General features: G+C 38.8%; 2 protein-coding genes across 3 annotated transcripts; both read right to left on the bottom strand.

Moving 5' to 3' along the window:
• Positions 1-2,147: 2,147 nt before the first annotated feature.
• Positions 2,148-8,253, bottom strand: LOC308694944 (uncharacterized protein). The gene is made up of 9 exons (XM_081372800.1): positions 7,857-8,253; positions 6,204-6,350; positions 5,993-6,124; positions 5,888-5,912; positions 5,749-5,781; positions 5,579-5,617; positions 5,417-5,498; positions 5,232-5,285; positions 2,148-5,106 (listed from the first exon to the last, which is right to left on the bottom strand). The coding sequence occupies exons 2-9, from the start codon at positions 6,327-6,329 to the stop codon at positions 5,016-5,018; spliced, it is 582 nt and encodes a 193-aa protein (XP_081228926.1). The 5' UTR covers positions 6,330-6,350; positions 7,857-8,253; the 3' UTR covers positions 2,148-5,015.
• Positions 8,254-46,000: 37,747 nt separating this feature from the next.
• LOC308699987 (ecto-ADP-ribosyltransferase 5-like) lies at positions 46,001-106,664 on the bottom strand. 2 transcript variants are annotated; one of them, XM_081381216.1, is made up of 3 exons: positions 70,611-70,647; positions 47,276-47,424; positions 46,001-47,200 (listed from the first exon to the last, which is right to left on the bottom strand). In XM_081381216.1, the coding sequence occupies exons 2-3, from the start codon at positions 47,324-47,326 to the stop codon at positions 46,280-46,282; spliced, it is 972 nt and encodes a 323-aa protein (XP_081237342.1). In that variant the 5' UTR covers positions 47,327-47,424; positions 70,611-70,647; the 3' UTR covers positions 46,001-46,279. The 2 variants fall into 2 exon arrangements, with proteins under 2 accessions (XP_081237342.1, XP_081237343.1); XM_081381217.1 differs by lacking the exons at positions 47,276-47,424; positions 70,611-70,647 and adding an exon at positions 106,575-106,664 and having other exon boundaries at positions 46,007-47,200.
• Positions 106,665-144,179: the final 37,515 nt, after the last annotated feature.

Below are 144,179 nucleotides of genomic sequence, written 5' to 3'. Positions count from 1 at the left end.
CGGTTTCCTCAAATGGTTTGAGTTGAACTAAATGAGCACTTTAATTTAACCGTCATCAAAAGGTACAAGTAGCAGTAATCCAACCTTTTAAGTTCTAGGAAAATTGTGACTTTTAAGTTAATCAACTTTAAAAATTTGAGGCAATCGATTGCCTCAATTTTTTTGAGTTCTGGTAACTTATTTGGGTTTACAGTGCAGTAATGGTTTGAACTGCTGTATCTTTTAGACACACACAGACATCAAGAATCAGCATATGAATCTCAACAATGGTGATGATAAAAGTGCAGTGCACTTGATGGAGCCTCCAATCAAAACTCGTCAGTATCTCCCAGCATGCATTGCAGCAGGAATACATTATGCTGAATTGCCTTAGTATTTTCTTTTATTATTATAGCTGCTTTTATTTTTGATGTTGTTTTTGTTGCAGCTTTTTAGTAGCTTGTTTTGTGATGTTCAGAGTTTTATCTGATTATTGTGTTGATTGTCACCGTTGTTGAGATTCATACGCTGAATCTTGATGTCTGTGCTGGTTTAAATCAAGCAGTAGTTCAAAACCTTTTTTCTACACCATGTATTTTTAAAGTTCTTCAGATTATATGTTGCTCACTTACAGATATATTATAATCAATAATATGACATTTATTTTTTAATATTATAATTAATATTATCACTTTGCTCAAAGTGAGAGATAAGACTCTTTATGAGATCAGTGAATCAGGCCACAATATGACTATTATCTCATCATCACCTGGTCACATTTTCTCTCTGATTTTCATGCCATAACATTTGCGTTATATAACCACACAGTTAAGGCAGTCACAGTAAATCTAAAGTTAAAAAGTCAGAGAGCCCAACTAAAGCAAACACTCATCTCCATAATGGTAACTTCAAACTTTATTATTTTCAATAAAACATCAACGTCTAAACCTCTGGTAATTCTCAATAATTAGATTACAGGAAACCACAGCTGGCAGGTTTTTATTTTTTATATAAAAGTTCAGTTCAATGTTCAATGCCATAAAAGCAAAAAAAAAATCTACCGTATTTTTTACGGTAAAGTACTGGCAACCACAGCTGCCAGTTTTTTTCCGTAATATTTAGATCCCTGCCGTAAACCCTAAAATATTACTACCATATTTTTTACGGTAAATCGCTTTCAACCAGCTGCCAGTTTTTTACCGTAAACTTTAGTTCAATGCCGTAAAACAAATATTTATACCGTATTTTTTACGGTAAAGTACTGGCAACCAGCTGGCAGTTTTTCACCGTAATTTTTAGTTCGATGATGTAAAACTTTGTAAAATTAGTAAACATTTGCTACCGTATTTTTTACGGTAAGGTACGGTAAATGCAACGGTACGTTTTTTTTTACAGTGTACTTCCAAAATCCGTACATTTAACAGTATATTAATGTAAAATTACATGAAATGTCCCGTGAGAGCTATTATAGTTTTTCACTGTATATAGTAAGGGTACATACTGTTAAGGAATTAAAAAAAAATTCCGTTGCTTTTTTACAGTTTTTTACTGTTAAAATTACGAACATTTTTAACAGTGAGTGTACCTTCAATAAATGTCAAGTATTTACTCCACTTTCTCCAAAACCAAGTAGTCTATATGAATTTTTTTCATATGCTGCGAAAAACTTTCCCCAATTCTGTAACCCATGAAGGACGGTGACCATGGCAAATCCACAGACTAACTAGTGAAATCTGGAAAAGACAAGAGGCATGACGTGATTGGCTGCCAAAAAACACCTGTTAATATTTAAGGTTTTATAGATTTAGATTTTATTTATTTATTTATGTATGTATGTATGTATTTATTTATTTATTTATATTGTTTTATTTATTTTAGAGTTTTTATGGGATACCAAATAAAATATAACAATTATTTTTCATAATAATGCCCTCCACCCAGTGCTATTCTATCCAGTTACATTTTAACACAAAAATCTACACAACATGTCTGAAAATACCATTAACACACTCTGTGTTGTTGTTTTTTTTTACAGTGTGTAGACTTTAACATTGCTGATCTCGTGCCATAGAACCACAAAAATAAAAACCTTTATAAAAATCAATCATTGCGTTAGTTCAGGCAGGCCACATCAGCCAGGTGTGATGAAATAACAGGAGGATGCAATTGCAAGTAAAACTCAGTTTATTAAAGATGGTCAGAACAAGACACAGGCCGGGGACAAACACTCAGGTGGTGATGAAGCAGGGACGAGATGGCGATCCGGTGGTGGTGCGGTGAACTGCGTGCTCGAGTGAAGACAACCAGGAACCGTGGAACATCAAACGACACGAAGAACTGACGAAATCCAGAACGAAGAATCTTAGCAGACGAGGCACAGGAACAGGACACACACCGAGGAACAACCACAACGATCTGACAACATGAGAGGGGAAATACTGGGCATATAAAGGGAACTGAGATTGATGACAGCTGGAGACACTAATCAACACAACGAGTAACCACACCCACACAATTACATTCACACAGACACATCAGCATGAGACAGCCGATTCATGAACCGTGACACCAGGTTCGCATCAGCTGATAGCCTGCTGTTCATGACGTGTTTCAAAGTGTCGACATCTATCACAGTGGCACATATAAACTCCCATTCTTTCAGCATTTCCTCCATAGCATCACTGCTCGCTTTAAACTCCCTCCTCCAACCCCAACTCCACCCAACCAAACCTTTAATCATTCTGTCTTTTTGTTTTTTTCCTGTAGTCATACATTGCCAGCTTTTATCATGTATTTGTATTTTCACAACTCGTGTAATTGAGAATTGTAATATGCATTTACTGGTTCTGTTCTGTACCCCAGGGGGGTTTGACTTGCTGCTCTCCCCGCTCTGTCCAGGCATAGCAGCATGAGGAATAGGCACCGCCAACCAGAGGTGGGTAATCCAGGGACCAAAGAGTAAAAGGCCTGCCATATGTTTATTCCACCCATGAACTCAGTCAGCTGATTTCACTAATTAGTTCTGTCTCCTGTCTGAATTAGCAAATCCAGGTGATTGAAATAAAATACTGAGGAGGACTTTTACTTTCTGAACCTGGACTGTACACCTCTGCATAGCAATGCCACATGTCAGCCAAGAGCAAAGAAATAAACCAGAACTGGACCATAAGGCCACTGGGCCTGAGCATGCTTGTTGCACATAAAATATCAATGTTCATAACTGTGCAAAAAAAAAAAAAAAAAAAACCTTTAGAAACTCATATGATAGTTCAGCGTCACACATCATGAGATGGGTTAAATAGAGAGATTAAAAATTACCCAATTTCTCTCCAAAACGGTACCAATTTTAGTGTTTTGATAAATGAGAATCACTAATATTATCAGTTTACCTCACCTAATGCACTGAAAAAGCCAAAGATAGTGAGCTAACACTAATTACACAGTAATTACATGCCATTAAATATGTTGCAATTTAAACGTAAATGCACATTGTACTAGTAGGTTGGCATCATCCCTTACATTTTACACGGCTACATTTACTCACATTGTAATGCATAATATAATTTGTAAAGAAAATTGTGCATTAAATAGGGAAGTATATCCGGGGAAACTTTTACAAAAGAAACACACAAAAACAAATGCATGTCTCTGTAGTCTCGCGAAGCTCTTTTATCAGCAGCATCCACAACAACAGCAACAAATGTTGAACTTGACATTCAAGCACTTGCTACATGAGGGCGGATTGAATTGGCGAAAGTTTGCTCAAAATGAATGACGAGAGCTGTGCGATTTTTGTCCTGAAGCTGCTTTATTTGAGTGTGTGTCGAGAAAGTTTAGCAAGCTTGAAACTTCATGTGAAAAACACAGGAAAGTTGTCACTGAGAAGATGCAGGAAAGACAGATCAGGCTTTATAAACTCCAGTAGCAGCAGCGAGAAACAGCTCTGGGGTTTCGTTTGAGACATGTAGAGTGAACTGCTTCCAGCTAAATTTAGAGGATCAAAAAAATTACAAATATGACTGATCCAAACTACATTAAGAGCAGAACAATCTATTGAAAATCAAAACATGAAAGTAAAACATTTATACTATAGCCTACACTCATTTATATAAATGTGTACTAATATCAATTGAATAAAACCCTTTTTAAAACCTTTAAGTAACTCTAACTGCGAGTTCCCCAAAAAAAAGATGCTTTTTGTGATCAAAATCGTTGTACAGATAGAAAGAGGAACAATCTTACAGACGGAAAGCTGTATTTCCATACGCCAGTCATGGAAATTATTATTAGGATTATTAAGTCATTATTAGGAGATCTGTGTGTCTCAGTGTCAGTCAATAGCAATAAAAAAATATTCTTTAATGATTTTGGTTACACACACACACACACACACACACACACACACACAGTACAGTACAGTACAAACAGTCGGACGAAGAGCGGCACAGTGCTCATTCAGTAAATGCACAGCTCATCTAGTGGTGAGGTTGTGAACTGCACCCAACAGAAGTTACAGTGGCCGACAGGAAGTGATGTCGTCGTCTGAGACGGCAGAGGGTAACCAGTTCAGTAATGAGGTTTCTTTACAAAGATAATTTAAGAAATTAGGTTTACTAAATTATTCAGTAAAACGATATGTTATTGTGAATAATATTGTCACTTGTTCATCATTGTGTCAGTGTTTTATTCGCTGACTTTAGCTTTAGCTTCTTTACACGAAGAACAACATAGTGACGAAACGCGTTTGTCCGTTCAGGGCCACCGTAGAAACATGTGGATGTAAGGAGATCCGCGGTGTGTGTAGAGAGAAATGCCTCATTCTACGGTTCATTTATATTACGGTTCATTATCATGTATACAGTTCGGTATATTAATTAGCATTTCTGTCTGATCCTCCTAAATATTACACAATGCACCTTTAAGAATTAAACAGCATTAATACAACAGATGAGGGAATGAAAAGAGTCGAGAAGCTCAGAATGAACTTAAATCCCCAATGATGATGATGATGATGACGATGGTGATGATGATGAAGATCATCCTGTGGACACGGAGATGTTGAACTGCAGTGAATCAGATTCATCAGATTTGAGCTTCTTCAGTGAATCATCATCAGATTCAGGATCCCTGAGAGAAACACATTCAGTTTCAGCAGATCAAGCTTCATTCACAGAGTCTCAGCTGAACGTCTGTTTCACTTCTTCTGATTCAGTCAAACTCTCTTCAACTCTCTCGGTTTGATTCACTCTCACCTGTTTTCTGGATCATTACGCTGAAAGATGATCGTCTCTGCTTTCGGAAAATACCTGACAACACATTGACTGATTATTAAACACTATTATATTCAGCAAAGTATCTACTTTTAGGCATCCTTTAATATGACTTTGTCAAATTGATTTTCATGACTATTTTATTCTTTTAAACACTCATGACTCACCTAAAGATCCTTTTACGCAGCATGAAACATATCAAGATGAAGATGATGAAGATGAAGAGAGCAAACAGCCACCGCAACTGATCTATACAAGTGATGAAATATCAAATCAGCTGATCTATAATGATATATTAGAGTTGATGTTTAAAGCTCTTGATGTTTTACCTGAGATCTGGAGAGACGGAGTCACTTCATTCAGAACATCTTTAAAACACACAACGATCACAAATATCATACGATATGACAGAAAACATTCACACTGGACTGAGTCTGAATCAGATCTGAATCGGTGTTTTATTAGTGAATCAGACACACGTTTATCAGCTGAAACTCACCTGAGTTTGGAGTCGCTGCAGTTTCATTCCTCACTGAAAAACACATTCACAATCATCATGATTCACTTCCAGAAGATTCAGTTCAACACAGAGTTTAGTCTGATTCAGGACTGATGTTTTACTCAAGAGTCTCTCTCACCTCTGAACAGGGTCTCCATTCTGAACTGTGATGAAAGAAAGAAGCATTAGAGAATGAATGATTAAATATGAAAACAGAGGAATGATGTGTTGGGAGTTGATTTACTCCTGAAGCGTCACAGATGATCTCATAAATGACGTTCACACAGCGAGACGTGACAAGACGATCAGATGAGACTGAACTAACAGGATCCATCAGTGTTTCAGGAGTTGATGGATCTGCTATCAGACGCCAGTCCTGAACACACACAAGAGGATCAGATCATGTGTGTGTGTGTGTGTGTGTGTGTTTGTGTGTGTGTTTGTGTAATAGTCACCTCTGAATACCAGCTCTGCTCACAGTCTTCATTGAGTGTGTGATTCATTATAACAGGCAGCATCACATACACAAACCCCACAGCGCTCTCAATCTCTCCACAACACACACTGATGTTAGACATCATGATTCAACTCAAATGAAGAACCTGTTTTAAAACAATAAATGACAGAATTTTCAGCATGTAGTGATTTAGATATTCACACATCAAGAATCACAATCAACACACAACAACTTTCTGCTTAGCTTTCCCCTATTATCAGTAGGGATGGGAATTGATAAGAATTTAACGATTCCGATTCCATTATCGATATTGCTTATCGATCCGATTCCTTATCAATTCTCTTATCGATTCTTATTGGGTGAGGAACTAAAAACAAATTTGTTTGTATTAACTCGCTTTAATATCTGATCAAATTGATAATTTTCACATTAATTGGTCCGGACAAAAAAATAAATAAAACTGCCATTTATGTGCCATAAAAACTAAAAACACAGACTGAAAACAGTAAAGGAAAAGCTTGTGCCTTTTGGAATATTAACAGTGCTCATTGGGATTAGGCTATTGAGTTACTTAAACAATCTTTGTCAAATAATACACGGGTTTTCTTCACATTTTGAACGTTTTTGTTTCCATTTGTTTAATTTCAAGATATGATGTGACTTATCCATTGTTGTTTTTACAGCTACAAAGCTGGGAGCAGTAAATGATATTCAGTCACATTATACACGCTTTTAACATTAAATAAAGCACATAAATAGTACCTGGTATTATCATTGACACTTTCGCGACGTCGCAGTAAAATAGGATCCGTTTCAAATAGAATCGTCGCGTGTCGCGGCTGGTTAAACTTTGATTATGAAAAATGATACTTTTTATCGCGTGTCGCGCCGTCGCGTCGCATGTAGTTAGGACGCGGTCAGAGCGCTTCTGCCTCGATGCCATGTTTACTCATAGTGTTTGCTACATTCCGAACCAAAACAACGCAGCACGTGTGTGACGTCGTGTCACATTTCGACGAGCGGAACCGATAAGCGGAATCGTTAAGCAGGCACGCTAACGGTTCCAAGGAATCGATTCACTGGGCACCGGTTCTGAAGAAGAACCGGTTCTCGGTTCCCATCCCTAATTATCAGATACCATTTTTTTCCATTTGTTCCCTTTTGTAAAAAGAAGTCTTATAAATTTGAATAAATAATTACAGATATGACACTATTGTGGCACGACCGTCACATTCAGGCGTTCATTAGTGACTGAAATATGCAGATTTACAGTGTGTTAGTGCCGGCTCTGAGTGACATCAGCAGTTGCATCGAGACCCCGTGGTCATGTGATTTTTCTTATTTTTTTAGCTCAAATATAACAATATACATTATGGGTCAGTCGTGGCCTAATTGTTAGAGAGTCAGACTGTTTTTTGAAAATTATTTTCCATTTAATTACTTTAATATATTTTAGTTATCAAAATCACGTCAAATCAATTGAGTTGAATCTATCTTTCATCATGTAATAAAATGGCAATTGAACATTTAGTTTACAATGAAACAATGATTATTTTAGTGAAATGCAGTGCTGCACAACATAACTGTATAAGAAGCGCATGTATTTATCAGTGCAAATATAGTTTGCAGTAATCAAATAGTAAAGTCATACCTGTAAAGTCGGTATAAGTGAAGGTCTGGTTCTCCTGCTGGAATCTCTGCTTCTGATTGTGTTGTGATTGTGACTGATTGACCTGCAGTGTTTATATAAGCAGTTTGCAGTGGGCGGAGCTTAACGTAGAGTCGGGGGTTTCCACTGTCAGTAAAGAGTAGTTCCACATCCGTTGTACAGAGAATCCTCGGTGAGACAGATCACACACACCACTCTCAACCTACTCGTTGAAGTTTGTCCATATAGTGATGAACATCGAGAGACCAGCTGATCCTTCATCTTCTCTTTATTCAGATCTGGATCCAGTAGATCAACTATGAACACTAACAGAATGCACTTCTTATTACTCAAACAGAATCTCACCAGGAAGTGTTTTAGATGTCGTCACCATTTTAACTGTCTCTCAGTACGAACAGGAGCTCAGGATAATGCTTCTGAGAAAACAAAGACCATTCAAAATGTAAAAACAATCTCAATATTCGTGTATCATTACTAAACATATCAATAAATCAAGAAAGAAATACAAACTCAGCAGGAGTCGAGCTGCTCAGATTTACTTTCACTTCCGGCTCTACGTACCCTTACGAAAAAAAAGTATACTTCAAGTTCATTTTATGAAGTATACTTGAGTAATGTTCAAGTATATTTTTAAGTATACTTTATGTAGTAAGTATACTAATGTCAATATGTACTAGTAGTAAACTTGTAAGTGTACTATTTTAATACCGCTTGGGACTAAATTGGCCCACTTGAAGTATATAAAAGTATATGTTTAAGTGTACTATAAGTGTAACAGTAGTAAACTTTAAGTACACAACTAGTTCATAATTACGTTTCTCATTTGTACTGCAAGTGAACTTATGGGTATACTAGTAGTTCACTATTGTAATACTTGTAGCAACTTTGAAGTATACTCTCAGTAAACTACTAGTTTAGTAGTTTTAAACTACAAGTTTATTGAGAATACACTAAAAGAAAACTTTCTAGTATACTTGCGGTATAAAATTACTAAACTAGTAGTTTACTGAGAGTACACTAAAAGAGCAAAAATAATATATAAATGGTAAACTATAAGTATGACGTTAAGTTCACTTAAAGAAAACTTGTAGTATAAAACTACTAAACTAGTAGTTTTCTTTTAGTGTACTCTCAGTAAACTACTAGTTTAGTAGTTTTATACTACAAGTTTTCTTTAAGTGAACTTAACATCATACTTATAGTTTACCATTTATATATTAATAATAATAATAATAATACATTTTATTTCTAACGCGCTTTTCTTAGACTCAAAGCGCTACAATATACAAAAGAGAATAACAACTACAAGGAAATACAATAAAAAGTCAGCATTCAGTTACAGTAAGCAGCTCTAAAAAGATGTGTCTTTAAAGAGTTCTTAAAACAATCCAATGTTGGAGAGTCTCTAATTTCCGGTGGTAGAGCATTCCATAGACGTGGTGCTGAGACCGAGAATGCTCGACCACCCATGGACTTTAGTTTATATCGAGGCTGCTGGAGGATGCATGACCTGGAAGAGCGAAGAGAGCGAGCTGGAGTATGAGCGGTAACTAAACTGCAGAGATATGCAGGGGCCGTCCCATGAATAGCTTTATATGTTAAAATTAATATTTTGAAATCGATACGTGCTTGTATCGGCAGCCAATGCAAATCAAAGAGTACCGGAGAAATATGTTGACGAGTGGTTGTATGTGTCAATAACCGGGCAGCAGAATTTTGAATATATTGTAATTTTTGGATGGATTTATTTGGGAGACCAGAATAGAGTGCATTGCAGTAATCGAGCCTCGACGTGATAAAGGCGTGAATAAGCCTTTCTGCATCTGGCAGCGATAGAAAAGGTCGTAGTCTAGCGATATTTCTAAGATGGAAAAATGCCGTTTTTGATACCTTTTTTATATGTGCATCGAACAGAAGTTCAGGATCGAAAATAACGCCAAGATTGCGCACTTGAAGAGACGGTGTAACAATGTCATTTACAGTACTGAGCTCAGAAATGTTAAGTTTGAGTAAAGATGTTGGAGTACCGACGAAAAGAAGTTCTGTTTTTGCCTGGTTAAGCTTAAGAAAATTGTCATGCATCCAGGCTTTTATCTCATCCAAGCAGGTGCTAAGGGCTGTAACTGCAAGATTAGGATTAGGGTGCATGCTGATATAGATCTGCGTATCGTCAGCATAACAATGAAAACCTAACCCAAACTTACGAATGATGTCTCCCAGAGGCAACATATAAATGCTAAATAAGATGGGACCAAGCACAGACCCTTGTGGGACACCCTGCTGAACTAGTGTTGGTAAAGATTTGTTTTCCCCCAAAGACACAAACTGGAACCGATCAGTGAGATAAGATGTAAACCATTCAAAAGCAGTACCAGAGATTCCTAGCCATACAGACAGTCTTTCAAGAAGGACAGCATGAGATATTGTATCAAAAGCAGCCGTGATGTCCAACAATACTAAAATACTACAGGCACCCATATCAGCAGAAGTGAGAAGATCATTTGTGACCCGGACGAGAGCAGTCTCAGTACTATGGCCTGATCTAAATCCGGACTGAAATGGCTCTAGGAGATTGTTAATGGACAGGTATTGCTGTAGCTGGCCAGCTACAACTCGTTCCAAGACCTTAGCTAGAAAAGGTAGATGGGCGATAGGCCTATAGTTAGACAAATCCTCCACATCACAACCAGTCTTTTTAGGGACTGGTGTGATGGCAGCTAACTTAAGGGTCGAAGGAACCTGACCAGTTAATAAAGAGTGATTAATAATACCGGTGATAGAGGGGCACAATGGTGTTAGACACTTTTTCAAAATCTCAGTAGGTATGGGATCAAGAGAGCATGTAGATGAATTCATAGACATGACCAGTTTTGAAATATCATCTGTGGTAACAGTAACAAAATTAGCGAAAGTAGAAGATAAATGTATAGGATGGGGCTTGTTAAATAGACGAGAGGGACCAATAGCCATGGAGCTATAGATATCTTGAACTTTCTCTGTAAAGTATTTATGAAATTTGTTACACATACCAACAGAGGAACAAATGTTTTGGTTATGAGGTTTAAGAAGTTTGTTAATTGTTTTAAACATCAATCTTGGATTACCTGCACCTTCATTAATCATATGCGAGTAATATTCCTCTCTGGTGGATTTAAGGGCAAGATGATATTTCAATTGCTGTTCTTCAAACATAAGTTTGTGGACAGTAAGACCGGTTTTTCTAAACAAGCGCTCAGTCTTTCTTTGCTTGGTTTTAAGTGCCCGTAATTCATCAGTAAACCAGGGGGATGATCTAGTGAAAGAAACGGCTCGTTGTTTCAGTGGTGCTACAATATCAAGAATAGACGATAGAGCAGAGTTGTAGCTGTCCACAGAATCAGTCACAGGAAGCTCAGCAGTGGAGCTAAGAAGCAACTGAGCATCAATGTTCTTAATATTCCTAAATGTTATGACACGCTCTTTAGAAGCTTTTAAGGAAGCAGAGGAAGAAAATTCACAGGTTAACAAATTGTGATCACTGAAGTGTAGCTCATCATTTCTAAGTTGGTCTACATCTATACCAACTGTGCAGACCAAGTCCAATGTGTGTCCAGATTTATGAGTGGGGAAATCAACATGCTGATTAAAATTAAAACAGTCCAATATGTGCATGAAATTTGCTGTTTGAGAACAGTCTGGGTTATCAACATGGATATTAATGTCCCCTATTAGCAAAGTATCTGAACAATTCAAACTCAACAGAGTCAATAATTCCGCGAGTTCAGAAAAGAAGATTGAATTTACCTTAGGAGGACGGTAAATAAGTGTGATAATTATAGGCGAGTTTCCACTAATTTTCACAACCAGACACTCAAACGAAGACATTTCAGGTGTAGAGATCAAAGTAACCGTCAGTTCTGATTTGTATAGAATTGCAAGACCACCACCTTTACCGGTAAGCCTAGGTTTGTCAATGTAGGTATATCCAGGTGGCGAGGCCAAGTTCAAGTTGTAACAGTCATTTGGTTGATGCCATGTCTCACTAAGACAAAGGAAGTCAAGTTTTCCATCCAGAATTATGTCATAAAGCGATGCTGCTTTCTTATTTATAGAACGCACATTTAATTGCGCGAGTCTAATTTTAGAAGTTCGATTTCTGCCGCGCTTATTCTCTGGAGACATACGTGGATAAGATAGATTGGACATACAAATGCCACGAGACTTGCGATGTTCAAATCTCCGGGAGTAGGAGCATAGAACATTACAAGTCAAAGCCGGCGGCAGGCTATATAAGCCCATACGAGAGCCGCCACGATGTACATATTTTGGCCGTCGCAACAGTTTGGATGCTCTCAGGGAATTTTGAGCACAATCGCTAAGAGGCAATTGAAGATCCAGTGATAGAAGTTCAGAGAATGAGTACCTTTTCATATTGGCGTCCCACAGTTTGTATTCCTGTATTTCAGGGAATCCGATTGTGTAGACCAGGGTGATTACTATTGCAAGTGAGTACAGCATACCGCAATCCAATCCAGTAGAAATCCTGAACACGTCCCAAATTGCAGATAAGATGCAGCGATTCACATAGAGCAGCAACCGACGAGCCGAAGAATCCACGTGATTTACTCACTCACTCCGTCTCAGGGAGGGTGCGGACAGGTGTAAACAGCAGGTGTCGGACCAGCCGCAGCAAGGCAGTACAAAAGTCAAAAACAATGAGGACGCCGGAAAAGATTATAAGCATCCAGCAGCCTATCTCTAAGAACTGCAACTTAACGTAGCATAAAATAACGGTAATAAAATAAGTTTAAAATTAATAAAATAAATAAAATAGTAAACACACGGTAGAGAAGCGGCAGCCAACTGCGCCAGCGTCCTCTCTCACCGGAATATTATTTTTGCTCTTTTAGTGTACTCTCAGTAAACTACTAGTTTAGTAGTTTTATACTACAAGTTTTCTTTAAGTGAACTTAACATCATACTTATAGTTTACCATTTATATATTATTTTTGCTCTTTTAGTGTACTCTCAGTAAACTACTAGTTTAGTAGTTTTATACTACAAGTTCTCTTACGAGAGATACTCTCGTACTGCGTAGAATACGCTAGGGGAAAATCCTTTTCCACGAGAATACTGAAGCCAACAAAATTATCCTTTAATTTTGCATTAATGTAAAACGCGTTGCGGCAGCATACAGACATAGGCGAGGCAGCTCGCGCGCCTATTGGCTGGTCTGCTGGCAACTGCTTAAGCCTATCGAGCGAGACCTAGAGTGACGTCAGACCCAATGAGGGCGCTTCGCGCCCTCTGCGTCACGTCCCGCCGAAACGGGCGTGGCTTAGGTCTATAAATACCGCTCGCAGGCATTAATTCTCTGATTTTTCATCCTTCAGCGAAGCAACTCACATCGCTGGATCCGAGAAGAAGCCGCGCTATTGAAGGAGCACCTCAGCGGGACGAGTCGAGAAGCTGCTGGCCGCGCCGCCTTCATCGCCTTCCTGCTGCGCTATCCAGCGCCCATATCCTTTTTCTTACTCTGTGTGTGTGTGTTCGCCGGCGCGACTCACACTATCTAAAAGAGCTGCGTCTTTTTCAAGATGCCTGCTTGTGGCTCGTGCAGAGCCCCACTCAGCGACGGGGACCGCCATGTCATCTGCGCTTCCTGCCTGGGTCAAGAACACGCAGCTCTCGCGCTCGCTGATGGCGGCTGCCATCACTGCGAGCTGTTGCCTTTAGCGACTCTGAGGACTCGCTTGGCACTGTTCACCGAGACTGCGCCCACACCTGCTGTTGTGCCGCGCCGTAAAAAGCGCCGCGCTCAGCGGATCCCGGAGCCCTCTCTCAGCCGTCAAAGCTCGCCGGTGCGCCCGCCTGCTTCTCCGGTTTCATCAGCTTCGCTCACGGACGGACAGCGGCCGCGGTCTGCCGCCGCTTCTGTCGATGACGCTGATGAGATCGATGCGCTGCTTCGAGAGGAGGATTCCTGCTCTCTCATAGCATCAGGCAGTGAGGATTGGGCGGGCTCTGAGGACCCCACCCCTCCTGCCCGTGCTTCTACGGGAAAGAGAGCGAGCATTGAGGCGGAGCTCATGCGCGTGCTCACTCAGGCCACGGCGAGCCTCGGCCTCGAGTGGACCACGCCTGAGCAGCCTGCTCATAACCGGCTGGACGGCTTCTTCCTGCCTGGGGAGCGCGTTTCACCTGCATCCAAGCCAGCGCCCTTTCTTCCTGAGCTTCATGAAGAAGTCGCTAAATCTTGGAACTCCCCTTTTTCAACCAGGACTCGGTCCTCTGTCTCTTTGGCGTTCTCCGCTGTCGATGACGCAAAGAACAGAGGCTACCACTCCCTGCCGCCGGTTGAAGAGGCTATCGCAGCGCACTTATGCCCGCCCTCCGCTGGACGGCGTGCTAAGATGGCGCTGCCCTCAAAAGCCTGCCGCACGACGTCGACTCTGCTCCGCCGCGCTTTCTCCGCCGCCGGGCAGGCCGCGTCAGCGTTGCACACCATGGCCACGCTTCAGATATACCAGGCCGATCTCCTCCGCCAGATGGACGAGAAAGGACCTGACGCAATCTGTGTGCCGGACTTAAGGAGCGCTACAGACCTCGCTCTTCGCGCCACCAAGTCAGCAGCACAGGCCATCGGACGGAGCATGGCCTCGCTCACCGTGTCTGAGAGACATCTGTGGCTTACGCTCTCTGACATGTCTGAGTCGGAGCGCACCGCGTTCCTCGACGCGCCGCTTTCCCCTGCCGGCCTCTTCGGAACCTCGGTCAAAGATTTCGCCGATAGGTTTGCTGAGGTGCAGAAAGCGACCCAGGCCATGAAGCACTTCCTCCCGAAGCGCTCCAGTTCTGCAGCAGGCCGTGCGAAACCGTCTGCTCAGAGCTCACAGCCTAAGCCTCCGCCCGCCGCCTCCTCTTCTCAACACCGCCAAGCCCAGAGCTCGAGACCGCGCTCTCGCTCATCCGGCCGCCGCCCCGCCCCGCGTGGCCCGCGGCAGAAGGTTGTGTTGAAGCCAGAGGCCCCGAAATCATCCTAGCACGCCTAGGAAAGCGACGGTGTCCAAGTCCCGCTGCGGCCGGACTTCCACCAAAGCTTGCCGCTCGTCCAGTTCCAGGAAATGTGACTGGTCCAGCGTATTTAGCAGCCAACAAGCCGGTTCCATTACCCGCTTGCCTGCACACAAAAGCCGTTTTTACGGCTACCCAGATAAATCCCTTAAAGAGTGTATTTTCTGGTGTCCCGGCCACGGCCGACGGTGTTTCATGTGTAGAAAAAATGCCCGCTACTCAGCGCCCATTCCTACACACAAGCACAGCCCTTCACACAGGGCGCGCGCACATAAAATCGACTCAGATCGATTGCGCTTCAAATGTAGCAAAAGTGCCCACTACCCAGTGCCCACTAACGCTACTTCCCACATGTCTCACGGTCCCTGTGAATACAGGACCCGTATGCATATGCTCTGCTCACGCGAGCAATGCTGCAAAGGTGGTGTACGTGCCCGCCGCTCCGCGCCCACGCCCACACACAGACATGAAACTAGCCCAGCCCTCCTCCTCTCAGCTAAACACTGCGGAGGAGTCGAGCGCGGGCATTCTGCCCGCTGTTATCACAGCACACAAAAGCCGCTGCATCGCGAGCCGATCAGAGCGCGCTTCGCATCCGGCCCCTAGCTACTCGCGCACCTGCGTGGGAAAAGCTTCCCGGGGTTTCGAGATGGGTGCTGAACGTCATAAAAGGAGGCTATTCGCTGCAGTTTCGCCGACGCCCCCGCCGCTTCACGGCGCGCGTCGAGACCACGGTAGAATCGAAAGTAGCCCATCTACTTCGAACCGAGATTTTGAAACTGTTGAGCAAAGGGGCTATAGAACCCCTATCTCAAGCTCAAAGCGAGGGGGGGTTGTACAGCAGATACTTCCTGGTGCCCAAGAAAGACGGGGGTCTCAGACCCATACTAGATCTGCGGCAGTTGAACAGAGCGCTTATGAAGCGCCAGTTCAGGATGCTCACAACCAGAAAAATCCTCGCGCACGTCCGCCAGGGGGACTGGTTTGTGTCAATAGATCTAAAAGACGCGTATTTTCAAATACAGATAGCGTCACGTCACAGGCGATTTTTGAGATTCGCCTTCGAGGGCCAGGCATATCAGTACACAGTCCTGCCTTTCGGCTTGTCCCTGGCACCCCGTACATTTACGAAGTGCATGGATGCAGCGCTCGCACCCCTCAGATTACGGGGCATACGAGTGCTGAACTATCTGGACGACTGGCTGATTCTAGCCCAATCTCGCTCAGAGCTCGTAGAGCACAGGACCATTTTACTCGATCACCTCGAGAATCTCGGTCTCACAGTGAATTGGGAGAAGAGCTCACTTTTCCCCAGACAGATTATATCTTTTCTGGGAATAGAGCTGAACTCGCTGCTAATGACAGCACGCCTGTTATCTCAGCGCACACTAGACATTCGTCGCGCAGCCGGCGCGTTCCGCTGCGGCGCGATAGTCCCTCTCAGAGCTTTTCAAAGGATGCTCGGCCTGATGGCCTCAGCATCTTCAGTTCTCCAGTTGGGCCTTCTGCGCATGCGCCCACTGCAGTTCTGGCTCAGAAAGAGAGTACCACGCTCAGCGTGGGCCTCCGGTCGGCTTCGCGTCAAGGTCAATCGAGCATGCATTGCAGCTTTGAAACCTTGGGTGGCAAAAGACTGGTACCAATCAGGTGTAAGCCTGGGGACTTCCTCGAGAGTGATGGTGGTGTCCACGGACGCATCCACCTCGGGATGGGGAGCGCTGCTCGAGGGCAGACCGTTTTTTGGCCTATGGTCAAAGCGGGAGAAGCTCTTACATATCAACTGCCTCGAAATGTTGGCAGTGAGCAAAGCGCTCACGCGCTTTTGTCCCCTCATACAGGGACACCACGTGCTAATACGTTCAGACAACGTCTCAGTGGTGTCCTACATAAATCGCCAGGGCGGCCTCAGGTCCCTGACTCTGTACAGGCTAACAAAGCGCCTCCTGATATGGGCCCGCAGCAACCTGCTCTCGCTGAGAGCAGCGCACGTGCCAGGGCTCCTAAACATAGGACCAGACAGACTGTCCAGGAACCAAGTTCCGACAGGGGAATGGTCTTTGCACCCACAGACAGTCCAGCTGCTGTGGAAGAAATTCGGCAGAGCGGAAGTAGACCTGTTCGCGTCTCAGGAAAACGCTCACTGTCCAGAATTTTTCTCGAAGAGCAAGGACGCGCTGACCCACGAGTGGCCTCGCCGTCCTCTCTACGCTTTTCCCCCCGTCTCCCTCCTGACTCAGGTGATAGAACGGGTCAGGGAAGAAGGATGCTCAGTGCTGCTTGTAGCCCCACTTTGGATGAGCCAACCTTGGTTCCCAATCGTGATGCAGTTAGCAAGCACCGCCCCGTGGCCAGTGCCTCTGAGGAGGGATCTCCTCTCTCAAGCCAACGGCTCGATTTGGCATCCTCACCCAGAGCTGTGGTCCCTCCATGTGTGGGCCATCAACGGGTACCCGCTGACCTCCCACAGGGAGTGCTAAACACTATCACACAGGCCAGAGCTCCGTCTACGCGACGTCTCTATGCCTCAAAATGGTCAGTGTTCTCTAGCTGGTGCACAGCTCGTGGTGTGTCACCCCTGCATTGCGGTGTGACGGAGGTTCTTTCCTTCCTACAGGAGCTGTTGGATAAGGGCAGGTCCCCTTCCACGCTCAAAGTCTATGTAGCGGCCATAGCAGTGTTCTCTTCGACCACGCTCGGCCAGTCTATTGGAAGGAATGATTTAGTTATTCGCTTCCTTCGTGGAGCTAAGAGACTGAATCCTCCCAGACCTCCCACAGTCCCTATATGGGACCTTTCTACGGTACTGGAAGCCATGAAAGGTCATCCATTTGAGCCCTTGCAGGAGATTGATCTTAAACACCTGTCTTTCAAGACGGCGTTTCTTCTGGCTCTCGCTTCAGTGAAGCGCATAGGGGACTTACACGCGCTCTCAGTAAGCGCGACGTGCATGGAATTTGGGCCGAATGACTCTAGAGTTATACTCAAACCTAAGCACGGTTATGTTCCTAAATCCCTCAATACACCGTTCAGAGCACAGGTCATTTCCCTGTCTGCCCTGCCGGTCACTGAAGGAAATATGGATGAAAGCTCCCTTTGCCCAGTCAGGGCGTTAAGAGCTTATGTGTCTCGCTCGTCTGTTTTCAGACAGACGGAGCAGCTATTTGTTTCGTTCAGCGGACGTTCTAAGGGACAAGCCGCTTCGAAACAGACCCTATCCAGATGGGTAGTGGACGCGATAGCGCTAGCTTACACAACCAAGGGCATGCAGTGCCCGCTGGGTGTCAAAGCGCACTCCACGAGAAGCATGGCTTCATCGTGGGCATGGTCAAGTGGGATTGCCTTGCAAGATATTTGTATGGCGGCAGGCTGGGCCTCTCCGTCTACATTTATAAGGTTTTACAACCTAGAGGTTCCCGCACTACAGGCCAGACTACTGTCGGTCTAGTATGGCCAAAATCTCATAGCTGGCGTTGCCAGTTATGCAGCTATTGAGTACTGCAATCCTTGCTCTATGCTGCTATAAGGAAGATAGTGGCTAACCCCCCTTTTTTCTTCCAGGACTCCCTGTGGGTCCCCTGGGTGATTATGTACTGTATGAACTCCGGGCTGTCGCCCTTGAGTCTATGGTATCAGATCCCAGCACGCACGGCGTTTTACATTAGGTTCCCCTAGCGTATTCTACGCAGTACGAGAGTATCTCTCGTAAGAGAACGTACTCGGTTACTAACGTAACCTCGGTTCTCTCTAGAGAGAGGAACGAGTACTGCGTATCCTGCCGTGCCTGCACGCGCTCTGGTTGCTTCGACTATGAAAAACCAGAGAATTAATGCCTGCGAGCGGTATTTATAGACCTAAGCCACGCCCGTTTCGGCGGGACGTGACGCAGAGGGCGCGAAGCGCCCTCATTGGGTCTGACGTCACTCTAGGTCTCGCTCGATAGGCTTAAGCAGTTGCCAGCAGACCAGCCAATAGGCGCGCGAGCTGCCTCGCCTATGTCTGTATGCTGCCGCAACGCGTTTTACATTAATGCAAAATTAAAGGATAATTTTGTTGGCTTCAGTATTCTCGTGGAAAAGGATTTTCCCCTAGCGTATTCTACGCAGTACTCGTTCCTCTCTCTAGAGAGAACCGAGGTTACGTTAGTAACCGAGTACGTTTTCTTTAAATAAACTTAACATTATACTTATAGTTTACTATTTATATACAATTTTTGCACTTGCAGGCCTATACTACTATGTTCAAATGTTATTTTTTATACTTGAAAAATACCTTTAACTGTACTTTAATTTTAAAAACATTTTATTAGCTTCATGCATCCTTTTTTATCAACACTTGAATGTCGGTAAGTTTCATAAAGAAAGGCAACATTTTAAACAAAATAGTTGAGAAAATCACATTTTTGCCAAAGACTAAGTTACTGTATGCCTTGATCAGATTCAGAACGATGATCAAAACACAGGTGGAGTAGATCGAGTCCGACACCCCCACAGCTTCAGTCGTTTTTCCTTCATGGGTTAGGCCTACGCTTCATTTCATTTGGAAACATTAAGCAGTTTTGATTTACAAGCTGTTTAATGTTTGATGATCACATTATTTTACATTTGAGTGAGCAATCTTCTATCACATGTTTCAGCTTCTTCTTCTCCTGTGTTTTTGATCCGGAGATTCTGTACTAGAAGATGTGTCATAGCGCCCCCTAACGTATACCAGTGAAAACATGAGTAGCTAGAAAATTCAGTCAATGGTGGGGAAAAGTTTAATTAAAGTAAATTCCTATGTACACCAGTGGACTAGCCTACACAAAAATTCAGATACGCAGAATTAGAAACATATGTGTTTTATATCAATATTTTAATCAATAGGTTGTTTTCACATGACGTCACGCTGCTGCATGACGAGAGCGCGAATCTCAGATGGAGGGCAGGAAGTGAAATAGCTGAATCTGCCGCCTGAAAAAATGCCAATGTATTGTGTAGTTTGCGGCTGCTCCAGTCACTCTAATCGAGAAAAGGGAAAGGGTTTTTATAGAGTACCTAAGAGTGTCACTCATAAAGGTGAGAAATGTAAAAAGCTCACAGAACAATGCCGTAAAAAGTGGATTTTTAACGCAAGTTACGTCTGCGGTCGGGAGGAGCAGAGTCTGTTAATGCCCAAGTCTGCAACGATCACTTCGTCGGAGGTATGTTAGCTAAACAACGTGTTTTTTGTGTCTGTGTTTATATAGCATTAGGTTGTGTTAAATGCTCATTTACCTCGTTTACACTGTCAGTGAAACGTGATCCAATTCCGATTTTTTGCTCATATGTGACACAGATCCAATGTGTTCCTTGACAGTGTAAACAGGAAAAAAAACACATGCATTTGGATATTTCGAGATCGGTTTCAGGCCTCATTCATACGTGGAAATAAATTGGATATGTGCCACGTACGACTGTCATGTAAACAGGCATGTTACATTAGGCAACGTCTCCGCGGTTAAAGCCAATATTTAAACACAATAGGCTATGCTCCCACCAGTCCTGAGATCTCTCTCACACACAATAACTGAAGCATATGTGCAATGATGACACTTTTCGTCCTCCTTCGCCTCATAATCATGGTGATGTTTGGCGAACTTCGCATATATCGCAGAGCATCAAGTATATTTTGCGTTCATCCATCTGTGCAAGAGAATTTAACCCTTTAAGCATGCGCGATGTTTCAGATAGTATGGCAAGTGTAAACACATGAATCGGATATGGGTCACAGTTTAAAGAATGTGTAAACGGACGGTCAAAAAAATCGGATAAATGTACATTACGGACACTCCGCAACGGTTTCCTCCATAGACGTATTCTCCTTGTTTACTTCCTGCCCTCCATTTGAAATCGCCCCGCCTTCGTGCGTCATAATAATCACGTGACTGAAACCCAGCTATATTTAAAACAAAGTTTCATAAGACTGTATAAAAAAACAATGTAAAAAAAGTATATTTAATAGGCTACTCGATCAAAAGAGTTAAAGGGACACCAGGCAACTCTTGAGTGTTTTTTCTCTACGAAGCTCCCCCTAGTGTCTGGTAGTAAATGCTTTCATACACTCTGTCGTAAAAACGAACTGTTGTCACCCCACCCCCCTCGCCACGACCAACTCAGCTGATCAGCTGTCAACCCAGCTGAGCAGAGGAACCGGCTATTTCAAAACCAGTTATGTCTACCGAGGCAAGTAAAGCAATACTTTCTTTCCAACTGATGGCGATTTTTTTTATTTTATTGTGTTGTCATGCATACTAGTATTTTTACCGGGAACGAACGATATGAACGAGGCGAACTACTGCTTTCGTGTTTGTTTGTTTTTGGGAGAGTGGGCATGAGCATAAAATATATATCGGAGGCTAATATTTGTCTAAAGTTATATTAGCAAGGTTCATCTAGTAGAATGACGGTTACCTTTGCCTGTCTAAGAAAACATCAGAACGTTTTTTCTAGCTCGATCATGATATGTGCAACATGTTTATTGCCTATTATCAGACGCGTTGACTTAGTGACATAAAATAAAAGTGTAAGATACAAATAAAACCGACAGAGGAACGGCCACACAACTACAGAAATCAAACGTGTTTGCTAATGACAATGCCTAACATCAAAGTTATAGTATCTAGCGTAACGTTACTAGTAAGCCCGTAACAGACAGCGATCATAATAAAAACATTTACAGACAATAGCAAACATCCTGAGGTCACAATTACTTGAAATTTAAATATTAAACACAGTTTAACCCGCGTCCCAAACCCGCGACCCGCGTCCCAAAGTTGCAAGTGAGTTTTTTCCGCTCTCGGGCACCAGGGGGGTGCGAAACCACCACCATTCAACAAGAAATAAGTAATATAACCATTCCACTGACTCCGAAGCTGTTCAGTTAAGGTTAAAAAGTTACCTAGAGCACCTTTAACACAACTACAAGCCAAGTATACTTTGAATAATTAAACTTTTAAGTATATCTCGATCAAAAGATTGAGTACAAGTATAGGCCAAATATACTTGGACTTTTCTCTCAGTATAAGTCAAGTACACTTAAGTGTAATTAAGTATATTTTTGAGAAGTATATAAAATGTAGACTGAAAGTATGCTTTCTTCTTTTTAGTTGAAAAGTATACTAATAGAACACTTGAATAAACTTATTTTCCATGCTTATTTTATTTGCTCTATAAGCTCTTCCACCCGAAAGTTTGTTACTATATAAAGCTGAACATGTTAGGCTAGTTTATAAGACAGTGTGTAATATTATGTTTTTAAAAAAGTATTTAATAAGCTACTCAATCAAAATAGTAAACACAAGTACAAGCCAAGAATACTTAGAATACTTAATTATACTTTTAAGTATATCTCGATCAACAAGTATAGGCCAAATATACTTACACTTTTCTGTCAGTATAAGTCAAGTATACTTAAGTGGAATTTGAAGTATATTTCTGAGAAGTACATCAAGTATATTTCTGAGAAGTATATAAAAAGTAGACTGAAAGTATACTCTCTTATTTTTAGTTTAAAATAAGTATACTAATAGCACACTTGAATAAACTTGTTTTTCGTAAGGGTAATGAAACTCGCTGAAGAAGTTACATAATCTCCGTCTGCATTTGCTCTTTCTTCTAAAGGTCTTCAGTTCTGTAGCTGAGAGCACGGATAAGCAGATGTTCACATCACACAAAACAACCATTTCTGAGCATTTCACAATATCTTTCTCACTGTATGCACATTTATTGCAACATTATCCTTGTATATATGAGAGCAGGAGTTTTCAAACTCTGATGCTAAAAAGTGCCATAAATATGATTATCCTCCTGCAAAGGAACCTATTCCCAAAGCATAAAAGTTTATATCGTTTTTATGGATGAACTGAGTTAGAAAAATGCTAAGTGTTATATTATAACGGCAGAATGTTGTATAATGATATAATTTTGCAATGAGTTGTACTGAACGTGGAAATGATTTACTTTGTGTTGAGGTGACAGAGTAGCCTATCTTTCTTCTGTTAGATTAAATGTAAACTTTAAAATTCAACTATTATGTATTATGACGTGCTTTGTATTACTAGCACAACCCTCAGTTTCACTTTGAGTCATGGTTGTTTATAGTCTGAATGTCACGTGAAATCATTTTTTTCACAATTTCTAAGAAACAATGAAACCCTCCTTACGGTTAAAGCTGTGTGTGTGTATGTGTGTGTGAGAGAGGTTAAAACGCAAGCAGATCATCTACGGGATAAGCTGGATTCCACCATGTCTTTATGTACACAATAATAATATTTTACATTGTAATCCTTTTATTTTTAATATTTGGCATGTTTGTGTGCCCTGTGGGCAGGCAAAAGTTAAACACAACTACAACACAGTTGTCATCGTTTACACACAACGACCCAAAATAGTTCACACTTATTTCTAATGATGTGACTAAACCAACTGTACATAATTCAAGTCCGTTCAGAGAGCCAAAACTGTTGCTCTAATGTTGATAGTAACAATGGATGGAAACAACATAAGAGTGAGAGGAGGAACAGTTTGTGTGTAAGAGGAGGAAGAGTTTTTTTACTGTAACCTTTTTGGCTTTTACCGTTGGGTCACTGTATTTTCACAGTACACAAGTGCTGAATACATACATTCAATACAATATTCAGTATAATACTACACTTGCAGGACATACAGTATTTATTTACTTAACTACGGTAAGCTGTCATCCCTGTACTTTTTTACGTAATTGCTAAATTTGTTTACTTTGTTACAATATATTTTTTTTCTGTAACTGCATCTCCATTTTTCTCTGTGTTCTCCATTTTTCTCTGTAGTGTTTATAATATTGACTGATGTGTGTATGATCTGAAAGCATTGTCAGAGTCTCTCTGGATGTGGTTTGAAGATTTGGTTTTGTGTAAGGGGTTTTGAGAAAGTGAATGATGGTTTCAAGAAATGTGTTTTAGCAATTCAGAAAACCTGTAATCGATCAGAAATCATGTAATTCCATGCTTTTAAAGAATAATATTTTAAATTCTCATCATAAAGCAGATATTTAGGCTACTTCTCATTATGTTTAGCTACATTATATTTACACAAAATAAAGTACCAAGTGACCAGTGGAAAACTGTCATTCAGGAAATGATCTTCAGACGAGCTTCACTTCTGAAACTTCACAAACAAAAAAACAGATGAAAAACAGGAAGTCTGACACTGACGACTCTCTGACGTCTCTGCTTAAATTAGAGCTATTTACTATTATACACACACACACACACACACACACACACACACACACACACACACACACACACTGTGAGCAGAGCTGGTTCTCAGAGGTGAAACACACACACACACACACACACACACACACACAAACAATGTGATCAGAGCTGGTTCTCAGAGGTGAACCACAAACACACACACACACTTTGAGCAGAGCTGATTCTCAGAGGTGAATCACACACGCGCACACACACACACACACACACACACACACACACACACACACACACACACACACACACACCAACTCACACTTTGAGCAGAGCTGATTCTCAGAGGTGACACACACACACACACACACACACACACACACACACACACACACACACACACACACACACACACACACACAACGCACATACACATCTAGTTTACTAACAGGGGACTATCGCTCTACACTGGCCAAGAGGGGACTAGTGTTTCTGGTCATTTTGAAGAAACAAAAGATCAAAACATCTTTTAAGGTCTTTTTTCATACAGTTTTTACCAACTGCTTACACACAAAATCTTTTCATGTCACACGATTTTTGAAACCTCTCACTCAAAGTGCAAAACTACATGCCAAATCTTCAAAACCATAAGCTATTTCTCAGCCTTTGACTCAGTTTTCAATTGCATAAGACACTTTTTTCAAAACACTACACACAATTCTCTACCTAAAACACAAAGATCTATCAGGAAGTGACTTGCTTTCCTTTTCCAAACACAACCAATCAAAATGCTACACTTATTCACCAGGTCACACAGACACACTCCTCACATATGCAAACACTAATTACTTAACTGATCACTAACCAATCACTGCTTTACTGTAGTATAGATAGGCCTATAAATAGGTCAAAGGTCAGATTACCTGTTATTGAGAAGAGATGAAGCTTAGCACTGGGGACTGCAACCGCCCCCCCATTTTTTTACAATTAGCAATCAGAGCTTTAGCATAAAAGGGCAACAGGTGAGCTCTTCAATGGAGCAATGGATGCCAACATTGGATTTTTTTTTTGTTTTACTGTAACTGTATACAGTAAATTCTTCTGTTGTTCTGTATGTAGACCACTGTATGTACAACTTTGTGTTGGTTGGGATGTACACTGTGTACATTGTTTTGTTTGTGGGAAAAATAACATATATTTGTTACAGTGTATTTGTGTGTTTTGAGTATAAAAACAATATTCTCAAATATTTTACAACACACTTGTATTTCTATGTACTGTCTGTAGTAAGTGTAACACTGAACCAAAAAAAGGCCTAAGTCATTATGATGAATGGAGAAGAAGTGTTTTACATTCATCATAGTGTTTTACATTGAGCACATCAGTGTTCAACTGGTTCTTATAAATGTCTATTCATATGATGGTTTGTGTATGTCATAAACAAAATACCATTTTGAGAAGAAATAACATTGTTTTGAATGTAAAGTTTCATTTTGCAGGAGAATTGAGGGGTTTTGCCCATTGTGTGTGTTTTTTTTCTTTTTTTTCTGATTTGTGTGTAGAGTTCTGAGAATATGAGGCATGCTTTCGGAAAATGTGTGTAAACAATCGAGAAAAACGAAGAAAACATATTTTTTGTTTCTACATTGCATTGGCGTTTCCGGTGTACTTGTTACCTCTCTCAGCAGATTACTTTCACTGTAGAACATTGTATTGAAATGTAGATATAAGCCTATGAAAGACCAAAGAGCTTTAGATTTAGAACAGCAGTGTTTACATGGTATATCCAAAAATTTATTATTATGAAAAAAGTGTTTGCCATTTGATGCAAATGCTTCATTCTGACATGTGTTTATAGCATTTTGAATGCAGTATTGCATTTTGAAGGAGATGTGAGGCATTTTGCATTTTGTGTGTGCAGTTTTGAGAATTGTGTGTAGAGTTTTGAAAAAAGGAGACTTAGTTTTGAAAACGTGTGTAAGCAATTGGTAAAAACTGTAATATAACTTTACAGTTTTTTTCAATCGCTAACAAGCGCTTACCCATACTTCAGATACTTTTTCTAAACTCTTAACACAGACTCACACCTACAAAACACAATTGGCCAAATGGTTCATTTTCTTCTCAAAAACACATTTAGTTAAATATATACTAACTCTTCATTTCAAAACAGAACACATGTTTCTCTGCACACACTAACTTTACCAAAACACTGGAAATCTGACTCAAAATGAAATTTTTCTGTCAAAGAATAACACTTGTTTTCACTTCACAAGGTACATGCAGTCAATCAAAGTACACCAGGTTTCAAAATACTGGCTATTGTTGACATTACTAAAACTGCATAGACTTTTATGTTTCAGTTTTACAGGTATTTGCATGCAAAACGTGCAATCCACCATTTTACACTAAATTCTTGGTTGGGAACTGTCCACATGTACAGTACTGTTTACATTCATAAGCATTCCCATTCCAGTAAAAAGCAAATCAGTTTTTATTCCTTTACTGTTTACTACAGGAGGTACAGTAGAAACACGGTTTGATAGAACAGAAAAAGTTTTACAGTATTGCTTACAGTGAACAAAATATCCATGAAACACACAACAGCATTCTGAACAAAAAAACAACAGGGGACAAAACCCCCCACAAAATTACTGTATCTAATCTCTGCGATCTTTAGGGTTAGGCCACATGTTTTCATCAAGATCACATCTGATATCATCCAAGGCGATGCACCTGGGATAAAACTGCTTGGTATGTCGGATCCACCCTTGGAGCCAGCATCCATGGCTTCAAGGAGGGACATCTGGTCATGTGGCTGATGGTCATAAACCTTCCACCTTCACATTACATTTTGTCCAGGTTGACGCCTTTTGGCCAGATTGAATCCTGCCTCATCTATATGTATATGAATTCATGAGGGGCCTGGTTGGCCTCCAATTCCATAACTCTCAAAACAAAGTTTATGTAAATCATGTCATTACTGTATACTATACTGTAACCTATTACTGTGTAGGTTACCTACTTGCAAAGTGCAAAGCTTATAGAACTGGACATTGAATTGAATATACAGTACACTATACCTGGACATATTGTTGTTGTATCTCCTTGACTCTCACTGATATATTGTTTTTGAACTGATATCATTGCAGAAGCAGAGGTTTTTATAAACTTTCATATTGTGAAATATTAGTACAATTTGAAATAAATGATTTCTGTTTAAAAATATGTATGTCATGTAATAAATTGTGTAAAATGTAATTTATTCCTGTGATGAAAAGCTGAATTTTCAGCATCATTACTCCAGGAAGATGCATATGGACTCGAAAAGCTTGTTTCTTCATGACATTGTTCAAAAGCAACACATTTTGCTAGCAATCAAAATCACATTTTGCTAAAATCATGAAATTTACAAAAATGGTAAAAGTTAATGTAAATGGTAAATAAATAAATGCAGTCCATACTGTATCTAAGGTTTGGAATATTGTTTTTGCTATTGTGGGATGTTGTGTGTTAACATTTGTAAATACTACAAAAACAATCCATCATTTTGTTGGCAGGTATAGCTTGTTTGTTAAGAAAATGTAAGCATTATGGAAATGTGTTCACTGACTGCATATTGTGTGAAAACGACAAGAAATGTGTGAATGGTATGGCCACAAAAGACCGATGCTGTGCTAATTGTGTTTAGAGTTTTGAAAATGTGAACACTGATTGGACAAACGCTTGTTAGCGACTGAAAAAAACTGTAAATACCTGTATACATTTTTTAAACATGCCAAGTGGGGACCTGGATCTCTGACCGATCTCTACCTATCGAACAGGGGACTTCCATAGCCTGCAATGGTACTGTGTGTGTGTGAACAGTGAAGTCTGTCTTCATTATGTAACTTTTATATATGTATATTATATATGTTCACACAGGCATCCGAGATCACAATATGCATAGATAAACATGCATTTCGTCTGTACCTCAGTAGCAGATCCATACCAACAAATAATCCAGAATATCATAACACTTTCGATGACAGCACTATCAAACATCAGAAGCTTTATGTTGTGGACATTACAGCAAAGTTATTGCTTTAAGAAATTAATTATCTTATACTTACAGTATATGATCTGTCCACATCTCCCATTTAAGCTTATTGTCAAGAACACCAAGATATTAATAATGCGACTGATAGTATTGGCTGCCTATTAATAAAAACATAATTTCTACTCTAATAAAATCAATAGACGTGTCCTTATTTTTTATGTTTCCTTTGTTTCTAGGATGTTGATGTACAGAGATAGTCAGTGTTTGAAATATTGCTCAATTTAAATGCAACCAAACATATGTCGCTCGTTACCATCCAACAGTGGACCTTTCTTGAAGATCAAATTCAAAACTTTTAAGTTAACTTGCTGCATCTGGTCATTTTGAAGAAACAAAAATGACATACAAAATTTTCTTTTAAGGTCTTTTTTCACAATATAACTTAAAATATGCAATATTAAGTAGCCTACACAAAGTAAACATGCCAAGATGGGACCTGCAACTCTGAACGATGTCTACCTATACTTCATAGCCTGCAATGGAACTGTGTGTGTATTTTATTTTGTATGATTTACAAAATATAAATTTCCATTTATTTTGTATGATTTACAATTATTTATAGCCATCTACTTATTGCTATCTTGTGCTTTGGTTGCATTCTGATGGCATTATTAATACATTTGACATGACAAAATACCTCCATAGATTAGTCTAGGATTGGCTCGACCGGGTTTAGGGCGGGGCTGAAGGCGCAGACGAAGTTTTGGCAATCTGCCAGCTAGATGCATGAGTGTTTCAACCAGGTCCTGTACCCGAACTGAGTGAGGCGGGGCTTTAATTCTTGGTTGTATTCATCTGATACGGCAATGCGTAACGTTTTTCTGTCAACTCTGCATAATCCTTCGCGATCGATATTGCACGTTTGTTGACGGCGGGTTCAGACCATACTGAATGTTCTGACCGCAGTTGTGAAGGACAAAGCTCTGAGGACATCAGAAGTTAGAGGGACTGATGGCAGCTGTACAAAGTACACAGGCTACACCGTAATTTTAACATTAAAACAAAGGCAGATAACCGTACAATCTGGTAGGTAGCATTATTTGATAGAACACCGGCACAGTAACTTCATATTGACGCACGGCTAAACAAAGGCAGAGCACCATAACTCAATTTGAGCGTTCCAAAACAAAGCCAAAGAGCGGTAACTGATGTTACGGTGTTCTGCCTTTGTTTCTCATGGGCTTTTAAAAGTTACTGTTAAGACAATTCATTATTTTCTCGAAAAAACAACAGAATTGATTTAAGATACACTGTTAGACCTTACCGGGTTTTTTTACAGTAAAATACTGGCAACACTGTTGCCAGTTCTTTACTGCAATCTACAGTATGTTACTGTAAAAATGCACTAAAACTCGAGTTAACTACTTTCACTTGCAGAAACCGACTGTCTTAAATGAACCAACTGTCATTTAAATGTATTAACTAAAATGTATAATGCATTAATAAAGTGAGCAAAGTGTTACTGTGAACTTTTTTCATTTGAAACCACAAACATTTTTTGGTAAATAAAGAGATTTCCACTAGACCAGCAACTACACAGTCACCGCCTGTTAAATAAAGCAACATGCAGCGTATCATCAATGTTTGTAGATCTTCTCCTGGACTGAAGCACAGGCTCTACTCTTCTGCACAACGGTGACCCAAAAAACAAGATTTTACAGTAAACTACTGGCAACAGTGTTGCCAGTATATACCTGTTTTATAACTTACAGTTTATTACTGTTAAAATACATTTTGTGGGTGTGACTTTTTATCTTACACTGTTAACCCTTTCAACCCCACAGGAAAATTCACACTACAAAGAGTAAAAAGTAACACTGACGCAGTGTTGCAGTGAGATAATTAAGTGAATATGTAAGTGATTGTTGAGCATTAGTGATGAACACCTGCTGTTAGAACATAAAATAGAGAAACACAAGAACTACAACTGACTTCCAGACATTACACATTATTACACTTATTATGAACCAGTATGACTTTATTTCTGTCATACATCTACAGAAGTTGTTGTTGAGATGTTTAATTGAAAATGTTTGGTTATTGAAGTTACCATGATAGAGATCAGTGTTTGCTTTAGTTGGGTTGCTGATGCTAAAGCGTTAGTGTTTCGTTTGCTGCTTGAGCTGTGTTTTTGCAAGATGCACTTGTGCACACACACAGTTTATGAATGATTGTGGTTATGTTGATTATGGTGATAAAATCATCATATAGCCTGTTCATTCACTAAGGAAATTGTTATCACTCATTCAGAGTTTAATCCTCAATCAAAAGTGTTACATTATCACCACTGTGAAACCACAGCAATAAATTACAATGACTTATTTTTTTAACACATCATGCATAAACCAAAAAAAAAAAGCTATGCTGACTTTTACAAACAGAGATATCATAATTTAGCACATGAATCTCAATAATGGTGGCAATATTTTTTTATTATTCATGCAGCAGTGCATGCTGGGAGTTTTATATTATCCTGGAACCCAGCATGCATTGCGACATGAAACTTTTGATTGTCACCATTGTTGAGATTCATGTGCTGATTGTTGATGTCTGTGTGTGTCTGAGTCAAGCAGGAGTTAAACATGTATTAATGCACTATATGATTACAATATTGTTCAGAAAACATGGTTACAGAGATATTGATTTCATGTTGTAGATTCACAGATAAATATGAAATACCCATAAATTCAAAGAATATATACAGGAAAGTTCTGAAAATCAGACATGTCCAGGATGAATGTTAAATCATCACAAAAGCCAAAAACAACTGATCATATTCCTCTTGACTTTTTATTGCCATAACAAATGCGTTTTATAAATTCACTGTTACAGCAGTCAGAGAGAGATGAATGGTAAGAAGTCAAGGGACAAGAGACCAACTAAAGCAAATACTGATCTCCATCATGGTGACAACAAACTTTATTATTAACTCAATCTCTGATAATTATCAACAATAACTTTTGTACATGTATGAAAGAAATAATCGTAAACTGGTTTGTAAACTGGTTTCACACTCAGTGTTGCTGGAAGTCAGTTGTAGTTTCTGTGTTTCTCTTTTTTCTGTTCTTGATTCTCTGTCGTTCAGTGATTCTGCTTATCAGGTGTTCATCAGCTTCTCAATTCACTCACTTCTTTTCATTCAAGTGGACTATATTAGTGAACTAATGTAGGGAATAGTGAATGAGGGTATAGGGTGTGATTGGGAAAACAGCCTCTGAGTGTCGACTTTGAGCATTGTTAATTCACAGTATATTCCTGTAGGCTAGTTTTATTTTCTACGGTATATTACTGTTTTAATGGAAAATGGTATGATATTGTCAGAATTTGGCCTTTTTTTACAGCAAGGGTTAACAGTGTACTATTAATAACTGCATCCTTTTCTTTGACCATTTCTTTATACCAGGGTTCCTCAAACTCGGTCCTGGAGGGCCACTGTCCTGCAGAGTTTAGCTCCAACACTGATCAGACACACCTGAGCAAGCTAATCAATGTCTTCAGGATCTCTAGAAACTCACAGCTAGGTGTGTTTGATCAGGGTTGGAGCTAAACTGTGCAGGACAGTGGCCCTCCAGGACCGAGATTGAGGAACCCTGCTTTGTACCAATGTTTTTCCTTTGTCTTATAAAACTTTATTAATTTGAGTTTAATCAACTTAAATCATTTACGGCAATCGGTTTCCTAAAACCATTTGAGTAGCTATATAGTTGTTAAGACTTGATTAGATTTATTAAATGAACTCAAACCAGTTAGTTTAAATGGTTTAAATTACTTTAAAGGTTTAATGGAATGAACTTAAAATATTCAAGTTACATATACTCAAAATGATTGACCAAACCAACACTAAATTATGAGTGAATATGACTCAATATATATAAGTTCACAATACTCATATGTATTTATTTTTAAACTTAAATGGTTTGCCGCAATTAGTTTCCTCAATCGGTTTGAGTTGAGTTAACTTGTTGGGTTTTACAGTGTAATAAATCGCCATCACCTGCTTTCAGATGGAGCGGCATTTACTACAAAAAGCTGTAGTTAATTGACAAGCTGAGCCATATCGCATTAATTATCGCTGGCGATACGTCCGCGATATTAATGCGATATGGCTCAGCTTGTCAGTTAACTACGGCACTGTGCTGTAAATGCCGCTCCATCTGAAAGCAGGTGATGGCGATTTACTGCTAATCAAGGAACCGGCTTTACTGACGAGATGCGCATAACAATCTCACGATTTAAATCGCCCAGCCCTACTAATAATAATAATAATAGTAAATATACTACAGATTTAGCATGTATTTGTTGTTGTATTTTTTTGTCAACAATAAACAAAATACATTCATAAGAATCAATAACTTTAGCTGATATAATTGTTGTTGTTTTATTGTCTAAATGTTATTAGAATAATTAAGAAACAAACTCTACTTTAGTGCACATACTGTATTAGATTATTCTTCTGATTAGTCATTACAGAGTCCCAGGTGTGCTACAATTCATGTTAAAATAACAGTAATGATGTGAAACGTTGAATAATGCTTTACCTGAAGCTCTCAAAGCTATGAGAAGACAGAGAGACAGGTAGACAGTCCAGACCGTCATTGTTTCTCAACGAATACTGAAACCGAATTATTCAGAATTAATTATTACAAAGTTTTGTATTTTTGTCACACAAACCTGTTCAGTAGATCAATATCAACTTCTGGATATTGCGTTGTGGAGCGGAGCCCTGGTTTATCTTTTTATATACTGGAGAGGACTGTGAACCCACTGTATATTCAATAAACATGTCTGCAGGACCAACAAATGCTGTTCTCAAATATTTAATGGGACAGTTGGCCAAATGGAGAAAAGGGGCACCAGATCAATGTGATGTAAGTAATCTCCAAAACAGAGGTAAAAAAAAAAAAAAAAAGAGTGGAGGACATTTGAACAGAGGTGGGAAATCCAGGGGCGTATATATATAACGTAAACTCAGCTAGCATACTCAGTTATTTGACTCAAAGCCATATCAGTGAATCAGGTCACCATATGATGACTATAACATCATCAATAAGTGACCATCATCATCTGATGAGATTTTCTCCTGCATTTTTGGCAAAACAAACTTAAAAAACACAGTTAAAACAGCCAGAGAAAAAACAGTGTTAAAATCTCAAGGGTCAAGAGCCCAAGTAATGCAAACACAGATCACCATAATGTTGACATAACATTTTTTTTTTTTTTTTTTTCACTTTATTTAAATTGACATATTCTACTTTATTTTTAGTTTTTTGTTTGTCATCTGTGGCTGCCAGTCATTTGACCCTTTTTTAAGATTTTTTTTCAACAAAGGTATATGATCGTGTTGAATGACTGCGCCTTGACGGCACAATTCCATCTTTATGTGATCTTTTCTTCTCTTAGGTTGATTATTTGAGAGGTTTTTATTCTCTGTCTGGGAAGTGGGGCAGACAAACATTGATCGCTGCGGTACCTTCAATGGGCTGACGGTCCCTTCAATGGGCTGGCGGTCCTGTTGAAATGCTGAATAACAGTATAAATGCAGTATACACTTTATTGAGGCCGATCGATTATGAGTTTGATGCAATTAATACATGGAAATGTATTTGATATCTGTGCTCTTCAAGAAACTTTGCTGCCGTACCATGAGTCCAGCAGGCGTAATGATATGATGCAGCTCCTGAAAATAGTTCTAATAGGTTAGACAAACTTATTCCCGGTCACGTTGGAAGTTACTGAGCTGGGGACTATTTTCAGGTGCTGCGTCATATCATTACACCTACTGGACTCATGGTACGGCAGTAAAGTTTCTTGATTATTACGCAGGAATGAGAGTATAGTTCCTAGCCATATCAGCCTAGAAAATCACAACTTTTCATTTTCCGTCGGTCTTAGTACACGATGTAACTACAGAATAGTCAAGTTTTAACCCTCTGGGGACCAAGCTGTTTTTGGGGTCCTTGAGATGTTCTGACATGCCTTGATATTTGTGCTTTTTTCAGTTATTTATAAACATGTTAATGGCAAAGGTGTAAATTCACTCTATATAGCACAAACAGGGCTACCATAATATGCGAGCAACGTGCATGTAGATGTTTGTATTTTTAAGAGAATAATGTTTATGCGTGGTTATTGGAAAAAAATAAAATGAAAGTTGCTGATTTAAGAACACAAAACACATAATAAATATGTGTCCACAAGACTTTTGACTAATTGATGTTGTCCCTTTGAGTTCTAGCTTCAAAATTATGTGAAAATCATCCTGCCTGATTGTTCACATGAAACACTACATTGATTTAAACATTGTAAAACAGTTTTTTTGTCAGAAGAGGTTTATGCGTGGGAGTGGTAATGGGTCATCAATATTAATGAGATTCAGACCAGGGGTGTGACATAGACGCTCCCCCAAGTGTTAATGGGCCATCAGTGAGGCAGCCTGAACAAAGAATGAGGAGATTCAAATGTTTTGTTTTTCAATCTGTTTTATTGTAATTTTGTAAAAACAAAAGTAAAGGCAGGTATCTCACAGTAAATGCTTATGCCCCGTTGATGCGGGCTCTAAGCAAATCAAATGTGACCATATATTACATATATGTGACCTTTTATATTAACATTACCAATCAATAATTGTTATATTGTGCATGCATAACAACACATTTGTTGCAAAGCCACACAGGCACATATAGGCTACATTTGTATCATCACTAAGTATATAAACAAAATGTAACTAACATCTGTAAAATAGTAGGTAAATATGTACTTACTCTTTTTGATTTTTGTTGCTGCGTGTCCTCGTTGCAGTGGAAGGCGAGAGTGAACAAGCTACATTCCTTTTAAAAAAAGTTACAAAACATATGTAACATCAACCAATCTCCAAAAATAAATAATAAAGTCATACAGGCTCATATTATTAACACGAAGTATAAACAAAATTGAACTAACACCTGTAAAATAGTGGGTAAATATATACTTACTCTTTCTGATTTCTGACTGTGTTGCTAAGCGCACTCCGAGTTGCAGGCGGAGGTAGTGATGAAGCTACATTCCTTTTAAAAAAGTTGAAGAATATTATTACATAAATATAACTATAGTAGCATTAGTCTATAATGAATTACTGATGTAAATATTAGACGCGTGCAATAAGCCTATATGCGTGTCAATGGGCCATTACCGGAGAGGCACACCGCAAACATTAGCCTAACACATTTGTGCACTTCATTAACTGGGTATATTTACACATTTCAGCACATTTACACACATTTACAACTGATATTTGCGAGCATGCATCGTTAATGATAATGAGGCAGCATTTATATAGTCAAAATATAATCTAAACACCTACTAGGCCTACTTTCTAAAATAATTTCTAAATTCTATCTTTCATACATAATGATCTAAACATATAATTTAGGCTACACATACAAATACAAATTTCCTAACCAAGGGGTGTAGCATATGTACACAAAAAAACAAAAAAAAAAACCAAACATTTTTAACATTGAAATGGTACGAGATATTAAATTCATGGTATAGATATGCACTTTCATTAGATCGTGTTGAATATAGGTAGATATAAAATGTCAGTACTCTGGATGGCAAGTCCACCCAGTATAATATTTAAGCTCATGTTTTGAATAGCTTGTCAACTAATGCAAGTAAGAATAAATACTTACTCATCCGAAATTCTATCCACGGCTGGATCAAGTCGCTCTTCAAAATACAAACGGTCGTCATCAGAGTAGTCGCGCTCCTCTTCTGATGAAAATCTGGACTCTTCGTCGCTAGTATCCAGGACGAACTGAAGGGCTTCCGCACCGGTGTACCGTGTCATCTTCCCAACGCGCAGGTGACGAAATGATGAAACTTGAAGCGTTTAATGCATTTGCTTGGGGGCGTTTACCTGTTTTGCATAGATGGCTTAGCACATTATCTTGTGAATAGCGCGCTCCGTAAGTAGGCGTGAACGAATTAAAGTCAATGAGCTCGTAATGAGCTCGACTGGAATCGCTCTCTTTTTATACAGATTACAGAAGCTGATAATATTAGTTTTTTATATAAATGACTTCATTTAACAGATGCGATCTCAAGCTTTATGCCCGTGGGTCTGTTTGCCTGTTTGACTGAATTTTCGCGGAGTTATAGATCATTTTCGAACGCGTTTCAAATGGGAGTTTACTGACAGAGAGAAGGCAGAAATCGCAGCATGTTAAAGTTTATTTATTTGTCAAAAAGCAAAACACTTTATTTTTATTGTGAGTATACAGAAAAAAAATAGAAACTGAACAGGATCGATTGATGTATAACACGAAAATTAAAGATCAAAATTAACAGAGCATTTTGTGTTTATTTTTTATTGCTAAAAAAAAAAACGAGCAAAACGCGCCGGCGCATTTTTGGTCCCCAGAGGGTTAAATAGGAAAAATATCGAAACTCTTTGGTCATTTTTTTGAGAGAGATGCTAATGGTCTTGTCCGATTCAATGATCTATGCTAAGCTATGCTAAAAGTGGAACCACCGGACCCGGAGATCGGCTGAATGGATTCGAAAACGGTAAAACTCAACTGTTTAACTCTGGGGGAGTTGTAAAATGAGCCTATTTCCAAAAAAAGTGGAGTATCCCTTTAAATAAGGAGGTGGCGTAGTCCGCTTATATTTCCTACACTACAATATTCAGAAGTAAAATGCAACATAAACAGTAATGCAGCAGTAATATTAATGCAAAACCATCTGTTTTATGGTGTGCATTTTTAGACACCTTTAAAGGAGAACTCCGGTCAATTTTAACATTGAGCTCATTTTTTTGTACATTTGGAGTGCTGTCAATACAGAGAACAACGACAAAAATCGGTGTTGCCTACACCGAGTTATTCTATTTTTAAACTTTGCACCCTGTTGACTTCAATGGGGCAAGTACTAAACCTGCTTTTAGCCTCTTAACATCCTTGATGTGTCATTACAAGTGCACAGAAAATGTGAGTGATTCCTTCTGAGTGAACACGAGTGAGTCTGACTGCAGTAGATGTGAAAGATATGTATAAAAATGATGTTATTTAAGCCAGCGCAAATACCTGTGTTTACATCCTGTTTTCGGTGGAAGTCCAAAGTAGTCGATTGTCGAGTTCACGCGCATATGTTTAGTTACCTATGATCACGCGCGTGAACTCGGCAATCGACTACTTTGGACTTCCACCGAAAACAGGATGCAGAATCACAGTTATGCTGTGATCAACAACATAAATCTATGTCAGAAATAAGGGTCTTAATGAGTTCAGTGATCAAGTTCAAATGATGATTGTCATAATATAACCAAAACCATCAGATCACTTTTTTCCTTTGTTCATCTGGCAGTTATAACTCAGATACAACAGCCAAACAAAATCTAAAGTAAACATATAAGGGTCAAGAGTCCAACTAAAGCAAACACCCATCACCATAACGGTGGCTTACAATTTGTGATTTTCTCCTTCAGTGATTCTGCTTGTTAACATCAGGTGTCTTCAATAATGCTCAATCATCACTAAATTAATCACTTAATTATCTCATTAACTTTAACACTCTTGAGTGTGGACTCATATACACTTCCCGGAGTGTTAATTTAACACTGGAGTTTTTGCTGTGTATTGTTTCTCTTTCCTTCAGTGATTCTGCTTGTTAACAACAACAGGTGTTCATCACCAATGCTCAATCATCACTCAATTGATCACTTAATTGTCTCATTAACTTTAACACTGCTCCAGTGTCAAGTCAAGTCAAGTCAACTTTATTTATATAGCGCTTTTCACAATACAGATTGTATCAAAGCAGCTTCACAGTATTAAATAAAATAGTACATCAGTGTATGTTTCTGGTGTAAAACATCCACGTTTGGTAATGCAGATCAATAGCACTGTTGAATCGATTAATCAAATTAAGTATCCCCAACTGAGCAAGCCAAAGGCAACAGTGGCAAGGAACCGAAAAACTCCATTAGGTGACCTAATGGAGAAAAAAAAACCTTGGGAGAACCCAGGCTCAGTCGGGGGCCAGTTCTCCTCTGGCGTTTATGAAGTAGAGACCAGATTTAACTGTAAGATTAAAATATTATATGAATGCCTGGCTGAAGAGATGCGTCTTTAATCTAGTTTTAAACTGGGAGAGCGAATCTGAGCAACGAACAGTATCAGGAAGGCTATTCCAGAGTTTTGGTGCTAAATGTGAAAATGCTCTCCCTCCTTTGGTGGATCTGGATATCCTAGGTATGACCAGAAGCCTCGAATTTAGTGATCTTAAAGAGCGCAATGGATTATAGGGCGATAGAAGATCCGTTAAATAAACTGGAGCTAAGCCGTTTAGGGCTTTATAAGTCAGTAGCAATACCTTGTAATTAATACGGAACTTTATAGGTAACCAATGTAGTGATGATAAAATTGGTGTTATATGGTCAAACTTTCTTGATCTAGTAAGAACTCTAGCGGCGGCATTTTGGACTAACTGTAGCTTGTTTATTGAGGATGCAGGACAACCAGCTAATAAAGCATTACAGTAATCTAGTCTCGAGGTCATGAATGCATGAACTAGCTTTTCTGCATCAGAAACAGATAGCATGTTACGTAATTTAGCAATATTTCTAAGGTGAAAAAAGGCTGTTTTTGTAACATATGAAATATGATTTTCAAAAGACAAGTTACAATCTAATATAACACCCAGGTCTTTTACTGTAGAGGATAAAGTAACAGGACACCCTACTATGTTAAAGTTGTATTGAAGGAGGTTTTGTGGGCAGTTTTTTGAACCGATAAGTATTACCTCTGTCTTATCTGGATTTAATAAAAGAAAATTGTGCGTCATCCAATCTTTTATATCTTTAACACACTCTGTCAATTTGGATAATTTAGCGTTTTCATCCGGCCGTGATGAAATATATAGTTGAGTGTCATCAGCATAACAATGGAAACTAATTCCATGTTTCCTTATAATATTTCCAAGTGGCAGCATATATATTGAGAATAATAGAGGGCTTAACACAGATCCTTGCGGCACTCCATAGTTTACTGGAGTTATGATCGATTTTTCTCCGTTTAAATAGACAAAATGGTAGCGGTCAGATAGGTATGATCTGAACCAGCTTAATGCTTGTCCTTGAACACCGGTATAGTTTTGTAGCCGATCTAAGAGTATTGTGTGATCTATAGTATCGAACGTGTCACTTTAACACCATGTAGAGTGGGACCATATGTGCTCTGAGCAGTGTTAATTTAACACTGTGGAATTTACTGTGTACGGCTGCTGGTTTAGTCCAAAAATGAGCAGTTCTTTGGCAGTTGGTTCTGTTCGAGGTCGGATCACATTCTCACCACAAACGAACGCTCCAGAGTTTGGTCCGCTTTTGGTGCGCACCCGAGTGCGATTGCCGCATTCTCACCTGCCCAGACGAACTTAAAATTATTTACAGCAATTTGCCAGGAAACATTGAATTCAGGCGAGTTATCGAGTTCATGCTGTAGCAATTCTCTCTCAACCAGACATTTCATGGTCTTTCTGCAAACAACATAAAGGTCATCAACAGAATCCAGTGCCATATCCAGTGGAAATATCTGTCCGTCATCATCATCATATTTACACCTGTTGTCAATCCTGTAAACCTGATTGCTGTGTATCGCAGATCATTGAACTTCACATACTTTCTTGATCTTGAGTTTTGTTCTGAATGTGTTCAGGTTATCACTGTAACCCTCACAAATCACAATATTTATTGCACATATTATAAACAAGTTTTACATTTGGTTGAGACAATATAATTCAAATGATTTTAAAAAGTTGTATTATCTGGATATTTTGCATAGATTCAAATCTCCGTTTTCTAATATATTTCATATTCAACTTTATTTCCAGACTCAAGGTCCATTAGAAAGAAAACATACAACAACCTTCATAGAATTACATACGATACAAAACATTTAAAATAGACAATAATGCCAATACTTTCTCATAGATGACAGGTATCGCACCTTTGATTAGGATATTAAATCAGCTGCTTTGACTTTTCCCACCAGCGCATGAATATTTGATTTAATAAAGCATGACAATTAATTTGATGTTTAATAACAACAAGAAACATGCAGTGTTTATCTGATTAGAAGCTAAACACATTGCAAAAAAATGATTAAAATTAATAAAACATTTAAAAAAGCAACTTGGTTTCCAGCACTTGCTGCACAGTTCAGGTCACTTCTTGTTGTATAGCTTTTCAAAATGTACAAAGTTTCACACCAGGGATCGTCTCGGTTACGGATGTAACCCTCGTTCCCTGAGTAGGGAACGGAGACGTTACGTCGGATGACGACGATTGGGGTTTCGCTTAGAAAGCCTCTCACCTTCGAGTATATAAAACGAGCCAATGGCAATGAAATGCCATGGGTCTGCGGAATTTGCATAGCGTATCTCCGCCCACCGCAGGGGGTATATAAGGAAGTACGCTGCAATATGCAGATATGTCTTCGCTGAGGAGCCGAGACTGAACTCAGGCGTTTTTCAGCGATACAGCGGAAGTGGCAGGAAGACGTAACGTCTCCGTTCCCTACTCAGGGAACGAGGGTTACATCCGTAACCGAGACGTTCCCTTTCGTGGTCACTCCGAGTTACGTCGGATGACGACGATTGGGGTTCCAGTCTAATCACGCCACCTCGGCTGTCATCCAGTGCCCTGCGTAAGTCTGAGCTCCCTGTTGTGAGAATAGCACGAACGAAGGAGTCCTACTTAACACAGGAATACCAAGGTACACTGGGAAGCATATCTCAGGAGAAATATGCAATTATGCCCAACCATTAAGGGGGGGACTTGAGAGACACATATGACCCAGAGGGATGCATATGGGGTATCACTGAGGTGTCCAGCCGCAGGTGGAATATTTAAACCCCAGGGTTGGCAAGGTGGCTTGCCAAGGGAAAGACACACGCTCAAAAGAGACTTATAGTGGAATACACATGTGGGGGTCGCCCAAAGGGGGGACCATGCACATGGAGGCACCTAGTCAAGCGCAAGAGCTGTGTTATGGCAGATTGGCATAACTCAGGCGTTGACGTAACCAGTGCTGGAGGAACTCAGAGCTTATCAGACTCACCTGAGAAGATGATCGCACGTATCCCGTCCGTGGAGAGGAATGGCGAGCAAGCGAAGACACCTGAGCAGAATCTAGTACCGGCTGGTTGAAGCGAGTACATGAGAAGAAACTGGCTCTACTCGGAGATTATAGAATCTCTCGAATGTGTTGGGTGTCGCCCAGCCTGCAGCTCTACAAATGTCTGTTAGCGAGGTGCCATGCGCTAGAGCCCAAGAAGAAGCCACACTACGAGTGGAGTGGGCTTTCACACCAAGGGGGCATTGACGACCTTGCTGCTGGTATGCCAAAGCAATGGTATCCACTATCCAGTGAGATAACCTTTGCTTTGAGAGAGCCTTTCCCTTCAGCTTCCCACCATAACAGACAAAGAGCTGGTCTGAGGTCCTGAAACACCGCGTTCTGTCTACGTAAGCACGAAGGGCGCGTACTGGACAGAGCAGTGCCAAGGCTGGGTCTGCCTCCTCCAAGGGCAGCGCTTGCAGGTTCACTACCTGTTCTCGAAAGGGTGTGGTAGGAACCTTGGGCACGTATCCAAGCCGGGGTCTCAGGATCACGTGAGAGTTAGCCGGCCCGAATTCCAGGCACGCTTCGTCAACCGAAAATGCCTGCAGGTCCCCTACCCTCTTGCTGGAGGCCAATGCAACCAGGAGCGCTGTCTACATAGACAGGAACTTAAGCTCCACTGATTGCAAAGGCTCAAATGGAGCACTCTGCAGGGCAGTTAGAACCACTGAGAGGTCCCAAGAGGGTACGAGGGGAGGACGAGGAGGATTTAGTCTCCTCGCTCCCCTCAGGAACCTGACGATCAGATCGTGCTTCCCCAAAGACTTACCATCGACTGCTTCGTGATGTGCGGCAATGGCGGCAACATACACTTTCAGGGTGGAGGGAGACAGCCTTCGCTCCAACCCTTCTTGCAGGAAGGAAAGCACGACACTGATCGGGCATTTCGTGGGTTCTTGATGTTTAGAAGAACACCAGTTGACGAAGAGGTTCCACTTCAACGCATAGGCATGTCTCGTGGACGATGCTCTAGCGGAAGTGATGGTAGCCACCACCGCAGGTGGTAGGGTACTCAAACCTGCCTCGTCCCGTCCAGGAGCCACACGTGGAGGTTCCAAAGATCGGGACGAGGGTGCCATAAGGTGCCCCGTCCCTGAGAAAGGAGGTCCTTCCTCAGAGGAATTGGCCAGGGAGGTGCTGTCGCGAGGAGTACTAGTTCGGAGAACCAGGTCCGGTTGTGCCAATACGGGGCAACCAAAATGACCTGCTCCTCGTCCTCCCTGATCTTGCGCAAGGTCTGCGCAAGGAGGCTCACTGGGGGAAACGCATACTTGCGTAGGCCCCGCGGCCAGCTGTGCGCCAGTGCATCCGTGCCGAGCGTGCCCTCGGTCAGGGAATAAAACAGGTCGCAATGGGACGAGTCGTGGGAGGCAAACAGGTCTACCTGTGCGTCGCCGAACTGATCCCAAATCAGCTGGACCGTCTGGGGATGGAGCCGCCATTCTCCAGCGAGAGGCCGAACTCGAGACAGCTCGTCGGCCGCCTGGTTCAGGTGTCCCGGGATATAAATGGCTCGAAGCGACCTCAGATGCTTCTGACTCCATATGAGGAGGTGGCGAGCGAGTTGCGACATACGGCGGGAGCGTAGACCACCTTGTTGGTTGATGTACGCTACTGTTGCGGTATTGTCTGATCGGACTAGTACGTGCTGACCCCTGAGCAGCGCATGGAAGCGGTGCAGGGCGAGACGTACAGCCAGCAACTCGAGACAATTGACATGCCAAAGGCGCTGGGGTCCTGTCCAGGAGCCCGCGGCAGCATGACCATTGCACATGGCGCCCCAGCCCGTGGTGGAGGCATCTGTTGATACAACAACATGCCGGGAAACTCGCTCTAAGGGCACTCCGGCCCGTAGAAAATTGAGGTTCGTCCACGGGGTGAAGGTCTGACGGCAGGCTGGAGTCACTGGGACTTGGAGCGTGCCGTGTTGCCATGCCCACCTCAGGACTCGATCGCGAAGCCAAAGCTGAAGCGGTCTCATATGAAGCAATCCCAGCGGCGTTGCTGCGGCTGCGGATGCCATATGCCCCAGGAGCCTCTGAAATAGTTTCAGTGGAACCGCACTCTTGCCCTCGAATTGGCGAAGACAAGTCAGCAGTGACTGCGCGCGCTCGCTCGTAAGCTGCGCGCACATGGCGACCGAGTCGATCTCCATACCGAGAAAAGAGATCCTCTGCACGGGGCAGAGTTTGCTCTTCTCCCAGTTGACCCGAAGGCCCAGACGAGCTAAGTGCCGGAGCACTAGGTCCCTGTGTTCGCAAACCTGGCCTCGAGAGTGAGCTAGGATTAGCCAGTCGTCGAGATAGTTCAGGATGCGAACCCCGTGTTCCCGGAGGGGAACAAGGGCTGCCTCGACGACCTTCGTAAAGACGCGAGGAGACAGGGCTAGCCCGAAAGGGAGAACCGCGTACTGGTATGCCTGCCCCTTGAAAGCAAACCGTAGAAACGGTCTGTGTCGAGGTAAAATGGAGACATGGAAGTAGGCGTCCTTCAGGTCGATCGCTGCAAACCAATCCTGCGGCCGTACACACTGGAGGATGTGTTTGGCCGTTAACATCTTGAACGGCAGCCTGTGAAGGGAGCGGTTCAAGACGCGCAGGTCGAGGATTGGCCGTAACCCACCGGACTTCTTGGGTACAATGAAGTAGGGGCTGTAGAAGCCGGACTTCATCTCGGCTGGAGGGACAATCTCGATCGCACCCTTCGCCAGTAGGGTGGCGACCTCCGCTCTCATGACAGGGGCATTGCCCCCGACCATAGTGAAGCGGACTCCCCTGAAGCGGGGAGGAGATATCGCGAACTGAAACGCGTAGCCGAATCTAATGGTTTTCGCGACCCAGCGGGACAGTCTGGGAAGCTCTAACCAGGCCTCCAGAAAGTGCACCAGCGGGGTCATACGAACCACAGACGTACCGTCGGTGGGGCAGCGAGGCGGAATGACCGGCACCGGCGAGGGTGGCATAGCGGCCCTGTGCGGGGGCACGGTCATAAACCGCATCCTGCCAGAGGAGGCCAGGGGAGGGCGCGCGTCCCACGGGGGCGTGCTCTGGCAGGGGTCTGGCGACAGAGGGGGGATGAGAGGAGCGTGGCCCGTGGGCGGCGCGTGCTGTCATCCACTGCCTCTTAAAGCTCAGAGAAAGAGCATCAGTTCTTTAGAACAACATTCTCTCCCAGCCCTCCACTGGGGGAAGGAGTGGTCCTGCTCCCCACTCCCCGAAGAACTGAGCCCTAACTCCAAGCTGCCCATCTCAGGAGTGCTGCTTAGCCAGGTGTTAGCCGGCTAAGGGGCAGAGACAGGCAGTGCCAGCCTCCAGCGACCTCCTCGTGCTCGGACCGGTGAAGGCTCGAGGGAAGGAGCCGCATGGAGGTGGCGTCGGCGGGAAGCGGACTAAGCAGACCACACCAACGGATGACCGTCAGTGCATAGCCTCAGTCCGCTTCTGGAGTGATCGAAGACTGTTGGGCGCAGTCCTCAACCACACCGCCGACCAGGCTGCCCGCCTCAAGGGTGCTGCTTAGACTGACGTGGCAGTCTAAGGGGCGGAGACGGGCAGCGCCACCCTCCTGCGACTTCCTCCTACTCAGAGCTGGTGAAGGCCCGAGGGGAGCAGCCGCATGGAGGGGGCCTTGGCGGGAAGAAGACTAAGGAGACCGCACGGATGGATGACCATCGGTACAGAACCTGAGTCTGCTTCAGGTGGCCGAAGCCACCCGCCAAAGAGCTCAGCCTGGGACATGGGGGAGCTGAGAAAATTAATTCTCAGACCCTACCACATCAACCTGACTAAGCCCATGTCTGGACCACATAGTGGACATCACCTGACCCAGGATCACGCAGGTACCGATGTCGCCCGAGAGCGAGGTCAGTAGTGTGCGTGGCGGAACAACCAGGCCGGGCATGGGAGGCATAGCGTCCCAGCATAGGGGCGTGGTTAAAATTTTCCGCGTTCTGCCAGGGTTGGCCAGGGAAGGACTAGCGTTCCACTGCGGCCGGTTCGACAGAACTCCCGGGACAGCACTGCATCGAAGGCTTAGGCGACACACAGTACTGCATGACCGTGCCACGATAGTGACGGGGACCATACAGACCATGATCACCATGCGATCGAAAGCAGCGAAGGCGGAGGACACCCGCGAGCCGCGAAAGTCACGTGGAGTCTCGCGCAGCGCAGGCGTCCTGATGCACGTCCGGGAGAAGCTTACAGCGCTCGGGGGGAGGGCGGGGCCACTCCAGCCGATGCTTTCAGCTGCCCGGGAAAGCATGGCTGACAGCTCTGGATCGGTCCCGGCAACGATGGCACTCCCGTGGGAGGCAACGCAGTCGAAACTTCATTTCCAGAGGAATCAAGCCCACCTTGTGATGCTGTGAGTGCATGGTCTGCGATGTGGAGGGGGGTGTGGCCCGAGGAATTGACTCGTCGGTTGTTGTGCCACACCAAACCCTCAGATCACCCTGGCCACCAGCCAAAGTATCTCTTCTCGAGGAAGAGATAAATTGGGGTGTGGCAGAGGGGACTCTACTCACATGGAGATCATTGAGTCTTGATCTATAAATATCGCGATGGTCATGTTCCCTTCTTTTTCTTTTTTTTTTTTAGTTTATTTTTTTGCAATGAAAACATGACTCATCAACGAGCGCTGCCAAGCGTGATTAAGCCCAACACGCAAAACAGCGCTCGCGACCGTTAGGCAGATGACCGCACAGTGCGCACACACATCCAGAAAATACACGGGCGAACCGTCTTGAAAAAGACGTGCCGCGTGCAGCTCTTTTAGAGAGTGGAAAAGCTCAGCAGAGTGCTGAAGCGCCCAGGGAGAAACACACTCACTGTCGGCAGATTACTGCACAAATCAGCAGCAGGAAATGCGATCTCGCTGGAAAGCGCCGTCACACAAACACACTGAAGAGCCGCTCGTCTCGAAGAGATTTGAGATAACACTCAAAAGGCTTGTGGAGTGAAGTACTGAACTTGGCTCCGAAGCGAAAACATATCTGCATATTGCAGCGTACTTCCTTATATACCCCCTGCGGTGGGCGGAGATACGCTATGCAAATTCCGCAGACCCATGGCATTTCATTGCCATTGGCTCGTTTTATATACTCGAAGGTGAGAGGCTTTCTAAGCGAAACCCCAATCGTCGTCATCCGACGTAACTCGGAGTGACCACGAAAGGGAACTTTCTGCTTCACATCACTGACTGTAAATGTCTCATATGGAGGAATCAGCACCTCTTTCTCTTTAGGATACTTTGAATATTTTGTCAGCTCAGCACCTGAACAAGTGTAGATTTCAAAACAAGATTTAGCTCCAAACCGTTCTGCTACTGTACGATCAATAGAGGATGAAGCAAACTGGCCAAAACGAACTTCTTTGCCCTTAACATTCTTATCAAATTCAACTCCAGTGCCACGGTAAGTATTGAAGCATTTAGCTTGTGTTTTCTTCAGAATCTGTATCGCTTCTGTTAACCAAAAGTGAAGTGAATACCATGAATATTTCCCGTCTTTATATTTTTGTTTATCAGTACGAACAGCATTATTGAATTTCTCAAATAGCTTAAAAGCTGAGTTAGTGTACGCATAAATGGCAACTGAATGATTCTTTGACAAATTATCTCCTGGTGGTTTGTGATTCTTTTCAGCATCTGTCCAAACTCTTGCAAATTCAGGGTTAGACATTTCTTTCTTCATAAATTCTGTCTGCACTCGATGCTCCATCTTCTTTAAACACCAGTGAAATTGGTCATCAACTGAATTCTCTGCCATACCCAGTGGAAATATCTGTCCTTCAGCAGCAGTTCTGTGATCCTGCAGTAACAGGAATCATAATGATCAGTCATCAGTATTCATGTCTGTAATATTCATACTCAAACACAAGCTCACCTGTCCTACAGCAGCTGAAATGAGAAGAAGAGCTTCAATGATCAACAGCATCTTGATTCAGTCGAATCCCTCAGATGATCCAGTAGATCTGGTGAAGCTATTGTGAAGCACAGACAACAAGAAACAACCGGGTTTCACACATACAAAATCTATGTGATGTTCACTGATATATAAAAAGCCAACCTATAGTTAGAAGAGTTGTATGTTTTCAAAAAGAAAACGCAAAAAGAACAATATTCTTAGGTAAGGTTGAAAAACTTATGTATTTACATTTCTTTAACTCATCATTTTTTTAATGAAATTTAAACTTTTTTAGGTGGATTTTTACAGTGTACACAGGTATTCATCTTTCAGTTTCATTACTATCTATACAGTGTAAAAAAGAAAAGAAAAAAAAGGTCAATGACTGTTAGCTAAAACTGTTAGCTAAACTGCCAAACAATAAAGTAAAACATACTAATTTAAATAAAGTGCAAAACTTTTACAGAATTTTCCTTAAATGTTTTACAGAAAAACATTGTTATTTTACAGCTATTTCCTGAATTATTACGATCAAACACCTTCACTGTAAAAAAAAAAACCTTAAAAAACAGTCAAATGACTGTCAGCAGTGGCTGCCATACAAAAAACATAAAATTAATGTAAAATATCCTAATTTAAAAGAGTGCAAAAGACTTTTACAGACATCTTCATTAAACATTTTAACAGAAACACAGTCATTTTACATTTTTACTTTTTGCCATAACCACGTGATCTGTGCCGTCCGAAGCTTCGTTTCCACACAGTCACGTGACTGCTTCGTATTCAGATTCAAAAATAGCGTGAACCCCTTGAGCAGGTTTCGAGTGTCATGCCCTTCAGTAGTGGTAAATAAAAAAAGAAACAGACTTAGCCCTCACACTGTTGAACAAGTCCTGTTCCTTAATAAAAATCTTTCATTTAATAAATACCCACAAAATAAAATGTCAGCTCCCCAGTTCACACTTCACCATTCCACAACAATTTTATTTTATTTTGATTATATATGCCTACATTAACCTTGCCTATGAAGGATTAGGACTGAGGCTAAAGTTTATGTGAATAAGGCTGCATCAAAGCAGATTCATAAGAATTATTCTGTACAAGTGAATTAGTCCCATTTATTATTATTTATTTTTATATAAATTCACTCATACAGTTGTTTGTTCATACATTGTGTAAGAACTACATCAACACTAACACATGAATTATGAGGATTAATTGTATTGCTTTGCGGTTTACAGAGCACAAAATGATTTATTAATTGAAACAATAAAAAAAAAGTGTCTTCTGGGACAGAAAGACAGCTTTTCCACCTTTTGACCACAAGATGTCATTAGTGTGCAACGTGTTCAAAAGCTTTGAATAATGAACCATTTTACTATACATTCGAGGGGGAAAGCCCTGGTATGAGGTGCCCCTAGGGACATTATTCAGTATTACCATGCATATACATGTACTTTTCCTCTCACATACACATATGAAACCAAATTCATTCATATACTATAATGAAATGCTCACACACATACAAGTGAAATGCTTTTATAAACACAACTGAAACGCTCTCATACATACAACTGAAAATATTACACTCACACACACAACTGAAACGCTCACACACATACACCTGAAACGCTCACACACACACAACTGAAATGCTCTCATACATACAACTGAAAATATTACGCTCACACACAACTGAAACGCTCACACACACACAACTGAAATGCTCTCATAAATACAAGTGAAATGCTTTTACAAACACAACTGAAACGCTCTCATACATACAACTGAAAATATTACGCACACACATACAAGTGAAATGCTTTTACAAACACAACTGAAATGCTCACACACACACAACTGAAATGCTCTCACACATACACGTGAAATGCTTTTACAAACACAACTGAAACGCTCACACACACACACAACTGAAATGCTCTCACACACACAACTGAAATGCTCACACACATACAAGTGAAATGCTCACACACATACAAGTGAAATGCTTTTACAAACACAACTGAAACGCTCTCACTCACACAACTGAAAAGCATTTCAGTACGTTGTATGCAAGCATTTCAGTTGTGTGTGTGAGAGCATTTCAGTATGTTGTATGCAAGCATTTCAGTTGTATGTGTGAGAGCATTTCAGTTGTGTGTGTGAGAGCATTTCAGTTGAAACGGAAGCACATTTCAGTTGAAACGGAAGGCGGTTAAAGTCTCTAGTCCAGTTGGTGGCAGTAGTGCACCTCAAGACGAAGAACTAGAAGCTGTTGAAACTAAGCACGCGCAGTAAAGTTGGCAATAAATTCACAGATTCGAACTTCCCGGGTCAATAACTCGTGAGCTAAACATTGTTACTACACAAATAACACCTCTTTTTAAACGTAGTAATGTAGGCCTCAGTTAGACAAGCAGCTACAACGTAATTTTCCTCAAAACGAGCTTTCCCTCGCAGTGGACAAAATACATTGAACTCTATGCGCAGACGGCAGAGAGGCAGATCCGAAGGGACCGTCTGCAAATTGCAAAACCCGAAAAGCGTTATTACGAAAACAGTCAATAACTTCACTGTCACAGGGCTGGTCCGAATACCATTTTTTTGAGCTTCGAAGCTTTAGTAATGAACATCGAATATTCGAAGCTTCAGAGAGCGGGGGCTGAAGATATTCTTCTCTCTAATAAAGGCAGTATTCTATGTGTCTGTCTGTCCGTCCGTTCGCATTTTTATTATTTAGAGAACCGTTCATCCGACTTCACAAGGTAGTGCAGTGTCGCATTTGGTGCAATATAGACACCACAGGCGACACGTTCAGAATTAATAAACTTTTAATAAACTACAGAACAGAGCACGAGTGGGAAGCGGCGCTCCTCACACGGGCAGGGCTTATATGCGCCGAGAACGGACACTGCACTAGTGATATTAAAAACATCTTCCCCATGAACAACACAAAATAAATACACTCGCACATAACAGACATGCACAGGTCTGTTAGCTTAAGCAATAGGCTACTTTTAATAAGGTAGTCTAATATTTTTCTGACTAACAATACTGACACAGTAAAGATTTAAATAAAGAAAAACGAAATTTAAATAAAAAACGAAATTTAAATAAAGAAAAAACGAAATTTAAATAAAGAAAAACGAAATTTAAATAAAGAAAAAAAACGAAATTTAAATAAAGAAAAAAAAAACGAAATTAAGTTAAATTAAAAACGAGGTTAATTTAGATTGATAATAACAGGTAAAAAGCTTAATACATTTTGTTTCTATTATTCTATTTTCCACAAAGTCAAAGCTCATCATGCACTTCTGTCCACACACACTCCACTGTTCTGCGCTCTAGCTAGAGAATACTCCCGTTGCAGGAACACTTTAGTAGGCCTAGATTAGAAGAAGCAAATATATTTATTAAGTAGCCTACAGTGATGCGCGGGTCAATGTATAAACAAACCGCACCCGACCGATGTTTTCAGCTAACCCGCCCGCAACTCGGACCGCAAAAAAACAAAAAAGAAAATATTGTACCCGACCCGCTTCCTGACCCGCATTTTTTTAAAGTAGCTATAATGCTCATCGTAGCGTCTTAATATAGCTTAATATTCAAATCTTGTCAAGAATTATAAAAAATCGTCAATATAAGCTCATAATTTGTACTAAAATAGTCTAAATGTTTAGTTTTAAAAACAAATTTAAAAATCTGGCTATGTCTATTTTGATGTTTCTGCGCAAGTTTAGCAGACACTGAGGTTCGGGTTTGTTCCGATCAGAGCTCGTGAGCGGAGAGCGCATTTCTGAATATTCCGCTCCTCTCATGGTCTCTCGCCCAACCCAGATAGCCTGCTGGCTCGAAAATATGTGGAATAAGGGCTACCTCCGACTAATTTTTTTTCTTGTCGACTAGTTGTTCATTTAAGCCATTCGTGGACAAATCGCCCTTTTATATTAAATTAATTATAGGCTAGCCTACAGGAATAAGCGTAGGCCTAATGACCGTACGCTTATAGCTTGCCACAAAGAACCGGTTAAAGTAATGGTTATGAATGTGTCTAAATTAGCAAGGAGACATTTAATTGTTTAGTAATAAACTGGTGTTTTCTGTGTCGCTGCAAAGATGAAGTTGACAATGCGGAGATTGCGGACTCGCCATGAACGCCAGAGAGAAATGCACATTTCATATGGATTAGCCTACATAATCAGAGAGTATAGCCTATTTATTTTGGTTTGAATATTTTCGTTTAAAAGTAGACATTTCAAGCTTTCTGTAATATATTGCCTATATTTATCAAATCTGTGAGGCACAAGTTGAGTTTCGGCGCCCTCCAGTTCACAAGCAGTGATCGCGTACCGGCGCCTTATTTTGCCTGCTATAGACCCTTTTACAGTTGGTAAACACGGTGACGTATTTGTGTGGGCGGAGCTTAGCTGGAGGCAGAAAGATTCCTCTGGCCGCTTCACTAACGTTAGTTTGCAAGTTTTGTTAGCTTGTTTTTTAACAATGACTGGAGAAAATCCGATTTTGTCTTAATGTGCAAGGTCACTCACTGTCCAGGATGCCGATTGTTATTTGCAAAAGTTAATTTTAACGGACGGAACCAGATGACCGTACACGCTCAGTCAATGGACGATCTGACAGGATTAACGTTAACGCTACCTCCGGTTGAGTGGCCTGACTTCTACACCTACCCGATAGAGAAACTGAGGGTAAAGAGAAACTGAGGACATATAAATATATTTAGATGCCTATATAATATAACTATGTGCTGAATGGTCATGTAAAGACTTGTGTGGGATGATCCGCAGTTCTGCCTAGCCAGCGCCAAGACGACAATGTAAAGAGTGACACTACGGTGCAATTTTAATGATATGAATATTTTCTAGAAATAAAAATTCCAGATACAGCATACTCATTTTTCATTGATTCTTGCACCCAAGAACACAACAAGATGACTTTTAATAATAAAAATAATAATTTAAGCTCCTTATTATGTAGCCGAATCTGTGCTGGTTTGTATTGGCCGCCTCCAGTTTTCCGTTTGTTTTGCCTCCAGCTAGCGCCGTGACGTAGGCGCAAAAGGGGTCTATATATTTGCTTCTTATTTAATAAATAGGGGCAATTGATTGATAAAAAATTGATCAAAATTAAGATACAATTTATACAAAACGAAAATCGTTTAAAAAGAGTTTTCTATAAAACAAAACTTAATGAAGTCGTCAAAATCATGTTTTACCAAAAACAGCGCCGTTGAGGGCGCCAGCGCCTCTGCCTCTCAACGCCTCTGCCTCGCGAGTGGATGATAGCCTTGAAGACGCCTAGCAATGATACACCTTTAGTGGTACAGTACCTTTAGTTAAGTTATCGCAGCGCGCTAAGAGACAATGTTATCGGAAAATGCAGCTCAGGTATATGCATAATGGAGATTCCAAAGCTCTCTTCTTTGGTCAGAACCATGGAGAGCGATCGCGGATTTACTTTTACAATGCAACACAATATTTAAAGAGCATCAAGCTATTAAAATCTATATTATGTATACGCACAGATAATATAACAGTAGGCTATATTAGTCAATATTTTTTATTAGGTTAAGCAGTGATTGGATAACGTTTTTTTATTTTATTTTTATTTAACGTTTTTAATTTAAGGCCCACCCAAAATTGGTCTGGCTTATCCAAAACTGGATAATTTTATCCGTGCCTGCATGGTTGGTCGTGCCAGTTTTGTGGTTAACAAATGTGTAAATAGCATCGCAAGAAGTACACATGACAAAACCAGCACTTTGGTCATCATCTTTCATTATTTCGGCAAATGTCTCCCACACTTTGCTCTTTCTATTTGTGTATTTGCGGAGCTTTCACTCCCCAGTCTTCACCTTTTCTCTTGCCGCCTCCATCTCTACCTGCAGACTGAGCTCGTGCGTCATCTTCGCGCCAGTTATTCAGCCAATAAAGTGTAAATTAAATTTAAAACTTATTCATAGAAAATTGTGTCTAGAACTATATCAATTACAAAGGTTTAATTGGCATCTTTATTTCAAACGACCCGACCGACCGCGACCCGAATATCATTAAAAATATTTTTGGATGACTCGTAACCGCGGGTAACCGCGGGTAACCGCGGGTGACCGCAGGCACCCGCTCATTTCGGATCAACCCGCGCATCACTGGTAGCCTATAACCAGGTTGGGTTCCTTCAACTAGGTTCCTATTGCTTAAGTTAACAGACCAGTGCATGTCTGTTACGTGCGAGTGTATTTATTTTGTGTTGTTCATGGGGAAGATGTTTTTAATATCACTAGTGCAGTGTCCGTTCTCGGCGCATATAAGCCCTGCCCGTGTGAGGAGCGCCGCTTCCCACTCGTGCTCTGTTCTGTAGTTTATTAAAAGTTTATTAATTCTGAACGTGTCGCCTGTGGTGTCTATATTGCACCAAATGCGACACTGCACTACCTTGTGAAGTCGGATGAACGGTTCTCTAAATAATAAAAATGCGAACGGACGGACAGACAGACACATAGAATACTGCCTTTATTAGAGAGAAGAATATCTTCAGCCCCCGCTCTCTGAAGCTTCGAATATTCGATGTTCATTACTAAAGCTTCGAAGCTCAAAAAAAAATGGTATTCGGACCAGCCCTGTGACAGTGAAGTTATTGACTGTTTTCGTAATAACGCTTTTCGGGTTTTGCAATTTGCAGACGGTCCCTTCGGATCTGCCTCTCTGCCGTCTGCGCATAGAGTTCAATGTATTTTGTCCACTGCGAGGGAAAGCTCGTTTTGAGGAAAATTACGTTGTAGCTGCTTGTCTAACTGAGGCCTACATTACTACGTTTAAAAAGAGGTGTTATTTGTGTAGTAACAATGTTTAGCTCACGAGTTATTGACCCGGGAAGTTCGAATCTGTGAATTTATTGCCAACTTTACTGCGCGTGCTTAGTTTCAACAGCTTCTAGTTCTTCGTCTTGAGGTGCACTACTGCCACCAACTGGACTAGAGACTTTAACCGCCTTCCGTTTCAACTGAAATGTGCTTCCGTTTCAACTGAAATGCTCTCACACACACAACTGAAATGCTTGCATACAACATACTGAAATGCTCTCACACACACAACTGAAATGCTTGCATACAACGTACTGAAATGCTTTTCAGTTGTGTGAGTGAGAGCGTTTCAGTTGTGTTTGTAAAAGCATTTCACTTGTATGTGTGTGAGCATTTCACTTGTATGTGTGTGAGCATTTCAGTTGTGTGTGTGAGAGCATTTCAGTTGTGTGTGTGTGTGAGCGTTTCAGTTGTGTTTGTAAAAGCATTTCACGTGTATGTGTGAGAGCATTTCAGTTGTGTGTGTGTGAGCATTTCAGTTGTGTTTGTAAAAGCATTTCACTTGTATGTGTGTGCGTAATATTTTCAGTTGTATGTATGAGAGCGTTTCAGTTGTGTTTGTAAAAGCATTTCACATGTATTTATGAGAGCATTTCAGTTGTGTGTGTGTGAGCGTTTCAGTTGTGTGTGTGAGCGTAATATTTTCAGTTGTATGTATGAGAGCATTTCAGTTGTGTGTGTGTGAGCGTTTCAGGTGTATGTGTGTGAGCGTTTCAGTTGTGTGTGTGAGTGTAATATTTTCAGTTGTATGTATGAGAGCGTTTCAGTTGTGTTTATAAAAGCATTTCACTTGTATGTGTGTGAGCATTTCATTATAGTATATGAATGAATTTGGTTTCATATGTGTATGTGAGAGGAAAAGTACATGTATATGCATGGTAATACTGAATAATGTCCCTAGGGGCACCTCATACCCTGGTGCTTCATTTCACCATCACTAGTAAAAAGTGAATCTCTTGCAGTGAACTACATACATGATTTACAGTGACTATACATCACTGCATCTGCAACTACACAGTTACTGTTAGTTAATTAAAGCAATATATAAAACATATCATCAGTGTTTCTCTGCTTATCCTGAACTGAAGCTCAGGCTCTACTCTTCAACACAATGGTGACACACAAAACACACCATACAGAAACACTTTAAACCCCAACAGAACATTAAACACTTCCAGATCTCTCAAGATCTCAGCATCTTCACTTATTACAATCCAGACTTTATTTCTTTCATACTAACATTCTTATTGAGAATTAACAGAGGTTTAGAAGTTGAAGATTTATTGAAAATAATCAAGTTTGCTGTCACCATGATGGTGATCAGTGTTTGCTTTAGTTGGCCTCTTGAGCCTTCAGTTTTTAACATTAGTTTAATTTTGGTTTCTTTAACTGTGTTTCTGATACATATTTGTTATCGTGGGAATCAAGGAAGTGAAACTCAGATCAGATGAACTTGGGTACTTTTTCAGTGGTGATAGTTATCATGTTGTGGCCTGATTTATTGCTACCACGTGAAGTCTAATATCTGATTAATGTGTAAAATATTAATTGTTAATTTTGCATGCCAATACTGGTGCATCCTGCAGTCCTGTGATACTCTGATGCCATTATATGCCAGTTTATGAAGCCATTATAAAGAAAATGTTTTGACAGGATCAACTCTGAACTCGGCACAATACAAACTACTAAAGTCACAAAAAAGCTTTGCTGATTGTCACCATTGTTGAGATTCATATGTTGATCCTTCATGTCTCTCTACTGCTAAATAATTAATCCAGCCCAAAACATTTTCTGTATAGTATATATTTATTTTACATATCAGAATGTTATAATACTGCCACAATATAATTAGGGTCATGTGTATAAAGTATGACATTAATACAGACTTTGTATAAAACTAAAGTCTCTCTGCATATTTTGTGTAACTTCAGCTAATATATTCAGAGAATTGACTCAAAGCCATATCTGTGAATCAAGTCAACATGTGATGCTTTTAACATCACCAATAAAAGACCAACATCATACGATGAGATTCTTCATCTGCATTTATTGCTTTAACAAATGTGTATCAAAACCACAGTTAAAACAGCCAGAGAAAAACTCATGGTGAAAACTCAAGGGTCATGAGCCCAACTAAAGCAAACACTGAACTCCATCATGGTGACATCATATTTCACTTTATTTAAATTAGCATATTTCACTTTAATTTTATGTATTTTTTGTTTGGAAGCCGTAGCTGCCAGTCTTTTTTTTTAATAATGAATATATATATATATATATATATATATATATATATAGACACAGAATTGTACAGCAAAATAAGATAACTCGCTTGCTAACATAAACAGGAGCAAAAGTCAAGTTCAAAATAAATGGCACCCACCTTCCTACTAACCCCACAAATAAAGAAAAAAATAATTAACTAGCAAATTTCAAGTAAACCAAGAGAAAAACAGATTAATTAAATTTAATCATCAAACATTTTACCTGTCATCGGCAGTAATGTTGTCAATTCCTTTCTTGTGCCGGATGTCAAGATGGTATTCCTGCACAATTAAAGACCACCGCATTGAACGTTGATTAGTGTTAGACATGCGAGTTAAGAACCACAATGGATTATGGTCTGTATAAACCAAAATGGAGCTAGCACTTCCACCCAGATCAAATTCAGAGTTTTGAAGGGCTATAGTAGAGCTAGAGCTTCCTTCTCAATTACACTGTAATTTCGCTGACACTTTCGAGTGAGAACTCAGTTAGTTTAACCACACATGTTTTTAGAGAAACACATGTGGTTAAAGAAGAAAGAAAGAAGAGGAACTGACATCTTAATCCACACAGAACTGATCATCTATGAACTCAGTTTGGACTGAACCTGCTAGAACAAAAATAACTTATTTAATAGATAAATACAAGTATTAGTCTGGTATCTTTAATTGGATGCTGAATAAGACAAATGTTTTAAAATGTACTTATTCTTCAGTCCCATAAGTACATAAAAAAGGTATTTCTATATAATCACATTAATAACCTTTTTTAATATTGCAAGAGTAAATGAATTACATATATTGCAGACCCCCCATAGATTATATATAGACCTACAGTTTGTTTTGCTCCTGTTTAGTTTAATACTATGGACCCAAATATATATATTTTTTACAATAAAGTGTTAATGATACACACACAGAGACATCAAGAATCAGCTTATGAATCTCCACAATGGTGATAAAATTATTCATGCTACAATGCATGCTGGGAGTCATGGGTGAGTTTTGTCTTGTGTTGGTACCCAGCATGCATTGCGACATGAAACCTTTAATGTCATATGCTGATTCTTGATGTCTGTGTGTCTGAATGTTAGAGTAAAAGTTATAGTTTAAAACAACAGCTTCTTTGCTGCTTTTTAAGCTAAGTTGAACTGCATTAGACTGTCATAAATATTCACATCAACTTTTAAATCTTACTCTACAATAGTTCCTCACACAAAGCATCACATCCTGGATATTTGGATTACAGCACATTAATAAAATATTCTGTATTTTATGACAGCATATTAATAAAATTATGCCCCATAAAAAAATGAATGAAATATTGCATGATTATGGTGAAATGATCACATAATTCAATATTTTAAACTGTATTATTGTTTAAAAGGAATCTTTGAAATGGCAAGTCATAACAGATGAAACATATTCATTTCAAATGAAGTAAATTGTAAATCTGTCAAGTCAACTGCATTATAGTGCACTTAATTGTCCTGATTTGGATCAGATGATCTCTGGATTGATCTGAGACACACTCCTCACACCAACAACCGGCCCTCATGTTGTTTGCCGTGATCATGCTGTGCCATCACTGCCACACACGGCTCCGCTCCGGCTGACAGGAGACCAGCAGAGAGTATTAAACTGGACAAGCTCTCTGTCACACCTGACGAGGTAAGAAGCCCAAATATGAGCCCCTTCGAAACACAAGACTCAATGCTGTTTGCTCTGTGACCTCTGCCGTTTTAATCAACGCCGACTGTCATTGAGGTTTGAGTCAGTTGCTCAATATGACCTCTTGATGCCAGGAAGGCTGCTCTGAAGTCTCGCTGTTTACAGGAACTGAGAACTGATTTTACATTAGCAAGTGAAGTGTTTTTGTTCACACTAATTTATTATTTTATTTCTAGACTGAAGAATAAGTGTGATTCACACAGGTTTCTAACTTCTTCCACTCTACACCACAACATTTTTGAGAAGTCTTACACATACGGCCATGATTTGTATTCAGCTGAATCAAGAATTTCTATACTAAGCTATCAAGAAACAGAGGGTTCCAGAGACGAAAGCAGGTACAGTCTTTTAATGAGAAAATTAGGCAACGCCGCTCAGGCTGATAAATAGAAAATATCTTCACAAAAAGTAACCAAGGGGTACTTCGCTGATTTTTCTAAATACAGTAATAGATGATATCAGCCGTACATCCGGGCGGCTCTTGAGCAGCGTGGACTGGACAACTGGTGAGATGAGGAGCCCTCTGCTACACTCCACGGAGGCAACTGGATACAGCACAGAAGTGGTAAAACACAGCAGCAGATAACTGAGGCTCAATAGACTATCAGGACTAGACAGGACAGGACAAGACAGGACAGGACAAGACAAGACAGGGAAAAACTTCTGAGCAGTAACGGTAGCAGTCTTCTATGTGCATCAAGGTCAAACAATAATCCGACAACACTACACGAAAGAGAGAGCTAGATATAGCGTGGACAAAAGAGAAAGAGAACAGGTGTGATGATGAGATGTGAATGAGAGCCAGCTGATGGTAATGAGAGGAAAAGATAATGTGTGTGTGCGTAAGAGTGTAAAGGCGGGCGTACACGGTGCGATTTTTGCTGTTTTTACGAGCTCGCAGATGATTTTTTTCACTCGGGAGAAATCGAGTGGAATCGGTGATGCTCGCATGGTCGCGGCTCGCAGCGTGTGAGAGGAATTACGAGCCGAGCCGAGCACGTTATAAGCACCTCCCCGACCTCCCGATCATCTTTAAACATGTTTAAAAAATTCGGGGAGTCGGCCCGATTTTCACCAGCTGTCCCCTATTTCCAAATTATACACAACCACGTGGGGCTATACCTCAGTGGCAGCAACCATACAGCGTGCGCATACACTGTCTCTCTCCCTCTCTCACACTCTCATACACACACACACACACACACACACACACACACACACACACACACACACACTTCTCTCAATTCAATTCAATTCAATTCAACACTTCTCTCTGTTCAATTCAATAAAGCTTTATTGGCATGACAAAAATACAATTGTATTGCCAAAGCATCAAAACAGCATAGAAAATTATTTTGAACATTGTACTACAGAAAATAATAATATTAAATAAAAATAATAAAATAAAAATAATAATTCTCTCTCTCTCTCTAGTTTTTATGTTGAATGGCTACTGTTCTCTGCTTTACAACAAATCATTTGCACACACATTTCTGTCATTTTTTCTATCTGAAGCTTTGCCTGCATGCAATATTGACGGTCTCTGTGTTTAGCGCGAAAGCTCACGTGATTGCTGCCGGCTCGGGATAAAATTCGTGCAGGACAGTCGTGCCGTGTACCAGCTGCATTGACGCGATTATCAGTTAAACTGACTCGCAACGTGTGCAATATCTCACGACCTCCCGAGTGTCCGATCCTGGTCCGAACTCGCACCGTGTACGCCCGCCTTAAAGGGACACTTCACCCATTTGCATTAAGCGTTGCATTGTTAGAAACCCAGTCATTCTATTGAATGGTCGTGCAACACTCTCTCATTTTCCCCTGAGATTGGAGAAATCTGTTATTTACCTCTTACACTTCCTCCTACAATGACGCAAAAATCGTCATTTTGCGTCATTGTAGGAGGAAGTGTAAGAGGGGGGGATTTCTGTTGAGACTACAAGCACTAGTTCCTCATCTTTCCCAGGGGGCGGGACCCGCTCACGCTACAAACCTATTACAGATCAGTGGGTGGGACTTTACGCTCTGAAACTGTAAGCAATATCCTCCATCTTGTTTGAAGCTAAGCTAACAGGCACTGTGGAGACAGATGTAAAGTTATGACAATAGCGGAGGAGAGTGCTCAATATGATATAGACTAGAGGAAGAGGATTTCGGAAGTCTGATGCTTGAATCAGGTGTTTGTGGCTACCTTTACAAGCCGCATTATAGCGAAGAGCAGCCGAGGCAGAAGACCTGCCTGCTGCGGACGAGGAGCCCGGACTGGCTCGGGTTAGGGCGGACCGGTGGCGCCGGTGATCTCACTATGCAGCTACGAACCGCTATGAACACAGAGATAAAGTCCGTCTGCGGCAAAGAATTTCAACGATGACAATTTCTCCTGGACGAAATCTCTGAATCAGACGAGGACACGGACGTTTGTGTTGTGAACAAGTTTCCTAGTTTCGCACCGCATATGTTCTGACTGAACATCCAGGTACCATGCAATAATTCACCTTTTCGAAAGAAATACAAACGAGGAGTAATACACTAATGAGTTCGCCAACTAACTAGACATTTTGTGTGAATGTGAAATTAATTTCAAGCTCTGGTGGTAGCTAGACTTGTAGACGGAAGAGTGATTTTTTCTTATAGGCAGATATGCGCTTTCTGGATTAGTGGGAGTGGCTTGCGGAGCTGTGCAATATGGTGCATTGTGGGAGTTGTTGTCTTTCATACAAATGCGTCCTGAAGTTATTTTTTGTCTTTTCTCGGTCACAAAGGCACCAAATTCAAAATTTCTTTTACATTTCGACTACATATATGACCCACTTTAAATAAAAAGCAATGTTCAAATGGGTGAAATGCCCCTTTAAGAAAAGAGAAGGTAGGGCGTAATACAACCAGCAGAGGGAGGCAAAGGAAAGAAAAAGAAAAAGAAAGAACCAGGATCATGACACTAAGCATTTATATTCCATTCACACTTTTGTGGCTTATTTTAACAAACAAATGTGATGCGATCTGGGAAAACCCGTCATATGTCGCGCTAGTACGTTTTCAGTAAGGTCTAAAAATAGGTCGAAATATGTCCGTTTTTTTTTGTCAAAATTGGGTTTTCATTCATTTATTATTCTATAACATCTTCTGTCATCTCTGAATATATCTTGGCTAAATTCACTATTTTAGTGCAGAAAAATAGCGATTTACAGTGGCAAGCTGAAAAGACTGTGTTTCTATTTAAGAACACGCACCGCAGAGGTGAAAAAAAAAAGATATTCGCCCAAAGCTCTCCTTCTCTTAACACTACAAAGACAGTTCACCTATCGAAATAAACCACATAACATCTAGAATAAAGGTATATCAGTGCGCATTTCTCACCAGTCTTGTGTAAACTACACACAGTAAAATCCCTGGTGTTAATTTAACACCGCTCGGTGTTCATATGGGAACCACCAGCAGGGTGTTAAAAGTAACACTGAAGCAGTGTTAGAGTTAATTAGATAATTAAGTGATTAATTGAGTGATGATTGTTCAATTACCTGATGATAACAAGCAGAATCACTGAAGAAAAGAGAAACACAAGAACTACGACTGACTTCCAGACACAGCCTTAGATGAAATCAACTGAAAAGACATGAAATCTCTCTTATTACAAACCAGGTTGACCTTATTTCTGTCATTCATCTACAGAAGTTCTTTTTGAGAATGAACAAATTTAGATGTTGATGTTTTATTGAAAATATTTGGTCACTATTATGGTGATCAGTGTTTCATTTAGTTGGGTGGTTTGACTCTTTATAACTTATGTTAGTTGTGGTCTTTGTAACAGTGTTTGCCAAAACACATAATTTGTTGCAAAAGAACCAAAAAAAAAGAACAAAAAAAAAAAAAAATATATATATATATATATATACATACAGTGCTATGCATAAGTTAATACACCCATACTAAAGATGACTAAAAAGAGGAATAAAAAAATCATCTTTTGGAAACTGAACTTAATGCCTTAATTTAAAAAATTAGGAAAAATCCAACCTTTAAGGACACCAATTTTCTTTGTGAATGAATAATGTATCGTAAATAAATAAATGTTCTTCCTTAAAATACAGGGTGCATAAGTTTGGACACCCCAATGTTAAATTCCCATAGAGGCAGGCAGATTTTTATTTTTAAGTATTTTTTTTTTATTTTTTTTTTAGGATACTATGCATCCTGATAAAGTTCCCTTGGCCTTTGGAATTAAAATAGCCCCACATCATCACATAGCCTTCACCATACCTAGAGATTGGCATGGTTTTATTTCAGTTAGCCTAATAGCTAGTTTGATTTGCATTGAGAGATGATCTTATGGAAAGTACCCCATGCCAATCTCTAGGTATGGTGAAGGCTATGTGATGATGTGGGGCTATTTTAATTCCAAAGGCCAAGGGAACTTTATCAGGATGCATAGTATCCTAAAAATAAAATAAAAAAAATACTTAAAAATAAAAATCTGCCTGCCTCTAAATGTGGAGAGGTTGTGAGCAATAAAAAAATAAATAAAAAATAAACAGGCTCAGTCCAAAAAGTGTGGAAAAAATATTGTTCCTTAATACAAATCTTTGAGTGTTCCCTATCCGACATACCCCCTGGCCATAGTTACACAAGCACACCCAACTTGTGCCATATTTCCCAACACATCCTCTTTTTCCCCAGGACTCTTTCCCCAATACCCAATAACACAATACACACATTCATCAATCTTTATTTGTAAAAAAAATGGTATCCCATTATTAGTATATATGTGCACTGTGTGTGCGTGTGTGTGTGCGTGTGTGCGTGTGTGTGTGTGTGTGTGTGTGTGTGTGTGTGTGTGTGTGTGCACTAGATTTATTTCACTCGTCTTAAAGCCTCCTGTCCACTATCTAGCTGGGATCATTTAGATGCAGTCTTGGCACTTCACCAGGCGAGGTCGCTGTTACTGAAGCTTCGAGTAATGAACCCATTTTCAAAACAATTCTTCTAAGTGGTTCAGTGCTTCACCAAAGCTTCATTTGCCCATCACTAGCAGCTCCCAGCATGCATTGCTGCATGAATCATGTCACCATTGTTGAGATTCATATGCTAATTCTTCATGTCTGTGTGTGTCTAAAATAAGTTCCCCACAATGTATTTTAAAAATCATGATCTGGTCACAGTCTGATCTGTGGCAAGAAATTATTATTAATGAAAATAAACCAAAGAATGGCAATAAATATCTAATTGTCTTCATTGACTACTTTTCGAAATGGGTAGAAGTGAGTGCTCAAGTGGCAGCGAGTAAGTTTCTGAGTTATTTTCTCGACATGGTGCGCCAACCCACCTCATATCAGATCGTGGAACCCCGTTTTTGAGCAATCTTTTTGAGCATGTGGTTGCTGCCCTGTACCGAACACCGGCTGACAACGGCATACCACCCGCAAACCAACACCACTGAGAGGGTAAACCGCACACTTAAAGCTGTCATACGTCCATACGTAGAGGACAAGCACACTTCGTGGGATAAGTATCTTCCACAAATCTGTTTTCGCTCTTTGAACTGCTTGCCATGAGAGAACAGGTCTATCTCTAGCAATGTTGTTATATGGCCGTGAGTTGGAAACAATGCTTGATTTGATAACACAACTTTAATGAATTATGTAAGGTAGATTTTAACTTATCACTATATTTGAGTAGCCTTGAAATAAAGGAAATAAAAGTTTTGTCACAAGGGTACAAATATGTACCCTTTGCCAAGGGTGCAAAAGCAGTGACAAACCCTTGAGGGTACAGCCCCAGTGACAAGCCATTGTACCCCTAAAGGGACAATTATGTACTTTATTTTCTGAGAGTGTATTGATCAATATGTGAATCCGTTGACCTACAATCACACAAGTTGTGGTCTCATTGGCACAGATTACTTTAGATGAGATTAGATAGAACTGTGTTGATCCCAGTTTGGTCACATGCTTTTTCTGCTCTGCTGTGATTTGTTAGATATGTAAGGAATAATTGACGAAAGCGCGTGGGGCTGCATGTTTTTTCTTGTTATGAATTGTATCCTATTTTCCGTTATTACAGTCAACTACGCAAAGGTTATATGGAACTGTAATGTCAAGATCTGTCAACATCACTGTCTTTATACAGCATAATATTTTTAGCATTTTCAATGGAATCCAAAGTTTTCTTAAAAGTTGCGCAATGTACTGTGTGTGTGCACTTGGATGGGTATGCTACACATCACTTTCATAAATTTCTTCATTTGGTTACATGTTAATTCACTAATAGGCACAATGAATGACAATGAACAAACACCATCTATGCAGGAAGTCTTACAATCATGTCTTACTATTGCTCTGGCTGTTTTCTCCTCTCTATTCCTTTCATTTATTTTTTCCTCCTGTTGTGTAGGTGAGCTTCATGATGATGACAAATACTCTCTCTGTGGTAGTAACATTCACCACAAGAGGGCATCCTATAACTTGTGTTCCTGCTTGTCTCTTTTTTTCTGCTCTCTTCTTTTCTTCAGTGATTCTGCTTGTTAACAGCATTATCACTAAATTATAGGCCTATTTATGCACATCTCAGGTTAAACTTCATAATGTTCACTTGTAAGGAAGAAGGCCTGTTTTTTTCAGTGGTCTGAATATCTGCATTTCTAGAAGAATTTAGTAGCTTTATAAAAAAAAAAGTTGAAATGAAACGGCATGTTCTCTGTAAAAAAAAAAAAAAAAAAAAATTTTCCAATACTACTACTTTTTTTTTGTAATGGACATATCAGGTTAACATTATATTTATGCAAATGAAAAACATGAAAATTGCCTTTATTTTGAAGGATTTTTTCCTTTAACACTCATTCCGTCACCTAACTGGAAAATGTACATTTTGTGTGAATGCATGCATTTTTATTTTGGTAAAAAATATATATTTTGTGAAATTAAGCCTTCCATCAACACCAGAGACCAACAAAGGGTGAGAACAGGAAGCAGGAGGCAAAGAACATAAAAAAAAAATTAAAAAAAATAAAGCAGAGTTTATTGAATAAATGTTTATTGAATTAAAGTTTTAATTATTGTTTCACAATATCATCTTATGACACTGAAAACATTAATATGGATACATTGACTGGTCTCTAACTTATTTGTGAAGACACATCATGCAATTTAAGATTAAACAGCAATAGAAACAAATCTGAACATTTAAAGTGATTAAATGAATGTATTTGTAACCCTCCTACACAATTCCACTTTTTTTAGGATTTATCATGTGCATGGGGAATGAATTGGTGAGAGGTTACTAGAATTTAAAATCAGGATGTATTCACAGCAACTATAAACTTTGGGCATGCGACTCTGGCTAGAGTGTAGAGAGGCCTGGTTAGCTTAAATATAGCTATACTGTGGGTTTTTTTTTTTCACTGTGAGCATAAAACTCCCATGCACATATACTTAGCCACTATAACCATATTTGCAAAAATGAAACTAAAATCACACACAGCAAAAACTCCAGTGTTAAATTAACACTCCTGGGAGTGTATATGAGTCCACACTCAAAAGTGTAAAGTGTTAAAATATGAGTGTTAAATTAACACTCAAGAGTGTTAAAGTTAATGAGATAATTAAGTGATTAATTTAGTGATGATTGAGCATTATTGAAGACACCTGATGTTAACAAGCAGAATCACTGAAGGAGGAAATCACTAATTGTAAGTTACCATTAAGGTGATGGGTGTTTGCTTTAGTTGGGCTCTTGACACTTATATGTTTACTTTAAATTTTGTTTGTCTGCTATTATTGATTTATAACAGTCAAATGAACAAAGAGACAATGTGATCTGATGGTGTTGGTTATGTTTTGACATAATCATGTTGTGATCCGTAAAACAAAACTTATTGAGATGGCTTAACTTGTTATTTACAGCAGCTCTGTGATTCTACAGCATATGATTTTCAGTATTTTTCATATAATCCAAAAATATTTCATTACCATTGTTCTGATCAAAAGAATTTCAAATAAATTCATTTAAAACACAGACATCAATAATCAGCCTGTGAATCTCAACAATGGTGACAATAATAAAGCATGTTGCAGTGGCTGCCACCAATCACAACTCATTAATGGCTCCCATCATGCATTGCGGTATGAATAAATTATGATCTGAATTGTCTATGTAATTTACTTTTCCTAATTGAATATTCTGCTCATCACCATTGTTGAGATGCATAGACTGAATCTTGACGTCTGTGTGTGCCTAAAAGAAAGATTTTTTTATTTTTTTTTAAAACAACTTTTAAGAAATCCTTTGTATTATATTTAAAATTCTGGATATTTATGCAGAATCACAGTTATGCTGTAATCAACAACATACATCTAAGTCAGAAACAAGGATCTTAATGAGTTCAGTGATCAATTTCAACTGATGATTATCATAATATAACCAACAACATCAGATCACTTTGTTCTTTGTTCATCTGGCAGTTATAAGATACAACAGCCAAACAAAATCTAAAATAAATGTATAATGGTCAAGAGCCCGACTAAAGCAAACACCCATCACCATAACGGTGGCTTACAATTTGTGATTTTCTCCTTCAGTGATTCGGCTTGTTAACATCAGGTGTCTTCAATAATGATCAATCATTACTAAATTAATAGCTTAATTATCTCATTAACTTTAACACTCTTGAGTGTTAATTTAACACTCATATTTTAACACTTTACACTCTTGAGTGTGGACTCATATACACTCCCAGGAGTGTTAATTTAACACTGGAGTTTTTGCTGTGCACCAATCACATTTCAATTGCACACACTTAAATATCAGACCACAACGATTGAATGTTATACTCAAAATGTATTTATATTGTTGTTTTTTCAGAACTAGGTAAATGTCCTCATGTTCCAAATGAAATGACAATGAACAATACCCCGGGTTTTTTTTTTTTGTTTCTACTTTTATGTCTCAGTTTTGTGGTACCACAACGTTGGCGCGCTTGTTGGAGCTCAGTTGAAACCTTTCCAAAAATAATATTGTCTGTACTCACGATTCCTCAGTAACAGAAAGATTATAGTGACCGTCTATCCAAACCGTTTCGTCCAATGGTGAGATACGCAATGAGGAAACCCTTGCTGAAGCTCCGTCCCTTCATGTGCAAACGCGACACCTCCAGCCTGCAGTGCGAATCCTGAGCACATCTATTGCAGCAACATGGGTGGCAGCATCTGACGCACACTTGCCAAAAGTTCACAAAATTGAATGAGCTTAACTATATCTTGTCCAAAAATGTAAATTTCATTTTAGTTCACAATGTCCATACACAATGTTTGTGATCAAGTTAAGCTTAAGATGCTTTTGGGAAACGCAGCCCTGGTTGTGTTTCAATGATGAAATTACTAATGACCTGATTCACTGATCTCACCCAGCATTTAAAACTGATTATCCAACTGATTTATTCATTTTTCACTACAGTAGCTACTTCCAGCAATGTTGTAATGATCTGAAGGTTATAAAATCACACACAGACATCAATAATCTACATATGAATCTCAACAATGGTGACAATCACACAAATGCTTCATGTTCCAGTGCATGATGGGAGCCACCAATCAGAAGGAGTGTTAATTTAACACTGGGGATTTTGCTGTGTACAGCTCAAACTGAAGAACAGAATTGCAGTGCCAAGGTCATTGGGTGCTCATAAATTCCTCGTAAACTGGATAACGCATGGCCTCTATACCTTGAATGCGATGTTAATCGCTTTCTTCCTAAGTGTCTACCAAACCGATACTTCCTAAACCTTGATCTTATTGTTATATCACAGTTCAGTTCACTTCTTACGCCAATGCTTTCCAACACAAACACAGTATCAAACCAGAGACCTGCATGATCTCTTATTTTTTTGACATCAGTAACTTTAAACATCTCATATGAAGGAATCAGCACCTCTTCCTCCTCAGGAAACCTTGAGTATTTTGTCACATCAGCACCTTCACAAGTTTTGATTTCAAAACAAGATTTAGTTCAAATTCTTCTGCTTCTCTATGATTAAGAGAGGATGAAGCAAATGAGCCGAAATGAACCTTTGTGTTCAGAACATTCTCATCAAATTTAACCTTTGTTCCTCGATAAGTTGACTTGCATCCATTTTGTGTTTCCTTCAGAATCTGTATTGCTTCTGTCAGCAAAAACTGAAGTGAATACCATGTGTATGTTCTGTCTTTGTATTTTTATCACTACGAACAGCATTATTAAAATCCTGATATAGATCAAAATTTGAGTTAGTGTAGACATAAATGGCGATTGAATGAATCTCCATCAAGTTATCTGCTGGAGGCTTAAAATTATTTACAGCAATTTGCCAGGACACATTGAATTCAGGCGAGTTATTGAGTTCATGCTGTAGCAATTCTCTCTCAACCAGACATTTCATGGTCTTTTTGCAACCGACATAAAGGTCATCAACAGAATCCAGTGCCATATCCAGTGGAAATATCTGTCCGCCATCATCATCATCATATTTACACCTGTTGTCAATCCTGTAAACCTGATTGCTGTGTATCGCAGATCATTGAACTTCACATACTTTCTTGATCTTGAGTTTTGTTCTGAATGTGTTCAGGTTATCACTGTAACCCTCACAAATCACAATATTTATTGCACATATTATAAACAAGTTTTAAATTTGGTTGAGACAATATAATTCCAATGATTTTAAAAGTTGTATTTGCATATTTTGCATAGATTCAAATCTCAGTTTTCCAATATATTTCATATTCATATTCAACTTTATTTCCAAACTCAAGGTCCATTAGAGAAAAAACATACAACAACCTACATAGAATTACATACAATACAAAACATTTAAAATAGTCGTAAACAAGTAGGCTACAATGATCTAATTCAACTTGTTTTCTCGAGCCTCAGACATTTGCGTTTGAATAGCGCGCGCTCTCCGAGGGCGGAGTCACATTACAAGTAATTAGATGAGATGAGAACGACTGACATCTCGCTCTTTTCTTACAGATTACATAAACTGAGAATATTTGTTTTTTATATAAATTACTTCATTTAAAAGAAGAGAATTCAAGCTTCATGCCTGTGTGTCTATGTGTCTGTTTGACTGAGTATTCGCTGAGTTACAGTTCATTTTCGGACGCGTTTCAGAATGGACTACACTGACAGAGAGAAGGCAGAACTCGCTTCGTGTTTATTTTTCTTTATTTGGCAAAAAACACAACACTTTTTTATTGTGAGTATATACAAAAATAAAACACATTTAACAGAATCGATTGATGCATGAAACTCCTATGGAAAATCAAAGTCAACAGAGTATTTATGAGTTTCTTTTACACTGATAAAAAAAAAGCGACCTGGTATCGCCGGCGATACCGCCGACCTCAGGGGGTTAATATTTGATTCAATAAAGCATGACAATCAATTTGATGTTTAATAACAACAAGAAACATGCAGTGTTTATCTGATTAGTAGCCAAACACATTGCAAAAAACGATTAAAATTAATAATACGTTTAAAAAAGCTATTTGGTTTCCACTGTTTGCTACTGCACAGTTCAGGTCACTTCGTGTTGTATAGCTTTTCAAAATGAACACAGTGTCACACCAGAGATCTTTCTGCTTTGCTCTTTGCTTCACTTCACTGACTTTAAACGTCTCATATGGAGGAATTAGCACCTCTTTCTCTTTAGGAAACTTTGAATATTTTGTCAGATCAGCACCTTCACAAGTGTAGATTTCAAAACAAGATTTCTTTTCAAACCCTTTTGCTACTTTACGATCAAGAGAGGATGAAGCAAACTGGCCAAAACGAACTTCTTTGCCCTTAACATTCTTATCAAATTCAACTCCAGTACCACGGTAAGTATTGTAGCATTTAGTTTGTGTTTTCTTCAGAATCTGTATCGCTTTTGTTAACCAAAAGTGAAGTGAATACCATGAATATTTCCCATCTTTATATTTTTGTTTATCAGTACGAACAGCATTATTGAATTTCTCAAATAGCTTAAAAGCTGAGTTAGTGTACACATAAATGGCAACTGAATGATTATTTGACAAATTATCTCCTGGTTTGTGATTCTTTTCAGCATCTTTCCAAACTCTTGCAAATTCAGGGTTAGATGACATTTCCTTCTTCAGAAATTCTGTCTGCACTTGAAGTTCCATCTTGTCTGTACACCTGTTAAATTGGTCATCAACTGAATTCTCTGCCATATCCAGTGGATATATCTTTCCTTCAGCAGCATGCCTGTTATCCTGCATCGACAGGAATCATAATGATCAGTCATCAGTATTCATGTCTGTAATATTCATACTCAAACACAAGCTCACCTGTAGAACAGCTGAAATGAGAAGAAGAGCTTCAATGATCAGCAGCATCTTGATTCAGTCGAATCCCTCAGATGATCCAGTAGATCTAGTGAAGCTATTGTGAAGCACAGACAAGAAACAACCGGGTTTCACACATACAAAATCCATGTGATGTTCACTGATATATAAAAAGCCAACCTATAGTTAGAAGAGTTGTATGGCTGAAATGCTCTTGAGCTCCTGGGAAATAACAAAAAGAAAACACAAAAAGAACAATATTCTTAGCTAAGGTTGAAAAACTTATGTATTTACATTACTTTAACTCATCATTTTTTTAATGAAATGTAAACATTTTTAGGTGGATTTTTACAGTGTACACATGTATTCATCTTTCAGTTTCATTACTGTCTATACAGTATACTATAATTATATTTATATTATTTATATTATATTATTAATTATATTATATTTATATATAAAAAACAAACAAACAAAAAATGTCAATGACTGTCAGCTACGGCTGCCAAACTAAAACCATAAAAATAAAGTAAAATATACTAATTTAAATAAAGTGCAAAAAAAACTTTTACAGAAATTTTCCTTAAATTTATTGCAGAAAATCACTGTTATTTTACAGCTATTTCCTGAGTTATAACGATCAAACACTTTCAATGTAAAAAAAAAAACAACTTAAAAAACAGTCAAATGACTGTCAGCAGTGGCTACCATACAAAAGCCGTCAAGTGAATGTAAAATATCCTAATTTAAAAGAGTGCAAAAGACTTTTACAGACATCTTCATTAAACATTTTAACAGAAACACAGTCATTTCATATATATCTCCTGAACTTTTCTAAACAACACATTCACTGTAAAAAGTGAATCTCTTGCAGTGAACTATACATGATTTACTGTGACTATACATCACTGCATCATCAACTACACAGTTACTGTCTATTAAATAAAGCAACATATAAAACATATCAACAGTGTTTCTTTGCTTATCCTGAACTGAAGCTCAGGCTCTACTCTTCAACACAAAACACACCATACAGAAACACTTTACATCCCAACAGAACATTAAACACTAACAGATCTCTCAGGATCTCAGCATCTTCACTTATTACAATCCAGACTTTATTTCTTTCATACTAACATTCTTATTGAGAATTAACAGAGGTTTAGAAGTTGATGTTTTATTGAAAATAATCAAGTTTGCTGTCACCATTATGGTGATCAGTGTTTGCTTTAGTTGGGCTCTTGAGCCTTCAGTTTTTAACATTAGTATATATCTGGTTTCTTTAACTGTGTCTCTAATACATATTTGTTATTGTGGGAATCAAGGAAGTGAAACTCAGATCAGATGAACTTGGGTACTTTTTCAGAGGTGATAGTCATCATTGCCTGATTTATTGCTACCACGTGAAGTCTAATATCTGATTAATGTGTAAAATATTAGTTGTTAATTTTGCATGCCAATGCTGGTGCATCCTGCAGTCCTGTGATACTCTGATAGAGTTTATGAAGCCATTATAAAGAAAATGTGTTGACAGGATCATATAGACTCACTCAGACATCAAGAATCAGCGTATGAATCGCAACAATGAAAAAAATCTGATCAACTCTGAACTCTGCACAATACAAACTACTAAAGTCACAAAAAAAGCTTTGCTGATTCTCACCATTGTTGAGATTCATATGTTGATCCTTCATGTCTCTATACTCCTTAATAAATAAACCAGCCCAAAACATTTCTGTATAGTATATATGTATTTTAAATATCAGAATGTTATAATACTGCCACAATATAATTATGGTCCTGTGTATAAAGTATGACATTAATATAGACTTTGTATAAAACTAATATCTCTGTAAATTATGTAACCTCAGCTAATATATTCAGGGAATTGACTCAAAGTCGTATCAGTGAATCAGGTCAACATAAGATGATTTAACATCACCAATAAATGATCGACATCATCTGATGAGATTCTTCCCCTGCATTTATTGCTTTAACAAATATATATATATAAAAAACACAGTTAAAGCAGCCAGAGAAAAACTCATGATGAAAACTCAAGGATCATGAGCCCAGCTAATGCAGACACTGAATTCCATCACGGTGACATCAAATTTCACTTTATTTAAATTAGCACATTTTACATTTTTTTTATGTTTTGTAAGCTGTAGCTGCCAGTCAAATTTTGTATATTTTAAAATATTAATAAAAATTAAAAAAATTATAATGAAGATGTATATATATATATATATATATATATATATATATGTGTGTGTGTGTGTGTGTGTGTGTGTGTGTGTGTGTATATATATATATTTCAGAAAATACCTGTAAAATAACTGTTTTTCAGATTATTTAATTTAGGATGTTTTACTTTAATGTTACAGTGTTTTTTTGAGCTGCCAGTCATTTGACCATTTTATTATTTAACAGTTTTGTTAGTTTAATTATGGATTATATTTGTAATTTTACATACCTTTTTATGCAATTTAAGAAAACAGAAAAATATACTGTATGAAAAATACTCACCAAAGAATGGTTTTGGTTTACTTAAAATGTTTCCGAATAATACAAAGACAATAATTCAAAAAGGAAAAAATAACAGAAATGTGTATAGGTCTTCACCCGAATTGTGGCCCTGAGTAATGGGAAACAAAACCTTTTATATGGTTTAATTGGGGCCGTCTTAAGAGTTTAGGGCTGTCCTTATAATGCAGCAATCCCTTTAAAGGGGGGGTGAAATGCTCATTTTCACTCAATCTCCTGTTAATCTTGAGTACCTATAGAGTAGTATTGCATCCTTCATATCTCCAAAAAGTCCTTTGTTTTATTATATTTTTAATTGAAAGATTGGCTGTACCGAGTCTTTCCGGAAAAAAAAACGAGCGGCTGGGGGCGGGCCGTGTGGGCGAAGCTTAGCTGTTAGACGATCTGCAAATCCGTCGATCTTTGTTTATAAAACAATCACCGTCGAAATGCAGGGAACAACAGTCTTACACAACTCCGTTTATGCTCAGGAAAACAAACTCCATCCACTGGTGCCTTAACGCTGGGTTCTTTGGGAATCTGTGCAGGGTTGTCTTGCCCTGGCAACCAAAAACACACTTCTTTGGTGACATTGACTTCCCAAAAGCCGGGCAGGGCGCTTTGATTGCGAACTGCTTTCACCCTCTTGCTCTGTTCTAAGAGTGCGCGCGCGCCCGCGATCTTACCGGAGAAGTGCCCTTAGGACCCATATAAGGAAATTCCGCTCTATCTTACGTAAGACAGAGCCATACTCGAAAAAAACTTTCCGAAACTTGTGACAAACCGGAAGGAGTATTTTTGGAACAAAAATACTCCTTCAAACGTACAACTTAGTTTTTGAAACTTTGTCCATGTTTAGCATGGGAATCCAACTCTTTACCAGTGTAAAAGACTCAGTATGCATGAAATAGCATTTCACCCCCCCTTTAAGGACACATATACATATCTCATCTTTTGCCACCTACGCTGGTAATACATAACCCCATACATAACCCCATAATATCTGGAAGCCAAATGATGCAGTGGGCCTTTACAAATCACTTTCTATTTTGTAATACAGTACTTTTCAAATTCTACAACTGCTGTACTTGTATCAGACACAACCCCAGACTGCTGATCAGCTTCTATACCGCTGCACTATAAAAAGCATCATAACTTATTGTCGTGTGGTATTCCGGCTGCAGACAAAACTATCCTCCTCTGCTGAGATCTTCAGAGATGTAATGTCTTCTTTTCTCTTCAGTTGATTTCATCTAAGACTATGTCTGAAGTCAGTTGAAGGTCTTGTGTTTCTGCTCGTCTCTTTTTCTGTTCTCTTCTTTCCTTCAGTGATTCTGCTTATAGGTTGTTTTCACATGACGTCACGCTGCTGCATTGCGAGAGCGCGAAACTCAGATGGAGGGCAGGAAGTGAAATAGCTGAATCTGCTGTCTGGAAAAATGCCAGTGTATTGTGTAGTTTACGGCTGCTCCAATCGTTCTAATCGAGAAAAGGGAAAGGGTTTTTATAGAGTACCTAAGATTATCACTCATAAAGGTGAGAAATGTAAAAAGCTCACAGAACAATGCCGTAAAAAGTGGATTTTTAACGCAAGTTACGTCTGCGGTCGGGAGGAGCAGAGTCTGTTAATGCCCGAGTCTGCAACGATCACTTCGTCGGAGGTATGTTAGCTAGCCAACGTGTTTTTTGTGTCTGTGTTTATATAGCATTAGGTTGTCGTTAAATGCTCATTTATCTCTTTTACACTGTCAGTGAAATGTGATCCAATTCCGATGCGACTGTCATGTAAACAGGCAGATCGCGAGGCATTACGTTAGACAATGTCTCCGCGGTTAAAGCCAATATTTAAACACAATATGCTCCCACCAGTCCTGAGATCTCTTTCACACACAATAACTGAAGCATATGTGCAATGATGGCACTTTTCGTCCTCCTTCGCCTCATAATCATGATGATGTTTGGCGAACTTCCCATATATCGCAGAGCATCCAGCATATTTCGCGTCCGCCCATCTGTGCAAGATAATTTAACCGTTTAAGCATGCGCGATGTTTCAGATAGTATGGCAAGTGTAAACACATGAATCGGATATGGGTTAACGTTAGAGTTGAAAGAATGTGTAAACGGACGGTCAAAAAAATCGGATAAATGTACTATACGGACACTCCGCAATGGTTTCCTTCATAGACGTATTCTCCATGTTTACTTCCTGCCCTCCATCTGAGATCGCCCCGCCTTCACGCGTCATAATAATCACGTGACTGAAACCCAGCTATTAACAGGCTTATTAAGGCTGAGGTCACTCCATATTTAATATACACAGACTTTGTGCCTCAGATAAGATCCAGTTCTGGTTTATTTCCACACTGCATGTGGGCCAGATCAGTATTCCACAAGTGCCAGATGTGGGCCGGATCTGGGCCGAAACAATGTTGCTATGTGGGTTGTGTCATGGCTTTGAGTGTGACTACATATTTTCAGAGTGATGTTACGATTTCCTGATTGGTCTAGGGGAGGAAAGCAACAGCAAAACTGGATGGTGGTGAAATGAATGTGCAACAGTCACTCCGTCTCCAGACACAGAATTGTACAGCAAAAGAGTACAGCAAAATAAGCTAACTCGCTTGCTAACATAAACAGGAGAAAAAGTCAAGTTCAAAATAAATGGCACACACCACCCTAACCCCACAAATAAAGAGAAAAATATTTAACTAGCAAATTTCAAGTAAACCAAGAAAAAAACAGATTAATTAAACCATACAATAAATCATCATTAAAGTTAACACACACTGTTAACCCTTGCTGTAAAAAAAGGCCAAATTCTGACAATATCATACCATTTTCCATTAAAACAGTAATATACCGTAGAAAATAAAACTAGCCTACAGGAATATACTGTGAATTAACAGTGCTCAAAGTCGGCTCAAAGTTTTCCCAATCACACCCTATACCCTCATTCACTATTCCCTACATTAGTTCACTTATATAGTCCACTTGAATTAAAAGAAGTGAGTGAATTGAGAAACTGATGAACACCTGATAAGCAGAATCACTGAAGGACAGAGAAACAAGAACAGAAAAAAGAGAAACACAGAAACTACAACTGACTTCCAGCTACACTGAGTGTGAAACCAGTTTACAAACCAGTTTACGATTATTTCTTTCATACATGTACAAAAGTTCTTGCTGAGAATTAACAGAGATTTAGTTAATAATAAAGTTTGTTGTCACCATGATGGAGATCAGTATTTGCTTTAGTTGGTCTCTTGTCCCTGGACTTCTTACTGCTCATCTCTCTCTGACTGCTGTAACTGTGTGTTTATAAAGCACATTTGTTATGGCAAGAAAAAGTCAGGAGGAAGATGATTACTGATTAGTTGTTATTGGCTTTTGTAATGATTTAATATTCATCCTGGACATGTCTGATTTCCTGTATGTATTTGTTGAATTTATGGGTTTAGCATATTTTTCTGTGAATCTACAACATGAAATCAACATTTCTGTAATAAGGTCTTCTAAAAAATATCATAATCATAGAGTGTATTAAAACATGTTTACCTCCTGCTTAACTCAGACACACACAGACATCAACAATCAGCATATGAATCTCAACAATGGTGACAATCAAAAGTGTCATGTCGCAATGCATGCTGGGTTCCAGGATAATATAAAACTCCCAGCATGCACTGCTGCATGAATAATAAAAAAAATATTGCCACCATTGTTGAGATTCATGAGCTAAATTGTGATATCTCTGTGTTTCTAAAAGACAGCATAGCTCTGTTTTTTTTGGGTTTATGCATGATGTGTTAAAAAAATAAGTAATTGTAATTTATTGCTGTGGTTTCACAGTGGTGCTAATGTAACACTTTTGATTGAGGATTAAACTCTGAATGAGTAGAAATGAATTCCTTAGTGAATGAACAGGCAATATGATGATTTAATCAACATAACCACAATCATTCATAAACTGTGTGTGTGCACAAGTGTGGCTTGCACAAAAACAGCTCAAGCAGCAAAAGAAACACTATTGTTTTAACATCAGCAACCCAACTAAAGCAAGCACTGATCTCTATAATGGTAACTTCAAACCAAACATTTTCAATTAAACATCTCAATAACAACTTCTGTAGATGTATGACAGAAATAAAGTCATACTGGTTAATAATAAGTGTAATAATGTGTAATGGCTGGAAGTCAGTTGAAGGTCTTGTGTTTCTCTATTTTCTGTTCTAACAGCAGGTGTTCATCACTAATGCTCAACAATCACTCACATATTCACTTAATTATCTCACTGCAATGCTGCGTCAGTGTTACTTTTTACTCTTTGTAGTGTGGATTTCCCTGTGGGGTTGAAAGGGTTAACAGTGTAAGATAAAAAGACACACCCACAACATGTATTTTAACAGTAATAAACTAAGTTATAAAACAGGTTTATACTGGCAACACTGTTGCCAGTATTTTACTGTAAATTCTTGTTTTTTGGGTCACCATTGTGCTGAAGAGTAGAGCCTGTGCTTCAGTCCAGGAGAAGATCTCGAGACATTGATGATACGCTGCATGTTGCTTTATTTAACAGGCGGTGACTGTGTAGTTGCTGGTCCAGTGGAAATCTCTTTATTTACCAACATTTTTTTGTGGTTTCAAATGAAATAAGTTCACAGTAATACTTTGCTCACTTTATTAATACATTATACATTTTAGTTAATACATTTAAATGACAGTTGGCTAATTTAAGACAGTCGGTTTCTGCAAGTGAAAATAGTTAACTCGAGTTTTAGTGCATTTTTACAGTAACATACTGTATATTACAGTAAAGTACTGGCAACAGTGTTGCCAGTATTTTACTGTAAAAAAACCTGGTAAGGTCTAACAGTGCACTTCTGACTTTTAAATCTCAAATCATAGTGTGATCAAAAAGAGACTAAGGAGAGACAAACTCTACTTCAATAAGCAGAACACAACATGATGTAGAGATACACTATCAACTACTGGCTTCAACAAAACATCAAGTATGGGGTTGAAGACAATTAAGACCTCAAAGCTGCTGCACACAGTCAAGCCACCACCAACACGGCTCTGCTGATGGTTGCAGTTTAAATACTCTCCTTCCCCTTCCAGCATCCAATCACAGCAGGGCATTGATTATTGGCATCAGGTGGAAACCATTTCTCAGGAAGAGAGAGAGAAACAGCACAGCTTGGGCACACACAAACAAAACCTTTCGGCTCTGGACGTAACACCCATAGACATAATATACATAGACGCCCTATTGGCCGCTTTGGAACGTTGCTGCGATACGTCAACGCGTCCGCCATTTTGTGGAGGGCAAGACTGCGCTGTAATCAAATGCAAGTAAACTGCTGAGCTGCGGTTTTTCTGTATAAAAACCAAAAAAAATTACATTTATCAACCGATTTCAGTGGTTTGTATGTGGTGTACAAAAAAAGTTCCATCTGTAGTAAGTTAAACTCTCGATAGTTAGACTTATATATTATTATTTTTTTTTTAATAAGGAATGGCCAAAGCTCTGGCTTGTCACGTATTTAGCTTTTCATTCTTGGATAAGAATTGTGAACCCCATATAAGATATAATTTAATTTTCACATTAAATTAAATAAAGTTTTCTTATTGTGGGAAAAGCATATTCTGTCATTGACCCGATTTTAGCAATAACAAAGATAACTGATGGATCATTTATGGTAATATGATATGGTACAACTACAGTGCAATGCAAATAGTAAATATAAGATAAAGTGAGAGGTAGGCTAATAGTAAATAGTTTAGTCAATAAAATAAACAAACAGTATACAGTAAATAAAATAGTAATGAAAAGTATAATTATATAATATCATAAGTACTAATATAATAATAATAATAATAATATATTGATAATAGCATATAGTTTATGTATACTTTAATAATAGCAGTAGAATATGAAATATCAATTACAGAATATAGACAATAAAAAATAATAGGTTAAATAGTTACTATGAATAGTAAAATAATTTGACAGCATAACTATAATAGATTGATAATTGTAAGTGGTATATTATTATAATAACAATAATAAATAATGTAAATTTATACATTTTAAAATATTATTACATAGGCTATATAAAATAAAAAATGACGCAACCCTGTCTCTTTTTGTTAAATTTCAGTTTTTAAAAGGTATAAGAAGCTATACAAATCAAGAAATAAAGTAAACGATCCAGTCAAACATACAGCAGGCTACACTGTTATAATAGCCTAAATATATTAAGTTATGAAACTTCACTTTGCCCTCAGCCAAAACAATCTGCCAAGGAACAAATTATAGATTAATGAAACCAAAGATCGCCCGTTAGATAAACACAAGACGAATTATTCTCACTAGACTGACAGCGACGAACGTCAGAACTCAAAAGCGGTGTACGACAGGCACTATAGCCGAGGCAAGGCTGTTCTCGGCGGGGTACATGAGCGCTGAGCGCCCGCGGGGATCGCTGGATCTCACAACTCCGAAACCGTCAGATAACATTTTTAAAAAGGCGCTATCTTTATAAATAAACCACAGATTTGAGCTTTAAACAACTACATTGTCGACTGAAAAACTCTTAAAACTACATTTCGTGACACAATAACAGTAGTATTTTTAAATTTTGTGGCCTTTCTCCTCTGAAAATAAAAATAGTAAATGAAATGCAACCAGAAACAAATTTTCAGTTTTGCTTGAGAAAGGTAATTCCCTGAGACCTGTTTTCAATTGTGTGGCGATTTGTAAAGCCCCAAGCAGCACAAGAAATAGGCATTTTTCTCAATTCTCGTTATGAGAGGTATGGGAAAGTTGCCCTCCGCAGTATGGCGGCGCCGTTGACGTACGATCCAGCGGCCAATAGGGCGTCTATGTATATTATGTCTATGGTAACACCCCCACCACCCATTATATATAACCACCCACTGGTTATAAGTGAACGCACTAAATCACTAATCATCAAAACATTTTAACTGTCTAAGGAATGAGTTCTGGACAGGGCATCGGCAGTAATGTTGTCAATTCCTTTCTTGTGCCGGATGTCAAGATGGTATTCCTGCACAATTAAAGACCACCACATTAAATGTTGATTAGTGTTAGACATGCGAGTTAATACCACAATGGATTATGGTCTGTATAAACCAAAATGGAGCTATCACTTCCACCCAGATAAACTTCAAAGCTAGAACTTCCTTCTCAATTACACTGTAATTTCGCTGACACTTTCGAGTGAGAACTCAGTTTAACCACACATATTTTTAGAGAAACGCGTGTGGTTAAAGAAGAAAGAAAGAAGAGGAACTGACATCTTAACCCTGTCTGGTTAGTAATAAGTGAAGCTGGTAATGCTGTTTGTGGAGTTGTTTAATCCTCCTCTAATGAGATCTTCACAGATTTAATGTCTTCTTTTCTCTTCAGTTGATTTCACCTAAGGCTGTGGCTGAAGTCAGTTGTAGTTCTTGTGTTTCTGCTCGTCTCTTTTTCTGTTCTCTTCAGAGGTGTAAAGTCCAGGTTCAGAAAGTAAAAGTCCTGCTCAGAATTTTGTTCCAATCACCTGGATTTGCTAATTAGCAGTTTTTCAGCCAGGAGATAGAAATCAGCTGACTGAGTTCATGGGTGGAATAAACATATGGCAGGACTTCTACTTTCTGACCCCTGGACTATACAACTCTGACCCACACAAAACTGATCATCACTGAACCCAGTTTGGACTGAACCTGCTAAAACAAAAATAACTTATTTAATGGATAAATACAAGTATTTGTCCGGTACATTTAATTGGATGCTGAATAATACAAAACATTTTAAAATGTCCTTATTATTCAGTCCTAAGTACATAAAAACAGTTATTTGTACATTATCACATTAATAACATTATTAATATTGCAAACATTATTGTTTCTGGATGCAGTCGTTTCCTGTCATCATTGATGGCCACAAGCATGGTCTTGCGAGCCTGGGCTATACGTTGAGAGTGTGTTCGTGGGTGGTTCATGTTTTCACATAACATGAACTCACTGTTGAGGTTTGGGAACATGTTACTGGTGAGTGTGAGAACTCAGTTAGTTTAACCACAGATGTTTTTAGAGGAACGTGTGTGGTTAATGAAGAAAGAAAGAAGAGGAACTGACATCTTAACCCACACAGAACTGGTCATCACAGCAAAATCCCCAGAGTTAAATTAACACTGAGAGTGTGGATTATATAAACTCTGAGCAGAGTGTTATAAGTAACACTGAAACAGTGTTAAAGTTAAGGAGATAATTAAGTGATTAATTTAGTAATGATTGATCATTATTGAAGACACCTGATGTTAACAAGCAGAATCACTGAAGGAGAATATCACAAATTGTAAGCCACCATTATGGTTATCAGTGTCTGCTTTAGTTGGGCTCATGACCTTTATATTATAAACTTTAGATTTTGATTGGCTGTTGTATCTGAGTTATAACTACCAGATGAACAAACAAACAAAGGTGATCTGGTGGTGTTGGTTATATTATGACAATCATCATTTGAACTTGATCACTGAAGTCATTAAGATCCTTATTTCTGACTTAGATTTATGTTGTTGATTGCAGAATAACTGTGATTCTGCATAAATATCTAGAATTTTAGATATAATATAAATGATTTCTTAAAAGTTGTTTTGAAAAAGAAAATCTTTCTTTTAGGCACACACAGACGTCAAGATTCAGTCAAAGCATCTCAACAATGGTGACGAGCAGAATATTAAATTATGGAAAAGTAAATTACATAGACAATTCAGATCATAATTTATGAGTTGTGATTGGTGGCAGCCACTGCAACATGCTTTATTATTGTCACCATTGTTGAGATTCACAGGCTGATTATTGATGTCTGTGTTTCTAAATAAATTCATTTGAAAGTGTTTTGATCAGAACAATATTCGTTAAATACTTTGAATTATAAGAAAAATACTGAAAATCATAAAATCATATGCTGTAGAATCACAGAGCTGCTGTAATTAACAAGTTATACCCAACTATCTAAATAAGTTTCATTTTTCAGATCACAATATGATTATGTCAAAACATAACCAACACTATTAGATCACACTTGTCTTTGATCATTTAACTGTTATAAATCAATAACAGCAGACAAACAAAATTTAAAGTGAATGTATAAGGGTGAAGAGCCCAACTAAAGCAAACACTGATCTTCATAATGGTGACTTACAATTTGTGATTTTCTCCTTCAGTGATTCTGCTTGTTAACATCAGGTGTCTTCAATAATGGTCAATCATCACTAAATTAATCACTTAATTATCTCATTAACTTTAACACTGCTTCAGTGTTACTTATAACACTCTGCTCAGAGTTTATATAATCCACACTCTCAGTGTTAATTTAACTCTGGGGATTTTGCTGTGATATCTCTGAATCCAGTTTGGACTGAACCTGCTAAAACAAAAATAACTTATGTAATGGATAAATACAAGTATTTGTCTGGTACCTTTTATTGGATGTTGAATAAGACAAACATTTTGAAATGTACATAAAAAAGATTTTTGTATATGATCACATTAATAAACTTATTAATATTGCAAGAGTAAATTAATTTACTGCTGACAGGAGACCAGCAGAGAGTATTAAACTGGACAAGCTCTCTGTCACACCTGACGAGATAAGAAGCCCAAATATGAGCCCCTTCGAAACACAAGACTCAATGCTGTTTGCTCTGTGACCTCTGCCGTTTTTATTAACGCCGACTGTCATTGAGGTTTGAGTCAGTTGCTCAATATGACCTCTTGATGCCAGGAAAGCTGCTCTGAAGTCTCGCTGCTTACAGGAACTGAGAACTGATTTTACATTAGCAAGTGAAGTGTTTTTGTTCACATCTATTTATTACTTTATTTCTAGACTGAAGAATAAGTGTGATTCACACAGGTTTCTAACTTCCACTCTACGTCACAGCATTTTTGAGAAGTCTTACACATACGGCCATGATTTGTATTCAGCTGAATCAAGTATTTCTATACTAAGCATTTATATTTCATTAACACTTTTGTGGATTATTTTAACAAACAAATGTAATGCGATCTGGGAAAACCCGTCGTATGTCGCACTGGTATGTTTTCAGTAAGGTCTAAAAATCGAAATATGTCAGTTTTTTTGTCAAAATTGGGTTTTCATTCATTTATTATTCTATAACATCTTCTATCATCTCTGAATATATATTGGCTAAATTCACTCTATTTTAGTGCAGAAAAATAGCGATTTACAGTGGCAAGCTGAAAAGACTGTGTTTCTATATTTTGTTAATGTTAAGCACTTCTTTCACAGTGCAGCTTTAAAATAACTCACAAAATAAGACCAGGGACGCACCGCGGAGGTGAAAAAGAAAAAGATATTCGCCCAAAGCTCTCCTTCTCTTAACACTTCAAAGACAGTTCACCTATCGAAATAAACCACATAACATACCATCTTGAATAATGGTATATCAGTGCGCATTTCTCACCAGTCCTGTGTAAACTACACACAGTAAAATATGGGAACCACCAGCAGGGTGTTAAAAGTAACACTGAAGCAGTGTTAGAGTTAATTAGATAATTAAGTGATTAATTGAGTGATGATTGTTCAATTACCTGATGATAACAAACAGAATCACTGAAGGAAAGAGAAACACAAGAACTACAACTGACTTCCAGACACAGCCTTAGATGAAATCAACTGAAAATACATGAAATATCTCTTATTACAAACCAGTTTGACCTTCTTTCTGTCATTCATCTACAGAAGTTCTTTCTGAGAATTAACAGTTTTATATGTTGATGTTTTATTGAAAATGGTTTGTCACCATTATGTTGATCAGTGTGATCATTATGGTGATCGGTGTTTCCTTCAGTTCGGTGGTTTTACTCTTTATATTTGTTTATTTTAGTTGTTGTCTCTGTAACAGTGTTTACCAAAACACAATTTGTTGCAAAAAAAAAAAAAACATTTTTTGATTCAACACCATGAAGAAAAAAAATGGACAAATGTCATCACTGACCAAAAGAGGTTATTTGTTACTAACAGATTTTTACCATCAATACTTTTTTTTTTTTTTTTTTTGCCAAAGATCAAACATTCTTAATTTTAATTTCTAAATACATTGCGAGATAAGACAACACAAAGACACACACACTAACATCAACAATCAGCTTATGGTGACATGCTTCATGCTGCAATGCATGCTGGGAGCCATTAGTTTTATAATATGAGTGAAGAAAGGAGGAGTGATAAAAGCGCAGGCAAGCCGGACAGTTCTCTCTTCTCGCAGTGGATCAGAGTCAGACACCTGTGAGTATTGATGGCAGTCTGACACTGAAGCTTTGATACGTGCTTCAAACCATTAAATACAATTCCATTTGAAGCACTGCTCCGAAGGTTGCTTTGGTCCGGAAAAATCACGTGACATATGACGTCCGAAGCAGCAACTGCTTCTGCTCAAAGCATAAAAACTTTAATGCACAACATTGCGTTTGGTTCGTAGTAGCCTCTACAGTGACAAGCATTAGTTTGTTCATATCGATTTATTTTCATTACTATGGAAGCATCTTAGCCTGACTTCGTCATACTCATATTCTAGGCAGAATGTGAGTCTGATACTGCTCCATAGGGCTTTGATTATGAGGCGATTCTTAACCGAACCAGAAAAAAAAAAAAACCTCTACACTCAATTGGATAGACCTACAACCAATCAGAGCAACGCATAGTTGTCAACAGAGCTCAACTGCACGCACGCTAGAAGAGGTAGTAAAGTAATGAGTGTAAACGATCTTTGCCGTTGTTGTAAAAAGAACTTAAGAATTTGCGGAGTACTTACAAGCACGAATAGCATTTTGAGAGAAATACAAAAGGTGTATGTATATACGAACAAGTTCTCCGTTTAGGATTAGATCTCGACAATAAAGCAAATAAATCTTCTCGCATTTGTCGGCCCTGTCTCAACTTTATAACGGTTGCAACGCGACTTGACTGCTTTTAAAAAAATGGAAAGACGACGAAAGAGACCAGGCTGAAGATCGTGAGCCTAACCCTTTCAAAACGCCCAGGGATTTAAAGAAGTTTGGCCCCAATCCTTCTACTTCAACCGGTACAAGAACGCGAAAGAGCGGTCCTCTGTTCGTCTTTTAAAATTAATGCGCTGTTGATTTCTTTTATAGACATCTCAAAAACATCTCAATTCTCCAGCTGCAGTCATCTTTGTTGAAAACCAATTCAACCCAAGCGTTCTTTGAGGACGTGGGTGATTACGTAACCGCAGATCATCTGTCCATCATCGATTAAAGCCCGCCCTGGCAATTTGATTGGCTCGGCCTTCTGGGAGCCGAGCATAATTACTCCTCAACGGATCGAGTCCAGACCGAACTTCCCGACCAAAAAATGTTGTGGGCGGGGTTCGGGCTGGCACCCAGGCTAGAAGCATCTAGGAAGAGAGGTCATTCTGACATGTGGGAAAACTTTATTCTGATTGCTCCTGATAAAGTATGTGTGCTGGCTGTTAAATATTATTATTAAATATTAGACTACAAGTAGAGTTATAGAACTGTAACTATGAGTAGCCTTTACAATAGCTGTCTCAAGTTCCCAACACATCCTCTGTTTCCCCAGGACTCTTTCTCCAATACCCAATAACACAATACACACATTCATCAATCTTTATTTGTAAAAAAAATGGTATCCCATTCTTAGTATATATGTGCACTGTGTGTGTGTGTGTGTGTGTATGTGTGCGCACTAGATTTATTTCAGTCGTCTTAAAGACTCCTGTCCACTATCTAGCTGGGACCATTTAGATGCAGCCTTGGCACTTCACCAGGCGAGGTCGCTGTTACTGAAGCTTCGAGTAATGAACCCATTTTCAAAACAATTCTTCTAAGTGGTTCAGTGCTTCACCAAAGCTTCATTTGCCCATCACTAGCAGCTCCCAGCATGCATTGCTGCATGAATCATGTCACCATTGTTGAGATTCATATGCTTATTCTTGATGTCTGTGTGTGTCTAAAATAAGTTCCCCACAATGTATTTTAAAAATCATGATCTGGTCACAGTCTGATCTGTGGCAAGAAATTATTATTGGTGATAATAAACCAAAGAGTGGCAATAAATATCTAATTGTCTTCATTGACTACTTTTCAAAATGGGTAGAAGTGTGTGCAGTGCCGTTAGCGACAGCTCAAGTGGCAGCGAGTAAGTTTCTGAGTTATTTTCTTGACATGGTGTGCCAACCTACCTCATATCAGATCGTGGGACCCCGTTTGTGAGCAATCTTTTTGAGCATGTGGTTGCTTCCCTGTACTGAACACCGGCTGACAACGGCATACCACCCGCAAACGAACGCCACTGAGAGGGTAAACCGTGCACTTAAAGCTGCCATACGTGCTACGTGGAGGACAAGCACACTTCGTGGGATAAGTATCTTCCACAAATCTGTTTTCGCTCTTTGAACTGCTTGCCATGAGAGAACAGGTCTATCTCTAGCAATGTTGTTATATGGCCGTGAGTTGGAGACAATGCTTGATTTGATAACACAACTTTAATTCATTATGTAAGGTAGATTTTAACTTATCACTATATTTGAGTAGCCTTGAAATAAAGGAAATAAAAGTTTTGTCACAAGGGTACAAATATGTACCCTATGCCAAGGGTACAAAAGCTGTACACAGCAAAATCCCCAGTGTTAAATTAACACTCCTCAGTGTACATATGTGTCCACACTAGGGATGGGCGATATATCGCATGCGATTGTTATGCGCATCTCATCAGTAAAGCCGGTTCCTTGATTAGTAGTAAATCACCTTCACCTGCTTTCAGATGGAGCGGCATTTACTACAAAGAGCCGTAGTTAACTGACAAGCTGAGCCAAATCACATCAATATCGCGGACGTATCGGCAGCAATAATTAATGCGATATGGCTCAGCTTGTCAGTTAACTACGGCTCTTTGTACACAGCAAAAACTCCAGTAAATTAACACTGCTGGGAGTGTATGAGTCCACACTCAAGAGTGTTAAAGTTAATGAGATAATTAAGTGATTAATTTAGTGATGATTGAACATTATTTAAGACACCTGATGTTAACAAGCAGAATCACTGAAGGAGAAAATCTCAAATTGTAAGTTACCATTGTGGTGATGGGTGTTTGCTTTAGTTGGGCTCTTGACCATTATATGTTTACTTTAGATTTTGTTTGGCTGTTGTATCTGAATTGTAACTGCCAGTTGAACAAAGAAAAAAGTGATCTGTTGCTGTTGGTTACATTATAACATTCATCATTTGAACTTGATCACTGAACTCATTAAGATCCTTCATTCTGACTTCGATTTATGTTGTTGGTTAGAGAATCTGCATAAATGGCCAGAATTTTTTATATAATTTAAAGGATTTCTTAAAAGTTTTTTTTTTTTAAAAATCGTTCTTTTAGGCACACACAGATGTCAAGATTCAGTCTATGCATCTCAACAATGGCGACGAGCAGAATATTCAATTAGGAAAAGTAAATTGCATAGACAATTCAGATCATAATTTATTCATACCGCAATGCATGATGGGAGCCATTAATGAGTTGTGATTGGTGGCAGCCACTGCAACATGCTTTATTATTGTCACCATTGTTGAGATTCACAGGCTGATTATTGATGTCTGTGTTTTAAATGAATTTATCTAAATGTCTTTTGATCAGAACAATGTTTATTAAATATTTTGAATTATAAGTAAAGTACTGATAATCATAGGCTGAAGAATCACTAATTTGCTGCTAACAAGTTAAACCAAACTATCTCAATAAGTTTCCTTTTTCAGATCACAGCATGATTATGTCAACACATAACCAACACTATAAGATAACATTTTACTTTGTTCATTTAACTGTTATAAATCAATAACAGCAGACAAACAACAGTAAATATTAAAGTAAACATATAATGGTCTAGAGCCCAACTAAAGCAAACACCCATCACCTTAATGGTAACTTACAATTTGTGATTTTCTCCTTCAGTGATTCTGCTTGTTAACATCAGGTGTCTTCAATAATGCTCAATAGTCACTTAATTAATCACTTAATTATCTCATTAACTTTAACACTCTTGAGTGTGGACTCATATACACTCCCAGCCCCAGGAGTGTTAATTTAACACCGCTCCATCTGAAAGCAGGTGAAGGTGATTTACTACTAATCAAGGAACCGGCTTTACTGATGAGATGCGCATAACAACCACATGCGATATATCGCCCATCCCTAGTCCACACTACAGGGTGTTAAAATTAACACTGAAGCAGTGTTGAAGTTAATGAGATAATTAAGTTAACACTGAAGCGGTGTTGAAGTTAATGAGATAATTAAGTGATTAATTAAGTGATGATTGGCCATTAGTGGTGACACCTGATGTTAATAAGCAGACTCACTGAAGGAAAGAGAAACAAGAACAGAAAAGAGAAACACAAGAACTACTGACTTTGAACCATTATTGCACTTATTATTTTACCAGTTCGACTTTATTTCTGTCATACATCTACACACGGTCTTATTTAGATTTAACAGACGTTTAGATGGTAATGTTTTATGGAATGTTTCGTTTCATGTCACCATTATGGTGGTCAGTGTTTGCTTTAGTTGGGCTCTTGACCCCTTTCCTTTTTAACATTAGTTTTTCTCTGGCTGCTCCAACTCTGTGTTTATAAAGCATGTGTTGTGGCAAAATAAACTATGACTTTGGCTGTGTTTCCTGAAAGCATCGCAAGTCTAATTTGATCGTATAGACCATTTGTTGCAGTTGGTCTGCAATCAAGTCAGTCTTAAGATGCTTTTGGAAATGCAGCCCTGGTTATGTTTTGATGATGAAATTACTAGTGACCTGATCCAATGATGCCACCCAGCATTATAAACTGATTATCCAAATGTTTTATTAATTTTTCACTACAGTAGCTACTTCCAGGAATGTTTTAGGAATCTGAAGGTTTTAAAATCACACACAGACATCAAGAATCTACATATTAATCTCAACAATGGTGACAATCAAACAAATGCTTAATGTTGCAGTGCATGATGGGAGCCACCAATCAGAACGCATCAATGGCTCACATCATGCATTGCAGCATGAATAAATTATGCAGCTGAATTGTCCTGTAATTTTCTTTTTTTTCTGTTTGCTTTTATTTAGCTATTGTTTTGTTCTGACTTTAGTAGCTTGTTTTGTGATGTTCAGAGTTGATCAGTTTGTCACTAGTTTGTTTATTGTCACCATTGTTGAGATACATATGCGGATTCTTGATGTCTGTGTGTTTAAACAGAATAACTTTTTTGCACAAAGTATTTTCAAATTGTTTTATGTTGCTGTTGGATCTCAAATTGTAGAATCTCAGAGCTACAATCACCAATACTAAAACGAGACATCAAGCATATAGTCAAAGATTTAGACTCTGAATGACATCAGTGAATTAGAACACTACATGATGATAACGTCATTATCATCAAGACATATTGTGAGCAGGTCATGTTTTCTCTTGCAGTAACAAATGTGCTTTATAAACACAAAGTTGGAACAGTAAGAGAAAAACTAATATTAACTAAATGAAAAGGGTCAAGAGCCCAACTAAAGCAAACACTGACCACCATAATGGTAACTTGAAAAGAAAAATTCCATAAACCATTACCGTCTAAACTTCTGTTGAATCTCAAGAACCTTTGTCGATGTATGACAGAAATAAAGTCAAACTGGTAATAATAAGTGCAACAATGTGTAATGACTCGAAGTCAGTTGTAGTTCTTGTGTTCCTCTTTTTTCTATTATTGTTTTTTCTCTTTCCGTCAATGATTCTGCTTATTAACATCAGGTGTCACCACTAATGGCCAATCATCACTTAATTAATCACTTAAGTATCTCATTAACTTCAACACTGCTTCAGTGTTAACTTAATTATCTCATTAACTTCAACACTGCTTCAGTGTTAATTTTAACACCCTGTAGTGTGGATACTAGGGCTGGGCGATTTAAATCGCGATATTGTTATGCGCATCTCGTCAGTAAAGCCGGTTCCTTGATTAGTAGTAAATCGCCATCACCTGCTTTCAGATGAAGCGGCATTTAGGGCTGAGGAGATAATTAAGTGATTAATTTAGTGATGGTTGAGCATTATTGAAGACACCTGATGTTAACAAGCAGAATCACTGAAGAAGACAATCACAAATTGTAAGTTACCATTAAGGTGATGGGTGTGCTGACAAACTGCCTGGGAGCTCCTCAGTGGTGAAACTCCTCCTCCTTCAATCAGTGGAGAACCAGGTGGAACAAATCTGAGGCAATCTGGGCGTGCCAGTACCTGGCTGTTGTTGTCTTTAGACCACAGTGAAAGGAGCATTTATAGCACCACTAGACCAAGGAAACTTCATCTTTGTCATCAAGGTGACTGTGCAAAACCAAGCCCTCCACAAAATAGTGAAGGACAGCCGGTTTTTCACCTGTTTACTGCACCCCCAAAGAATGGTAAATAAAAGACAACCAACTGATTCCATGGCTGTTTATTGAGTGAAATCCAGTTAAGATCTTCATGTGGAGGGACTGTCCTTTTCAAGTGGGGAATTGCACAAAAAATAGATCAGAACTTGACAGTGAAAAACCGCCACTGAAGACTGGAGAAGGACCAGAAAAGTGACCACACGTGTCCATAGAGACAAATAAAGACTGTTCCCGCCCTGCTGCTGTGATTGAAATGGCTGATTCATTACTGTTGGAGCAGCTAAAGACCGCAAGGACTTCAGCGAAGCGTCAGTTTTCCCGTCTGGCCAATAATGTGCTACGAATGCATACAATGATGTCAGAAGAGGAGCTCAGAGACATTTTTAAGAAGCTCACTGCAGAAGCTGGCAAAGTCCTTGAAGCCAATGATGATGTAGAGGGGCAATGTATTGAAGAAAACTCTGATGCAGAGGAGTTGAGCGAGCAGCAAAAGTCTGACTTGGTCAAAACAGCCAATGAGTGTGAGAGGAAACTGCAAGAGCTAAAGGACCTCATACAAAAGACATTGTGGGCCAATTTCGGGGAATATGAACTGACACAAGCAATTACAACAGCAGAGTCGCAAGCAGAAAACGTGGGAGCTGTGGACCCAAGTAAAAACCCAGATGCATATCTCTTCATGATCGGACAATTGGAGAAACTTGTGAAGGCTGCGAAGGAGGTGCATAAACATTGGAAGTGCTGGGCCCCCCCAGCAGAGCAACAACAGTTCCAGAGTCGTATCAAAGGCCTTGAAACTATCCTGCCAAAACTCACAATAAGACAAGCAGACTTTACAGGGGCACACGTCAGCAGATCGAGTACTACTTCAATCAGTTGTGTGGCCACACCAGCAATTAAATTAAAGCCAGCTGCCCTCCCAAAGTTTTCTGGCATCCGCCGAGAGTTTCACCGGTGGAAAAAAGATTGGGAAGCACTCCAGATGCAGGGAGAACCTACTGGATCCAAAGAGGTTAAAAAGTTCCAACTTCTCGACAGCGTGGATGAGAAGACAATACGAGACCTCCGCCTTACAACTTACACAACTGCTGAGGAGGTTTTCCGGGTCTTGGAGAACCGCTTTGGAAATAAGACAACTATAGCCCTTGAGATAGTAGAAGAGCTCCAAAGACTCCAAGCAGTTAAAGGTAACCAGCCCAGGAGGATTGTTGAGCTCATACAATCTGTAGGAAAAGCCCTGGTCGATCTGAACGAGCTTGGCAAGACCGGTGCTATAAAGAACCCTCTTGTAACAAAAACAATAGAGAGTAAACTTCCTGATGGCCTGAAGAAGGAATGGCTTCTTCATGTAGCTGGCAAAGGTGATGAAGCTGAAGAAGACAAGCGATTTGACTACCTCCTCAAGTTTCTTCAAGGTCAAGAAGCCATCTATGAGAAGCTGGACCAACTGAGAGAGGAGGAACCAAAACCAAAATCTGAACCTCGGCAAGCTCGAACCAGAACCTCCACCCAACTAAGCAACCAGGCTCAAGGATGTGTGGTCTGCGGAGACGGCAAGCATAAGAAAAGGCTATATTTCTGCCAAAAGTTTCGCACGCTTAAGCTGTCAGAGAAAAGAGATGCTGTCAGGAAGCTGGGAGCCTGCAAAAAATGCTTGGAGATTCACAATGAAGGTGACTATTGTAAATCAGAGTTTCTGTGCAGGAGGACAGACTGCATAGAACAGCGTGCTGCAGAACACCACTATTACCTTTGCCCGAGAGCTGACACGTCCAAAGGGAATCTCGTCCAGAGGTCCAACAACAACAGCAAAGTGGGAGGTGACACAAGAGAGCGTTACACCCAAGCCCAAGAAGAGTTAATTAAAAGCCTTTCACCTGAACTTGCAGAGAAGTGTCGCAATGCCTTTTGCAACACTATAGCCAGAACCTCTCTTGTGTCCAACCAACCCAGTCTTCTAGCAGAGAATGGAATAGTGGAGTGGCCAGTCATCATGATGCTCTTAGAGGTCACGGCCAATGCAGGACAAAAAGTTGGGACTTTGATCGACCTGGCATCGGATACAAACTATATAACTCATGATGCAGCTGATCGTTTGAACCTTAGAAGTGAATCCATAACCCTTGTTGTCCACGGTGTGGGAGGAATGAAAGTTCAAGTTACCACAAAACGGTACCTCCTAAAGATCCGGGTCCGCACAGAGCAAGGCAACTTCAGATCCCACCAACTCCTCTGCTATGGTTTGGACAGCATTGCAAAGATCCACAAACATGTGACAGCCAAAAGACTCCAAAAGTTCTTTCCAGATGTCCCCCAAAATGAACTTCTGAGACCAAGGCAGATACAGCTTTTGATAAGCCATAAGGAAGGGCGACTGGTCCCACAGAAAATACGCACCGTTGGGGACCTTGTACTATGGGATGGGCCATTGGGAAAAACAATTGCAGGGACACACCCTGGTCTGTTTGAAGAGGCTACAGTTACAGCACACCAGTCCAGAGCGCACTTCGCCAGGTCCATGAGAACAGCAGCATTGATGTATGAAGAACATATTTGTGCCAAACCTACCATAAAGTCTTCTTGTTCTGCTGTTACCACTCGGGATTTTATTGAGTGGTGGAGATGGGATAGCATTGGCGCCCCCTGCACCCCAAAATGTGGAGGATGTCGCTGCGGCAGTTGTCAACCTGGTGGCAAAGAAATGACTCTGGCTGAAGAAAGGGAGCTGGAAGTTGTAAAGGGTGGCCTGACTTATGTTGGTGCTGATGACCATAGTGATAGTCCACACTGGCATGCAAGATATCCATGGCTCATGGACCCATCTACATTGCCAAACAACAAAAAAGCAGTGGAGGCAACCTTCCTTAGAACAGAGAGACAGCTCGCCAAAGAACCACAGTGGAAAAAAGCCTATAGTGCTCAAGTCCACGAAATGGTTGACCGCCGGGCTGCAAAAAAGCTGACCAAAGAGGATCTAACCAACTGGAATGGACCTGTCTGGTATATTAGTCATCTTATCGCACCCAACCCTCACTCTGTTACAACTCCGGTAAGACTTGTCTGGAACAGCAGTCAGAAGTACAAAGGCCAAAGTCTCAATGATCTTCTGATGAAAGGCCCTGACGTTCTCAACCCGATTCGAGCTGTCCTCCTCAAGTTCCGCCAAGGCTCCTTCGCTGCTCTAGGAGACATTAGAAAAATGTACAATTCTGTGTGGCTCGAAGAGAGGGAAGTCCATCTACACCGGTTCTTGTGGCGTGATTCAGAGGGCGATGAGCTAGAACAATACGCCATAACCAGAGTGAATATCGGGGACAAGCCAGCCGGTTGTATAGCACAACTTGCCATGAGGGAGATGGCTAACCTGCCTCAATTCAGCCACCTCACAGATGAATGCCAAGTATTACATGAGCACATGATCCACCAAAGGCAACAACTGAACCAGTCGCTGTCACTTTTTCAGATGGCAGTGAGAGCTCCTATGGTGCTGTCCTCTACCTGCGGTGGAACTGCAACAAACAATTAACAGTTCGACTAGTGGAGTCAAAAGCAAAGCTGACACCTCTAGACCAGAAGGGGGATGCGGTCAAAGCAGAACTTTGTGGTGCAGTCTTTGCAAGCCGCCTGAAAAAGTACTTTGAACAGCATACCCAGATCCAGATAAAAAGGTGGTACCATTTGTTAGACAGTCAGACTGTTCTTGGAGCTATCCAGCGTGAAAGCTATGGATTTCAGACTTTCTTCGCTAATAGAATTGGAGAGATCCAAGAGAGCACACGGCTACAGGACTGGTGGTGGATCCCTGGACCACTCAACATAGCTGACATTATCACTCGAGGAGCTGGGCCAAAGGAACTTGATGCCCATTCAGAGTGGCAGCAAGGGCCAGAGTTTCTACATCTTCCAGAGAGCGAGTGGCCAATTATGTCGTCAAAAGATGTGTCTGTGACAGCTCGAGAAAGCATTAACAATATGCAAAAGAAGTCATTCGTGGCAGCACTCACTGGAGCCCAAGCGAAAAGAAGTCTTCCAAGTCTTGTGGGACGACTTCCTGCTGGTGCAGCTGTCCTTAACTTGGTGGATGAGAGACGCTTTAGTAGCCTAAAGTGTCTAATCAAGACTGTTGCTTTCATCTGGAGAGCCGCCAAAAAGTTTACAGCTGCAACAAAGTCCATCGGGACCCCAAAGTGGGAGGCGATTCCCACAAAAGGAGTTATCACCGCCACAGAACGTCAAGAGGCAATAAGAGACATCTATCTTGCTGCTCAAGAAGGGGTGACGTTCCCAGCTACCACTACGGACCGCTTGGTTGTGTACAGAGAGCGAGAATCTGGGTTACTAGTCTGCGGTGGGAGAATCCATGGCTTCAGGGAGGATGGCGCTGCAGTTCCCCTTCTGCCTTTCAATGCATGGGTCTCTACTTTATTGGCACGGGAGGCGCACGATGAGGGTCATGAAGGTGTGGCTGCAACCCTGCTGAAAATGAGGAGGAAAGCCTGGGTCATCCAAGGGAGGAAAATTGCCCAAAAAGTAGTGGAGAACTGCCTTTTCTGCAAAAAGTCAAGAGCAAGAAGGTGCGAACAGGTAATGGCTGACCTACCTCCTGAAAGAGCCACACCTGCAGCTCCGTTCGAGTTCACTACAGTCGACCTCTTCGGACCGTACCTTGTCAAAGATGACATCAAGAAACGGGTCTCAATGAAAGTGTGGGGTGTCGTCTTCAGCTGTATGGCCAGCAGGGCAATTCATGCAGACCTGGTCAACACAATGTCGACAGAGAGCTTCTTGATGGCTTACCAACGCTTTACTGCAATTAGAGGGCACCCAAGAAAGATCTGGTCCGACCCGGGGACAAACTTCATCGGCGCCAAACCTGTCCTAAGAGAGCTGTATCAGTTCCTGGATTCTCAGAATAGAACTTCAATAGAAGAGATGTCGGCTCAAAAAGGTACCAAATGGGAGTGGACAATTCACCCTGCTGACTCACCTCACCGCAATGGGGCTGCTGAAGCCGCTGTCCGCATTCTCAAGAAGGCACTGCAGGGCCTGGGCAACAACACTGGCCTCAGCTACAGCGAGTTTCAGACAACACTACAACTTGCTGCAAACCTTGCCAACGAATGCCCAATAGATGCCAGGGTGCAGAGCCATGAAGAAAGCGTGCAGTATGTGTCACCCAACACACTTCTCCTGGGCCGAGCCTCTCCAAGCGGTGAGATCAGAACATTTGACTTTGCGAACTACCCTTACAAGAGACTCAGAGAGATGCAGAACCAGGTCAACAAGTTCTGGAGGTCTTGGAGCCAGCTTGCCGGCCCAAACTTATTTCTGAGAAGTAAATGGCACACTTTGCATCGCAACGTTGCTGTCGGAGATATTGTCTGGTTGTGCGACCAAAATGCAGTGAGGGGCCAATTTAAGCTAGGACGGGTGGTGAGCGTTAATCCAGATGCTAAGGGCATTGTTCGAGACGTGAACGTCAAAGTGGTCCAGAGCTCCTGCCTTCCTGTCACAAAACCCGCACTAAACCGGCCATCGGCCAAAGTCCTTAAAGACGCTACCCAAACCACGGTCCTGCACAGAGATGTTCGACGCCTGGTTGTCTTGCTACCAGTTGAGGACCAAACTCGGAGCTGACCGGCAGTAAGCAGGTGCTGATTTACGATCTTTCCATCGGTTCCCGTGGGAAGATCGAGTGGGAGGTGTGCTGACAAACTGCCTGGGAGCTCCTCAGTGGTGAAACTCCTCCTCCTTCAATCAGTGGAGAACCAGGTGGAACAAATATGAGGCAATCTGGGCGTGCCAGTACCTGGCTGTTGTTGTCTTTAGACCACAGTGAAAGGAGCATTTATAGCACCACTAGACCAAGGAAACTTCATCTTTGTCATCAAGGTGACTGTGCAAAACCAAGCCCTCCACAAAATAGTGAAGGACAGCCGGTTTTTCACCTGTTTACTGCACCCCCAAAGAATGGTAAATAAAAGACAACCAACTGATTCCATGGCTGTTTATTGAGTGAAATCCAGTTAAGATCTTCATGTGGAGGGACTGTCCTTTTCAAGTGGGGAATTGCACAAAAAATAGATCAGAACTTGACAATGGGTGTTTGCTTTAGTTGGGCTCTAGACCATTATATGTTTACTTTAATATTTACTGTTGTTTGTGCTGTTAATGTTTTATAACAATTAACTGAACAAAGTAAAATGTTATCTTATAGTGTTGGTTATGTTTTGACATAATCATGCTGTGATCTGAAAAGAGAAACATATTAAGATAGTTTGGTTTAACTTGTTAGCTGCAGTTTAGTGATTCTTCAGCCTATGATTATCAGTACTTTACTTATAATTCAAAATATTTAATAAACATTGTTCTGATCAAAAAGACATTCAGACATATTTATTTAAAACACAGATATCAATAATCAGCCTGTGAATCTCAACAATGGTGACAATAATAAAGCATGTTACAGTGGCTGCCACCAATCACAACTCATTAATGGCTCCCATCATGCATTGCGGTATGAATAAATTATGAACTGAATTGTCTATGTAATTTACTTTTCCTCATTGAATATTCTGCTCCTCACCATTGTTGAGATGCATAGACTGAATCTTGACATCTGTGTGTGCCTAAAAGAATGATTTTTTTTAAACAACTTTTAAGAAATCCTTTATATTATATCAAAAATTCTGGCCATTTATTCAGATTCACAGCTATGCAGTAACCAACAACATAAATCGAAGTGAGAAAGAAGGATCTTAATGAGTTCAGTGATCAAGTTCAAAAGATGATTGTCATAATATAACCAACACCATCATATCACTTTTTATTCTTTGTTCAACTGGCAGTTTTAACTCAGATACAACCGCCAAACAAAATCTAAAGTAGCCTACATATAAAAGGGTCAGAACCCAACTAAAGCAACTACCCATCACAATAATGGTAGCTTACAATTTGCGATTTTCTCCTTCAGCGATTCTACTTGTTAACATCAGGTGTCTTCAATAATGTTCAATCATCACTAAATTAATCACTTAGTTATCTCATTAACTTAAACACTCTTGAGTGTGGACTCATACACTCCCAGGAGTGTTAATTTAACACCGCTAATTTACTGGAGGTTTTGCTGTGTACAAAGAGCCGTAGTTAACTGACAAGCTGAGCCATATCGCATTAAATATCGCTGGCGATACGTCCGCGATATTGATGTGATTTGGCTCAGCTTGTCAGTTAACTACGGCTCTTTGTAGTAAATGCCGCTCCATCTGAAAGCAGGTGAAGGTGATTTACTACTAATCAAGTCAAGTCAAGTCAAGTTTATTTATATAGCGCTTTTCACAACACAGGTTGTATCAAAGCAGCTTCACAGTAATAAATTAGAACAATACATCAATGTTTGTTTCTAGTGGAACGTCTATGTTCGGTAATGCTGATCAATAGTATCGTTGATTGATTAATTAAATTAAATATCCCCAAATATCCCCAACTGAGCAAGCCAAAGGCAACAGTGGCAAGGAACCGAAAAACTCCATCAGGTGACCTAATGGAGAAAAAAAAACCTTGGGAGAACCCGGGCTCAGTCGGGGGCCAGTTCTCCTCTGGCGTTTATGAACTAGAGGTCGGATTTAACTGTAGAATTAAAAGTATTATATGAATGCCTGGCTGAAAAGATGCGTCTTTAATCTAGTTTTAAACTGGGAGAGCGAGTCTGAGCAACGAACAGTATCCGGAAGACTATTCCAGAGTTTTGGTGCTAAATGTGAAAATGCTTTCCCTCCTTTGGTGGACCTAGATATCCTAGGTATGACCAAAAGCCTCGAATTTAGTGACCTTAAAGAGCGCGATGGATTATAGGGCGATAGAAGATCCGTTAAATAGACTGGAGCTAAGCCGTTTAGGGCTTTATAAGTCAGTAGCAATACCTTGTAATTAATACGGGACTTTATAGGTAACCAATGTAGGGATGATAAAATCGGTGTTATATGATTATATTTTCTTGATCTAGTTAGAACTCTAGCGGCGGCATTTTGGACTAACTGTAGCTTGTTTATTGAGGATGCAGGACAACCGGCTAATAACGCATTACAGTAATCTAGTCTCGAGGTCATGAATGCATGAACTAACTTTTCTGCGTCAGAAACTGATAGCATATTACGTAGCTTAGCAATGTTTCTAAGGTGGAAAAAGGCTGTTCTTGTAACATATGAAATATGATTTTCAAAAGACAGGTTGCAGTCTAATATAACACCCAGGTCTTTTACTGTAGAGGATGAAGTAACAGGACATCCTACTATGTTAAAGTTGTATTGTGAGAGGTTTTGTGGGTGGTTTTTTGAACCGATAAGTAGTACATCTGTCTTGTCTGGATTTAATAAAAGAAAATTATGCGTCATCCAATCTTTTATATCTTTAACACACTCTGTCAATTTGGATAATTTAGCGTTTTCATCTGGCCGTGATGAAATATAGATTTGAGTGTCATCAGCATAACAATGGAAACTAATTCCATGTTTCCTTATAATATTTCCAAGTGGTAGCATATATATTGAGAATAATAGAGGGCCTAACACAGATCCCTGCGGCACTCCATAGTTTACTGGAGTTATGATAGATTTTTCTCCATTTAAATAAACAAAATGGTAGCGGTCAGATAAATACGATCTAAACCAGCTTAATGCTTGTCCTTGAACACCAGTATAATTTTGTAGTCGATCTAAGAGTATTGTATGATCTATAGTATCGAACGCAGCACTAAGATCAAGTAAAACTAATATTGAGATACAGCCTTGGTCAGAAGCTAAAAGTAAATCATTTGTGATTTTAACGAGCGCAGTTTCAGTGCTATGATGCGGCCTGAATCCAGACTGAAACTTTTCATAGGTGTCATTTTCTTGTAAGAAAGAGCCCAGTTGAGCGGACACAACTTTTTCTAGTATTTTAGACATAAAAGGTAGATTTGAAATGGGTCTATAATTTACTAGATTATTCGGATCTAATTGTGGTTTCTTAATGAGAGGTTTTATAACTGCCAGTTTAAATGTTTTTGGAACATAACCTAAAGATAAAGACGAGTTAATAATATTGAGGAGAGGCTCTTCCACTACAGGTAACACTTCTTTCAATAGTTTAGTTGGTATGGGATCTAATAAACATGTTGTTGTTTTAGATGAAGTAAAAAGTTTATTTAACTCTTTTTGTTCTATAGTTGTGAAGCACTGTAATTGTTCTTGCGGCGTGATAATTGAGGCTGAATTATAAGGCGCGATTGAGGATTGAACGTTTACAATTGTGGTTCTGATGTTTTCTATTTTCTCAGTGAAGAACTTCATGAAATCATTACTACTAAACTGTAATGGAATACTTTGTTCAGGAGACATGTTTATTTGTTATATTGTTACTAATCAAGGAACCGGCTTTACTGACGAGATGCGCATAACAATATCGCGATTTAAATCGCCCAGCCCTAGTGGATACATATGTACACTGAGGAGTGTTAATTTAACACTGGGGATTTTGCTGTGTACCCTTGAGGGTACAGCCTAGGGCTGGGCGATTTAAATCGCGATATTGTTATGCGCAGCTCATCAGTAAAGCCGGTTCCTTGATTAGTAGTAAATCACCATCACCTGCTTTCAGATGGAGCGGCATTTACTACAAAGAGCCGTAGTTAACTGACAAGCTGAGCCAAATCACATCAATATCGCGGACGTATCGCCAGCGATATTTAATGCGATATGGCTCAGCTTGTCAGTTAACTACGGCTCTTTGTACACAGCAAAACCTCCAGTGTTAAATTAACACTCCTAGGAGTGTATGAGTCCACACTCAAGAGTGTTTAAGTTAATGAGATAACTAAGTGATTAATTTAGTGATGATTGAACATTATTGAAGACACCTGATGTTAACAAGTAGAATCGCTGAAGGAGAAAATTGCAAATTGTAAGTTACCATTATTGTGATGGGTAGTTGCTTTAGTTGGGCTCTGACCCTTTTATGTGTACTTTAGATTTTGTTTGGTGGTTGTATCTGAGTTAAAACTGCCAGTTGAACAAAGAATAAAAAGTGATCTGATGGTGTTGGTTATATTATGACAATCATCATTTGAACTAGATCACTGAACTCATTAAAATCCTTCTTTCTGACTTTGAATTATATTGTTGGTTACAGCATAACTGTTAATCTGAAGAAATGGCCAGAATTTTTGGTATAATATAAAGGATTTCTTTAAAGTTGTTTAAAAAAAAATCATTCTTTTAGGCACACACAGACGTCAAGATTCAGTCTATGCATCTCAACAATGGTGAAGAGCAAAATATTCAATGAGGAAAAGTAAATTACATAGACAATTCAGATCATAATTTATTCATACCGCAATGCATGATGGGAGCCATTAATGAGTTGTGATTGGTGGCAGCCACTGCAACATGCTTTATTATTGTCACCATTGTTGAGATTCACAGGCTGATTATTGATGTCTGAATGTCTTTTTTATCAGAACAATGTTTATTAAATATTTTGAATTATAAGTAAAGTACTGATAATCATAGGCTGAAGAATCACTATACTGCTGCTAACAAGTTAAACCAAACTATCTCAATATGTTTCATTTTTCAGATCGCAGCATGATTATGTCAAACATAACCAAAACTATAAGATAACATTTTACTTTGTTCATTTAACTGTTATAAATCAATAACAGCAGACAAACAACAGTAAATATTAAAGTAAACATATAATGGTCTAGAGCCCAACTAAAGCAAACACCCATCACCTTAATGGTAACTTACAATTTGTGATTTGCTCCTTCAGTGATTCTGCTTGTTAACATCAGGTGTCTTCAATAATGCTAAATCATCACTAAATTAATCACTTAATTATCTCCTCAGCCCTAAATGCCGCTCCATCTGAAAGCAGGTGATGGTGATTTACTACTAATCAAGGAACCGGCTTTACTGACGAGATGCGCATAACAATATCGCGATTTAAATCGCCCAGCCCTAGTACAGCCCCAGTGACAAGCCATTGTACCCCTAAAGATACAATTATGCACCTTATTTTCTGAGAGTGTATTGATCAATATGTGAATCCGTTGACCTACACATCACACAAGTTGTGGTCTCATTGGCACAGATTACTTTAGATGAGATTAGATAGAACTGTGTTGATCCCAGTTTGGTCACATGCTTTTTCTGCTCTGCTGTGATTTGTTAGATATGTAAGGAATAATTGACGACAGCGCGTGGGGCTGCATGTTTTTTTCTTGTTATGAATTGTATCCTATTTTCCACTATTACAGTCAACTACGCAAAGTGATATGGAACTGTAATGCGGTCAAGATCTGGCTGGAACTACTTTAGCACGAGTTTCCCTGAAAATAATTGCACACTTTAGAACGTTCGTCAACCAATCAGATTCAAGCATTCAACGGCCCTGTAGTATAAGGAGGAGATAAACAAGTGTGACCACCAGATGTCACTAATGCACATTGTGTAATTTTGAGTAATGAACCTTAGAGTAGATTAGTTCCAGAAACAGCTTTTAACAAAAAGGCCTTTCAATTAGGGATGGGCGATATATCGCACGATATTGTTATGCACATCTCATCAGTAAAGCCGGTTCCTTGATTAGTAGTAAATCACCATCACCTGCTTTCAGATGGAGTGGCATTTACTACAAAGAGCCGTAGTTAACTGACAAGCTGAGCCATATCGCATTAATATCGCGGACGTATCGGCAGCAATAATTAATGCGATATGACTCAGCTTGTCAGTTAACTACGGCTCTTTGTACACAGCAAAAACTCCAGTGTTAAATTAACACTCCTGGGAGTGTGTGAGTCCACACTCAAGAGTGTTTAAGTTAATGAGATAATTAAGTGATTAATTTAGTGATGATTGAACATTACTGAAGACACCTGATGTTAACAAGCAGAATCACTGAAGGAGAAAATCACAAATTGTAAGTTACCATTGTGGTGATGGGTGTTTGCTTTAGTTGGGCTCTTGACCATTATATGTTTACTTTAGATTTTGTATGATTGTTGTATCTGAATTGTAACTGCCAGTTGAACAAAGATAAGAGTTGTCTGATGATGTTGGTTATATTATAACATTCAACATATGAACTTGATCACTGAACTCATTAAGATCCTTCTTTCTGACTTTGATTTATGTTGTTTGTTACACCATAACTGTGAATCTGCATAAATGCCCAGAATTTTTGGTATAATATAAAGGATTTCTTAAAAGTTGTTTTTAAAAAAAAATCTTTCTTTTTGGCACACACAGATGTCAAGATTCAGTCTATGCATCTCAACAATGGTGACGAGCAGAATATTCAATTAGGAAAAGTAAATTACATAGACAATTCAGATCATAATTTATTCATACCGCAATGCATGATGGGAGCCATTAATGAGTTGTGATTGGTGGCAGCCACTGCAACATGCTTTATTATTGTCACCATTGTTGAGATTCACAGGCTGATTATTGATGTCTGTGTTTCTAAATAAATTTGATCTAAAATCTAAAAAAATCTATTGATTAGAACAATGTTTATTAAATATTTTGAACTATAAGCAAAGTACTGATAATCATAGGCTGAAGTATCACAAAACTGCTGCTAACAAGTTAAACCAAACTATCTCAATAAGTTTCCTTTTTCAGATCACAGCATGATTACGTCAAAACATAACCAACACCATCAGATCACATTTTACTTTGTTCATTTAACTGTTAGAAATCAATAACAGCAGACAAACAACAGTAAAAATTAAAGTGAAGATATAATGGTCTAGAGCCCAACTAAAGCAAACACCCATCACCTTAATGGTAACTTTCAATTTGTGATTTTCTCCTTCAGTGATTCTGCTTGTTAACATCAGGTATTTTCAATAATGCTAAATAGTCACTTAATTAATCACTTAATTATCTCCTTAACTTTAACACTCTTGAGTGTGGACTCATATACACTCCCAGCCCCAGGAGTGTTAATTTAACACCGCTCCATCTGAAAGCAGGTGATGGCGATTTACTACTAATCAAGGGAAACGGCTTTACTGACGAGATGCGCATAACAATATCGTGCGATATATCGCCCATTCCTACTTTCAATAATTATTTATTTGTTATATTATCTGCAATAGTATAAATTATGTATAAATGGGACCTTAAATGACGTTGAAAATATGTCCACAATGACCACATTTGAACTAGTTTTTAACCCTGAACGGAGGCATGAACGTCTTCAGAGGCAAACAGAATTCAGAAAATTATAAAAAGTAAGTGGGAAATCGTGATGAGTGATTCTCATCTTAGGAAAGTCGTGCACAGCAAAAACTCCAGTGTTAAATGACCTCTCCTGGGAGTTTATTTGACTCCACACTCAAGAGTGTTAAAGTGTTAAAATATGAGAGTTAAATGAAAACTGAAGCAGTGTTAAAGTTAATGAGATAATTAAGTGATTAATTGAGTGATGATTGACCATTATTGAAGACACCTGATGATAACAAGCAGAATCACTGAAGGAGAAAATAACAAATTGTAAGCCACCGTTATGGAGATCAGTGTTTTCTTTAGTTGGGCTCTTGACCCTTACATTATTAACATTAGATTTAATATGACTGCTGTAATTGAGTTATAACAGCCAGATGAACAAAGAGAAAATGTGATCTGATGGTTTTGGTTATGTTATAACATAATAATTTTTCGGCCTGAATCACTGAACTCATTTAGAGGCTAATTTTATTGATTTTAGCAGCACTGTCCTTGAACAGCATAATATTTTTAGCATTTTCAATGGAATCCAAATGGGTTTCTTAAAAGTTGCGCAATGTACTGTGTGTGTGCACTTGGATGGGTACGTTACACGTCACTTTCATAAATTGCTTCATTTGGTTAGATGTTAATTCACTAATAGGCACAATGAATGACAATGAACAAACACCATCTATACAGGAAGTCTTACAATCATGTCTTACTATTGCTCTGGCTGTTTTCTCCTCTCTATTCCTTTCATTTATTTTTTCCTCCTGTTGTGTAGGTGAGCTTCATGATGATGACAAATACTCTCTCTGTGTAGTAACATTCACCACAAGAGGGCATCCTATAACTTGTGTTCCTGCTTGTCTCTTTTTTCCTGTTCTCTTCTTTCCTTCAGTGATTCTGCTTGTTAACAGCATTATCACTAAATTATAGGCCTATGTATGCACATCTCAGGTTAAACTTCATAATGTTTACTTGTAAGGAAGAAGGCCTGTTTTTTTCAGTGGTCTGAATATCTGCATTTCTAGAAGAATTTAGCAGTTTTACGAAAAAAAAAAAAAAGTTGAAATGAAACGGCATGTTCTCTGTAAAAACAACAACAACAAAAAACATTTATTTTCCAATACTAAGAAAATTGTATTTTTTTTTTTTTTTTATTTTTTTTTTGTAATGGACATATCAGGTTAACATTATATTTATGCAAATGAAAATCCTGAAAATTGCCTTTATTTTGAAGGATTGCCTTTATTTTGAAGGATTGCATTTACACAAAATTTACATTTTCCAGTTAGGTGACAGAAAAAAACCTTTAACACACATTCTGTCACCTAACTGGCAAATGTAAATATTGTGTAAATGCATGAATTTTATTCTGGTAAAAAATATACATTTTGTAAAATTATAGGCATTTTCTCTGTAAAAAAAAAAAACATTAAAAAAATAAAAGTGTCCATCAAGCGTTCCATCAACACGCTTGATGGAACAGGAATCAGGAGACAAAGTCATGAAAAATAAATAAAATAAATAAATAAAAAAGCAGAGTTTATTAAATAAATGTTTATTGAATTAAAGTTTGAATTATTGTTTCACAATATCATCTTATAACACTCAAAACATGAATATGGATACATTGACTGGTCTCTAACTTATTTGTGAAGACACATCATACAACTTAAGATTAAACAGCAATAGAAAAAAAATATATACGGATATATTCATATATCATATATTATTAAATGAATATATGTTAAATGAGTAGATAGATAGACAGATAAATGTGAAGTACGACATTGATTTGTGTGGAACTAATGTGATGCAATCATGTAAATCAGCACTCAATATATGTTTATTAATATATAAGTATTATACAGCTCAAACTGAAGAGCAGAATTGCAGTGCCAAGGTCATGGGGTCCTCATAAATTCCTCGTAAACTGGATAACGCATGGCCTCTATACCTTGAATGCGATGTTAATCGATGTCTTCGTAAGCGTCTACCAAACCGATACTTCCTAAATCTTGATCTTATTGTTAGATCACAGTTCAGTTCACTTCTTACTCCAATGCTTTCCAACACAAACACAGTGTCACACCAGAGACCTGCATGATCTCTTATTTTCTTGACATCAGTAACTTTAAACATCTCATACGGAGGAATCAGCACCTCTTCCTCATCAGGAAACCTTGAATATTTTGCCACATAAGCACCTTCACAAGTTTTGATTTCAAAACAAGATTTAGTTCCAAATTCTTCTGCTTCGCTACGATTAAGAGAGGAGGATGTAAATGAGCCGAAACGAACCCTTGTGTTCAGAACATTCACATCAAATTCAACCTTTGTTCCTCGATAAGTTGACTTGCATCCATTTTGTGTTTCCTTCAGAATCTGTATTGCTTCTGTCAGCAAAAACTGAAGTGAATACCATGTGTATGTTCTGTCTTTGTATTTTTGTTTATCACTACGGACAGCATTATTAAAATACAGATATGTTTTACAATCTACGTTAGTGTAGACATAAATGGCAATTGAATGATTCTCTATCAAGTTATCTGCTGGGGGCTTAAAATTATTAACAGCAATTTGCCTACGCCATACTGAATTCAGGCGAGTTATTGAGTTCATGCTGTAGCAATTCTCCCTCAACCAGACATTTCATGGTCTTTTTGCAACCGACATAAAGGTCATCAACAGAATCCAGTGCCATATCCAGTGGAAACATCTGTCCTTCATAATCAGCAGTTCTGTGATCCTGCAGTAACAGGAATCATAATGATCAGTCATCAGTATATGTCTGTAATATTCGTACTCAAACACAAGCTCACCTGTCCTAGAACAGCTGAAATGAGAAGAAGAGCTTCAATGATCAGCAGCATCTTGATTCAGTCAAATCCCTCAGATGATCCAGACCATCTGAAGTTCAGATACTGAAAAACAGCAAACAATCTAAGACACAAGGCAAGATAAACCCAACAAAACAATGAAAAACTTTAAGAGGAAGGGAGAAATCACCATACTGTGTTAAACCTGATGTTACCCTATACTGATGTACCTGTTATGTTAATCTTTTACTCTATCCTCCTATCTGGGATTACTGTTGTCTTTTTGTGAGGTTCTTCAGGAGCTCAGGAGCAATGATGAAAGGAGAGGATCAGAAAAGGCATCAAGCCAGACGACAACAGCAGTATTCAAACCAACAGATGAGGAAGTTCGCTTTTTCCTATAACAAAAATAACCCCAAAAAATGTGTGTGCGCAATGGTTCTGGGAAGAGGTTGAACATAACACACGTACTGCATCCCAATTTGCCTCACTGTAAAACCTAACACTCAAAATCATTAATTGGTTTGAGTAGGACAAACTTAAATTCAACTAATTAGTTCAGTCCAATTAACTTGTTTGAGTATTTAGCACTTTCTTTTTCTTTCAAGTTCACATAACTGATTTATTTTAAGTAAACTGAACTGTTTCATTGTTTTGAGTTTTATGAAATTATTTATTTTAATTTAGACAAACTTAAGTTTACCTGAAACGGCTGGGATGTCTATTTCCCAGCATGCTTTGCCGATGGGACTCGAAAGGGAATGTAAATGCTAAAATTAAGCGTAATATAATGTTTTTGTGTGTGTGTGTGTGTAAGATTAATGTTAAATGTGAGATTTAGTTAGTGATTAATGTTTTGTTCTGCGACTATACGTCACTGCATCAGCAACTACACAGTTACTGACTGTTAAATAAAGCAACATGCAGCATTACATCAGTGATTCTCTGCTCATCCTGGACTGAAGCTCAGGCTCTACTCTTCAACACAATGGTGACACACAAAACACGCCATACAGAAACACTTTAAACCCCAACAGATCATTAAACACTAACAGATCTCTCAGGAACTCAGCATCTTCACTTATTACAATCCAGACTTTATTTCTTTCATACTAACATTCTTATTGAGAATTAACAGTGGTTTAGAAGTTGATGTTTTATTGAAAAGAATAAAGTTTGATGTCACCATGATGGAGATCAGTGTTTGTTTTAGTTGGGCTCTTGACCTTTTAGCTTTGAACTTAAGTTTTTCTCTGTCTTCTTTAACTGTGTGTCTTTGATGCATATTAGTTATGGTAGGAATCCAAGAGAAACTCAGATCAGATGATGTTGGTCTCTTTTTAGTGATAATAGTCATCATGTAGTGTCCTGCTTCATTGATACCATCTGAAGTGTATTTCTGATTAAGCTGTTAAATATTAGATGTTAGTTTTGTATCGTAAAACTGCTATAGACGATTTTGAAGTGCTGTGATACTCATATTTTATGAAGACATTATACATTAGATGTTTTGACAGGATCATATAGACTCACTCAGACATCAAAAATCAGCGTATGAATCGCAACAATGGTGACAATGAAAACAAATCTGAACTACTATAAAGTCACAAAAAGGCTTTGTTGGTTGTCACCATTGTTGAGATTCATCTGTTGATTCTTGATGTCTCTATACTACAATAAAAATAAACCAGCTCAAAATTTTTCTGTATATTATATATTTATTAAAATTAGAGATTGTTATAATACTGATGCCACAATATTTCAAGGGTCATGTGAAAAATTGCAGCATTATTAGCTTTATATAAGGCTAAATTCCTACTTAATATTACACAATATTGACTTACAATTCAGTAAAACAGATCACCATGTGATGATTGAAACATCAGCATTAACTGACCAAGAACATCTGATACTTTCGCTTGCATTTAATGCTATAACAAAAGAGTATCAAATACACAGTTAAAGCAGACAGAGAAAACCAAAGTTATAATCTCAAGTGTCATGACCCAAACTAAAGCAGACACTGATCTCAATCATGGTGACATCAAATTTATTTAAAAGTTTTTTTTACACTTTATTTAAATTAGCATATTTTACTTTAATTTTATGGTTTTTGTTTGGCAGCTGCCAGTCATTTGACCCTTTTTTAACGATTTTTTACAATGAAGGTATTTGATCATAATAATGCAGGACATACCTGTGAAATAACAGTGTTTTTCAGTTTATTTAAAGTATAATTTTTTTACTTAAATTTTATGTTTTTTGTTTGGCAGCCGCAGCTGCCAGTCATTTGACACTTTTTTAAAGTTTTTTTTTTTACAGCGTAGGATAGTTACCATCATAGTGACAAGTGGTGTATGCAGCTTGATTTGAGAGCAAATAATCTTTTTATATTGATGTGCTCATTCAAGAAGTGATTCTGTATAACATACTATTGCTAATTTGTTAGCAAATTAGTATGTTAGTAGATTAGCTTTTAAAAGATAAGTTTCTACTAATAAAATACTATGACTTTAAGAATTTTAAAAAATGTAGACAATTGATTGTTCTGCCAACTTATTTGGGTTTACAGTGAACTTCATAGATTTGAGTTATTTTAATTGAATGGACTTAGTACTATTAACTTTATTTACCCAAGTTATCTTAGCAATAATTTATTGAGTTACTTGGACACAAATAAAAAAAAATGTATGCTTAAATTGTTTGAGTTAATAAACTTAATTGAATTAAGGCAATCGGTTTCCTCAAATGAAATGAGTTAGCTTAACTTGTTGGGTTTTACAGTGTGGTGTGCCTTTTTATTGCACAGAACTGTTTTAATTTCTCATGTTTTATAATACATTTTTGTACTTTGTTTAATGATTTCAGATTTGTAATTTGTACTGTTAAGTTGTAAAATGTATATATTTGAGTACAGGAAACTTAAAAAAAACAAGGCAATCAGTTGCCACAAAATATTTAAGTAACATTACTACTACAATTTAAGTTACGTAAATTATATAATTTAATTTAATAACACTTAAAGTTCTTTAAAGTAAGTTTAGATAAATTAAAAGTGTTGATATATATTTGAGGGATATTTTAATTAAGTGAAATAATTAAAGTTGTCAGTACTCAAAACTTTGAGTTGCATTAAAGTAAAGATGAGCAATACACTAAATATATATTTTGATTTAAATTAATGTTTATTTATAATTTACAGGTACTCAAAGTAAGTAGCTATATGCTTACTGATGATATTTAAGTTTGCAAACTTACAAAAATAGCGGCAATCAGTTGCCTCAATTTTTTTGAGTTAGTAGAACTTATCCGGGTTTACAGTGTACTTATTCCACGCCCTAAAAGTATGTACTCTTTTTGTGAAGAAAAAGTAGATACTTTTGAGTGTGTAGCAGAAGAGTAGAAAAGCTTTGGGACATTTAAAGCTGCAGTAGGTAACTTTTGTAAAAATTTATTTTTTTACACATTTGTTAAAACTGTCATTATGTCCTGACAGTAGAATATGAGACAGATAATCTGTGAAAAAATCAAGCTCCTCTGGCTCCTCCCAGTGGTCCTATTGCCATTTGCAGAAATACACCGCTCCCGGTCAGAAACAACCAATCAGAGCCAGGAGGAATGTCTTAGCAGTGTCAATCAAGCTTGTGTACGTGCTGATCACACCCCTCTCTCACACAGCGCGTACCGTCGTTCAAAATCAAGACTGCCGGTGTGCCGCAGCTGTGCTAATGGCGGACAAACAACCAAAACTGACGATTTCTCAAGTGGCACCTGCTCATACAACAAAGACGGGTAAACGGAAAAAGACTGATGACGATAAACAAGCCCGTCGGTAGGGATGCGCGGTATACCGGTACTGCAAAAATACCGGTATATATTATATTTCAAACGGTACAATATCATAATTTTGCTCACTTCGGTATTTGATGCGCTGCTGTTTCGAAGTTCACCGCTAGGCGGCAGTGCGCTACCCAAACTGACGCGGGTCACGCAAAACCGGCAAACGGTGACAACGGAGGAACACGATGGATCAAACAGATGAAGCTCATTCTACACGCCCGAAATTAATAAATAAAGAGCAATAGGAGTGAAATATGGCATTACTTTGCCTACAAAAGTAACGAGGAAGGTGAAGCAACAGACCTCAATGCACCACTGTACAAACGCTGCTTTAAATTTGCCACGGGAGGCAACACATCAAATCTGGCTAACGTTGACCACTTGTCACTTGATCATCCTGACTTGTTCAAAGAGTTCAGAGATCGACACGTGAGTCCATCATTCAACTGATTTAATTTAGACTTTTATTCACAGCGCACATAGAGCTTATCAATTAAATATGACACGGTAAACACGAAAGCTCAAATGTGCTTTCATGACACGCTAGAACCAATGAAGTTTAGTTCTCATAATTTTTTTGCCCTTTCAAACAATCATATATTAATTGAATTTGAATGAATAAAGAGATAAGTGATATTAATTTTAGTATTGGTGATAGTAAAATGAAAGGCATATCTATCACTGCTGCTGTGGCGACCGACTGAGGAATCAGCTGAGAGAGAGTAATAGTAGTAATATGGATATTACTAATATGAATGTTAGAGTAACACTTTACATTTAAGCTACATTTGTCAACATTCATTAGGTAACCTGACCTGACAGTATTATAGCATTTATTAATCTAGAATAGATCAATCCGTAATTATTATTTAAATATACTAATACATGTTTAGCATGTTAACATTACTTTATGCATTAAACTAATATGAACCCAAACCAAACAGTAATCAAACCAAGATGAATAAATGCTATAAATGTTGATAATTCTGTTGATGCATGACAGCTAATGGTTTACATGTCATTTCATTATTCTATTATTATTCTATATTAATCAATTATTATAGATAATAGATATTAACCTATTTTAATTGTATCATTTCAGGTGTCCTTTTCTTTTTTTTCTTTTTTTTTTAAATCAAAATTTAACCTACTGTAAGTTCCCTGACTGTTTTTTATTTATTAATTTTTTTTTTTAAACATTTTGATAACTTTTTGTTTGCACATTCGGTGCAGCAGAGTTTCAAGCAGTGTTTTTTAATAAAACTGTTTCAATTCACTTAAATTTTGAGGCTGGTTATTTGTCACCTGTGGTATCGATTTAGTATCGATACCGAGGTATTAGGTTCTGGTACCGTACCGAAACCAAAATTGTGGTATCGAGCCATCCCTACCCGTCGGAGCCCATGACTCACTGTCAAAACTCTAGCCGCATAACATACAGATAAAATGTCACGCACTGTGCAAAGCAACAATTGAAACCTGCTAATTCACTGGCTTGTCATCAGGGATGGGCAGTATTTCAGATACATGTATTTAAAATACGCATTTGAAATACAAAATACTATTTTGTATTTTAAAGCCTTTGGAAAAAATCAAATGTAATTTGTATTTAAATACATTTAAGATGAGTATTTTTGTATTTTCAAAATACATAAAATACTTTTTGCCAGTCAACCTCTTTATCAGGGTATTGATTTTGTGCATCAACTAGTTCAGACATTCACTAGCTGTTGTCACAGGGGTTTGTTTGTAGTTTAATTTATTAATATCATAATGATCACTGAGATATACTGTGTTTCAGGAACCAGTGGAGTGGATGATCATGTGTTCATCAGTTTTGGTGAAAATGTGCGTCTGTCCTGTAATAATGCTCTTTCTGACTGCAAATCAACTACATGGACCTACTCTAACAATCATTCAGAGACAGTTGCACTGATTACTTTAGGGATAAAGAAGAAAGACACAGAGAGACATGAGAGACTGAGTCTGGAGTCTGACTGCTCTCTGAACATCAAGAACGTCACAGAAGAAGATTATGGATTTTACACCTGCAGACAATATGTGAATGACAGACACCAAGGAACTGATGCACGTGTTTATCTGCATGTTCTTCATGGTAAGTTTATGATTATGTGGTAAATTTAAAATTCTCCCTTTAAACTCAGATGATGATTGAAGAGTCTGTGATTTGTGTCTTGTGTTCAGTTTCAGTGTCTCTATCATCATCATCATCATCAACATCATCATCATCTTCATCCTCACAGACTGAGATCAGTCCAGGCCGCTCTGTGACTCTCTCCTGTCAGTTGTATTCAGATACTGGATTCTCCTGTGATGATTGGGTTCATTCTGAGGGATTTGAGCTGTTGTGGGTGAATCAGGCTGGTGTTGATCTGAAGACAGACTCCAGATATCAGATATTATTATCATCATCAGATCAATATCACTGTAATATCACTCTGACTACAACACTCCTGAATGAAGACAATAACAGAGAGTGGAGATGTCGGCTTACACAGTAAATTCCCCAGTGTTAAATTAACACTGCTCAGAGCACATATGGTCCCACTCTACATGGTGTTAAAGTAACACTGCAGCAGTGTTAAAGTTAATGAGACAATTAAGTGATCAATTGAGTGATGATTGAGCATTATTGAAGACACCTGATGTTAACAAGCAGAATCACTGAAGGAGAAAATCTCAAATTGTAAGCCACCGTTATGGTGATGGGTGTTTGCTTTAGTTGGGCTCTTGACCCTTAAATTATTAACTTTAATTTTTGTTTGGCTGCTGTATCTGACTTACAACTGCCAGATGAACAAAGAAAAAAAGTGTTTTGATGGTGTTGATTATGTTATGACAATCATCATTTGAACTTTGTTTTTGATTTATGTTGTTGATTACAGCATAACTGTGATTCTGCATAAATATCCAGAATTTTAGATATAATATAAAGGAAAATCTTTCTTTTAGGCACACACAGACATAAAGATTCAGTCTCAACAATGGTGACGAGCAGAATATTAAATTAGGAAAAGTAAATTACATAGACAATTCAGATCATAATTTATTCATACCGCAATGCATGATGGGAGCCATTACTGAGTTGTGATTGGTGGTAGCCACTGCAACATGCTTTATTATTGCCACCATTGTTGAGATTCACAGGCTGATTATTGATGTCTGTGTTTCTAAATAAATACATTTGAAAGTGTTTTGATCAGAACAATGTTTATTAAAAATATTGGATTATAAGAAAAATGCTGATAATCATATGCTGTAGAATCACAAAGCTGCTGCTAACAAGTTACACCAAACTATCTCAATAAGTTTCATTTTTCATATCACAGCATGATTATGTCAAAACATAACCAACACTATCAGATCACACTTTTTCTTTGTTCATTTGACTGTTATAAACAATAACAGCAGACAAACAAAGTTAATAATATACAGTAAGGGTCAAGAGCCCAACTAAAGCAAACACTGATCGCCATAACGGTGGCTTACAATTTGAGATTTTCTCCTTCAGTGATTCTGCTTGTTAACATCAGGTGTCTTCAATAATGCTCGATCATCACTCAATTAATCACTTAATTATCTCATTAACTTTAACACTGCTTCAGTGTTACTTTAACACCATGTAGAGTGGGACCATATGTGCTCTGAGCAGTGTTAATTTAACACTGGAGAATTTACTGTGTACTCACAGAAATCAACTCAAGACCTCAGTCAGATACACTGTCAAGTATTCAGGTGAGAAAACACTCAGGGCCCTATTTTAATGATCTGAAACGCAAGTATCAAGCGCGAAACGCAAGTAACTTTGTGGGCGGGTCTTGCGCGCTGTTGCTATTATACTGGCAGGATAAATGACTCTTGCGCCCGACGCAAATCTAAAATGGGTTGGTCTGAAGTAGCTTCATTATTCATAGGTGTGGTTTGGGCGTAACATGAAATAAACCAATCAGAGCGACATCTCACATTCCCTTTAAGAGCAGATGTGCTTGTTCTATAGTGGATTGCTATTATAACGGTGGATTTGCCAGGCAGGCGCGTGCCAGCAGCGGTTCACAGCCGAGGAGCTCGATGTTCTCGTCAGGGCCATAAAACACAGAGAAGTGACATTGGGGATGGAGAAACACACCCAAATTAACTTCGGTTAAACAGGCGTATGATAATTTGGGTAAATGTGTAACATTGATTATGGCCAAGCATGCGCCCTTAAAATAGCATTTGAATAACATGTGCAACGTGCCACTGACTTCAGACTAGGTTTTTCCTGGTCAGTGGCGGAATTGTTTTCTAAACCTGCAAAATAGCACCATGGAACGTTTGCGCCGGAACACGCCTCCTCTTTGCGCTGAACTGCCCCGGGGAGCGCAAATGTATTTCCTACACTGTAAAAAAAAATCCTAATTTTACAGAAAATAACTGTGATTTTTTTACGATCATTTTCTTTCATTTTAAATTGTACTCAAAACACTGTAAAATTACAAAAAATATCTGTAAAATAAAAATTCAGCTGTTATTTTAGGTATTGTGACATTAATGACAAATTACAGTAATTCACACTTTTTATACAGAACATTTGTTGTATTTTTCATACAGTATTTTTTCTGTTTTCTTAAATTACATAAAAATGTATGTAAAATGACAAATATAATCTGTAATTTAACAGAAAGAAACCAGTTAAATGATAAAATGGTCAAATGACTGTCAGCTCCCCAAAAAACTGTAAAACATCCTAAATTAAATAAACTGAAAAACACTGTTATTTTACAGGTATTTCCTGAATAATCACGATCAAAAACCTTCATTGTAAAAAAAATCATAAAAAAAGGGTCAAATGACTGGCAGCTGCGGCTGCCAAACAAAAACCTTAAAATTAAAGTCAAATATGGTAATTTAAATAAACCGAAAAAGCACTGTTATTTCACAGGTATTTCCTGCATTATTATGATCAAATACCTTCATTGTAAAAAAATCGTAAAAAAAGGGTCAAATGACTGGCAGCTGCGGCTGCCAAACAAAAACCCTAAAATTAAAGTAAAATATGCTAATTTAAATAAATTGTAAAAAACTTTAAAATAAATTTGATGTCACCATGATTGAGATTAGTGTCTGCTTTAGTTGGGCTCATGACTTCAATTTTTAACTTGCGTTTTTCTTTGGCTGCTTTAACTGTGTATTTCATGCACATTTGTTATAGCAATAAATGCTGGAGAAATTTTCAGATGATTTTGGTGATGATGTCATCATATGATGGCTTGATTATCTGATATGACAGTCAAAAATATGAATATATTAGCTTAGATTACATGTAGATGGAATTTAACTTTATACAAAGTCTATAATGTCACAATTTCTCGCATGCATATCATTTTTTAAAATCGTAATAATTCAGGAAATAGCTGTAAAATAACAGTGTTTTTCTGTAAAACATTTAAGGAAAATTTCTGTAAACGTTTTTTGCACTTCTAAAATAGGATATTTTACTTTATTTTTACGTTTTTTGTTTGACAGCCGCAGCTGACAGCTAATAAATTTGATATCACCATGATTGAGATCAGTGTCTGCTTTAGTTGGGATCATGACCCGTGAGTTGTTAACATTAGTTGTTGGCTGCTTTAACTGTGTATTTATTACACATTTGTTATAGCAATAAATGCAGGAGAAATATCAGATGATCTTGATCATTCATAAGTGATGTTACAGTCATCGTGATGATCTGATTCACTGATATGACAGCCAAATCTCTGAATATATTAGTTTAGATTACATAATATGTAGATTGTATTTAGCTTTATACAAAGTCTATAATGTCATAATTTCTCACATGATCCTTGGCAACAATTGTAATAATCTGAAATTTAAAAAGATATGTATTATATGGAAAAATTTTGAGCTGGTTTATTTTTTTTGTAGTATAGACATCAAGAATCAACATATGAATCTCAACAATGGTGACAACCAACAAAGCCTTTTTGTGACTTTATAGTAGTTCAGATTTTTTTTTCGTTGTCACCATTGTTGCGATTCATACGTTGATTATTGATGTCTGAGTGAGTCTATATAATCCTGTCAAAACATTTTCTGTATAATGACATCATAAAATCTGAGTATCACAGCACTGCAGGATCTTATATAGCAGTTTTATCATGCAAAAATTAACAACTAATATTTAATTACTTAATCAGATAATATACTTCAGGTGGTATTAATGAAGCAGGACACTACATGATGACTATTGTCACTAAAAAGAGACCAACATCATCTGATCTGAGTTTCTCTTGGATTTCTACCATAACAAATATGCATCAGAGACACACAGTTAAAGCAGCCAGAGAAACTTTAAAGTTAAACACTAAAAGGTCAAGAGCCCAACTAAAACAAACACTGATCTCCATCATGGTGACATCAAACTTTATTCTTTTCAATAAAACTTCAACTTCTAAACCTCTGTTAATTATCAATAAGAATGTTAGTATGAAAGAAATAAAGTCTGGATTGTAATAAGTGAAGATGCTGAGATCCTGATAGTGTTTAATGTTCTGTTGGGGTTTAAAGTGTTTCTGTATGGTGTGTTTCGTGTGTCACCATTGTGTTGAAGAGTAGAGCCTGAGCTTCAGTCCAGGATGAGCAAAGAAACACTGATGAAATGCTGCATGTTGCTTTAATTAACAGACAGTTAATGTGTAGTTGCTGATGCAGTGACGTATAGTCACAGCAAATCATGCATATAATTAACTGCATGTTTTTCAGTAAAAAATCAGAAAAAATGTGAATTAACTGTGTTTTAACTGTGTGTTTCTGTTAAAAAAGATTAATGAAGATTTCTGTAAAAGTATTTTCCACTTATTTAAATTAGGATATTTTACATTAATTTTACGGTTTTTGTATGGTAGCCATTGCTGACAGTCATTTGACTGTTTTTTATGGGATTTTTTTACAATGAAGGTGTTTGATCGTAATAATTCAGGAAATAGCTGTAAAAAAACACTGTTTTTCCTTAAAACATTTAAGGAAAATTTCTGTAAACGTTTTTTGTACTTAATTTAAATTAGGATATTTTACTTTATTTTTACGGTTTTTGTTTGGCAGCCGTAGCTGACAGTCAATGACTGTTTTTTTACGATTTATTTTTTACAGTGTACAACTGACTTCAGACACATCCTTAGATGAAATCAACTGAAGAGAAAATAAGACATTAAATCTGTGAAGATCTCAGCAGAGGAGGATTAAACAACTCCACAAACTGCATTACCAGCTTCTCTTATTACTAACCAGACTGACTTTATTTCTGTCAGACGTCTACAAAAGTTTTTATTGAGAATTAACAGGGGTTTAACTCTAATGTGTTTCATTTGAAGTCACCATAACAGTGAATAGTGTTTCCATTAGTTGGGCTCTTAACTCTTATTATATATTTTGTCTTCTTTGGCCGCTGTGACAGTGTGTTTGTCAAACACATTTGCAGCAGCAAAGAAAGCTGAAGTGAAACGAGATCAGGTGATGATGGTTACCTGATGATGGTTTAATAATCATCATAAAATAGACAGAATCACTGAGTTAATTTGACTCTAACAATTGTTTTGTCCCATGAATATATTCACATCACAAACCCTGTGTTACTGCAGCATGAGGTCCAGCAATATTATAACAATCAGTTAAAAGATTTTAACAAACATGAGCACAAAAATGAATCCATGGTGAAAAAAATGAAAATGAAAAAATGAATCGCTGTGAATCCACACACAGTGATATGAAAAATCAGCACATGAATCTCAACAAGGGTGACCTTTTTTTTCTTCTTTTTTTTTAGATAAACAGATTCAGAACATCACTGAAAAGCAACTAAATGTCACAACAAAAACAACAGAAAAAAAATAAAAGCGCATATTTAGCGTTAAACTAAATAATAGGACAATTCAGCTGCATAATTTATTCATGTTGCAATGCATGCTGGGAGTTTTGTACAATGATGGTACCCAACATGCATTGCAGCAAAGTTCTTTTGATTGTCACCATTGTTAAGATTCATACATTGATTATTGATATCTGTGTTTGTCATCGAAAACAGTAATGTTTCGTGCTCATGTTTGTTAAAGACTTCTAACTGATTTTTATAGTATTGCTAGATCTCATGCTGCAGTAACACAGGGTTTGTGATGTGAAAATATTAATGGAACAACATAATTGTAAGATTATAAAGAGATCAGTGAAAAGGTTTTTTAATGATGATTATAAAACCATCAACATGTAACCATCATCACCTGATCTCGTTTCACGTCAGCTTTCTTTGCTGCTGCAAATGTGTTTGACAAACACACTGTCACAGCAGCGAAAAAAGACAAAATATATAATAAGAGTTAAGAACCCAACTAATGGAAACACTAATCACTGTTATGGTGACTTCAAATGAAACAGAGTTAAACCACTGTTAATTCTCAATAAAAACTTTTGTAGACGTCTGACAGAAATAAAGTCAGTCTGGTTAGTAATAAGTGAAGCTGGTAATGCTGTTTGTGGAGTTGTTTAATCCTCCTCTGCTGAGATCTTCACAGATTTAATGTCTTCTTTTCTCTTCAGTTGATTTCATCTAAGGCTGTGGCTGAAGTCAGTTGTAGTTCTTGTGTTTCTGCTCGTCTCTTTTTATGTTCTCCTTTGTTTCAGTGTTTCTTTTTGTTAACAGGCTTATTAAGGCTGAGATGACTTCATATTTAATATATACAGATTTTGTGGCTCAGATAAGGTCCAGTTCTGGTTTATTTCTTTGCTCTTGGCTGAGATGTGGCATTGCTATGGCCTGCTTGTGGCCCAGATGTGGCAAACAGGAGCGGCCCACCCAAGTGCCGTAATTCCACGCTGCATGTGGGCCAGATCATTTTTCCACGTGTGCCAGATGTGGGCCAGATCTGGGCCGACACAATGTTGCTATGTGGGAGGACATTCTCAGTGTCAAATGTCAGTTTTTTAGGGCTTTTTTTTATTATTTCACAGTATGAGTGCACAGCCAGATAACAGATGTTTCTTATAAGAACGTTCTCCAAACACACAACTGACTTCAGCCACAGCCTTAGATGAAATAAAAGACATTAAATCTGTGAAGATCTCAGCAGAGGAGGATTAAACAACTCCACAAACAGCATTACCAGCTTCACTTATTACTAACCAGACTGACTTTATTTCTGTCAGACGTCTACAAAAGTTCTGTTTGAGAATTAACAGAGGTTTAGATGTTGATGTTTTATTAATTCATTTGACATCATGGAGATCAGTGTTTGCTTTAGTTGGGCTCGTGACGCTTGACTTTTAGACATTATATTTTCTCTGGCTGCTGTAACTGTGTTTGTAAGACTCATTTGACAGGACAAGCCAAGCGAGAACACACCCAGATGATTATGATGACATCCATCATGATATTGATGATAACGATGTAATCATCACCTACAGTAGTTTTAGTATGTGTAGTACTCCCTTTAGCAATAAATGAGAGTGAGAGAGATGAAACTGTGTTATTTCAGTGGTCCTCTCTGTGTTTTTTTTATTATTTAAGCATAGTTTTCAATACCATGAAACAAATGTAATTTTCTTAACTCTCAATAAATAAGTAAACAAATATACACACAAAGAAAACAACAAATATAATAATAAGAAGAAGAAATACAATATTCCAGACTATCTCACAGTTGTTTCACACAGTAGATGATTGATACACTAACAGATTTTCTATAATAGAACTATACCAAAATCATTAATAACACGAACATCCAATTGAACTAAAATAGTAGACAAAACATCTGAATAACAGTTCTTTTTTCTGAAATCTTATCATTTTTACTAACCTTTAGCAATAAATGTTTAACGGTCACCAGCTGGAGTGCCCTTGAGAATGCTCACTCAACACCAGACTATCATGTTTCACTCACAAACTACATCTCCCATCATTCCTTGCCTGGACTCATCAACACTCATTATCACATTCACCTGTGTCTCATTATCTTAGTTTCAGCCTATTTATTCCATGTTCTCTCATTTACTCTCTGTGAAGTTTTGTTTGTGTTACACTGCATCTCTGAGCATTTTCCCTGGTTTCCTGTCTCTTGGTTTTTAGATTTCTTGCCTGTTCCGTGGATTACTCTCTTGGATCTCTCTTGGATCTCACCTTCGAGTCTCGGAGCAGTTTGTGACAGAAAACTTCGCCAAACATAGATCCAGCAGCCGAGTAAGACCCAGACCTACCATGGACCCAGTAATCCGTCTCTTCCGCCTCAGCCAAGGTAATCGCCCGACAGAGGAATATGTTGAAGAGTTTTGTGAGCTCTGCCATGGGGTGGACTTAAATGATGCGGTCTTAAAGGACAAGATGGCCGCCGCCGAGCCAGTGTCTCCAGACAAGATGGCCGCCACCACGTCGCCTAAGCCCTCAGCAGAGATGGCCACCACCACACCTGAACCTGAGCCCTCAGCATAGATGGCCGCTGCCACGCTATCGGTTCCTGTCCCTGAGCCGGTGTCTGTTCCTGCCCATAACCCCATAGCCGCCCCCAAGGAAATTTTTTGGGGGGGCAGGAGGTCCCTTGATAGGACCATGGAGGCCGCGAACTGAACTGTCTGGTCCACCCTGGTCTCCTGAACTGTCTGGTCCGCTCTGGCCTCCTGAAGGGTCATCTCCTCCCTGGCCTCCTATTAACATGCCTAAGACTTTTGCACAGTACTGTGTATATATATACACAGTGTATATTACTGTGTAACGATACACAATACTGACGGTTCGGTACACCCCACGGTTTTGACATCTCGGTTCGTTTCGTTTCGGTGGGGTGGGGGGTTTAGAAAGGTAAAATTGCTTTTTTTTTTCTTTTTTTTTTTTTACAGTGGTTTAATGAACAAATTCTGTCTTTGTCTTTAAATTAATTCAATTACAATTAAACTTTTCGCAAGGATAAAAAAAAAGAAAAAAGATCTGCTAATGCTGTAAACTATATAGGGAGCCCACACATTACTATAACCTTAAAGATTAACAACAGAGCCTAGACTTTTAGCCTAATTTCAGATACTATTTATTTTTAGATATAATAATCAACACATTGTATGAAAACATGTAAACTGCACATAGGGCTGGGCGATTTAAATCACGATATTGTTATGCGCATCTCGTCAGTAAAGCCGGTTCCTTGATTTAGTAGTAAATCACCATCACCTGCTTTCAGATGGAGCGGCATTTAGGGCTGAGAAGATAATTAAGTGATTCATTTAGTGATGATTGAGCATTATTGAAGACACCTGATGTTAACAAGCAGAATCACTGAAGAAGAAAATCACAAATTGTAAGTTACCATTAAGGTGATGGGTGTTTGCTTAAGTTGGGCTCTAGACCATTATATGTTTACTTTAATATTTACTGTTGTTTGTCTGCTGTTATTGATTTATAACAGTTAAATGAACAAAGTAAAATGTTATCTTATAGTGTTGGTTATGTTTTGACATAATCAAACTGTGATCTGAAAAGTAAAACATATTAAGATAGTTTGGTTTAACTTGTTAGTAGCAGTTTTGTGATTCTTCAGCCTATAATTATCAGGACTTTACTTATTATTCAAAATAAACATTGCTCTGACTAAAAAGACGTTCAGACATCAATAATCAGCCTGTGAATCTCAACAATGGTGGTGACAATAATAAAGCATGTTGCAGTGGCTGCCACCAATCACAACTCATTAATGGCTCCCATCATGCATTGCGGTATGAATAAATTATGATCTGAATTGTCTATGTAATTTACTTTTCCTCATTGAATATTCTGCTCCTCACCATTGTTGAGATGCATAGACTGAATCTTGACATCTGTGTGTGCCTAAAAGAATGATTTTTTTTTAAACAAGTTTTAAGGAATCCTTTATATTATATCAAAAATTCTGGCCATTTATTCAGATTCATAATTATGCTGTAATCAACAACATAAATCGAAGTCAGAAAGAAGGATCTTAATGAGCTCAGTGATCAAGTTCAAATGATGATTGTCATAATATAACCAACAAAGATCACTTTTTTTCTTTGTTCAACTGGCAGTTTTAATTCAGATACAACCACAAAACAAAATCTAAAGTACACATGAAAGGGTCAGAGACCAACTAAAGCAACTACCCATCACAATAATGGTAACTTACAATTTGCGATTTTCTCCTTCAGCGATTCTACTTGTTAACATCAGGTGTCTTCAATAATGCTCAATCATCACTAAATTAATCACTTAGTTATCTCATTAACGTAAACACTCTTGAGTGTGGACTCATACACTCCCAGGAGTGTTAATTTAACACTGGAGGTTTTGCTGTGTACAAAGAGCCGTAGTTAACTGACAAGCGGAGCCATATCGCATTAAATATCGCTGGCGATACGTCCGCGATATTGATGTGATTTGGCTCAGCTTGTCAGTTAACTACGGCTCTTTGTAGTAAATGCCGCTTCATCTGAAAGCAGGTGATGGCGATTTACTACTAATCAAAGGAACCGGCATTACTGATGAGATGCGCATAACAATATCGCGATTTAAATCGCCCAGCCCTAACTGCACATAAGGCAGTTTTCTCATTAACTTATGTTTTCTACTCTAATTTGTTATTGACATATTTTCACAGTTGCTGTCATTTTCATGACAGATATTTAAAACATAGGCTACATTAAATAATCAAGATATCAATCATTAAATTGTTAAGTATATATATATATATATATATATATATATATATATATATATATATATATATATATATATATATATATATATATATAGGCTAATATAGTGCATTTATTTAGTGCAAGAGTTCATTTAGGAACCAACAAGCTGTGGGCACTGACTGACTTGCCTGAGGTAAATATAAGGCTATGTGACAAACTAAGATGTTTTATTGGCGTCTTTCCGCTGCTGAAACACTGATCGATTGACCTCTGTAATTGCAAACAAAGGCTACTGTACAAAAAATTAACATTGATTTTCTCAGGTGTTCAAATACTTATTTGCAGCTGTATCATACAAATAAATAGTTAAAAAATCATACATTGTGATTTCTGGAATTTTTTTTTTTTTTTTTTTGATTATGTCTCTCACAGTGGACATGCACCTACGATGACAATTTCAGACCCCTCCATGATTTCCAAGTGGGAGAACTTGCAAAATAGCAGGGTGTTCAAATACTTATTTTCCTCACTGTATGTTAACAAATTACTATGTTAGCAGATTAGCTATTAAAAGCTAAGTTTATACTAATAAAAGTGTTCACACTGAGATGAAATGAAAGTTATAAATTAATTGTATGAATTAATGTACTTTGAGTTTCAGAACTTTAAAAAATTTGAGGCAATTGATTGTTCTGCCAACTTATTCAGGTTTACAGTGTACTTCATAGATTTGTGTTATATTAATTGAATGGACTTAGTACTATTAACTTTATTTACCCAAGTTATCTTAATGAGTTATAAAGTTACTTGGACACAAATCAAATATTTTTTTATGCTTAAATTGTTTGAGTTAATAAACTTAATAAACTGATTTAAGGCAATCGGTTTCCTCAAACGGTTTGAGTTGAACTAACTCATCAGGTTTTACAGTATAGAACAACCCAGCTGCCAGTAGATTACCGTAAAATCAAGGAAAAACAGTAATATTCTGTAAAACTTAACAGTCAGATTTACTAGGGATGGGCGATATATCGCACGATATTGTTATGCGCATCTCGTCAGTAAAGCCGGTTCCCTTGATTAGTAGTAAATCGCCATCACCTGCTTTCAGATGGAGTGGTGTTAAATTAACACTCCTGGGGCTGGAATTGTATATGAGTCCACACTCAAGAGTGTTAAAGTTAATGAGATAATTAAGTGATTAATTAAGTGACTATTGAGCATTATTGAAAATACCTGATGTTAACAAGCAGAATCACTGAAGGAGAAAATCACAAATTGTAAGTTACTGTAACAACATTGGCTATTGAATCATTCGTCGTTGGTTTGAATTAACAAATTCAAATACTCTGTGTAGCTAAAAACATTTCTTTTTTAATACAAAAGCTGGTGCACTTTGAACTCTTGAGTGCAAATCATGCTTTGGCTCCAGCTAGTCGGCAACAAATGGTCTTTCGCGACACTTTATTGCACCTTGGAGGATAACCAGGCAACACCTTCCCTTAACTTTGCAAAGTTCTGCATTCCAAACCCCCTTCCCCTCTCTGGACCACAGAGAGATAATGAAACATTCTATGTGACACACACACACACCAAACATCCTTTGGGTGCAACTTCATATAGAAATATGGCTCTTGAATGTATACCTTCCGAAATGTATGTGTGATTAGTTTGCTTTATAATAGAGGTGTGGTTTCGAAATGTATTCTTTAATCAATAGTGTTTTAATTAGAGAATGTTCACTAACATTCTCTGGCAATTGGCTTCCCCCCCACTTTATTTTTATTGCCCTAATGGAATGTCAAGCAAACTGAGATTCCAGGAGAGGAGTAGGAATAAAGTGTTAATCCTACATTTATGTATAAGAAATGTATAAACAAGGATTTGATTTTCCCATATCAAATTTGTGTATCTGCAATGTTATCGTGTATTAATCAAAACTTTAAAATGTTTGTAATTATGCATATCTTATGTAACTTGGTGTCCCTACAATCTTCCTATGACAAGTTTCATATCTCTGTAATTCTCTCAATCTAACAGAGTCGAATTTCAATAGCAGAATGCAGTAATGTACATTGTTTTATATATTGCATATGTCTTGAGCAAATCGTCTCAAATTTGATATCCCTCATTACTCATTCGAGTAGGCGTGGTTTACGAGACAAAATAAATTTTCCCGCTCTGAAATCTCCAAGTACACCTGGCTGCAGCCTGCAGATCGGGGCGGGGCTGCACGTGCAGCCCCGCCCATAACGCTTCTCATTGGTTAGGGGCAAAGTGATGACGTCGATCGAGGCGGGGCCGCACCTTCTCATTGGTTAGTGGCACAGTAATGACGTTGACGCCACGGTAAACAGGAAATGCGGTTGAAAACTCGTGCCATATCGCGCTGACAGCGCAGGCGTTGTATTTGCATTAAGTGGTGACATCACGCGTCTTAAAAACTCTTGCGCAAATTTGAAATAATACTTTAATAAAATGATAAAGTATTAAAACAATTCTAAAGTAATAATGAAAGCAGCAAAAAGTAGTTGAGCATATATCCATAGTTTTAACTATGTCTGATCTAAGGTAAACATAAGGAATTACAGAGGTTTTTTTTACATTCTGTTGCACTTCACTGTGTAAATTACAAAATTACTGTAAACATTAATGGCACCTTATATATTTTTTATTTTAATCATTCCTCTGTAATAGTTCTTGTTTATTTTTGTGCATTAGGTTATTATAAAACATTTATGCCAATAAAGTAGTTTTAAGTTAAACTAACTACATATAGTACATTGTCAATCTCTGTCTGTATCCCATATTATGCATGCCAACTCAAAAAAAACAAACTCAAACCAGTGATAACTTTTATTTCAAAACAAAAATAATTGTGTAAAAGAGATATGCACAGATACAGATAATCACATACATCAACCGTACACACACACGCGTACGTACGTACGTACGTACGTACGTACACACAAACACACACACACACACACACACACACACACACACACACACACACACTTGTACGTACGTACACACATGCACGCGTGTACCTACACACACGCACGTGTGTACCTACACACACGCACGCGTGTACCTACACACGCGCACGCGTGTACCTACACACGCGCATACGTATACACAGACAGACGTGTACGTACACACACACACACACACGCACACACACACGCGTACGTACGTACGTACGTACATACACACACACACACACAGACACGTACGTACACACACACGCGTACGCACACACGTATGTGCGTACACACACATGTGCACGTACACACACACACACACACACACACACACACACACATGTACGTACACTCACACACGTACGTACACTCACTCACTCAATCACTCACACTCTCACACACGTACACACACACGTACGTACACTCACTCACTCACTCACTCACACTCTCACACACACACACACACACACACACACACGTACGTACACACACACACACGTACGTACACTCACGTTCACTCACACATGTACGTACACACACACACGTGCGTACACTCACACACACGTGCGTACACTCACACACGTACGTACACAGCAAAAACTCCAGTGTTAAATTAACACTCCTGGGAGTGTATATGAGTCCACTCTCAAAAGTGTAAAGTGTTAAAATATGAGTGTTAAATGAACACTCAAGAGTGTTAAAGTTAATGAGATAATTAAGTGATTAATTTAGTGATGATTGAGCATTATTGAAGACACCTGATGTTAACAAGCAGAATCACTGAAGGAGGAAATCACTAATTGTAAGTTACCGTTATGGTGATAAGTGTTTGCTTTAGTTGGGCTCTAGACCATTATATATTTACTTTAGATTTTGTTTGTCTGCTGTTATTGATTTATAACAGTCAGATGAACAAAGAAAAATGTGATTGGATGGCGTTGGTTATGTTTTGACATAATCATGTTGTGATCCGTAAAACAAAACTTATTGAGATGGCTTAACTTGTTAATTACAGCAGCTCTGTGATTCTACATTATTATTTTCAATATTTTTATATAATCCAAAAATATTTCATAACATTTCTGATCAAAAGACTTTCAAATAAATTTATTTAAAACACAGACATCAATAGTCAGCCTGTGAATCTCAACAATGGTGACAATAATAAAGCATGTTGCAGTGGCTGCCACCAATCACAACTCATTAATGGCTCCCATCATGCATTGCGGTATGAATAAATTATGAATTGTCTATGTAATTTACTTTTCCTAATTGAATATTCTGCTCCTCACCATTGTTGAGATGCATAGATTGAATCTTGAGGTCTGTGTGTGCCGAAAAGAATGATTTTTTTTTTCAAAACAACTTTTAAGACATCCTTTGTATTATATCTAAAATTCTGGATATTTATGCAGATTCACAGTTATGCTGTAATCAACAACATAAATCTAAGTCAGAAATAACGATCTTAATGAGTTCAGTGATCAAGTTCAAATGATGATTGTCATAATATTACGAACACCATCAGATCACTTTTTTTCCTTTGTTCATCTGGCAGTTATAAGATATAACAGGCAAACAAAATCTAAAGTAAATGTATAATGGTCTAGAGCCCAACTAAAGCAACCACCCATCAGCATTGCGGTGGCTTACAATTTGTGATTTTCTCCTTCAGTGATTCTGCTTGTTAACATCAGGTGTCTTCAATAATGCTCAATCATCACTAAATTAATCACTTAATTATCTCATTAACTTTAACACTCTTGAGTGTTAATTTAACACTCATATTTTAACACTTTACACTTTTGAGAGTGGACTCATATACACTCCCAGGAGTGTTAATTTAACACTGGAGTTTTTGCTGTGTACACTCACACACACACACACACACGTACGCGTCTGTCTGTGTGTATACGTATGCGTACGTACACGCGCGCGTGTGTGTGTACGTACGTACGTACATGTGTGTGTATGTGTGTGTGTACGGTTGATGTACGTGATTATCTGTATGTGTGCATATACTCACACACGTACGTACACTCACACACGTACGTACACTCAAACACACGTACGTACACTCACACACGTACGTACACTCACACATGTACGTACACTCACACACGTACGTACACTCAAACACGTACGTACACTCACACACGTACATACACTCAAACACGTACGTACACTCACACACGTACACTCACACACATACGTACACTCACACACGTACGTGCACTCACACACGTACGCGCACTCACATGTACGCACTCACACACGTACACGCACTCACACACACACGTACACTCACACACACTCACACACAATCTACTCAGCCTGAAAAAAAAAAAAAACAGTCAACCGAGCAATAGCCCTCAGCCTCCTTCTCAGAATAAAGTCCCCGCAGGACTCCCGTTCGGCCATCACCCACAGACCCAGGTGGGCAGTGCTTGTGTACTTCAGTGCAGTGCAAGCACAGGGTCAGCGAGTAGGGCACCCGGAACTCTTGCCTATATTGTCTGGACAATGCACTCCAGTTCACAACACCTAATTTAGATAAAATACAGAACAAACAATATGGAATCATTTTAAAGAGAGGCATTAACATAGTACAGAGTCATACAAGGAATTTATTTGTTATATATTTTAAACATATTATAGGAAAATGTTAGACAAGATATGCTTGAGTGTTATTGGCTTTGTCTGTAAAATACCTAAGAGACTTAGGTGACTTTATGAACAACAAACTAGTTAAAAAAGTTTGTCAACACAAACTTTAATTTGGCTTGAGAAAGCCTATCGTAAAAGTTTGAAATAGTTTTAAAGCTTGAAGGTTTTCATAACCTTATATTTATATATTTATATATATTAATAACAATAATATCAAAATACATTTAATCAATGTATTCATAGAAAAAAATATCCTACAATATATCTTTGTATATTACTATTAACTCTTAAATCCTATACTTCTTCTCCTGGTTTAGTTTTGCCACTGTATTTCTTTTTAAGGGCCTCTGTTTTAACCTATGGTTTTAACACTATATCCTAATCCCACCAAAACCACAGACACCACGCAAACGCGCGCGCGCACACACACTACGCACACACAGACCTACGCTGTCCTAGTTATTTGTGTGATATGATAAGTAAAGTTAGCACTACACGATCTCATTTGTACACCAATTAACATCACACTAAACGCCACTTCAAAATTAAAAATTGTAAAATAAAATGTAAATAAAATTAGAACAAAAAAAGAGTAGCTTGCCTGTAATGTACTACTCACCATGCAGCGATGAACATCGGAATGAAAACATGTTAGAATCACGTCATGACTTCACGCCACTAGCCAATGAGAAGAGATGTTGGCGGGAAGAGACGTGCAGCCCCGCCCCAGGTGTGGCCCCGCCTCGATCGACGTCATCACTTGCCACTAACCAATGAGAAGCATTGTGGGCAGCCCCGCCCCAGGTGCACCCCCATGCACAGAGGCGTGAACCCATCTTTTTCCATAAAAGAGCAACTCAGAGAGTTCTTCAAAAAAGCACTTTTACGAACCCTCTTCGTCAGCGAGAAGATCCATATGGCTCCCTTTTAAGGGAGCATTCATTCTCCGTTTTCTCTTTTATTTTCTTTATTTTCGTATTCGGACTCAGCGAAGCAAACGCAGCAAGCAACGTCAACTCAAAGAAAAAGACTCTTTTGAACATCCCGCGGCCGCGCTCAACCGAAGCAAGCCCTGCTTTCTTAAAGAAACACGCACGCTGCTCTTAGGACACACGCACAAACTCGGCGTTCTTCAGCAACAAAGAGAACCATTTTGCAAGATAAGTTTATTGAACTTTTAATGTGATCTGATTCCTTGTTGTCTCTCAAGGTTACCCTGCCTGTGACTTTGCCTAACTGTGATCTTTTCTTTGATCGCACATGTTAGTTTCACTTTCTCTCATCTCTCCCATTTTCCGGTCTCATCTCCCTCATTGTCCGATCTCTCTCTCTCCCTCATTTTCGTTATGCGTTTAGTCTTCTATTTGTTTACGTGTTCTGTATATACATACCTATTTACTCTGTGTGAATCGTAGTTATGTATTCATTAGTTCAATTATTAAATTCCATATAGCCTATTCCTGATTGTCTCAATGCTCATTTACGAAGTCAATGATTTGTTGATCTTAAGCTACAGAGCTGATTTGTTACTTTTAAGTAACCTAATTTTATAAGAACAGGAGAGTTGTTTTCATGGCCAGAAAATAGCTTTCTTTGAATTATAAGAAAGAGATAATTTTGTTGAGAGTTGATGGAATTAATTTTACGACCAGTTTGCGGGACAAACAACTGTTTAATTAATACATTAATTTCCCTTAAAAATTATTCTGATTAATTGATCTGAAAGAGGGACCTTTTGGTATATTAATGATTAAATTATAATTCATTGTAATTGAATATTGATGTATACGAATGGGTCTAAATTTCAGCTTCAATAATTTATTAATATTGTAAGAATATAGATGAATCAACCCGATTCATAAGTTTGATTCCCTATAATCATTTGAGCTAAGTCATATTCCTTACATTACCATTAAGGTGATGGGTGTTTGCTTTAGTTGGGCTCTAGACCATTATATGTTTACTTTAATATTTACTGTTGTTTGTCTGCTGTTATTGATTTCTAACAGTTAAATGAACAAAGTTAAATGTGATCTGATAATGTTGGTTATGTTTTGACATAATCATGCTGTGATCTGAAAAAGGAAACTTATTGAGATAGTTTGGTTTAACTTGTTAGCAGCAGCTTTGTGATTCTTCAGCCTATGATTATCAGTACTTTACTTATAATTCAAAATACTTAATAAACATTGTTCTGGTCAACAGATATTTAGATTACTTCATTTAAAACACAGACATTAATAATCAGCCTGTGAATCTCAACAATGGTGACAATATGGCAATGAGGGCAGTCATGGCCTAGTGGTTAGGGAGTTGGACTGGTAACCCAAAGGTTGCTGGTTCAATTCCAGAGCCGGTGGGAAATGACTGAGGTGCCCTTGAGCAAGGCACCTAACCCCTAATCGCTCCCCGGGCGCCACACAAAGGCTGCCCGCTGCTCTGGGTGTGTGTATCCACGTTTGCAGTGTGTGTGTTAACTACTCACTACTCTGCTCCTAATGTGTGTGCATTAACTTGGATGGGTTAAATGCAGAGGTCAAATTCCAAGTATGGGTTACCATACTTGGCCGTCACGTGTCACTTTCACTTTCACTTTCACTTTCAATCACAACTCATTAATGGCTCCCATCATGCATTGCGGTATGAATAAATTATGATCTGAATTGTCTATGTAATTTACTTTTCCTAAATTGAATATTCTGCTCATCACCATTGTTGAGATGCATAGACTGAATCTTGACATCTGTGTGTGCCTAAAAAATGATTTTTTTTTTTAAAAACAACTTTTAAGAAATCCTTTATATTATATCAAAAATTCTGTGCATTTATGCAGATTCACAGTTATGTTTTAACCAACAACATAAATCGAAGTCAGAAAGAAGGATCTTTATGAGTTCAGTGATCAAGTTCAAATGATGAATGTTATAATATAACCAACATCATCAGACAATTCTTTTCTTTGTTCAACTGGCAGTTACAATTCAGATACAACAACCAAACATAATCTAAAGTAAACATATAATGGTCAAGAGCCCAACTAAAGCAAACACCCATCACCACAATGGTAACTTACAATTTGTGATTTTCTCCTTCAGTGATTCTGCTTGTTAACATCAGGTGTCTTCAATAATGCTCAATCATCACTAAATTAATCACTTAATTATCTCATTAACTTAAACACTCTTGAGTGTGGACTCATACACTCCCAGGAGTGTTAATTTAACACTGGAGTTTTTGCTGTGTACAAAGAGCCGTAGTTAACTGACAAGCTGAGCCATATCACATTAATTATTGCTGCCGATACGTCCGCGATATTAATGCGATATGGCTCAGCTTGTCAGTTAACTACGGCTCTTTGTAGTAAATGCCGCTCCATCTGAAAGCAGGTGAAGGAGATTTACTACACTGTTAGCAATTGATGTAATTTTTACAATAAATTTTACAACAACATATTGTATTCATGTTTTTATTGTAAATGCAAATGCATGATGGGAAATTTATGGACAGTCCTGTAATTTTATTGTAACTACACTGTAGAAGCATTATTTTACAGCCACCGCATAGCATTGTGGGATAGCTGCTGTTTGAATTTTGAAATTGCGCGCTGCGCGGCCAACGGTACCAGAGAATCAAACATTTTTGGAAGAAGAACACATCTCAGGTATGAAACGTTAACATGAAATCTATTATATAAGTATATGGATCTATTAATACCGTTGATATGAGTGAGTGCTGCTGATTGTTTCGTTTGGTATATTTCAGTGACATTAGCTTCAGTAACAGTCGACTCGGGGCGAACGTTACTGAAGCTAATGTCACTGAAATATACCAAACGAAACAATCAGCAGCACTCACTCATATCAACGGTATTAATTTCTCAATCCATACGGAAAAGGACCACATGCAGGTGTAAAGGTACGAGATATTCTCAGTTTTTCGTTTGGTATATTTTAGTGACATTAGCTAGACACGTTAGATCCCTATAATGTTAGCTCAACTCGCCCCGACTCGACTCGCCCACTCCCGGTATAAACAACCTGAACTGACCCCGGTGAAGTGGCGGTGTCTTGCACAATCCATAAGGAAAAAAGTAAGTTACCACATCAGGTACAAGACTCTAGATATTCACAATGGAAAAACAAACATGGTGAGTAGAATCGAGTCGAGCTGAGCTTGTAACGTAACGTTAATAGAAAACCACCACAATGACGATAGCTCAAATAACGTTAGCCCAGACTGTAAAAATAAGCATTAACGTTTGCCCGGTAAGCTTTCTTAGCTCAGGTTATTATTGCATTGATTACACTTGCTACCGGACAGGCTGTTGTAACGTTAACGTATGACTTCTGTTTTGCTGTCTAATCGGGGGTCTTGAAGTCGTGGTGGTTGGCACACTAACGTTAGCATAAACGTAGCTTGCAGATTTTACCAATATCATCCAACTGCAGCCACAAATGGGTGTTCTCGTGCTGGTGGGGGTTCCCGTTTTCGCAGACTGAAACGCCCCGTGACTGTCAACATCCGGCCTCATCTTCTTCGCCTCTTCTGCTGAACTGCTAACTGTCAACATCCGGGTTAATATAACAACATTCGCTAGTTAGTTTTTCTCAAACAGAAGTTTCAAAATAAGATCAGTAGTCTGTAACGTTACGGTTAGCATAAAACTAACGTTAGCAAGCTAAGCCATCTACAGAACGTTAACGTTAGTCCAATTACATCTTAATAAAATTACATTTACGTGTAGGACAAGTTACCTCAGTCCTATCTTTAAGCATAGGAAGACGTCAGCTAGCATCGAACTAGATGACTAAGCCAGCTTTCGAGCGGCTTGATTAGGTTTAATTTACTGATATTACAACACAATCATTTTAGGGAGGCTCCATGGTAGCTAAATATAATGAGAATGTTGTGGTTGTGCAGTAACGTTACGTTCATTATATTCTACGAGTTGAGGACACAGCTCTCTCTATGGCCCTGCCCTAGATATAAGTTAGTTGCTTCAAATAAAGGAACCCTTTGAGATCCAGTCCGAAACCAATACAGTCGTCTTAAAATGTCTGAATTGGATAATAAATAGATTAAATTAACACTTGGGACTGCTGTTGCAGTCCAGTTACCAGATGCACTTAATGAAGGCTCAAACAGTAGGATATTTGACTCCAAGGATTCACTTACTCTTCCCACAGGCACTTTTGATGTTTTCAATAAAGACACAAAATACAGTAATTTCTCTTGAACAATTTACTTTTGAACATTGTAGTACATACAGTATAAAACAAACAGATTTATTGGCATGCAAAAATGAAAGGGATGACAAAATAAAACATGTCACAAATAAAAGAGTTGACGTTGTTCTAACCACACAGACTCAGAGAACAACACTATGGTAGGCAGACATCTTCAATCAGATACCTGCCATAAGCCATGTGCCTCAGCCCCAGGCGTGCGCTCGGCCAATTCCTTCTTTTGGAAAAGCCTTTGAGGCGTAGTGCAAGGCCACTGCCACGGCCTGCAGTCTTATAAATTTGTCTAACAGTTATATGCATCAGACTGTCTTTCTTAAGTTTGAGGTCCCTTGCCAAACTATCATTAATATAAACAGAGGGGTGGAATGGCTTTGCGAGTTCCTGGAAAGTTTTCGAAACTCTGTTGAACACGCCAAGCATAGCCATGTCCATACTCAGTGTCTCTTCAATAATACACTGAAGGACTACAGGTGGTAAGAATGGACTGTCCTCTGTTGTAATGGGTGTGCCTGATGGACAGCTTCGAGATTGGAAGGTGTGGCTGAGATGGGGAGATGGAGAAGGTGAGATGGGTGTGTCAGCTAGTCCTGCAGGGCTAGAGAAAGAAAAGAGAGATCAGTATATTGGCTACCAATATAAGTAAATAGCAATATATGAACACAGTATATAATACCTTTCACTGCTTGGAGATTGTAAGGTGTGGCTGAGATGGGGAGAGGGTGAGATGGGTGTGCCAGCTAGTCCTGCAGGGCTAGAGCGAGAGAGAGAGATATCAGTATATTGGCTTCCATCTTCATGAACACCAAATATAATTAAATAGCAAAATATGGACGCAGCATGTAACACCTTTCTAACGTAAAGGTCTCCAGCAGCTGCCCACACCACCACCTCCTGATAGAGGGCATGTCCACCTGAAAATAAAGTTATGCTTTAAATGTCTTCATAGCCTGATACAAATCCATGTTACAGTACCGTTTACTCATTGATGGGAACTATGGCAGTGTAAATTTTTACAGATGTTGCCATCTCCTTCAGCAAGTACAGTACCTGCAGACAAGGTTAAGTGTAAGGTCTATTGGTGCATGTTAACTGTAGCCTCCAGATAGGACAAAATGATTAAAAGCCTTATATTTCACACTACAAATCTGATTGAGATTTGAACGAACTCACCTCACTGAAATCATATGGCTTTTGGAGGGTAGAATACATTGCATACTGAAATAAACTTACAAACGTGTTAGTTGTTCTGCAAACTAGTAATTTAATAACTAGTAAATTATTGCATCTCACCATCAGCATAAACACACCACAGCTGTTGCTCTGATGCTGGGGAGATGCGCCCTGTGGTGGTAAAAGGGGTGTGTGATTTATTATCAATGATTCTTATTATATGATGCCTACTGATATCCACACTCATTTTGTAGCTTTAAATCATACAAAAAGTGCAACACAATGTGCTTTGAACTTGCATTTAGCAGCAACTAGGGTCCATCAGCGTCACTTTATCAAATCATAATAAATAAATAAAAATCAAGAGACCTGCCTATGTGCGGTACTCCACTAAATGCAATGAATCGTGCTACAGCCACACGTTTTACCTCATCAGACAAGTAAAATGACTTCCATGGTCCATTGGACACCGCATGTGCCAGGTTACTGAAAAGGTTTGAAAGACGTGTTAATTGCAATTCATGCCTTTCAAATTTAACATTGAACCCCTTTAGGAATTGCTGAATCTCTACCATGACTACACATACCCACCTTGAGCCCTAAGAGCATGGTTTAAAAATGGGGTTGAACTACACCTTCCCATGCTAAAAAGTGACCTGGGAGTAGCAGCAATTCCTAGTAGGGACTTAGAACGTATGGAACATATGAACCAAAACCATAAATGGAGAACTAAACAAAAAGGAAGTATAGTCCAAAACAGAACTACCATACTTCCAAAAAAACATAAAACATGATCATATCTAAGTTTTTGGGTTCTCAAAGCAGTATTTGGGTGGTCTAAATAAAAAACAATTAAAGTCAAGATGCAGATGAGGTTTCTAGTGAACCAATGAATAACTACTTTGGGGTGTAAACATGGAAATTGCTTTGAATAGAAAAATATAGTTACTGCAAGACCCAGAGTTAGATATGAACATAGGGAACCAGTATTCAGCTTTCTATGAAAAACCTGAAGATTTCTAGGTAGCGGCCATCTCCAAAGCCACTAGGGTGTCTTGAATCAAAATACTGCATAATCCTCTGTCTTGGTTTGAGAACCTGTTAAGAGTTTTATTTCATGGAATGGCAAGATAAGGGTTGGTTAAAGACCCAAATCTTACTTCAAACAAAATTACAGTTATAGTAAATAGTGCATATATGTATGTACCGTATATGTATATGTGTGTATATATATATATATAAATTAAATGAATATAATTTTATACAAAGTGCTTTACAAGTGATTGCTCTCATTCATCCATTCTTTGAGGCTGAAACAAAATATCATTCAAATTTATGTTCAGCATGGCCAAAAACGTTAATTTCATTGGGAGGTGGGAGTGTATGGTAAGAGTCTTCAACACACAATCCAAAATAGGGGGCATAGAGAAGTTGGAATTGATCCAGAAAAGGTCGGGTTAGATTCTTAGACCTGAAATCGTTATGCATATCAAAAATGTTATGTACTAGGGCTGAACGATATTCGATTTTAACATCGCGATGTGCGAGTGAGCGATAGTCACATCGCCGGAACATGCGATGTGAAGGGTAGTAGCACAGTAGCACCAGCGGGAGATATTACGCGCTTCATGAGGCACGCGCACGGTCTCTTCATAGACAATAAATAAACGCCCGGGTCTCTTGCTCGCTCTCCCTCTCTGCCGTGCACGCGCTGCGCGGTTTGGAGCACAGTCTCTGTCTCGCGGGCACGCTCGCTCTAGATTCCGGAAATTTTAACTAATTCGCGGGCATCAGTGAGCCGCTATCAATATGCGGGAGACTCCCGGAACTTGGGATGTCTGTATCTATAATAATATCGGCATTAGAATTATTGATTTTTCATTAGGCTATTTTTTTGGTGCTCCCTCAGCTCTTGATGCGCATGGTGGGAGCGGCGACGCTGACAGAGGTTTAAAAAGCTGCTGTTTAAATGTGTTCGGCTTTTCTGTTTACAGAAACATGTTCTCTAATCTGTTTAGAAGATTTAATACAAAATATATTAAAGTTTTATATCATTTTGTTTATTTCATATGATTACGAAGACCAACACCAACACTGTTTTACTTCGGCACTTTGGCTAAGAAAAGTTGACTTAAAAGATTGTGAACCAAAATTTATAAAAAATATATTTATTTTAAGTTATATTGTTGTAAACCAATCAGGGGGTTGGTGTAAAGCTGCTGTTTTATTTAAAAATGTGTTCTGCTTTAGTGTTTACAGAAATGTTCTAATTTTGGAATAAAAAATTAAGTGACCTTTTTGTCACTTGTAATGAAGCTTGCTTATTAGTGAAATTATTAATATCATGGAATGGTAATTATTGTCTTTAGCCTGGAGTTATGGCTCTCAATATCGCAATATATATCGTTGGGGAAAAAATATTGCAATGTAATTTTTTTCCAATATCGTGCAGCCCTATTATGTACTGCATGAAATGTACCAACAAAGCATGAATGATGATTCAATAATAACAGCACAGTATTTCAGATAAAAAAGCCACTTCAAAGTGGGTTTACTCACACACAATGTCCAGTGCCCAGGCTGCCAGGCAGGGAGAAGCACCACGTCTTTGGATGCAAAGTCACACTGAGGAAAATAAAAAGAGTTCAAAGAGGAACTTGACCATGAGGTTAAAGCTGAGGTACAAGTTCTGTTACATTACTACTCACAATCATTTTAGCAATGGGAGAAGCCTCATATGGAGGAAGCCAGGTGACCACCACATAGGCATCCACAGTCGCGGTTGCAATGCCCTTTATTTAAAAACAGACGCATAACACACTTTGTGTAGGCAACAAAAGTATACAGTCAGGAAACTTGAATGCACAGATTATGTTAAATGTAACTTACATGTGCAATTGCAGTCTTGACGATAATGTTGAAACAACAATTTGCAATCTAAAAAAAAACAATGATTAATTAGTAAGACAATTAATAAATCTCACACCATAGGAAATACAGTTAAACACTTGGATCAGATTTACCGTTGCTTCAACATCTCGTTCTAGGCCCAGAGTCCAAAAGTCAGACCTTGTGAGGATCGAGTTGTTGGCTTGAACAATTTCCTCCTTAGGGTCACCCTTACTATCCAGTACATAGTCCAGCTATCGGGAAATATACAGAACATTATGAATGCATGTAGGGCTGGGCGATAAAACGATAACGATAATTATCGCGATATAATTTTTCTCGATAAAACGATATCAAGAGTTCGATAAATGTTCGATAATGTTTTTGCGCCAAAAGCGGAACGAATCTCATTTGAACCGCGTGCGCCACACGGACCGTTTATCCGCTCGGCTCAAAGTCCAAACGGCAGCGCAGCGCGAGTTCACCAGACGCGTTTACTCTGATCGGTCTCAGTCACGATCCAGTGAGAAGCGCTTGAATTCAGCGAAGAACACAAATGTCTCAGTGATTTAAACCAGTTTAAAGGCAGATGAAACAGCGCTAACAAACAGGAGAAACACTGTGCGCAACGATAGTCAGAAGCTTCTCCGTCTGCACATTCCCATCATTTACCACGGATTTAACGTTACTGTAACGTTAGCCTAGTAATATTAACTCCACCATGAAATGTGCGTGGGATAGATATATATATAACTTATCACTGCATTCAATATATAATAATATATATATATAATTCAATATATAATAGAATCACATATATATATATATATATATATATATATATATATATATATATATATATATATATAAGTTATTGAATTGTATAATATTATTAATGTAGACAATGTATTAAAGGACTAATGGAATATAATTACAGTTTTTAATAATGTATTTAGGCTACTGGGTTTCATAAATGCCATAGAAACCATAAACTTACATTTTATCTGTGGTTATCATGATCTAAATGCATGACGCTGGATGACCAATGGTTAATTTAAATAAAACTAAAGAATATTACATTTTACCAAATAAAAATAATGTTGTTACTTTTTTTTAACAGATGTTACTGTTTTTGTTAATGAACATAAATTGTATATAGCCTAGTTAAATCTGCATCCTAACTCAAGCTAATACTACTGAAATAAAGATATTTATTTTGTTAAGGAAAAATGACAAATGTTTGAATGTTCTACCTCGGATTTGTGTTTGTCATATGTTCTGACAATAAAGAGTAGTTTAAAAACCCAACGCTCTGGTTTCTACAGCTTTCACTTAGGAGTAAAAATCTGTCTTTAAACTTGAAATAAATAAAGATTTGACATTTATCGATAATTATCGATATCGACTGATATAAAAAAAAATATTGTGATATTTTTTTTGGCCATATCGCCCAGCCCTAAATGCATGTATATTTAAAATGTCTAATTCACAAAAACTAATCTCAAACTTACTAATTCACAGAGTCTTGCGTTTGGTTCTTGTTTCCAATCAGCAACTGTAAAGTTGGGATTAGTACGGTCAACAGCTGAGGAGAGCGACTGTAACCTTGAACCTAATTCAAAATAAAAAGATGAGACAAAAATGAGAGGAAATGTGTTATTGAATAAATATACACAATCACTAATACAATGCATAAAATATAGAAGATTTCCTTACGTTTAGAGGGTGGTGAAAGATCTGGGTCTGAGCTGAACCCCGTTTCTGCTGGCTGAGAGGAGGCGGCAACAACTGGGTCTGGGCTAAGTCCTGTTGGCTGAGAGGCACAGAATTCTGCCTGACCATGCTCATTGAGACACAGCTGAATTTCAGGAGTCACAAGCTTCTTTAATTCCTCCTTGATCTTCTTGTTCTTCCGCTGATTGTAATTGTGAATAACATTACGCATCATGAAAACATGAGCAGATGGCGAGAGCATGTTCATGTAATAATTGTTTTTTTTCATGGTTGAGAAGAGTTGTTCTGCAACCTGGCTGTTAATTCTCCCTGCCAGTTCAGGCACCATCTTTATCCTCCGGAGGATATCTTTCGGGTCTTTAGTGTTTCCCTCATGGAATCTGTCGTAGAGACAATAGTGGTCTGCTGACCCAGTCAATGGATGGCCACCCGGGTCCGGCACAGTTTTCTTAGTGTTAAGCCATGGTAAATTGACCATACCACCATTGGATGCGTACTGCAAGTTTTCGTGGCTGGGGTCCAACAGCCTACCCTCATGAGGGCTGAAAGGCATCGTCTCGGGCTCTCTAAGGTTAGCATGCACTGCCAGACCTCTTGCAAAATCATATATGCATATGTTGGGCATGTGTTTCCAAGATAACAATAAATCAGTGAAGTCCCTTGGACTTTCTGCCCTAATGTTAAATTTCAGCGAGACAACCTGCCCACAGGGGCACATAACAACAGCCCAGCCACCTGAGGAGAACAAGTGTTCAAGGAAGTCAAACTAAATTACCAGCAGTAGCCCAATGAGAAATGGGACATTTTTTTTACTTACCAGATGCTCCCCAAACCTTTTGAAAAATTTTATCAAATTTGCTTCGGGTTTTCATTTCTTCTCTCAGCCTTAGAACTAATTCCATTTTGGAACCTTGGGAATCAATTCCGCACTCCCTGCAGAGCTTTCGGATGGCATGGACCTGTAATAGATTACCAAAATAAAGGTGTACACTGTAAACACATTTATACTAGCTATATTGATTATATAGAATAAACAACAACAAAAAAAACACATAGACCTGTTTACCTTCAAATTGGATACTTCATCCAATAGCCTGTCCTCTGTTACGTCAGTCTCTGTCTGTTCTTTTGGGTGCCTTGTTGTGTGGACCTTTTCATGCTCTGTATTGAGCACCTTGTTGGATTTGCGGGTGTAAGGTCCAATCCACGGGGCCCAGTGGTGGTACGTAGGTTTAACGGCAAAAGGATTTTGTTTATCACCTGAAAGAAAAATAGTCTGCATTGATGGCTCGAAATTAACTTTGTAATTCTTAAAGTGGAGTGAGAAAGACAGGGGGGAAAAAAGGTAACAAAGGAATTATATATCTCTGGGAAACATTATATTTAAAAAGTCACTTACTTGGAACAAAACCACGTGCAATCCTCTCTAAACATAGAGAGTCCCAGAACTCATCAATATCCACCTCCCCATCAAATCCATCTGGTGGATCCTCTAGTTCACTGACTAAAATAAAAAGAAATATCAATATACTGTAGTTAGACCACCTGGAGGGGTGGAGGGGTTCACCATACAAATAAAACCTGTATTGTACCTGCCAAGCTGAAGACACAGCTCTTGTGGAGATCCATGACCACCACAGGAGGGTGATGTCCACAGCGGACACAGGAGAAGTTATAATCATGGTCTGTCAATGCTTCAAATTGTAGGTATCCATGTATTAGGCTATTTTTGTTTGGGTACTGCTGTCCCGACGTCAGCTCCCATGTCTCGATGGCTCGACCCAGAGCTGTGTGAGTCTGGAATAAAACATCAATAATAAATTAGAAAATGTAATTCCATAAAAGTGTGCAACTGGGAAAGTTCCAATTATGTATTTAATGGCCTAATGTCATGACTGTCAGCTAAGAAGCCTCATCCTGCACCTTAGTTCTAATTACTTAATTAATGGCCTACTTTGCATAAAGATATGGAATATGAGATTTACGCATTTAACATGCAGTATGGTCACATCATATTCATAAATCACAAAAATCACACGTATTGAATTTTTGAACATTTGACCTGGAGGCAGTTCCGAAGATACAGGCAAAAATGGAGGGTTAGAATGACTTTGTCATTAAAGTTATGTAAGCCATCCTCCCATTCCTGGTATCGCACCATCATTCCACATCTACTGCATTTTTTCCCATAAGTTGTCACACCTGAAATGAGATCATTGGAGCATTTAGTGGTATATACAACTTGGAAAAGGAAGAATAACTGTCAATTTTAGTTTAAACATGATACAGACCCTCTATGATTCCCTTGACAGTAATGATTTTTGCTGATTTGCTGATGATCAGGGGTTCACCAACGGGAAGATCACCAGGACACTCAGGACAAACACACTCTTTGGGCATCAGATGTTTAGGCACTTCTGTCTCACTTGTCAACCCATACACCTTTGCTGGCAAGTCTGCAGGAAGCCTTTTCTTGTTGTGAATGTACCTAACAATTCTCCCCAAATCCTGACCTCGAGGGGGATACTGAAAATCACTTGAGGTGACAGTTTCCACCTTGTCTTCAGAGCCCTGACTATCTTGAGTATCCTCGCTCTCATCTCCCGTGAAGAGCTCCTTTCTTGTCTGGAAAAAGTGCCATTTTGCAATGGCCTTGTGGACACAGGCCTGTTTGGCTTTAACACAATGGCAATGCCACGTGTTATTTGCTGTGTCAAACATGACCATCACTCTGCCAAACTTGTTATAATAAGACAGATTTGCCTCATAAATGGAAACATATCTTCTTGAGGAAGAGCTTCCCACCACAACATCAACACTGAAGGGGATCCCTTCAGCGTTTGCCGCCGTTTTTTTCAGAAGACATGCCCTCTTCCGCTCCTCGCTGAACCACCTGCTACTGACAATGTCCCTCAGAACATCCTCCCTTAGTTCAATCTGAGGGCTGAGGGGTGGTGGGCAGTATTGCAGGGACTGCAGATGGGCACAATCAAAGGATATAAACCCACTCCTATGCATCACCTCAGTGTTGCGCACACAGGCATCCTGCTCACAACGAATTTGATGGCTTGGCCCCGATGTCCGCTTCTGTACATGGATGGGTGCGCTATTGCTGCTGAAGGACTTTACAACAGCAAATATTCCCCTTTCAATCTCTATTGGCTGACATGCCAGATGATGGTCGGCTGTAATGTCCTCCTTGACAGTTGAGTGGCGTCGTCTCATATGCTGCTTTACATTTTTTTTATTTAGCACTAATTCACACTTTGTGCACTTAACCTTTCTGACCCTCGAACGTAAGCCAACAGTTTTTTTTGGTTGATGAAGCTCTACCATAGCCTCCACAGGGTGTAGCCGGGCTTCTACCATGGCCTCCATAGGGTTTAGTGGGCCTTCTAAGGCTTGAGGTGAAAAAGAGTGCAGTGGGCCTTCTGCTGGCTGAGGGTGGGGTTGGCCTTCTGCCGGCTGGCGGTGGGGTTGGCCTTCTGCCGGCTGGCGGTGGGGTTGGCCTTCTGCCGGCTGGCGGTGGGGTTGGCCTTCTGCCGGCTGGCGGTGGGGTTGGCCTTCTGCCGGCTGAGGGTGGGGTTGACCTTCTGCCGGCTGAGGGTGGGGTTGACCTTCTGCCGGCTGAGGGTGGGGTTGACCTTCTGCCGGCTGAGGGTGGGGTCGGCCTTCTGCTGGCTGAGGGTGGGTTTGGCCTTCTGCTGGCTGAGGGTGGGGTTGGCCTTCTGCTGGCTGAGGGTGGGGTTGGCCTTCTGCTGGCTGACGGTGGCATGTGCTGAGGTGTCGAAGCAGTTGTTTTTTTCTTTGAAACATTAGAATACAAGCACAGCAGTGGTAGTGGGACTCCTTTCTGCAGCCCCATTTGCAGGTATACATCACAACCTCTGAAAGGAAGGTAAAAAACAAAGCAGGCTTTAATAACTGGTCCAAACACAAGTGCCTTCTTGACCACGGCTAGTGTCCTCAACTTATTCATATCAACACAAAGGTTATTAATCTAAACCAATGAATCAGCCAAAGAATCCTTAAACATACCTCCATGCTGTACCACTGTTTTCAGATGGGACTGTAAATGTGTTTCCACTTTTGAGTAGTCACCCTTATAAAGTGGGCAAAAGGGGCAGTGGAGAAATTGGCATCCTTGCTCAAAACATCTTGTGGGCTGGGGCTTGTGACCGCTCGGCAAAATTGACAGATGTAGCTGTAGATAAGAGATATATGGAGCACATTAACCAAGCTCAACTTACTTTTCTCCCCCTCCTAGCACTAGCTACTAGTGCTGAGTTGAATCCAAGGAATCTTCAGGTGAGAAAGCTAAAACTCTGTTAAAAAACTAACTACGTGAAAATGAAGTTAGTACCTGTACCTGTAGAAGACTGTTACACAAAGTT

The sequence above is a fragment of the Scardinius erythrophthalmus genome (assembly GCF_964197995.2).
Source record: "Scardinius erythrophthalmus genome assembly, chromosome: 1".
Classification (NCBI taxonomy): Eukaryota; Metazoa; Chordata; class Actinopteri; order Cypriniformes; family Leuciscidae; genus Scardinius; species Scardinius erythrophthalmus.
Note: the sequence above shows the minus strand (reverse complement) of the source record. Positions and strands in the feature narration are given on the sequence as shown.

Bases quoted from the DNA above. Each gene is read 5' to 3' on its own strand.
- LOC308694944 (XM_081372800.1), bottom strand. From the start codon at position 6,329: ATGATGTCTAACATCAGTGTGTGTTGTGGAGAGATTGAGAGCGCTGTG. The intron at 6,125-6,203 runs GTGACTATTACA...GTGTGTGTTCAG, and splicing joins AGCAGAGCTGGTATTCAGAG to GACTGGCGTCTGATAGCAGA. The intron at 5,286-5,416 runs GTGAGTCATGAG...ATGTGTTGTCAG, and splicing joins CTGCGTAAAAGGATCTTTAG to GTATTTTCCGAAAGCAGAGA.
- LOC308699987 (XM_081381217.1), bottom strand. From the start codon at position 106,625: ATGCTGCTGATCATTGAAGCTCTTCTTCTCATTTCAGCTGTTCTAGGA. The intron at 47,201-106,574 runs GTGAGCTTGTGT...CTGTTACTGCAG, and splicing joins TTTCAGCTGTTCTAGGACAG to GATCACAGAACTGCTGCTGA.